Genomic DNA, 144,179 nt, shown 5'->3' with positions numbered 1-144,179 from the left:
GACCACTGCACTACCCTAAACCCTAAAACACTACCCCCTACACTACAAAAACACCACTGCACTACCCTAAACCCTAAAACACTACCCCTAGCATGACACCCTACACTACACAAACACCACTGCACTGCCCTAAACCCTAAAATACTACCCCAGCACAACCCCCTACACTACACAAAAACCACTGCTCTGCCCCAAACCCTAAATCTACCCCAAGCACGACCCCCTACAATACACAAACATCACTGCACTACCCTAAACCCTAAAACACTACCACCAGTTCGACCCCCTAAACAACACAAACACCACTGCATTACCCTAAACCCTGAAACACAAGCCCCAGCACGACCCCCTACACTGCTAGAACACCACTGCACTGCCCTAAACCCTGAAACACCAGCCCCAGGAAGACACCCTACACTGCCCGAACACCACTGACCTAAACCCTGAAAAACCAGACCCAACAAAACCCCCTACACTACCTGAACACCAATGCCCTAAACCCTGAAACACCACCCCCAGCAAGACCCCCTACACTGCTCGAACACCACTACACTGCCCTAAACCCTGAAACACCACCCCCTGCCCGACCACCTACACTGCCCGAGCACCACTGCACTGCCCTAAACCCTGAAACACCACCCCTGCACAACCCCCTACACTGTCGAACACCACTGCACTGCCCTAAACCCTAAAACATTACCCCCAGCCCGACCCCCTTCACTACACAAACACCAATGCACTATCCTAAACCCTAAAACACTACCCCCAGCCCGACACCCTACACTACCCAAACACCACTGCACTACCCTAAACCCTAAAACACTACCCCCAGCACGACCCCCAACACTGCTCAAACACCACTGCTCTGCCCTAAACCCTAAAACACCACCCCCAGCACCACCCCTACACTGCCCGATCACCACTGCACTACCATAAACCCTAAAACACTACCCCCCGCATGACCCCCTACACTACCCAAAGACCACTGCACTACCCTAAACATTAAACACACAACCCCCTAAACTACACAAACACCGCTGCACTACCCTAAACCCTAAAACACTACCCCCAGCACGACTCCCTACACTACACAAACACCACTGCACTACTCTAAACCCTAAAACACTATGCACTACACTACACAAACACCACTGCACTACCCTAAACCCTAAAAACACTACCCCCAGCATGACACGCTACACTACACAAACACCACTGCACTGCCCTAAACCCTAAAACACTACCCCAGCACAACCCCCTACACTACACAAAAAACACTGCACTGCCCTAAACCCTAAATCTACCCAAAGCACGACCCGCTACAATATACAAACATCACTACACTACCCTAAACCCTAAAACACAACCCCCAGCACGACCCCCTAAACTACATAAACACCACTGCACTACCCTAAACCCTGAAACACGAGCCCCAGCACGACCCCCTACACTGCCAGAACACCACTGCACTGCCCTAAACACTGAAACACCAGCCCCTGGAAGACCCCCTACACTGCCCGAACACTACTGCCCTAAACCCTGAAACACCAGACCCAACAAAACCCCCTACACTGCCTGAACACCAATGCCCTAAACCCTGAAACACCACCCCCAGCAAGACCCCCTACACTGCTCCAAAACCACTACACTGCCCTAAACCCTGAAACACCACCCCCTGCACGACCACCTACACTGCCTGAGCACCACTGCACTGCCCTAAACCCTAAAACACCACCCCTGCACGACCCCCTACACTGTCAAACACCACTGCACTGCCCTAAACCCTAAAACACCACCCCCAGCAAGACCCCCTAAAGTGCTCAAACACCACTGCTCTGCCCTAAACCCTAAAACATCACCCCCTGCACGACCCCCTACATTGCCCGAACACCACTGCACTGCCCTAAACCCTAAAGCACCACCCCAGCACGACCCCTACACTGCCTGAACACCTCTGCACTGCCCTAAACCCTAAAACACCACCCCAGCACAACCCCCTACACTGCACAAACATCACTGCACTACCTTAAACCCTGAAACACCAGCCCCAGCACGACCCCCTACATTACCTAAACACCACTGAACTTACCTAAACCCTAAAACACTACCCCCAGCATGACCCCCCTACACTACACAAACACCAATGCTCTACCCAACACCCTAAAACACTATCCGCCAGCCCGACCCCCTATACGACACAAACACCACTGCACTACCCGAAACCCTAAAACACTACCCCCAGCATGACCTCCTACACTACCCAAACACCACAGCACTTCCATAAACCCTAAAACACTACCCCCGCACTACCCCCTACACTACCCAAACACCACTACACTACCCTAAACCCTAAAACACTACACCCTACACTACACAAACACCACTGTACTGCCATAAACCCTAAAACACTTCCCCAGCACAATCCCCTACACTACACAAACATCACTGCAGTACCCTAAACCCTACATCTACCCCAAGCACGACCTCCTACACTACACAAACATCACTGCACTACCCTAAACCCTAAAACACTACCACCAGCATGACCCCCTACACCACACAAACACCACTGCACTACCCTAAACACTGAAACACCAGCCCCAGCACGATGCCCTACACTGCCCGAACACCACTGCATTGCCCTAAATCCTGAAATACCAGCCACAGGAAGACCCCCTGCACTGCCCGAACACCACTGCCCTAAACCCTAAAACGCCACCCCCAGCATGACCCCCTACCCTACCCGAACACCACTGCACTGCCCTAAACCCTAAACACCATGCCCAGCACGACCCCCTACTGTGCCCGAACACCACTGCTCTGCCCTAATCCCTACAACACCACCCCCAGCATGACCCCCTACACTGCCCGAACACCACTACTATGCCCTAAACTCTAAAACTCCACCCCCAGCACGACCCCCTACACTGTCGGAACACCACTGCACTGCCCTAAACCCTAAAACACTACCCCCAGCACGACCCCTACACTACCCAAACACCACTGCTCTGCCATAAACCCTAAAACAGTACCCCCAGCATGACCCCCTACACGACACAAACACCAGTGCACTGCCCTAAACCCTAAAACATTACCCCAGCCCAACCCCCTTTACTACACAAACACCAATGAACTACCCTAAACCCTAAAACACTACTCCCAGCCTGACCACCTAGACTACCCAATCACCACTGCATTACCATAAACCATAAAACACAACCTCCCACACGACCCACTACACTACCCAAAGACCACTGCACTACCCTAAACCCTAACAAACAACCCCCTACACAACACAAACACTGCTGCACTACCCTAAACCCTAAAACTCTACCCCCAGCACGACTCCCTACACTACACAGACACCACTGCACTACCCTAAACCCTAAAACACTACCCCCTACACTACACAAACATCAGTGCACAAGCCTAAACCCTAAAACACTAACCCCAGCACAACCCCCTACACTAAACAAACACCACTGCACTACCCTAAACCCTAAATCTACCCCGAGCATGACCACCTACACTACACAAACATCTCTGCCCTACCCTAAACCCTAAAACACTACGCCTAGCATGACCCCCTACACGACATAAACACCACTGCACTGCCCTAAACCCTAAAACACTACCCCCAGCACAACCCCCTACACTACACAAACACCACTGCACCCCCTACACTACACAAACACCACTGCACTACCCTAAACCCTGAAAGATCAGACCCAGCATGACCCCCAACACTCCCCGAACACCACTGAACTGCCCTAAACCCTGAAACACCAGCCCCAGGAAAACCCTTTACACTGCCCGAAAATCAATGCCCTAAACCCTGAAACACCACCCCCTGCATGACCCCCTAAACTACCCAAACACCACTGCACTACCCTAAACCCTAAATCTACCCCTGCACGACCCCCTACACTGCCTGAAAACCACTGCACTACCCTAATCCCTAAAACACTACCACCAGCACGACCCCCTATACTACCCAAATACCACTGCACTACCCTAAACCCTGAAACACCAGCCCCAGCAAGACCACCTACACTGCCCAAACACCACTGCACTGCCCTAAACCCTGAAACACCAGCCCCAGTATGACCCCTACATTGCCCGAACACCACTGCCCTAAACCCTGAAACAACAGCCCCATCAAGACCCCGTACACTGCCCGAATACCACTGCACTAAACCCTGAAAAACCACCCCCAACAAGACCCCCTACACTGCCCGAACACCACTGCACTGTCCTAAACCCTGAAACACCACCCCCTGCATGACCCCCTACACTGCCTGAGCACAACTGCACTGCCCTAAAGCCTAAAACACCATCCATGCACCATCCCCTACACTACCCGAACACCACTATACTGCCCTAAAACCTAAACACCATGCCCAGCATGACCCCATATTCTGTCCGAACACCACTGCTCTGCCCTAAACCCTAAAACACCACCCCCAGCCCGACCCCCTTCACTACACAAACACCAATGCTCTACCCTAAACCCTAAAACACTACCCCAACCCGACCCCATATTCTACCCAGACACCACTGTGCTACCCTAAACCCTAAAACACTACCACCAGCACGACCCCCTACACTACCCAAACACCAATGCACTACCATAAACCCTTAAACATGACCCCCTACACTACACAAACACTGCTGCACTACCCTAAACCCTAAAACACTACCCCAGCATGACCCCCTATACTACACAAACACCACTGCACTACCCTAAACCCTAAAACACTACCCCCAACACGACCCCCTACACTACACCAACATGACTGCACTACCCTAAACCCTATACCGCTTCCCCAGCACAACCCCCTACACTACCCAAACAACACGGCACTACCCTAAACCCTAAAACACTGCCCCCAGCATGACCCCTACACTACCCAAACACCACTGCACTACCCTAAACCCTAAAACACTTCCCAAGCACGACCCCCTACACTACACAAACACCACTGCACTGCCCTAAACCCTTAAACATTACCCCCAGCACGACCCCCTAGACTGCACAAACAATACTGAACTACCATAAACCCTGAAACACCAGCCCCAGCACGACCCCCTACACTGCACTGCCCTAAACCCTAAACACCACACCCAGCACGACCCCCTACTGTGCCCGAACACCACTGCTCTGCTCTAATCCCTAAAACACCACCCCCAGCATGACCCCCTACACTGCCCGAACACCACTACTCTGCCCTAAACTCTAAAACTCCACCCCCAGCATGACCCCCTACACTGCCCGAACACCACTGTACTGCCCTAAACCCTAAAAGACCACCCCAGTACGACCCCCTACACTGTCCGAACACCACTGCACTGCCCTAAACCCTAAAACACTACCCCCAGCACGACCCCTACACAACCCAAACACCACTGCTCTGCCATAAACCCTAAAACAGTACCCCCAGCATGACCCCCTACACGACACAAACTCCAGTGCACTGCCCTAAACCCTAAAACATTACCTCAGCCCAACCCCCTTCACTACACAAACACCAATGAACTACCCTAAACCCTAAAACACTACTCTCAGCCTGACCACCTACACTACCCAATCACCACTGCATTACCCTAAACCATAAAACACTACCCCCAGCACGACCCCCTACACCACCCAAACACCACTGCACTACCATAAACCATAAAACACTACTCCCAGACCGACCACCTACACTACCCAATCACCACTGCATTACCCTAAACCATAAAAAACTCCCCCCAGCACAACCCCCTACACTAAACAAACACCACTGCACTACCTTAAACCCTAAATCTACCCCAAGAATGATCTCCTACACTACACAAACATTTCTGCACTACCCTAAACCCTAAAATACTACTCCCAGCATGACCCCCTACACTACACAAACACCACTGCACTACCCTAAACCCGGAAACATTAGACCCAGCATGACACCCAACACTCCCCGAACACCACTGAACTGCCCTAAACCCTGAAACATCAGCCCAGGAAAACCCTTTACACTGCCCGAACACCACTGCTCAAAACCCTGAATCACCACCCCCTGCATGACCCCCTACACTACCCAAACACCACTGCACTACCCTAAACCCTACATCTACCCCTGCACGACCCCCTACACTGCCCTAAAACCACTGCACTACCCTAAACCCTAAAACACTACCACTAGTACGACCCCCTACACTACCCAAATAAAACTGCACTACCCTAAACCCTGAAACACCAGCCCCAGCATGACCACCTGCACTGCCCAAACAACACTTCACTGCCCTAAACCCTGAAACACCAGCCCCAGCATGACCCCCACATTGCCCAAACACCACTGCCCTAAACCCTGAAACACCAGCCCCAGCAAGACCCCCTACACTGCCCAAATACCACTGCCCTAAACCCTGAAACACCACCCCCAACAAGACCCCCTACACTGCCCGAACACCACTGCACTGTACTAAACCCTGAAACACCACCCCCTGCACGACCTCCTACACTGCCTGAGCACAACTGCACTGCCCTAAACCCTAAAACAACACCCCTGCACGATCCCCTACACTACCCGAACACCACTATACTGCCCTAAAACTTAAACACCATGCCTAGCATGACCCCATACTCTGTCCGAACCCAACTGCTCTGCCCTAAACCCTAAAACACCACCCCCAGCCCGACCCCCTTCACTACACAAACACCAATGCTCTACCCTAAACCCTAAAACACTACCCCAGCCCGACCCCCTATACTACCCAAACACCACTGTGCTACCCTAAACCCTGACACACCACCCCCAGCAAGACCCCCTACACTGCTCGAAAACCACTACACTGCCCTAAACCCTGAAACACCACCCCTGCACGACCCCCTACACTGTCAAACACCACTGCACTGCCCTAAACCCTAAAACACCACCCTCAGCAAGACCCCCTAAAGTGCTCAAACACCACTGCACTGCCCTAAACCCTAAAACACCACCCCAGCACAACGCCCACCACTGCACAAACATCACTGCACTACCTTAAACCCTGAAACACCAGCCCCAGCACAACCCCCTACATTACCTAAACACCACTGAACTTACCTAAACCCTAAAACACTACCCCCAGCATGACCCCCCTACACTACACAAACACCAATGCTCTACCCAACACCCTAAAACACTATCCGCCAGCCCGACCCCCTATACTACACAAACACCACTGCACTACCCGAAACCCTAAAACACTACCCCCAGCAAGACCCCCTACACTACCCAAACACCACAGCACTTCCATAAACCCTAAAACACTACCCCCGCACTACCCCCTACACTACCCAAACACCACTACACTACCCTAAACCGTAAAACACTACACCCTACACTACACAAACACCACTGTACTGCCATAAACCCTAAAACACTTCCCCAGCACAATCCCCTACACTACACAAACATCACTGCAGTACCCTAAACCCTACATCTACCCCAAGCACAACCTCCTACACTACACAAACATCACTGCACTACCCTAAACCCTAAAACACTACCACCAGCATGACCCCCTACACCACACAAACACCACTGCACTACCCTAAGCACTGAAACACCAGCCCCAGCACGATGCCCTACACTGCCCGAACACCACTGCATTGCCTTAAATCCTGAAATACCAGCCACAGGAAGACCCCCTGCACTGCCCGAACACCACTGCCCTAAACCCTGAAACACCAGTCCCAGCAAAACCCCCTACACTGCCCAAACACCACAGCCCTAAACACTGAAACACCAGCCCCAGCAAGACCCCCTACACTGCCCGAACACCACTGCCCTAACCACTGAAACACTACCCCCAGCAAGACCCCCTACACTGCCCGAACATCACTGCACTACCCTAAACACTGAAACACCACCCCTGCATGATCCCCTACACTGCCCGAACACCACTGCACTGTCCTAAACCCTAAAACGCCACCCCCAGCATGACGCCCTACCCTACCCGAACACCACTGCACTGCCCTAAAGCCTAAACACCATGCCCAGCACGACCCCCTACTGTGCCCGAACACCACTGCTCTGCCCTAATCCCTACAACACCACCCCCAGCATGATCCCCTACACTGCCCGAACACCACTACTCTGCCCTAAACTCTAAAACTCCACCCCCAGCATGACCCCCTACACTGCCCGAACACCACTGTACTGCCCTAAACCCTAAAAGACCACCCCAGCACGACCCCCTACACTGTCGGAACACCACTGCACTGCCCTAAACCCTAAAACACTACCCCCAGCACGACCCCTACACTACCCAAACACCACTGCTCTGCCATAAACCCTAAAACAGTACCCCCCAGCATGACCCCCTACACAACACAAACACCAGTGCACTGCCCTAAACCCTAAAACATTACCCCAGCCCAACCCCCTTTACTACACAAACACCAATGAACTACCCTAAACCCTAAAACACTACTCCCAGCCTGACCCCCTAGACTACTCAATCACCACTGCATTACCATAAACCATAAAATACTACCTCCCACACGACCCACTACACTACCCAAAGACCACTGCACTACCCTAAACCCTAACAAACAACCCCCTACACTACACAAACACCGCTGCACTACCCTAAACCCTAAAACTCTACCCCCAGCACGACTCCCTACACTACACAAACACCACTGCACTACCCTAAACCCTAAAACACTACCCCCTACACTACACAAACACCAGTGCACAAGCCTAAACCCTAAAACACTAACCCCAGCACAACCCCCTACACTAAACAAACACAACTGCACTACCCTAAACCCTAAATCTACCCCAAGCATGACCACCTACACTACACAAACATCTCTGCACTACCCTAAACCCTAAAACACTACGCCTAGCACGACCCCCTACACGACATAAACACCACTGCACTGCCCTAAACCCTAAAACACTACCCCCAGCACAACCCCCTACACTACACAAACACCACTGCACCCCCTACACTACACAAACACCACCTCACTACCCTAAACCCTGAAAGATCAGACCCAGCATGACCCCCAACACTCCCCGAACACCACTGAACTGCCCTAAATCCTGAAACACCAGCCCCAGGAAAACCCTTTACACTGCCCGAAAATCAATGCCCTAAACCCTGAAACACCACCCCCTGCATGACCCCCTAAACTACCCAAACACCACTGCACTACCCTAAACCCTAAATCTACCCCTGCACGACCCCCTACACTGCCCGAAAACCACTGCACTACCCTAAACCCTAAAACACTACCACCAGCACGACCCCCTACACTACCCAAATACCACTGCACTACCCTAAACCCTGAAACAAAAGCCCCAGCAAGACCACCTACACTGCCCAAACACCACTGCACTGCCCTAAACCCTGAAACACCAGCCCCAATATGACCCCTACATTGCCCGAACACCACTGCCATAAACCCTGAAACACCAGCCCCATCAAGACCCCGTACACTGCCCGAATACCACTGCCCTAAACCCTGAAAAACCACCCCCAACAAGACCCCCTACACTGCCCGAACACCACTGCACTGTCCTAAACCCTGAAACACCACCCCCTGCATGACCCCCTACACTGCCTGAGCACAACTGCACTGCCCTAAAGCCTAAAACACCATCCCTGCACCATCCCCTACACTACCCGAACACCACTATACTGCCCTAAAACCTAAACACCATGCCCAGCATGACCCCATATTCTGTCCGAACACCACTGCTCTGCCCTAAACCCTAAAACACCACCCCCAGCCCGACCCCCTTCACTACACAAACACCACTGCACTACCCTAAACCCTAAAACACTACGCACTACACTACACAAACACCACTGCACTACCCTAAACCCTAAAAACACTACCCCCAAGCACGACCCGCTACAATATACAAACATCACTGCACTGCCCTAAACCCTAAAGCACCACCCCAGCACGACCCCTACACTGCCTGAACACCTCTGCACTGCCCTAAACCCTAAAACACCACCCCAGCACAACCCCCTACACTGCACAAACATCACTGCACTACCTTAAACCCTGAAACACCAGCCCCAGCACGACCCCCTACATTACCTAAACACCACTGAACTTACCTAAACCCTAAAACACTACCCCCAGCATGACCCCCCTACACTACACAAACACCAATGCTCTACCCAACACCCTAAAACACTATCCGCCAGCCCGACCCCCATACTACACAAACACCACTGCACTACCCGAAACCCTAAAACACTACCCCCAGCAAGACCCCCTACACTAAACAAACACCAATGCTCTACCCTAAACCCTAAAACACTACCCCAACCCGACCCCATATACTACCCAAACACCACTGTGCTACCCTAAACCCTAAAACACTACCACCAGCACGACCCCCTACACTACCCAAACACCAATGCACTACCATAAACCCTTAAACATGACCCCCTACACTACACAAACACTGCTGCACTACCCTAAACCCTAAAACACTACCCCAGCACGACCCCCTATACTACACAAACACCACTGCACTACCCTAAACCCTAAAACACTACCCCCAACACGACCCCCTACACTACACCAACACGACTGCACTACCCTAAACCCTATACCACTTCCCCAGCACAACCCCCTACACTACCCAAACAACACGGCACTACCCTAAACCCTAAAACACTGCCCCCAGCATGACCCCCTACACTACCCAAACACCACTGCACTACCCTAAACCCTAAAACACTTCCCAAGCACGACCCCCTAAACTACACAAACACCACTGCACTGCCCTAAATCCTTAAACACTACCCCCAGCACGACCCCCTAGACTGCACAAACAATACTGAACTACCATAAACCCTGAAACACCAGCCCCAGCACGACCCCCTACACTGCACTGCCCTAAACCCTAAACACCACACCCAGCACGACCCCCTACTGTGTCCGAACACCACTGCTCTGCCCTAATCCCTAAAACACCACCCCCAGCATGACCCCCTACACTGCCCGAACACCACTACTCTGCCCTAAACTCTAAAACTCCACCCCCAGCATGACCCCCTACACTGCCCGAACACCACTGTACTGCCCTAAACCCTAAAAGACCACCCCAGCACGACCCCCTACACTGTCCGAACACCACTGCACTGCCCTAAACCCTAAAACACTACCCCCAGCACGACCCCTACACAACCCAAACACCACTGCTCTGCCATAAACCCTAAAACAGTACCCCCATCTTGACCCCCTACACGACACAAACTCCAGTGCACTGCCCTAAACCCTAAAACATTACCTCAGCCCAACCCCCTTCACTACACAAACACCAATGAACTACCCTAAACCCTAAAACACTACTCCCAGCCTGACCACCTACACTACCCAATAGCCACTGCATTACCCTAAACCATAAAACACTACCCCCAGCACGACCCCCTACACTACCCAAACACCACTGCACTACCATAAACCATAAAACACTACTCCCAGACCGACCACTTACACTACCCAATCACCACTGCATTACCCTAAACCATAAAAAACTCCCCCCAGCACAACCCCCTACACTAAACAAACACCACTGCACTACCTTAAACCCTAAATCCACCCCAAGCATGATCCCCTACACTACACAAACATCTCTGCACTACCCTAAACCCTAAAATACTACCCCCAGCATGACCCCCTACACTACACAAACACCGCTGCACTACCCTAAACCCTGAAACATTAGACCCAGCATGACACCCAACACTCCCCGAACACCACTGAACTGCCCTAAACCCTGAACTATCAGCCCAGGAAAACCCCCTACACTGCCCGAAAATCAATTCCCTAAACCCTTAAACACCACCCCCTGCATGACCCCCTACACTACCTAAACACCACTGCACTACCCTAAACCCTAAATCTACCCCTGCACGACCCCCTACACTGCCCGAAAACCACTGCACTACCCTAAACCCTAAAACACTACCACTAGCACGACCCCCTACTCTACCCAAATAAAACTACACTACCCTAAACCCTGAAACACCAGCCCCAGCATGACCACCTGCACTGCCCAAACAACACTGCACTGCCCTAAACCCTGAAACACCAGCCCCAGCATGACCCCCACATTGCCCAAACACCACTGCCCTAAACCCTGAAACACCAGCCCCAGCAAGACCCCCTACACTGCCCAAATACCACTGCCCTAAACCCTGAAACACCACCCCCAACAAGACACCCTACACTGCCCGAACACCACTGCACTGTACTAAACCCTGAAACACCACCCCCTGCATGACCTCCTACACTGCCTGAGCACAACTGCACTGCCCTAAACCCTAAAACAACACCCCTGCAGGATCCCCTACACTACCCGAACACCACTATACTGCCCTAAAACTTAAACACCATGCCTAGCATGACCCCATACTCTGTCCGAACCCAACTGCTCTGCCCTAAACCCTAAAACACCACCCCCAGCCTGACCCCCTTCACTACACAAACACCAATGCTCTACCCTAAACCCTAAAACACTACCCCAGCCCGACCCCCTATACTACCCAAACACCACTGTGCTACCCTAAACCCTAAAACATTACCACCAGCACGACCCCCTACACTACCCAAACACCAATGCACTACCATAGACCCTTAAACATGACCCCCTACACTACACAAACACTGCTGCACTACCCTAAACCCTAAAACACTAACCCAGCACGACCCCTATACTACACAAACACCACTGCACTACCCTAAACCCTAAAACACTACTCCCAACACGACCCCCTACACTACACCAACACGACTGCACTACCCTAAACCCTAAACCACTTCCCCAGCACAACCCCCTACACTACCCAAACAATACTGCCCTACCCTAATCCCTAAAACACTGCCCCCAGCATGACCCCCTACACTACCCAAACACCACTGCACTACCCTAAACCCTAAAACACTTCCCGAGCACGGCACCCTACACTACACAAACACCACTGCACTGCCCTAAACCCTTAAACACTACCCCCAGCACGACCCCCTACACTGCACTGCCCTAAACCCTAAACACCACGCGCAGTACTACCCCCTACTGTGCCCGAACACCACTGCTCTGCCCTAATCCCTAAAACACCACCCCCAGCATGGCCCCCTACACTGCCCGAACACCACTACTCTGCCCTAAACTCTAAAACTCCACCCCCAGCATGACCCCCTACACTGCCCGAACACCACTGTACTGCCCTAAACCCTAAAAGACCAACCCAGCACGACCCCCTACACTGTCCGAACACCACTGCACTGCCCTAAACCCTAAAACACTACCCCCAGCACGACCCCTACACTACTTAAACACCACTGCATTACCCTAAACCATAAAACACTACTCCCAGCCTGACCACCTACACTACCCAAACACCACTGCACTACCATAAACCATAAAACACTACCTCCCACACGACCCACTACACTACCCAAAGACCACTGCACTACCCTAAACCCTAACAAACAACCCCCTACACTACACAAACACCGCTGCACTACCCTAAACCCTAAAACACTACGCCCTACACTACACAAACATCAGTGCACGACCCTAAACCCTAAAACACTACCCCCAGCAGAACTCCCTACACTACACAAACACCACTGCACTACCCTAAACACAAAATCTACCCCAAGCATGACGCCCTACACTACACAAACATCTCTGCACTACCCTAAACCCTAAAACACTACCCCCAGCATGACCCCCTACACTACAGAAACACCACTGCACTGCCCTAAACCCTAAAACACTACCCCCAGCACAACCCTCTACACTACACAAACAACACTAGACCCCCTACACTACACAAACACCACTGCACTACCCTAAACCCTGAAACATCAGACCCAGCATGACCCCCAACACTCCCCGAACACCACTGAACTGCCCTAAACCCTGAAACACCAGTCCCAGGAAAACCCTTTACACTGCCCGAACACCACTGCCCAAAACCCTGAAACACCAGCCCCAGCAAAACCCCCTACACTGCCCGAAAATCAATTCCGTAAACCCTGAAACACCACCCCCTGCATGACCCCCTACACTACCTAAACACTACTGCACTACCCGAAACCCTAAATCTACCCCTGCACGACCCCCTACACTGCCCGAAAACCACTGCACTACCCTAAACCCTAAAACACTACCACTAGCACGACCCCCTACAATACCCAAACACCACTGCACTACCCTAAACCCTGAAACACCAGCCCCAGCATGACCACCTACACTGCCCAAACACCACTGCACTGCCCTAAACCCTGAAACACCAGCCCCAGCATGACCCCTACATTGCCCGAACACCACTGCCCTAAACCCTGAAACACCAGCCCAGCACGACCCCCTACACTGCCCGAATACCACTGCCCTAAACCCTAAAACACCACCCCCAACAAGACCCCCTACATTGCCCGAACACCACTGCACTGTCCTAAACCCTGAAACACCACCCCCTGTGACCCCCTACACTACCCGAGCACAACTGCACTGCCCAAACCCTAAAACACCACCCCTGCACGACCCCCTAGACTGCACAAACAATACTGAACTACCCTAAACCCTGAAACACCAGCCCCAGCATGACCCCCTACACTGCCCGAACAACGCAGCACTGCCCTAAACCCTAAAGAACTACCCCCAGCACGATCCCCTACACTACCCAATCACTACTGCACTGCCCTAAATCCTAAAACACTACCCCCAGCACCACTTCACTACACTACCCAAACACCATTGCTCTGCCGTAAACCCTAAAACAGTCCCCCCAGCACGACCACCTACACTACACAAACACCACTGTACTGCCCTAAACCCTAAAACACTACCCCAAGCCCAACCCCCTACACTACCTAAACACCCCTGCACTACCCTAAACCCTAAAACACTACCCCCATCACGACCATCTACACTACCCAAACACCACTGCACTACCATAAACCCTAAAACACTACCCCCTGCACGACCCTCATTCACTACCCATAGAGCACTGCACTACCCCAAACACTAAAACACGACCCCCTACACTACACAAACACCGCTGCACTACCCTAAAACCTAAAACACTACCCACAGCAAGACCCCCTACACTACACAAACACCACTGCACTACCCTAAACCCTAAAACAAGACCCCCTACACTTCACAAACACCACTGCACTACCCAAAAAAATCATGAAACACCTGCCCCAGCACGACCCCTACACTGCCTGATCACCACTGCCCTAAACCCTGAAACACCAGCCCCAGCAAGATCCCCTACACTGCCCGAACACCACTGCCCTGAAACCTAAAAAAACACCCCCAGCAAGACCCCCTACACAGCCCAAACACCACTGCACTGCCCTAAACCCTGAAACACCTCCCCCTGCACAACCTCCTTCACTGCCCGAGCACCACTGCACTGCCCTAAACCCTGAAACACTACCACCTGCAGGAACTCCTACACTGCCCGAGCACCACTGCACTGCCCTAAACCCTGAAACACCACCCCTTCACGACCCCCTACACTGCCTGAACACCACCGCACTGCCCTAAACCCTAAAACACCACCCCCAACATGAGCCCCTACACTGCCCGAACAACAATTGCACTGCCCTAAACCCTAAACACCACGCCCAGCACGACCCCCTGCTTTGCCCAAACACCACTGCTCTGCCCTAAACCCTAAAACACTACCCCTAGCCCGACCCCCTTCACTACAAAAACACCAATGCACTACCCTAAACCCTAAAACACTACCCTCAACCCAACCCCCTATACTACCCAAACACACTGCACTACCCTAAACCCTAAAACACTACCCCCCGCACGACCCCCTACACTACCCAAATGCAACCGTAAAACACTAACCCCCGCACGACCCTTATTCACTACCCAAAGACCACTGCACTACACCAAACACTAAAACACGACCCCCTACACCACACAAACACCGCTGCACTGCCCTAAACCCTAAAACCATATCCACAGCATGACCCCCTACACTACACAAACACCACTGCACTACCCTAAACCCTAAAACAAGACCCCATACACTACACAAACACCAGTGCACTCCCCTAAACCCTGAAACACCAGCCCCAGCACGACCCCCTACACTGCCCGAACACCACTGCACTGCCCTAATCCATGAAATACCAGGCCCAGCAAGACCCCCTACACTGCCCGAACAGGACTGCCCTAAACCCTGAAACACCAGCCCCAGTAAGACCCCCTACACTGCCCAAACACCACTGCACTGCCCTAAAGCCTAAAACACCACCCCCTGAACGACCTCCTTCACTGCCCGAGCACCACTGCACTGCCCTAAACCCTGAAACACCACCCCCTACATGACCTCCTACTCTGCCCGAGCGCCACTGCACTGCCCTATACCCTGAAACAGCATCCCTGCACGACCCCCTACACTGCTTGAACACGATTGCACTGCCCTAAACCCTAAACTCTAAAATACCACCCCCAGCATGACCCCCTACACTGCCCGAACAACCATTGCACTGCCCTAAACCCTAAACACCATGCCCAGCACGACCCCCTGCTTTGCCCAAACACCACTGCTCTGCCCTAATCCCTAAAACACTACCCCCAGCACAACCCCCTACACTGCCTAAACATCACTGCACTATCCTAACCCTAAAACACTACCATCAGCATGACCCCCTACACTACCCAAACACCACTGCTCTACCATAAACCCTGAAACATCAGCCCCAGCATGACCCCCTACACTGCCCAAACACCACTGCACTGCCCTAAACCATGAAACACCAGCCCCAGCATGACCCCCTACAATGCACAAACACCACTGCCCTAAACCCTGAAACAACACCCCCAGCAAGACCCCTACACTGCCCGAACACCACTGCCCTAAACCCTCAAACACCACACCCAGCAAGACCCCCTACACTGCCCGAACACCACAACACTGCCCTAAACCCTGGAACACCACCCCTGCACGAACCCCTACACTGCTTGAACACCACTGCACTGCCCCAAACCGTAAAACACCACCCCCAGCATTACCCCCTACACTACCCGAAGACCACTACACTGCCCTAAAACCTAAACACCATGCCCAGCACGACCCAATACTCTGTCTGAACATCACTGCTCTGCCCTAAACCCTAAAACAACACCCCCAGCACGACCCCCTTCACTACACAAACATCAATGCTCTACCCTAAACCCTAAAATACAACCCCAGCCCGACCCCCTATACTACCCAAACACCACTGCACTACCTTAAACCCTAAAACACTATCCCCAGCATGACCCCCTACACTTCCCAAACACCACTGCTCTACAATAAGCCTTAAAACACAACCCCCGCATGACCCCCTACACTACCCAAAGACCACTTGTGAGAAGTTGGCCTGGTATATGATGCTCACTAGTTAAAGTGATCACCTTGTACCATGCCAAGCAACCCTTATGGTGTGGTTGTAAGTCAACCTTTTCGGACTAGCTGCCCTAGTGGTAGCGTAGGCTAAGCAGTCTTTGAGGCTAAACTCGTGAAGCGTGTTAAGCCAGCTGTTTTACCAAATGCAACCCCCTTTTATACCAATGAAAGGACACCACACAGATATATATTCAAAATATATATGTATTTATTTCTCAAAGTAACCCCTAGTCTCTTTATGAGCACAGGAGCACAAATCGTCAAACAAGATTATCACAGAATACACAGAAGTTGCACGTTATATGGATAGGCCCTGGTGGCCACTCAAACCATATACTAAAATAGTGGTATAAGTACCACGAACAGAAAAGGGAAAAGGCCTAGGGCCTCTAGAATCGCTGGGCCTACAAGGAGCTAACTTCAGTTAGTGACCAGGAGGTCCACGGGTGGCGTGTGCAGAGCAAATAGTCACACGCGTGCTCCCATAGGTTTCAATGGGTGCGTAAAAAGTACAAAGTTACTGCAAAGAGGATCTTCCGGATGGACTAGGAACTCAAGATTTGGAACACAGGCACTAGAGATGTAATACTACACTTGGGCACAGGTGTGCCAGCTTTACCTCACCCACAGGAAGCGGGTGCATAGGCCTCGAAGTGCGTCGGGTTTCTTCTATCTGTTCCGTGGAGCTTGCAGACAAAGATGCTGCAGGCGGTCGGTCCGGGAGAGATGCAGTGGATCCAAGAGTGGATCGGAGATGTTGAAGACCTGTAAGCAGAGGGGACAGTGTTCACAGTCACTAGCCAGTGACCGGCGTGGCACCAGGTGGGTACCAGGCAATGTCGGGTGCAAACAGGGAGAAAGGTGTAGCTTGTCTCTGCAGCCACGTGGTCCCTGGAGGTCGACGACGTCCAGGAGTCAAGTCACGAGCTGTCCCACGCAGGCTCTCGCTGTCGGCGGTGTCGGCGACTTGATCGAAGCAAACAAGCCTTGGCAAAAGCAATTGTTGTAGGGAAAGGAAATAAGCTGATGGTTCTGACCAGCAAGGTCAGAAGGACTGCTCCTTTGGAGGGGAGCAAGGGCCAGTCTGGAGCAACCAGACCAGCGGTGTATTTCTTGAAGTTCGTCGCCAAGATGGCTACTAGCCAGCGGGCCAGCAACCGGTTAGGCGCGTCGAGTGGCAAAATGCAGAAGGGCCCCACGCAGATCGTGGAGATGCTGGAGGGCTCACCTTTGGTGCAGATGCTGCTCGGGTGTTGGGCTTCTCAGACCCGAAAGCACAACTTGGAGGGAGCCTCGGTTGTTGCACTTGTCAGCTTGTCGTAGTCGTTCCAAGATGGCTGGCTCCACGTGTCTCGGTGCCTCCACGGGTCTCCTCTTTTCAGGGACTGTGGATCGGGCGGTGAGAGGTCTGGCGGTCCAGGTCTTGTCAGTCTCTGGGCTCGGGCTCCGGCGGGAGGCGGCGGCAAAGCAGACGTTGATTCGCTGGATGGTGCTTGCGTTAGCAAGGTGGTCACTCCCTGACCACAGGGGAGATTAGCTTCAGTCCTCTGTGCAGCAGAGCGTCGAAGTTCCCGTCTTCTTCTTAGTTTTAAGTTGATTCCAGGATGTCTGAAGTCTTAGGACACAGCTCCTACCTTTAAGCGGATTCTAGGGGCCGGACTACCTGCTAGGTCCCTCCCTATGGGTGGGACCAGGAAGGGGGGTGGTTACACCCCCAATCCTTTGTCCAGCTCGCCCCAGGCCCAGGACTGGCGTGCCCCAGGACCGGTTTGAACTGGCATATGCACCGAGGCTCCTTGTGAGCCACAGGCATGTCTGGTTTCTTTCAAGCCCTACCTGACCAATACACAAAATCCTGTCTGGGGTGGTGCACGCACCTCCCCTGGCAGGAAACCCTTTGTCCACACCTCCCAAGCTGGAAGGACTCCCAGCAGCAGGAGGGCAGACTTGTGTCTGTGGTGGCAGCATCCATTTTGTGGAGCTGAGGCTATGTCTGATTTTACCCGGGTTTCAGGCACTGTACATGTCGTGTCCCTCTAGAAGGGTGGAATGCTAACCCCGTCGCCAGAATTGGCGAGGGGTTAGTATTCCAATTCGTATGACACCTTACTCGACATGTTTTGATAAAGCCAAACCAAAGTTAGCATTTAACCGCGAGGTTCATAATGCACTTAAGAGTATATGGTATGACGATATCTGGAAACAGTAGAAGGAAGTTGTTCCGACCACTGCAGACAGGCTCAGCTCATGCCAGAGCACCATCTCACATGGAACCAAGCACTCTGCCTTCAGGATTGTTAAGGCCTGCCATAGGAGTGACTTATAGGTTACCAGGTGTCCCATTTAAGGTTAGGTATAGGTATACTACACCTAAGTAAGAGGTGATTACACCAACTTACCCCAGCTGAGTGATCAGCCAGTTGTGTCAGATTGTTAGGCCAAGCCTGGGGTGGCATAATACATGCTGCAGCCCCTGGCAGGCCTTGGGTACACCAATGCCCTGGGTACCTAGTGTACACTGGTACAGGGGCTGACAGGGTGATCCACTTCCAATTGGTTATGCACCTAGGGTGCATAGTTGTAATTTAGTAGAGAGAACAGCAGGCTGGGGGTCTGATTGGCAGGCCCACAGCCTCAATATGTCAAAAAACCAGTGAAGCAAAAAGCAAAAATTTTGGGTGACCATAGGATAGCAGACCCTACTCTCCTACACCACTTCACTACCCTAAACCCTATAACACGACCCCCTACACTACACAAACACCACTGCACTACACTAAACCCAAAAACACTACCACTAGCACGACTCCCTATACTACACAAACACTACTGCACTACCATAGACCCTGAAACACAACCCCCAGCATGACCCCCTACACTGTTGAACACAACTGCACTGCCCTAAACCCTAAAACATCACCCCCAGCACGACCCCCTCCACTGCCCGAACACCACTGCTCTGCCCTAAACCCTAAAGCACCACCCCAGCACACCCCCTACACTGCCCGAACTCCAGTGACCTGCCCTAAACCCTAAAACACCAAACCCAGCATGACCCCCTACACTGCACAAACATCACTGCACTACCCTAAACCCTAAAACACTACCACCAGCATGACCCCCTACACTACACAAACACCACTGCACTACTCTAAACCCCGAAACACCAGCGCCAGCACAACCCCCTACATTGCCCGAACACCACTGACCTACCCTAAACCTTAAAACACTACCACCATCATGACCCCCTACACTACACAAACACCACTGCACTACCCTAAACCCTGAAACACCAGCCCCAGCACAACCACCTACATTGCCCGAACACCACTGCACTGCCCTAAACCCTAAAACACTACACCCAGCACGACCCACTATACTACACAAACACCACTGCACTACCCTAAACCCTAAATCTACCCCTGCACGACCCCCTGCACTGCCCGAAAATAACTGCACTACCCTAAACCCTAAAACACTACCACCAGCACGACCCCCTACACTACCCAAACACCACTGCACTACCCTAAATCCTGAAACACCAGCCCCAGCATGACCACCTACACTGCCCAAACACCACTGCACTGCCCTAAACCCCGAAACACCAGCCCCAGCATGACCCCTACATTGCCCGAAAACCAGTGCCATAAACCCTGAAACACCAGGCCCAGCAAGAACCCCTACACTGCCCGAACACCACTGCCCTAAACCCTGAAACACCACCCCCAGCAAGACCCCCTACACTGCCCGAACACCACTGCACTGCCCTAAACCCTAAAACACCACCTCCAACCCGACCCCCTTCACTACACAAACACCAATGCTCTACCCTACACCCTAAAACACTACCCCAGCCCGACCCCCTATACTACCCAAACACCACTGTTCTACCCTAAACCCTAAAACACTACCACCAGCACGACCCTCTACACTACCCAAACACCAATGCACTACCATAAACCTTAAACATGACCCCCTTCACTACACAAACACTGCTGCACTACCCTAAACCCTAAAAGACTACCCCAGCACGACCCCTACAGTACACAAACACCACTGCACTACCCTAAACCCTAAAACACTACCTCCAACACGACCCCCTACACTACACCAACATGACTGCACTACCCTAAACCCTAAACCACTACCCCAGCACAACCCCCTACACTACCCAAACAAAACTGCACTACCCTAAACCCTAAAACACTGCCCCCAGCATGACCCCCTACACTACCCAAACACCACTGCACTACCCTAAACCCTAAAACACTTCCCCAGCACGACGCCCTACACTACACAAACACCACTGCACTGCCCTAAACCCTAAAACACTACCACCAGCACGACCCCCTACACTACCCAAACACCACTGCACTACCCTAAATCCTGAAACACCAGCCCCAGCATGACCACCTACACTGCCCAAACACCACTGCACTGCCCTAAACCCTGAAACACCAGCCCCAGCATGACCCCTACATTGCCCGAATACCACTGCCATAAACCCTGAAACACCAGGCCCAGCAAGAACCCCTACACTGCCCGAACACCACTGCCCTAAACCCTGAAACACCACCCCCAGCAAGACCCCCTACACTGCCCGAACACCACTGCACTGCCCTAAACCCTAAAACACCACCTCCAACCCGACCCCCTTCACTACACAAACACCAATGCTCTACCCTACACCCTAAAACACTACCCCAGCCCGACCCCCTATACTACCCAAACACCACTGTGCTACCCTAAACCCTAAAACACTACCACCAGCACAACCCTCTACACTACCCAAACACCAATGCACTACCATAAACCTTAAACATGACCCCCTACACTACACAAACACTGCTGCACTACCCTAAACCCTAAAAGACTACCCCAGCACGACCCCTACAGTACACAAACACCACTGCACTACCCTAAACCCTAAAACACTACCTCCAACACGACCCCCTACACTACACCAACATGACTGCACTACCCTAAACCCTAAACCACTACCCCAGTACAACCCCCTACACTACCCAAACAAAACTGCACTACCCTAAACCCTAAAACACTGCCCCCAGCACGACGCCCTACACTACACAAACACCACTGCACTGCCCTAAACCCTAAAACACTACCACCAGCACGACCCCCTACACTACCCAAACACCACTGCACTACCCTAAATCCTGAAACACCAGCCCCAGCATGACCACCTACACTGCCCAAACACCACTGCACTGCCCTAAACCCTGAAACACCAGCCCCAGCATGACCCCTACATTGCCCGAATACCACTGCCATAAACCCTGAAACACCAGGCCCAGCAAGAACCCCTACACTACCCGAACACCACCGCCCTATACCCTGAAACACCACCCCAGAAAGACCCCCTACACTGCCCGAACACCACTGCACTGCCCTAAACCCTAAAACACCACCTCCAACCCGACCCCCTTCACTACACAAACACCAAAGCTCTACCCTACACCCTAAAACACTACCCCAGCCCGACCCCCTATACTACCCAAACACCACTGTGCTACCCTAAACCCTTAAACACTACCACCAGCATGACACCCTACACTACCCAAACACCAATGCACTACCATAAACCCTTAAACATGACCCCCAACACTACACAAACACTGCTGCACTACCGTAACCCTAAAACACTACCCCAGAATGACCCCCCTACAATACACAAATACCACTGCACTACCATAAACCTTAAACATGACCCCCTACACTACACAAACACTGCTGCACTACCCTAAACCCTAAAAGACTACCCCAGCACGACCCCTACAGTACACAAACACCACTGCACTACCCTAAACCCTAAAACACTACCCCCAACACGACCCCCTACACTACACCAACATGACTGCACTACCCTAAACCCTAAACCACTACCCCAGCACAACCCCCTACACTACCCAAACAAAACTGCACTACCCTAAACCCTAAAACACTGCCCCCAGCATGACCCCCTACACTACCCAAACACCACTGCACTACCCTAAACCCTAAAACACTTCCCCAGCACGACGCCCTACACTACACAAACACCACTGCACTGCCCTAAACCCTTAAACACTACCCCCAGCACGACCCCCTAGACTGCCCAAACAATACTGAACTACCCTAAACCCTGAAACACCAGCCCCAGCACGACCCCCTACACTGCCCGAACACCACTGCACTGCCCTAAAACCTAAAACACCACCCCCAGCATGACACATAAAATGGCCGAACAACACAGCACTGCCCTAAACCCTAAAGCTCTACCCCCAGCACGACCCCCCTACACTACCCGATCACTACTGCACTGCCCTAAACCCAAAAACTCTACCCCCAGCACTACTTCCCTACACTACCCAAACACCACTGCTCTGCCGTAAACCCTAAAACAGTACCCCCAGCATGACCGACTACACTACACAAACACCACTGTACTGCCCTAAACCCTAAAACACAACCCCTAGCCTGACCCCCTTCACTACACAAACACCAATGCACTACCCTAAACCCTAAAACAGTACCCACAACGCAACCCCCTACACTACCCAAACACCACTGCACTACCCTGAACCCTAAAACACTACCCCAAGCACGACCCCCTACACTACCCAAACACCACTGCACTACCATAAACCGTAAAACACTACCCCTGCATGACCCTCATTCACTACCCAAAGACCACTGCACTACACTAAACACTAAAACACGACCCCTACACCACAGAAACACCGCTGCACTACCCTAAACCCTAAAACCCTACCCACAGCACGACCCCCTACACTACACAAACACCACTGCACTGCCCTAAACCCTGAAAAACCAGCCCCAGCATGACCCCCTACACTGCCTGAACACCACTGCACTGCCCTAAACCATGAAACACCAGGCCCAGCAAGATCCCCTACACTGCCCGAACAGCACTGCCCTAAACCCTGAAACACCAGCCCCAGTAAGACCCCCTACTCTGCCCAAACACCACTGCACTGCCCTAAACCCTGAAACACCACCCCCTGAACGACCTCCTTCACTGCCCGAGCACCACTGCACTGCCCTAAACCCTGAAACACCACCCCTGCACGACCTCCTACACTGCCCGAGCACCACTGCACTGCCCTAAACCCTGAAACACCACCCCTGCACGACCCCCTACACTGCCTGAACACCATTGCACTGCCCTAAACCCTAAAAAAAAAACCTCAGCATGACCCCCTACACTGCCGGAACACCACGGCACTGCGCTAAACCCTGAAACACCACCCCCTGCACGAACCCCTACACAGCCTGAGCACCACTGCACTGCCCTAAACCTTAAAACACCACCCCTGCGTGATCCCCTACACAGCCCGAACACCACTGCACTGCCCCAAACCGTAAAACACCACACCCGCACGACCCCCAACACTACCCAAAGACCACTGCACTACACTAAACACTAAAACACGACCCCCTACACCACACAAACACCCCTGCACTACCCTAAACCCTAAAACCCTACCCACAGCACGACCCCCTACACTACACAAACACCACTGCACTGCCCTAAACCCTGAAACACCAGCCCCAGCACGACCCCCTACACTGCCCGAACACCACTGCACTGCCCTAAACCATGAAACACCAGGCCCAGCAAGATACCCTACACTGCCCGAACAGCACTGACCTAAACCCTGAAACACCAGCCCCAGCAAGATCCCCTACACTGCCCGAACACCACTGCACTGCCCAAAACCGTAAAACACCACCCCCAGCATTACCCCCTACACTACCCGAAGACCACTACACTGCATTAAAACCTAAACACCATGCCCAGCACGACCCCATACTCTGTCCGAACATCACTGCTCTGCCCTAAATCCTAAAACAACACCCCCAGCCCGACCCCCTTCACTACACAAACAAAAATGCTCTACCCTAAACCCTAAAACACAACCCCAGTCTGACCCCCTATACTACCCAAACACCACTGCACTGCCCTAAACCCTAAAACACTACCCGACCCCCTTTACTACACAAACACTAATGCATTACCCTTAACCCTAAAACACTACAACCAGCACGACCCAATACACTACCCAAACACCAATGCACTACCATAAACCCTAAAACACTACCCCCGCACGATCCCCTACACTACCGAAAGACCACTGCACTACTCTAAACCCTAAAACATGATCCCCTACACTACACAAACACTGCTGCACTACCCTAAACCCTAAACCACTACCCCAGCACAACCCCCCTACACTACCCAAACAACACTGCACTACCCTAAACCCTAAAACACTGCCCCCAGCATGACCCCCTACACTACCCAAACACTACTGCACTACCCTAACCCCTAAACACTAGCCCCAGCACGACCCCCTACACTACACAAACACCACTGCACTACCCTAAACCCTAAAACACTACTCCCAGCACGACCCCCTACACTACACCAACACGACTGCAACACCCTAAACCCTAAACCAGAACCCCAGCACAACCCCATACACTACCCAAACAACACTTCACTACCCTAAACCCTAAAACACTACCCGTAGCCTGACCCCCTTCACTACACAAACACCAATGCACTGCCCTAAACCCTAAAACTGTACCCACAACCCAACCCCCTACACTACTCAAACACCACTGCACTACCCTAATCCCTAAAACTCTACCCCAGCACGACCCCCTACACTACCCAAACACCACTGTACTACCATAAACCGTAAAAACACTGCCCCCCGCACAACCCTTATTCACTACCCAAAGACCACTGCACTACACTAAACACTAAAACACGACCCCCTACACCACACAAACACCGCTGCACTACCCTAAACCCTAAAACCCTACCCACAGCATGACCCCCTACACTACACAAACACCACTGCACTGCCCTAAACCCTGAAACACCAGCCACAGCACGACCCCCTACAGTGCCCGAACACCACTGCACTGCCCTAAACCATGAAACACCAGGCCCAGCAAGATCCCCTACAATGCCCGAACACCACTGCCCTAAACCCTGAAACACCAGCCCCAGTAAGACCCCCTACACTGACCAAACACCACTGCACTGCCCTAAGCCCTGAAACACCACCCCCTGAACGACCTCCTTCACTGCCCGAGCACCACTGCACTACCCTAAACCCTGAAACACCACCCCCTGCACGACCTCCTTCACTGCCCGTGCACCACTGCACTGCCCTAAACCCTGAAACACCACCCCTGCACGACCCCCTACACTGCCTGAACACAATTGCACTGCCCTAAACCCTAAAACAAAACCCCCAGCATGACCCCCTACACTGCCCGAACACCACTGCACTGCCCTAAACCCTGAAACACTACTCCCTGCACGAACCCCTACACTGCCTGAGCACCACTGCACTGCCCTAAACCCTAAAACACCACCCCTGCGTGACCCCCTACACTGCCCGAACACCACTGCACTGCCCCAAACCGTAAAACACCACCCCCAGCATTACCCCCTACACTACCCGAAGACCACTACACTGCCCTAAAACCTAAACACTATGCCCAGCACGACCCCATACTCTGTCCGAACATCACTCCTCTGCCCTAAACCCTAAAACAACACCCCCAGCCCGACCCCCTTCACTACACAAACATCAATGCTCTATCCTAAACACTAAAACACAACCCCAGCCCGACCCCCTATACTACCCAAACACCACTGCACTACCCTAAACCCTAAAACACTATCCCCAGCATGACCCCCTACACTTCCCAAACACCACTGCTCTACCATAAACCTTAAAACACAACCCCCGCACGACCCCCTACACTACCCAAAGACCACTTCACTACCCTGAACCCTATAACACGACCCCCTACACTACACAATCACTGCTGCACTACCCTAAACCCAAAAACGCTACCACTAGCACGACTCCCTATACTACACAAACACTACTGCACTACCATAAACCCTGAAACACAACCCCACAGCATGACCCCCTACACTGTCGAACACAACTGCACTGCCCTAAACCCTAAAACATCACCCCCAGCACGACCCCCTACACTGCCCGAACACCACTGCTCTGCCCTAAACCCTAAAACACCACCCCCAGCACGACCCCCTACACTGCCCGAACACCACTGCAATGTCCTAAACCCTAAAGCACCACCCTAGCACACCCCCTACACTGCCTGAATTCCAGTGACCTGCCCTAAACCCTAAAACACCAACCCCAGCACGACCCCCTACACTGTACAAACATCACTGTACTACCCTAAACTCTAAAACACTACCACCAGCATGACCGCCTACACTACACAAACACCACTGCACTACTCTAAACCCCGAAACACCAGCCCCAGCACAACCCCCTACATAGCCCGAACACCACTGAACTGCGCTAAACGCTAAAACACTACCACCATCATGACCCCCTACACTACACAAACACCACTGCACTACCCTAAACCCTAAAACACCATCCCCATCACAACCACCTACATTGCCCGAACACCACTGCACTGCCCTAAACCCTAAAACACTACACCCAGCACGACCCACTACACTACACAAACACCACTGCACTACCCTAAACCCTAAATCTACCCCTGCACGAACCCCTACACTGCCCGAAAACAACTGCACTACCCTAAACCCTAAAGCACTACCACCAGCACGACACCCTACACTACCCAAACACCACTGCACTACCCTAAATCCTGAAACACAAGCCCCAGCATGACCACCTACACTGCCCAAACACCACTGCACTGCCCTAAACCCTGAAACACCAGCCCCAGCATGACCCCTACATTGCCCGAATACCACTGCCCTAAACCCTGAAATACCAGGCCCAGCAAGAACCCCTACACTGCCCGAACACCACCGTCCTAAACCCTGAAACACCACACCCAGCAAGACCCCCTACACTGCCCGAACACCACTGCACTGCCCTAAACCCTGAAATACCACCGCCTGCACGATCCCCTACACTGCCCGAGCACAACTTCACTGCCCTAAACCCTAAAACACCACCCCTGCACGATTCCCTACTCTACCCAAACACCACTACACTGCCCTAAAACCTAAACACCATGCCCAGCATGACCCCATACTCTGTCCAAACACCAATGCTCTGCCCTAAACCCTAAAACACCACCCCCAGCCCGACCCCCTTCACTACACAAACACCAATGCTCTACCCTAAACCCTAAAACACTACCCCAGCCCGACCCCCTATACTACCCAAACACCACTGTGCTACCCTAAACCCTAAAACACTACCCCCAATACAACCCCCTACACTACACCAACATGACTGCACTACCCTAAACCCTAAACCACTACCCCAGCACAACCCCCTACACTACCCAAACACCAATGCACTACCATAAACCCTTAAACATGACCCCCTACACTACACAAACGTTGCTGCACTACCCTAAACCCTAAAACACTACCCCAGCACGACCCCCTACACTACACAAACACCACTGCACTACCCTAAACCCTAAAACACTACCCCCAACACAACCCCCTACACTACACCAACATGACTGCACTACCCTAAACCCTAAACCACTACCCCAGCACAACCCCCTACACTACCCAAACAACACTGCACTACCCTAAACCCTAAAACACTGCCGTCAGCATGACCCCCTACACTACCCTAACACCACTGCACTACCCTAAACCCTTAAACACTACCCCTTGCACGACCCCTTAGACTGCAAAAACAATACTGAACGACCCTAAACCCTGAAACACCAGCCCCAGCACGACCCCTACACTGCCCGAACACCACTGCACTGTCCTAAACCCTAAAACAACACCCCCAGCATGACCCCTAAAATGCCCGAACAACACAGCACTGCCCTAAACCCTAAAGCACTACCCCCAGCACGACCCCCTACACTACCCAATCACTACTGCACTGCCCTAAACCCAAAAACAGTACCCCCAGCACGACAACCTGCACTACACAAACACCACTGTACTGCCCTAAACCCTAAAACACTACACCTAGCCTGACCCCCTTCACTACACAAACACAAATGTACCACCCTAAACCCTAAAACAGTACCCACAACCCAACCCCCTACACTACCCAAACACCACTGCACTACCCTAAACCCTAAAACACTGCCCCCAGCACAACCCCCTACATTACCCAAACACCACTGCACTACCATAAACCGTAAAACTCTATCCCCGCACGACCCTCATTCACTACCCAAAGACCACTGCACTACACTAAACACTAAAACACGACCCCCTACACCACACAAACACCGCTGCACTACCCTAAACCCTAAAACCCTACCCACAGCACGACCCCCTACACTACACAAACACCACTGCACTGCCCTAAACCCTGAAACACCAACCCCAGCACAACCCCCTACACGGCCCAAACACAACTGCACTGCCCTAAACCATGAAACACCAGGCCCAGCAAGATCCCCTACACTGCCCGAACACCACTGCCCTAAACCCTGAAACACCAGCCCCAGTAAGACCCCCTACACTGCCCAAAAACCACTGCACTGCCCTAAACCCTGAAACACCACCCCCTGAACGACCTCCTTCACTGCCCGAGCACCACTGCACTGCCCTAAACCCTGAAACACCACTCCCTGCACGACCTCCTACACTCCCCGTGCACCACTGCACCTCCCTAAACCCTGAAACACCACCCCTGCCCGACCCCCTACACTGCCTGAACACCATTGCACTACCCTAAACCCTAAAACACTGCCCCCAGCACAACCCCCTACATTACCCAAACACCACTGCACTACCATAAACCGTAAAACTCTATCCCCCGCACGACCCTCATTCACTACCCAAAGACCACTGCACTACACTAAACACTAAAACACGACCCCCTACACCACACAAACACCGCTGCACTACCCTAAACCCTAAAACCCTACCCACAGCACGACCCCCTACACTACACAAACAGCACTGCACTGCCCTAAACCCTGAAACACCAGCCCCAGCACAACCCCCTACACGGCCCAAACACAACTGCACTGCCCTAAACCATGAAACACCAGGCCCAGCAAGATCACCTACACTGCCCGAACACCACTGCCCTAAACCCTGAAACACCAGCCCCAGTAAGACCCCCAACACTGCCCAAAAACCACTGCACTGCCCTAAACCCTGAAACACCACCCCCTGAACGACCTCCTTCACTGCCCGAGCACCACTGCACTGCCCTAAACCCTGAAACACCACCCCCTGCACGACCTCTTACACTCCCCGTGCACCACTGCACCTCCCTAAACCCTGAAACACCACCCCTGCCCGACCCCCTACACTGCCTGAACACCATTGCACTGCCCAAAGCCCTAAAACAAAACCCCCAGCATGACCCCCTACACTGCCCTAACACCTCGGCACTGCCCTAACCCTGAAACACCACCCTCTGCACGAACCCCTACACTGCCTGAGCACCACTGCACTGCCCGAAACCCTAAAACACCACCCCTGCGTGATCCCCTACACTGCCCGAACACCACTGCACTGCCCCAAACCGTAAAACACCACCCCCAGCATTACCCCCTACACTACCCGAAGACCACTACACTGCCCTAAAACCTAAACACTATGCCCAGCACGACCCCATACTCTGTCCGAACATCACTGCTCTGCCCTAAACCCTAAAACAACACCCCCAGCCCGACCCCCTTTATTACACAAACATCAATGCTCTATCCTAAACCTTAAAACACAATCCCAGCCGACCCCCTATACTACCCAAACACCACTGCACTACCCTAAACCCTAAAACATTATCCCCAGCATGACCCCCTACACTTCCCAAACACCACTGCTCTACCATAAACCTTAAAACACAACCCCCGCACGACCCCCTACACTACCCAAAGACCACTTCACTACCCTAAACCCTATAACACGACCCCGTACACTTCACAAACACCGCTGCACTACCCTAAACCCAAAAACACTACAACTAGCACAACTCCCTATCCTACACAAACACTACTGCACTACCATAAACCCTGAAACACAACCCCCAGCATGACCCCCTACACTGTCGAACACAACTGCACTGCCCTAAACCCTAAAACATCACCCCCAGCACGACCCCCTACACTGCCCGAACACCACTGCTCTGCCCTAAACCCTAAAACACCACCCCAGCACGACCCCCTACACTGCCCGAACACCACGGCAATGCCCTAAACCCTAAAGCACCACCCCAGCACACCCCCTACACTGCCCGAACTCCAGTGACCTGCCCTAAACCCTAAAACACCACCCCCAGCACGACCCCCTATACTGCACAAACATCACTGCACTACCCTAAACCCTAAAACACAACCACCAGCATGACCCCCTACACTACACAAACACCACTGCACTACTCTAAACCCTGAAACACCAGCCCCAGCACAACCCCCTACATTGCCCAAACAAAACTGAACTACCCTAAACCCTAAAACACTACCACCATCATGACCCCCTACAATACACAAACACCACTGCACTACCCTAAACCCTGAAACACCAGCCCCAGCACAACCACCTACATTGCCCAAACACCACTGCACTGCCCTAAACCTTAAAACACTACACCCAGCACGACCCACTACACTACACAAACACCACTGCACTACCGTAAACCCTAAATCTACCCCTGCACAACCCCCTAAACTGCCCGAAAACAACTGCACTACCCTAAACCCTAAAACACTACCACCAGCACGACACCCTACACTACCCAAACACCACTGCACTACCCTAAATCCTGAAACACCAGCCCCAGCATGACCACCTACACTGCCCAAACACCACTACACTGCCCTAAACCCTGAAACACCAGCCCCAGCATGACCCCTACATTGCCCGAATACCACTGCCCTAAACCCTGAAACACCAGGCCCAGCAAGAACCCCTACACTACCCGAACACCACCGCCCTATACCCTGAAACACCACCCCAGAAAGACCCCCTACACTGCCCGAACACCACTGCACTGCCTGTAAACCCTGAAACACCACCCCTGCACGACCCCCTACACTGCCCGAGCACAACTGCACTGCCCTAAACCCTAAAACACCACCCCTGCACGATCCCCTACTCTACCCGAACACCACTACACTGCCCTAAAACCTAAACACCATGCCCAGTACGACCCCATACTCTGTCCGAACACCAATGCTCTGCCCTAAACCCTAAAACACCACCCCCATCCCGACCTCCTTCACTACACAAACACCAATGCTCTACCTTAAACCCTTAAACACTACCCCAGCCCGACCCCCTATAGTACCCAAACACCACTGTGCTACCCTAAACCCTAAAACACTACCACCAGCATGACCTCCTACACTACCCAAACACCAATGCACTACCATAAACCCTTAAACATGACCCCCTACACTACACAAACACTGCTGCACTACCCTAAACCCTGAAACACCATCCCCATCACAACCACCTACATTGCCCGAACACCACTGCACTGCCCTAAACACTAAAACACTACACCCAGCACAACCCACTACACTACACAAACACCACTGCACTACCCTAAACCCTAAATCTACCCCTGCACAAACCCCTACACTGCCTGAAAACAACTGCACTACCCTAAACTCTAAAACACTACCACCAGCACGACACCCTACACTACCCAAACACCACTGCACTACCCTAAATCCTGAAACACAAGCCCCAGCATGACCACCCACACTGCCCAAACACCACTGCACTGCCCTAAACCCTGAAATACCACCGCCTACACGATCCCCTACACTGCCCGAGCACAACTTCACTGCCCTAAACCCTAAAACACCACCCCTGCACGATTCCCTACTCTACCCAAACACCACTACACTGCCCTAAAACCTAAACACCATGCCCAGCATGACCCCATACTCTGTCCAAACACCAATGCTCTGCCCTAAACCCTAAAACACCACCCCCAGCCCGACCCCCTTCACTACACAAACACCAATGCTCTACCCTAAACCCTAAAACACTACCCCAGCCCGACCCCCTATACTACCCAAACACCACTGTGCTACACTAAACCCTAAAACACTACCACCAGCACGACCCCCTACAATACCCAAACACCAATGCACTACCATAAACCCTTAAACATGACCCCCTACACTACACAAACGTTGCTGCACTACCCTAAACCCTAAAACACTACCCCAGCACGACCCCCTACACTACACAAACACCACTGCACTACCCTAAACCCTAAAACACTACCCCCAACACAACCCCCTACACTACACCAACATGACTGCACTACCCTAAACCCTAAACCACTACCCCAGCACAACCCCCTACACTACCCAAACAACACTGCACTACCCTAAACCCTAAAACACTGCCGTCAGCATGACCCCCTACACTACCCTAACACCACTGCACTACCCTAAACCCTTAAACACTACCCCTTGCACGACCCCTTAGACTGCAAAAACAATACTGAACGACCCTAAACCCTGAAACACCAGCCCCAGCACGACCCCTACACTGCCCGAACACCACTGCACTGTCCTAAACCCTAAAACAACACCCCCAGCATGACCCCTAAAATGCCCGAACAACACAGCACTGCCCTAAACTCTAAAGCACTACCCCCAGCACGACCCCCTACACTACCCAATCACTACTGCACTGCCCTAAACCCAAAAACAGTACCCCCAGCACGACAACCTGCACTACACAAACACCACTGTACTGCCCTAAACCCTAAAACACTACACCTAGCCTGACCCCCTTCACTACACAAACACAAATGTACCACCCTAAACCCTAAAACAGTACCCACAACCCAACCCCCTACACTACCCAAACACCACTGCACTACCCTAAACCCTAAAACACTGCCCCCAGCACAACCCCCTACATTACCCAAACACCACTGCACTACCATAAACCGTAAAACTCTATCCCCCGCACGACCCTCATTCACTACCCAAAGACCACTGCACTACACTAAACACTAAAACACGACCCCCTACACCACACAAACACCGCTGCACTACCCTAAACCCTAAAACCCTACCCACAGCACGACCCCCTACACTACACAAACACCACTGCACTGCCCTAAACCCTGAAACACCAGCCCCAGCACAACCCCCTACACGGCCCAAACACAACTGCACTGCCCTAAACCATGAAACACCAGGCCCAGCAAGATCCCCTACACTGCCCGAACACCACTGCCCTAAACCCTGAAACACCAGCCCCAGTAAGACCCCCTACACTGCCCAAAAACCACTGCACTGCCCTAAACCCTGAAACACCACCCCCTGAACGACCTCCTTCACTGCCCGAGCACCACTGCACTGCCCTAAACCCTGAAACACCACCCCCTGCACGACCTCCTACACTCCCCGTGCACCACTGCACCTCCCTAAACCCTGAAACACCACCCCTGCCCGACCCCCTACACTGCCTGAACACCATTGCACTACCCTAAACCCTAAAACACTTCCCCCAGCACAACCCCCTACATTACCCAAACACCACTGCACTACCATAAACCGTAAAACTCTATCCCCCGCACGACCCTCATTCACTACCCAAAGACCACTGCACTACACTAAACACTAAAACACGACCCCCTACACCACACAAACACCGCTGCACTACCCTAAACCCTAAAACCCTACCCACAGCACGACCCCCTACACTACACAAACACCACTGCACTGCCCTAAACCCTGAAACACCAGCCCCAGCACAACCCCCTACACGGCCCAAACACAACTGCACTGCCCTAAACCATGAAACACCAGGCCCAGCAAGATCCCCTACACTGCCCGAACACCACTGCCCTAAACCCTGAAACACCAGCCCCAATAAGACCCCCAACACTGCCCAAAAACCACTGCACTGCCCTAAACCCTGAAACACCACCCCCTGAACGACCTCCTTCACTGCCCGAGCACCACTGCACTGCCCTAAACCCTGAAACACCACCCCCTGCACGACCTCTTACACTCCCCGTGCACCACTGCACCTCCCTAAACCCTGAAACACCACCCCTGCCCGACCCCCTACACTGCCTGAACACCATTGCACTGCCCTAAGCCCTAAAACAAAACCCCCAGCATGACCCCCTACACTGCCCTAACACCTCGGCACTGCCCTAACCCTGAAACACCACCCTCTGCACGAACCCCTACACTGCCTGAGCACCACTGCACTGCCCGAAACCCTAAAACACCACCCCTGCGTGATCCCCTACACTGCCCGAACACCACTGCACTGCCCCAAACCGTAAAACACCACCCCCAGCATTACCCCCTACACTACCCGAAGACCACTACACTGCCCTAAAACCTAAACACTATGCCCAGCACGACCTCATACTCTGTCCGAACATCACTGCTCTGCCCTAAACCCTAAAACAACACCCCCAGCCCGACCCCCTTTATTACACAAACATCAATGCTCTATCCTAAACCTTAAAACACAATCCCAGCCGACCCCCTATACTACCCAAACACCACTGCACTACCCTAAACCCTAAAACATTATCCCCAGCATGACCCCCTACACTTCCCAAACACCACTGCTCTACCATAAACCTTAAAACACAACCCCCGCACGACCCCCTACACTACCCAAAGACCACTTCACTACCCTAAACCCTATAACACAACCCCGTACACTTCACAAACACCGCTGCACTACCCTAAACCCAAAAACACTACCACTAGCACGACTCCCTATCCTACACAAACACTACTGCACTACCATAAACCCTGAAACACAACCCCCAGCATGACCCCCTACACTGTCGAACACAACTGCACTGCCCTAAACCCTAAAACATCACCCCCAGCACGACCCCCTACACTGCCCGAACACCACTGCTCTGCCCTAAACCCTAAAACACCACCCCAGCACGACCCCCTACACTGCCCGAACACCACGGCAATGCCCTAAACCCTAAAGCACCACCCCAGCACACCCCCTACACTGCCCGAACTCCAGTGACCTGCCCTAAACCCTAAAACACCACCCCCAGCACGACCCCCTATACTGCACAAACATCACTGCACTACCCTAAACCCTAAAACACAACCACCAGCATGACCCCCTACACTACACAAACACCACTGCACTACTCTAAACCCTGAAACACCAGCCCCAGCACAACCCCCTACATTGCCCAAACAAAACTGAACTACCCTAAACCCTAAAACACTACCACCATCATGACCCCCTACAATACACAAACACCACTGCACTACCCTAAACCCTGAAACACCAGCCCCAGCACAACCACCTACATTGCCCAAACACCACTGCACTGCCCTAAACCTTAAAACACTACACCCAGCACGACCCACTACACTACACAAACACCACTGCACTACCGTAAACCCTAAATCTACCCCTGCACAACCCCCTAAACTGCCCGAAAACAACTGCACTACCCTAAACCCTAAAACACTACCACCAGCACGACACCCTACACTACCCAAACACCACTGCACTACCCTAAATCCTGAAACACCAGCCCCAGCATGACCACCTACACTGCCCAAACACCACTGCACTGCCCTAAACCCTGAAACACCAGCCCCAGCATGACCCCTACATTGCCCGAATACCACTGCCCTAAACCCTGAAACACCAGGCCCAGCAAGAACCCCTACACTACCCGAACACCACCGCCCTATACCCTGAAACACCACCCCAGAAAGACACCCTACACTGCCCGAACACCACTGCACTGCCTGTAAACCCTGAAACACCACCCCCTGCACGACCCCCTACACTGCCCGAGCACAACTGCACTGCCCTAAACCCTAAAACACCACCCCTGCACGATCCCCTACTCTACCCGAACACCACTACACTGCCCTAAAACCTAAACACCATGCCCAGCACGACCCCATACTCTGTCCGAACACCAATGCTCTGCCCTAAACCCTAAAACACCACCCCCATCCCGACCTCCTTCACTACACAAACACCAATGCTCTACCTTAAACCCTAAAACACTACCCCAGCCCGACCCCCTATACTACCCAAACACCACTGTGCTACCCTAAACCCTAAAACACTACCACCAGCATGACCTCCTACACTACCCAAACACCAATGCACTACCATAAACCCTTAAACATGACCCCCTACACTACACAAACACTGCTGCACTACCCTAAACCCTGAAACACCATCCCCATCACAACCACCTACATTGCCCGAACACCACTGCACTGCCCTAAACACTAAAACACTACACCCAGCACAACCCACTACACTACACAAACACCACTGCACTACCCTAAACCCTAAATCTACCCCTGCACAAACCCCTACACTGCCTGAAAACAACTGCACTACCCTAAACTCTAAAACACTACCACCAGCACGACACCCTACACTACCCAAACACCACTGCACTACCCTAAATCCTGAAACACAAGCCCCAGCATGACCACCCACACTGCCCAAACACCACTGCACTGCCCTAAACCCTGAAACACCAGCCCCAGCAAGACCCCCTACACTGCCCGAACACCACTGCCCTGAAACCTAAAAAACCACCCCCAGCAAGACCCACTACACTGCCCGAGCACCACTGCACTGCCCTAAACCATGAAACACTACCACCTGCACGAACTCCTACACTGCCCGAGCACCACTGCACTGCCCTAAACCCTGAAACACCACCCCTGCACGACCCCCTACACTGCCTGAACACCACCGCACTGCCCTAAACCCTAAAACACCACCCCCAGCAGGAGCCACTACACTGCCCGAACAACAATTGCACTGCCCTAAACCCTAAACACCACGCCCAGCACAACCCCCTGCTTTGCCCAAACACCACTGCTCTGCCCTAAACCCTAAAACACTACCCCTAGCCCGACCCCCTTCACTACAAAAACACCAATGCACTACCCTAAACCCTAAAACACTACCCTCAACCCAACCCCCTATACTACCCAAACGCACTGCACTACCCTAAACCCTAAAACACTACCCCCAGCACGACCCCCTACACTACCCAAACGCAACTGTAAAACACTACCCCCGCACGACCCTTATTCACTACCCAAAGACCACTGCACTACACTAAACACTAAAACACGACCCCCTACACCACACAAACACCGCTGCATTGCCCTAAACCCTAAAACCATATCACAGCATGACCCCCTACACTACACAAACACCACTGCACTACCCTAAACCCTAAAACAAGACCCCATACACTACACAAACACCACTGCACTACCCTAAACCCTGAAACACCAGCCCCAGCACGACCCCCTACACTGCCCGAACACCACTGCACTGCCCTAAACCATGAAATACCAGGCCCAGCAAGACCCCCTACACTGCCCGAACACCACTGCCCTAAACCCTGAAACACCAGCCCCAGTAAGACCCCCTACACTGCCCAAACACCACTGCACTGCCCTAAAGCCTAAAACACCACCCCCTGAACGACCTCCTTCACTGCCCGAGCACCACTACACTGCCCTAAACCCTGAAACACCACCCCCTGCATGACCTCCTACTCTGCCTGAGCACCACTGCACTGCCCTATACCCTGAAACAGCATCCCTGCACGACCCCCTACACTGCTTGAACACGATTGCACTGCCCTAAACCCTAAAATACCACCCCCAGCATGACCCCCTACACTGCCCGAACAACCATTGCACTGCCCTACACCATAAACACCATGCCCAGCACGACCCCCTGCTTTGCCCAAACACCACTGCTCTGCCCTAATCCCTAAAACACTACCCCCAGCACAACCCCCTACACTGCCTGAACACCACAGCTCTGCCCTAATCCCTAAAAAACCACCCCCAGCATGACCCCCCACACTGCCCGAACACCACTGCACAGGCCTAAACCCTAAAACACCACCCCCAGCATTAACCCCTACACTCCCCGAACACCACTGACCGGTCCTAAAACCTAAAACATCAACCCCAGCATGATCCCCTACACTGCACAAACATCACTGCACTACCCTAAACCCTAAAACACTGCCACAGCACGACCTCCTACACTACCTAAACACCACTGCACTATCCTAACCCTAAAACACTACCATCAGCATGACCCCCTACACTACCCAAACACCACTGCTCTACCATAAACCCTGAAACATCAGCCCCAGCATGACCCCCTACACTGCCCAAACACCACTGCACTGCCCTAAACCGTGAAACTCCAGCCCCAGCATGACCCCCTACACTGCCCAAACACCACTGCCCTAAACCCTGAAACAACACCCCCAGCAAGACCCCTACACTGCCCGAACACCACTGCCCTAAACCCTCAAACACCACACCCAGCATGACCCCCTACACTGCCCGAACACCACAACACTGCCCTAAACCCTGGAACACCACCCCTGCACGAATCCCTACACTGCCTGAACACCACTGCACTGCCCCAAACCGTAAAACACCACCCCCAGCATTACCCCCTACACTACCCGAAGACCACTACACTGCCCTAAAACCTAAACACCATGCCCAGCACGACCCCATACTCTGTCTGAACATCACTGCTCTGCCCTAAACCCTAAAACAACACCCCCAGCCCGACCCCCTTCACTACACAAACATCAATGCTCTACCCTAAACCCTAAAACACCACCCCCAGCAAGACCCCCTACACTACCCAAACACCACTGCACTAACTGAAATCCTAAATCTACCTCTGCAGGACCCCCTACACTGCCCGAAAACCACTGCACTACCCTAAACCCTAAAACACTACCACCAGCACAACCCCCTACACTACCCAAACACCACTGCACTACCCTAAACCCTGAAAAAACAGCCCCAGCATGACCACCTACACTGCTCAAACACCACTGCACTGCCCTAAACCCTGAAACACCAGCCCCAGCATGACCCCTACATTACCCGAACACCACTGCCCTAAACCCTGAAACACCAGCCCCAGCAAGACCCACTAAACTGCCCGAAGACCACTGCCCTAAACCCTGAAACACCACCCCCACCAAGACCCCCTACACTGCCTGAACACCACTGCACTGCCCTAAAACCCTGAAACACCACCACTGCACGACCCCCTACACTGCCCGAACACCACTGCACTGCCCTAAACCCTAAAACACCAGCCCTAGGAAGACCCCCTAGACTGCCCGAACACCACTGCCTCAAACCCTGAAACACTAGCCCCAGCAAGATCCCCTACACTGCCCGAACACCACTGCCCTAAACACTGAAACACCACTCCCAGCAAGACCCCTACACTGCCCAAACACCACTGCACTGCCCTAAACCGTGAAACACCACCCCCTGCACGACCCCCGTCACTGCCCGAGCACCACTGCACTGCCCTGAACCCTGAAACACCACCCCTGCCCGACCCCCTACACTGCCAGAACAACACTGCACTGCCCTAAACCTTGAAACACCACCCTCAGCATGACCACCTACCCTGCCTGAACACCACTGCACTGCCCTAAAACCCTGAAACACCACCACTGCACGACCCCCTACACTGCCCGAACACCACTGCACTGCCCTAAACCCTAAAACACCAGCCCTAGGAAGACCCCCTAGACTGCCCGAACACCACTGCCTTAAACCCTGAAACACCAGCCCCAGCAAGATCCCCTACACTGCCCGAACACCACTGCCCTAAACACTGAAACACCACTCCCAGCAAGACCCCTACACTGCCCAAACACCACTGCACTGCCCTAAACCGTGAAACACCACCCCCTGCACGACCCCCATCACTGCCCGAGCACCACTGCACTGCCCTAAACCCAGAAACACCACCCCTGCCCGACCCCCTACACTGCCAGAACAGCACTGCTCTGCTCTAAACCCTAAAACACCACCCCCAGCACGACCCCCACACTGCCCGAACACCACTGCACTGCTCTAAACCCTGAAACACCACCCCCTGCATGACCCCCTACACTGTCGAACACCACTGCACTGCCCTAAACCCTAAAACACCACCCCCAGCACGACCCCGACACTGCCAGAACACCACTGCTTTGACCTAAACCACCACCCCCAGCACGACCCCCTACACTGCCCGAACACCACTGCACTGCCCTAAACCCTAAAGCTCTACCCACAGCACGACCCCCTACACTGCCCGAACACCACTGTACTGCCCTAAACCCTAAAACACCACTCCCAGCATGATCTCCTACACTGGAGATACATCACAGCACTACACTAAACCCTAGAACACTACCACCAGCACGACTCGTTTACTACCCAAACACCACTGCTCTGCCGTAAACCCTAAAACAGTACCCCCAGCATGACCCCCTACACTACACAAACACCACTGCACTGCCATAAACCCTAAAACACTACCCCCAGCACGACTCGTACACTACCCAAACACCACTGCTCTGCCGTAAAGCCTAATACAGTACACCCATCACAGCCCTCCACACTACACAAACACCAGTGCACTATCCTAAACTCTGAAACACCATTCCCAGTACAACCTCTACATTGCCCGAACACCACTGCACTGCCCTAAACCTTAAAACACTACCCCAAGCATGACCCCCTACACTACCCAAACACCACTGCTCTGCCGTAAACCCTAAAACAGTACCCCCAGCACGACCCCCTACACTACACAAACACCACTGCACTGCCATAAACCCTAAAACACTACCCCCAGCACGACTCGTACACTACCCAAACACCACTGCTCTGCCGTAAACCCTAATACAGTACACCCATCACAGCCCCCACACTACACAAACACCAGTGCACTGCCCTAAACCCTAAAACATTACCCCAGCCCGACACCCCTCACTACACAAACACCAATGCACTACCCTAAACCCTAAAACTCTATCCCCAGCCCGGCCCCCTGCACTACCCAAACACTACTGCACTACCCTAAACCCTAAAACACTACCCACAGCACGACCCCTACACTATCCAAACACCACTGCACTACCATAAAACCTAAAACACTACCCCTGCACAACTCCCTACACTACCCAAAGACAACTGCACTATCCTAAACCCTAAAACATGACCCCTTACACTCCAAAAACACCGCTGCACTACCCTAAACCCTAAAAAACTACCCCCAGCATGACCCCCTACACTACAGAAACACCAAGGCACTGCCCTAAACCCTAAAACACTACCCCAGTACAACCCCCTACACTACACAAACACCACTGCAGTACCCTATACTCTAAATCTACCCTAAGCACGACCCTCTACACTACACAATCACTGCACTTCCCTAAACCCTAAAACACTACCCCCAGCCCGACCCCCTACACTACCCAAACACCACTGTGCTACCCTAAACCCTAAAACACTACCATCAGCACGACCCCCTACACTACCCAAACACCAATGCACTACCATAAACCCTAAAACACTACCCCCAGCATGACCCCCTACACTACCTAAAGACCACTGCACTACTCAAAACACTAAAACAAGACCCCCTACCCTACACAAACACTGCTGCACTACCCTAAACCCTGAAACACCAGCCCCAGCACGACCCCCTACACTGCCCGAACACTGCACTGCCCTAAACCATGAAACACCAGCCCCAGCAAGACCCCCTACACTGCCCAAACACGACTGCACTAAACCCTGAAACACCACTCCCAGTTAGACCCCCTACACTGTCCGAACATCCCTGACCTTCCCTAAACACTAAAACACCACCCCCAGCACAACCCCTTACACCTCCAGAAAACCACTGTACTGTGCTAAACCCTAAAACAGTACCCCCAGCACGACCCCTACACTACCCAAACACCACTGCTCTGCCGTAAACCCTAAAACACTACACCCAGCATGACTCCATACACTACCCAAACACCACTGCACTACCCTAAACCCTAAAACACTACACGCTAAACTACACAAACAAAACAGCACTACCATAAACCCTAAAACACTACCCTCAGCATGACCCCACTACACTACACAAACACCACTGCACTGCCCTAAACCCTAAAACACTACCCCAGCACAAACCCGTACACTACACAAACACCACTGCACTACCCTAAACCCTAAATCTACCCAAAGCACGATACCCTACACTACACACACATTACTGCACTACCCTAAACCCTAAAACACTACCACCAGTATGACCCCCTACACTACACAAACACCACTGCAATACCCTAAACACTGAAACACCAGCCCCAGGACGACCCCCTACACTGCCCGAACAACACTGCACTGCCCAAAACCCTAAAAGACCAACCCCAGGAAGACCCCCTAGACTTCTCTAACACCACTGCCCTAAACCCTGAAACACCAGCCCCAACAAGATCCCCTACACTGCCCGAACACCACTGCCCTAAACACTGAAAGACCACTCCCAGCAAGACCCCTACACTGCCCAAACACCACTGCACTGCCATAAACCCTGAAACACCACCCCCGCACGACCCCCTTCACTGCCCGAGCACCACTGCACTGCACTAAACCCTGAAACACCACCCCTGCCCGACCCCCTACACTGCCAGAACACCACTGCACTGCCCTAAACCCTCAAACACCACCACCAGCATGATCACCTACACTGCCTTGACACCACTGCACTACCCTAAACCCTAAACCACTACCCCAGCACAACCCCCTACACTACCCAAACAACACTGCACTACCCTAAACCCTAAAATACTGCCGCCAGCATGACCCCCTACACTGCCCGAACACCACTGCACTGCCCTAAACCCTAAAACACTACCCCCAGCACAACCCCCTACACTACCCGAACACCACTGCACTGCCCTAAACCCTAAAACACTAACACCAGCAATACTTCCCAACTCTACCCAAACACCACTGCTCTGCCGTAAATCCTAAAACAGTACCCCCAGCACGACCACCTACACTAAACAAACACCACTCCACTGTCCTAAACACTAAAACACTAACCCTAGGCTGACCCCCTTCACTACACAAACGCCAATGCACTACCCTAAACCCTAAAACACTACCCCCAGCCCAACCCCCTACACTACCCAAACACCACTGCACTATCCTAAACCCCAAAACACTACCCACAGCACGACCCCCTACACTACCCAAACACTACTGCACTACCATAAACCCGAAAAGACTACCCCCCGCACGACCCTCATTCACTACCCAAAGACCACTGCACTACCCTAAACACTAAAAATGACCCCTACACTACACAAACCCCGCTGCACTACCCTAAACCCTAAAACACTACCCACAGCATGACCCCCTACACTACACAAACACCACTGCACTACCCTAAACCCTAAAACAAGACCCCCTACTCTACACAAACACCACTGCACTACCCTAAACCCTGAAACACCAGCCCCAGCACGACCCCCTACACTGCCCGAACACTGCACTGCCCAAAACCATGAAACAACAGGCCCAGCAAGACCCCCTACACTGCCCGAACACCACTGCTCTGCCCTAAACCCTAAAACACCACCCCCAGCACTACCCCCTACACTGCCCGAACACCACTGCACTGCTCTAAACCCTAAAACACCACCCCCAGCACGACCCCCGACACTGTCAAACAATACTGCACTGCCCTAAAACCTAAAACATCACCCTCAGCACGACCGCCTACTCTGCCCAAAAACCACTGCACTGCCTAAACCATAAAGCACCACCTCAGCACGAACCCCTACACTGCCCAAACACCACTGACCTGCCCTAAAACCTAAAACACCACCCCCAGAATGACCCCCTACACTTCACTGACATCACTGCACTACCCTAAACCCTAAAACACTTCTTCCAGCACAACCCCCTACACTACACAAACACCACTGCACTACCCTAAACCCTGAAACACCAGCCCCAGCACAACCCCCTACATTGCCCAAACACCACTGCACTGCCCTAAACCCTAAAACACTACCCCCAGCACGCCCCCTACACTACCCAAACACCATTGCTCTGCCGTAAACCCTTAAACAGTACCCCCAGCACTAAACCCTATACTACACAAACACCACTGCACTGCCTTACACCCTGAAACACCAGCCCCTGCACAACCCCCAACACTGCCCGAGCACCATTGCACTGCCCAAAACCCTAAAACACCACCTCCAGCATGACCCTACACTACCCGAACACAACACCCAGTGCGACCCCATACTCTGTCCGAACACCACTGCTCTGTCCTAAACCCTAAAACACCACCCCCAGCACAAACCCCTACACTACACAAACACCACTGCACTACCCTAAACCCTAAATCTACCCAAAGCATGATACCCTACACTACACACACATTACTGCACTACCCTAAACCCTAAAACACTACCACCAGCATGACCCCCTACACTACACAAACACCACTGCAATACCCTAAACACTGAAACACCAGTCCCAGGACGACCCCCTACACTGCCCGAACACCACTGCTCTGCCCAAAACCCTAAAACACCAACCCCAGGAAGACCCCCTAGATTGCCCGAACACCACTGCCCTAAACCCTGAAACAAAAGCCCCAGCAAGATCCCCTACACTGCCCGAACACCACTGCAACAAACACTGAAAGACCACTCCCCGCACGACCCCCTTCACTGCCCGAACACCACTGCCCTAAACACTGAAACACCACTCCCAGCAAGACCCCTACACTGAACAAACACCACTGCACTGCCCTAAACCCTGAAACACCACCACTCGCACGACCCCCTTCACTGCCCGAGCACCACTGAACTACCCTAAACCCTGAAACACCACCCCTGCCTGACCCCCTACACTGCCAGAACACCACTGCACTGCCCTAAACCCTGAAACACCACCCCCATCATGACCACCTACACAGCCTGAACACCACTGCACTGCCCTAAACCCTAAACACCACACCCAGCACAACCCCCTACTCTTCCTGAACACCACTGCTCTGCTCTAAACCCTAAAACACCACCCCAGCATGACGCCCTACACTGCCCGAACACCACTGCACTGCCCTAAGCCCTGAAACATCACCCCCTGCACGACCCCCTACACTGTCAAACACCACTGCACTGCCCTAAACCCTAAAACACTACCCCCAGCACGACCCCGACACTGCCAGAACACCACTGCTTTGACCTAAACCATCACCCCCAGCACGACCCCCTACACTGCCCGAACACCACTGCACTGCCCTAAACCCTAAGGCTCCACCCACAGCATGACCCCCTACACTGCCCTAACACCACTGTACTGCCCTAAACCCTAAAACACCACTCCCAGCACGATCCCCTACACTGCAGAAACATCACTGCACTACACTAAACCCTAGAACAATAACACCAGCACGACACAAACACCACTGCACTACCCTAAACACTGAAACACCATTCCCAGTACAACCCCTACATTGCCTGAACACCACTGCACTGCTATAAACCCTAAAACACTACCCCCATCCCGACCCCCTTCACTACACAAACACCAATGCACTACCCTAAACCCTAAAAACTACCCTCAGCCCGACCCCCTACACTACCCAAACACCACTGCACTAACCTAAACCCTAAAACATCACCCCCAGCATGACCCCCTACACTGCCCGAACAACACTGCACTGCCCTAAACCCTAAAACACTACCCCCAGCACGACTTGTACACTACCCAAACACCACTGCTCTGCCGTAAACCCTAATACAGTACACCCAGCACAACCCCCCACTCTACACAAACACCAATGCACTACCCTAAACCCTAAAACTCTATCCCAAGCCCGGCCCCCTGCACTACCCAAACACCACTGCACTACCCTAATCCCTAAAACACTACCCACAGCACGACTCCCTACACTATCCAAACACCACTGCACTACCATAAAACCTAAAACACTACCCCCGCACGACTCCTTACACTACCCAAAGACCACTGCACCACCCTAAACCGTAAAACACGACCCCCTACACTCCAAAAATACCGCTGCACTACCCTAAACCCTAACAAACTACCCCCAGCATGATCCCCTACACTACAGAAACACCAAGGCACTGCCCTAAACACTAAAACACTACCCCAGCACAACCCCCTACACTACACAAACACCACTGCAATACCCTAAACACTGAAACACCAGCCCCAGCACGACGTCCTAAACCGCCCGAACACCACTGCACTGCCCTAAACCCTGAAACACCAACCCCAGGAAGACCCCCTACATTGCCCAAACACCACTGCCCTAAACCCTGAAACACCAACCCCAGCAAGACCGCTTACACTGTCTGAACACCACTGCCTTAACCCTTGAAACACCACCCCCAGCAAGACCCCTACACTACCCAAACACCACTGCACTAACTGAAAACCTAAATCTACCTCTGCAGGACCCCCTACACTGCCCGAAAACCACTGCACTACCCTAAACCCTAAAACACTACCACCAGCACAACCCCCTACACTACCCAAACACCACTGCACTATCCTAAACCCTGAAACACCAGCCCCAGCATGACCACCTACACTGCCCAAACACCACTGCACTGCCCTAAACCCTGAAACACCAGCCCCAGCATGACCCCTACATTACCCGAACACCACTGCCCTAAACCCTGAAACACCAGCCCCAGCAAGACCCACTAAACTGCCCGAAGACCACTGCCCTAAACCCTGAAACACCACCCCCACCAAGACCCCCTACACTGCCTGAACACCACTGCACTGCCCTAAAACCCTGAAACACCACCACTGCACGACCCCCTACACTGCCCGAGCACAACTGCACTTCCCTAAACCCTAAAACACCACCCCTACACGATCCTCTACACTGCCCGAACACAACTGCACTGCCCTAAATGCTAAAATACCACCCCCAGCATTACCCCCTACACTACCCGAACACCACTACACTGCCCTAAAACCTAAACACCATGCCCAGCACTACCCCAAACTCTGTCCGAAAACCACTGCTCTGCCCTAAACCCCAAAACACCACCCCCAGCCTGACCGTCTTCACTACACAAACACCAATGCTCTACCCTAAACCCTAAAACACTACACAGACCGACCCCCTATACTACCCAAACACCACTGTGCTACCCTAAACCCTTAAACACTACCACCAGCATGACCCCCTACACTACCCAAACACCAATGCACTACCATAAACCCTCAAACATGACCCCCAACACTACACAAACTCTGCTGCACTACCCTAACCCTAAAACACTACCCCAGAATGACCCCCCTACACTACACAAATACCACTGCACTACCATAAACCCTAAAACACTACCCCCAACACGACCCCGTACACTGCACCAACACGACTGCACTACCCTAAACCCTAAACCACTACCCTAACACAACCCACTACACTACCCAAACAACACTGCACTACCCTAAACCCTAAAACACTGACCCCAGCATGACCCCCTACACTAGCCAAACACCACTGCACTACCCTAAACCCTAAAACACTACCACCAGCACAACCCCCTACACTACCCAAACACCACTGCACTAACCTAAACCCTGAAACACCAGCCCCAGCATGACCACCTACACTGCCCAAACACCACTGCACTGCCCTAAACCCTGAAACACCAGCCCCAGCAAGACCCCTACATTACCCGAACACCACTGCCCTAAACCCTGAAACACCAGCCCCAGCAAGACCCACTAAACTGCCCGAAGACCACTGCCCTAAACCCTGAAACACCACCCCCACCAAGACCCCCTACACTGCCTGAACACCACTGCACTGCCCTAAAACCCTGAAACACCACCACTGCACGACCCCCTACACTGCCCGAGCACAACTGCACTTCCCTAAACCCTAAAACACCACCCCTACACGATCCTCTACACTGCCCGAACACAACTGCACTGCCCTAAATGCTAAAATACCACCCCCAGCATTACCCCCTACACTACCCGAACACCACTACACTGCCCTAAAACCTAAACACCATGCCCAGCACTACCCCAAACTCTGTCCGAAAACCACTGCTCTGCCCTAAACCCCAAAACACCACCCCCAGCCTGACCGTCTTCACTACACAAACACCAATGCTCTACCCTAAACCCTAAAACACTACACAGACCGACCCCCTATACTACCCAAACACCACTGTGCTACCCTAAACCCTTAAACACTACCACCAGCATGACCCCCTACACTACCCAAACACCAATGCACTACCATAAACCCTCAAACATGACCCCCAACACTACACAAACTCTGCTGCACTACCCTAACCCTAAAACACTACCCCAGAATGACCCCCCTACACTACACAAATACCACTGCACTACCATAAACCCTAAAACACTACCCCCAACACGACCCCGTACACTGCACCAACACGACTGCACTACCCTAAACCCTAAACCACTACCCTAACACAACCCACTACACTACCCAAACAACACTGCACTACCCTAAACCCTAAAACACTACCACAGCACGACCCCCTACACTCCACAAACACCACTGCACTGCCCTAAACCCTTAAACACTACCCCCAGCACGACCCCCTAGACTGCATAAACAACACTGAACTACCCTAAACCCTGAAACACCACCCCCAGCAAGACCCCCTACACTACCCAAACACCACTGCACTAACTGAAATCCTAAATCTACCTCTGCAGGACCCCCTACACTGCCCGAAAACCAGTGCACTACCCTAAACCCTAAAACACTACCACCAGCACAACCCCCTACACTACCCAAACACCACTGCACTAACCTAAACCCTGAAACACCAGCCCCAGCATGACCACCTACACTGCCCAAACACCACTGCACTGCCCTAAACCCTGAAACACCAGCCCCAGCAAGACCCCTACATTACCCGAACACCACTGCCCTAAACCCTGAAACACCAGCCCCAGCAAGACCCACTAAACTGCCCGAAGACCACTGCCCTAAACCCTGAAACACCACCCCCACCAAGACCCCCTACACTGCCTGAACACCACTGCACTGCCCTAAAACCCTGAAACACCACCACTGCACGACCCCCTACACTGCCCGAGCACAACTGCACTTCCCTAAACCCTAAAACACCACCCCTACACGATCCTCTACACTGCCCGAACACAACTGCACTGCCCTAAATGCTAAAATACCACCCCCAGCATTACCCCCTACACTACCCGAACACCACTGCACTGCCCTAAAACCTAAACACCATGCCCAGCACTACCCAAAACTCTGTCCGAAAACCACTGCTCTGCCCTAAACCCCAAAACACCACCCCCAGCCCGACCGCCTTCACTACACAAACACCAATGCTCTACCCTAAACCCTAAAACACTACACAGACCGACCCCCTATACTACCCAAACACCACTGTGCTACCCTAAACCCTTAAACACTACCACCAGCATGACCCCCTACACTACCCAAACACCAATGCACTACCATAAACCCTCAAACATGACCCCCAACACTACACAAACTCTGCTGCACTACCCTAACCCTAAACCACTATCCCAGAATGACCCCCCCTACACTACACAAATACCACTGCACTACCATAAACCCTAAAACACTACCCCCAACACGACCCCGTACACTGCACCAACACGACTGCACTACCCTAAACCCTAAACCACTACCCTAACACAACCCACTACACTACCCAAACAACACTGCAGTACCCTAAACCCTAAAACACTGACCCCAGCATGACCCCCTACACTAGCCAAACACCACTGCACTACCCTAAACCCTAAAACACTACCACAGCACGACCCCCTACACTCCACAAACACCACTGCACTGCCCTAAACCCTTAAACACTACCCCCAGCACGACCCCCTAGACTGCATAAACAACACTGAACTACGCTAAACCCTGAAACACCAGCCCCAGCATGACCCCCTACACTGCCCGAACTCCACTGCACTGCCCTAAACCCTAAAACACCACCCCCAGCACGACCCCTACACTGCCCGAACACCACAGCACTGCCCTAAACCCAAAAGCACTACCCCCAGCACGACTCCCTACACTACCCGATCACTACTGCACTGCCCTAAACCCTAAAACACTAGCCCCAGCACTTCTTCCCTACAAGACCCAAACACCACTGCTCTGCCGTAAACCCTAAGATAGTACCCCCAGCACGACCACCTACACTACACAAACATCACTGTACTGCCCTAAACCCTAAAACACTACCCCTAGCCCGACTCCCTTCACTACACAAACTCCAATGCACTACCCTAAACCCTAAAACACTACTCCCAGCCCAACCCCCTAAACTACCAAAACACCACTGCACTACCCTAAACACTACCCCATCACGAACCCCTACACTACCCAAACACCACTGCACTACCATAAACCGTAAAACACTACCCCCCGCACGACCCACATTCACTACCCAAAGACCACTGCACTACCCTAAACCCTCACACACAACCCCTACACTACACAAACACAACTGCTCTACCATAAACCCTAAAACACTACCCTGAACACGGCCCCCTACACTACACCAACACGACTGCACTACCCTAGACAATAAACCACTACCCCAGCACAACCCCCTACACTACCCAAGCAACACTGCACTACCCTAAACCCTAAAACACTGCCCCCAGCATGACCCCCTACACTAGCCAAACACCACTGCACTACCCTAAACCCTAAACCACTTCCCCAGCACGACCCCCTACACTACACAAACACCACTGCACTGCCCTAAACCCTTAAACACTACCCCAAGCACGACCCCTAGACAGCACAAACAACACTGAACTACCCTAAACCCTCAAACACCAGCCCCAGCATGACCCCCTACACTGCCCGAACACCACTGCACTGCCCTAAACCCTAAAACACCACCCACAGCACGACCCCTACACTGCCCGAATACCACATCACTGCCCTAAACCCTAAAGCACTACCCCCAGCACAACCCCCTACACTACCCGATCACTACTGCACTGCCCTAAACCCTAAAACACTACCCCCAGCACTACTTCCCTACAAGACCCAAACACCACTGCTCTGCCGTAAACCCTAAAATAGTACCCCCAGCACGACCACCTACACTACACAAACACCACTGTACTGCCCTAAACCCTAAGACACTACCCCTAGCCCGAACCCCTTCACTACACAAACACCAATGCACTACCCTAAACCCTAAAACACTACTCCCTGCCCAACCCCCTAAACTACCCAAACACCACTGCACTACCTTAAACCCTAACACGCTACCCCATCACAAACCCCTACACTACCCAAACACCACTGCACTACCATAAACCCTAAAACACTACCCCCCGCACGACCCACACTCACTACCCAAAGACCACTGCACTACCCCAAACACTAAACCACGACCCCCTACACTACACAAAAACACTGCACTGCCCTTAACCCTAAAACAAGACCCCCTACACTGCACAAACACCACTGCACTACCCTAAACCCTAAAACACTACCACCAGCATGACCCCCTTCACTACACAAACACCACTGCAATACCCTAAACACTGAAACACCAGCCCCAGCACAACCCCCTACACTGCCCGAACACCACTGCACTGCCCAAAACCCTAAAACACCAGCCCCAGGAAGAACCCCTAGAGTGCACGAACACCACTGCCCTAAACCCTAAAACACCACCCCCAGCACAACCCCCTACACTGTCGAACACCACTGCACTGCCCTAAACACTAAAACACCATCGCCAGCATGACCCCCGACACTGCCCGAACACCACTGCTTTGACCTAAACCCTAAAGCTTCAGCCACAGCATGACAACCTATAGTGCCCAAACACCACTGTATTGCTCTAAACCCTAAAACACCAATCCCAGCACAACCCCCTACACTGCAGAAACATCACTGCACTACCCTAAACCCTAAAACTCTACCCCCAGCACGACCCCCTACACTACCGAAACACCACTGCACTGCCCTAAACCCTGAAACACCAGCCCCAGCTACACCACTGCACTGCCCTAAACCCTAAAACACCACCCTCAGCATGACCCCCTACACTGCTGAACACGAATACACTGCCCTAAACCCTAAAACACCACCCCCAGCGCGACACCTACACTGCCCGAACACCACTGCACTACCCTTAACCCTAAAACACTACCCCCAGCATGACCCCTACACTACCCAAACACCACTGCTCTGCCGTAAACCCTAAAACAGTACCCCCGCATGACCCCGTACACAACACAAACACCAGTGCACTACCCTAAACCCTAAAACATAACCCCAGCCCAACCCCCTTCAATACACAAACACCAATGCACTACCCTAAACACTAAAACACAACCCCCAGCCAGACCCCCTACACTACCCAACACCACTGCACTACCCTAAACCATGAAACACTATCCCAAGCACGACCCCCTACACTACCCAAACACCACTGCACTACCACAAACCCTAAAACACTACCCCCGCACGACCCCCTACACTACCCAAGGACCACTGCACTACCCTAAACCCTCACACACAACCCCTACACTACACAAACACAACTGCACTACCATAAACCCTAAAACACTACCCCCAACACGACCCCCTACAATACACCAACATGACTGCACTACCCTAGACAATAAACCACTACCCCAGCACAACCCCCTACACTACCCAAACAACACTGCACTACCTTAAACCCTAAAACACTGCCCCCAGCATGACCCCCTACACTAGCCAAACACCACTGCACTACCCTAAACCCTAAACCACTTCCCCAGCACGACCCCCTACACTACACAAACACCACTGCACTGCCCTAAACCCTTAAACACTACCCCCAGCACGACCCCCTAGACTGCACAAACAACACTGAACTACCCTAAACCCTCAAACACCACCCCCAGCAGGACCCCCTACACTGCCCGAACACCACTGCACTGCCCTAAACCCTAAAACACCACCCCCAGCACTTCCCCTACACTGCCCGAACACCACAGCACTGCCCTAAACCCTTAAGCACTACCCCCAGCACGACCCCCTACACTACCCGATCACTACTGCACTGCCCTAAACCCTAAAACACTACCCCCAGCACTACTTCCCTACAAGACCCAAACACCACTGCTCTGCCGTGAACCCTAAAATAGTACCCCCAGCACGACCACCTACACTACACAAACATCACTGTACTGCCCTAAACCCTAAAACACTACTCCTAGGCCGACCCCCTTCACAACACAAACACCAATGCACTACCCTAAACCCTAAAACACTACTCCCAGCCCAACCCCCTAAAATACCCAAACACCACTGCACTACCCTAAACCCTAAAACACTACCCCATCACGAACCCCTACACTACACAAACACCACTGCACTACCATAAACCCTAAAACACTACCCCCCGCACGACCCACATTCACTACCCAAAGACCATTGCACTACCCTAAACCCTCACACACAACCCCTACACTACACAAATACAACTGCTCTACAATAAACCCTAAAACACTACCCCGAACACGACCCCCTACACTACACCAACACGACTGCACTACCCTAGACAATAAACCACTACCCCAGCACAACCCCCTACACTTCCCAAACAACACTGCACTACCCTAAACCCTAAAACACTGCCCCCAGCATGACCCCCTACACTAGCCAAACACCACTGCACTACCCTAAACCCTAAACCACTTCCCCAGCACAACCCCCTACACTACACAAACACCACTGCACTGCCCTAAACCCTTAAACACTACCCCCAGCACGACCCCCTAGAATGCACAAACAACACTGAACTACCCTAAACCCTCAAACACCACCCCCAGCATGACCCCCTACACTGCCCGAACACCACTGCACTGCCCTAAACCCTAAAACACCACCCCCAGCACTTCCCCTACACTGCCCGAACACCACAGCACTGCCCTAAACCCTTAAGCACTACCCCCAGCACGACCCCCTACACTACCCGATCACTACTGCACTGCCCTAAACCCTAAAACACTACCCCCAGCACTACGTCCCTACAAGACCCAAACACCACTGCTCTGCCGTGAACCCTAAAATAGTACCCCCAGCACGACCACCTACACTACACAAACATCACTGTACTGCCCTAAACCCTAAATCACTACCCCTAGCCCGACCCCCTTCACAACACAAACACCTCTGCACTACCCTAAACCCTAAAACACTACCCCATCACGAACCCCTACACTACCCAAACACCACTGCACTACCATAAACCCTAAAACACTACCCCCCGCACGACCCACATTCACTACCCAAAGACCACTGCACTACCCTAAACCCTCATACACAACCCCTACACTACACAAACACAACTGCTCTACCATAAACCCTAAAATACTACCCCGAACATGACCCCCTACACTACACCAACACGACTGCACTACCCTAGACAATAATCCACTACCCCAGCACAACCCCCTACACTACCCAAACAACACTGCACTACCCTAAACCCTAAAACACTGCCCCCAGCATGACCCCTACACTAGCCAAACACCACTGCACTACCCTAAACCCTAAACCACTTCCCCAGCATGACCCCCTACACTGCCCGAACACCACTGCACTGCCCTAAACCCTAAAACACCACCCCCAGCACGACCCCTACACTGCCCGAACACCACAGCACTGCCCTAAACCCTTAAGCACTACCCCCAGCAAGACCCCCTACACTACCCGATCACTACTGCACTGCCCTAAACCCTAAAACACTACCCCCAGCACTACTTCCCTACAAGACCCAAACACCACTGCTCTGCCGTAAACCCTAAAATAGTACCCCCAGCACGACCACCTACACTACACAAACATCAGTGTACTGCCCTAAACCCTAAAACACTACCCCTAGCCCGACCCCCTTCACTACACAAACACCAATGCACTACCCTAAACCCTAAAACACTACTCCCAGCCCAACCCCCTAAACTACCCAAACACCACTTCACTACCCTAAACCCTAAAACACTACCCCATCACAAACCCCTACTCTACCCAAACACCACTGCACTACCATAAACCCTAAAACACTACCCCCCGCACGACCCACATTCACTACCCAAAGACCACTGCACTACCCCAAACACTAAAACACGTCCCCCTACACTACACAAAACCACTGCACTGCCCTAAACCCTAAAACAAGACCCCCTACACCGCACAAACACCACTGCACTACCCTAAACCCTAAAACACTACCACCAGCATGACCCCCTTCACTACACAAACACCGCTGCAATACCCTAAACACTGAAACACCAGCCCCAGCACAACCCCCTACACTGCCCGAACACCACTGCACTGCCCAAAACCCTAAAACACCAGCCCCAGGAAGAACCCCTAGACTACACGAACACCACTGCCCTAAACCCTGAAACACTAGCCCCAGCAAGATCCCCTACACTGCCCGAACACCACTGCCCTAAACCCTGAAACACCAGCCCCAGCAAGACCCCCTACACTGTAGAACACCACTGCACTGCCCTAAACCCTAAAACACCACCCCCAGCACAACCCCCTACACTGTCGAACACCACTGCACTACCCTAAACACTAAAACACCATCGCCAGCATGACCCCGACACTGCCCGAACACCACTGCTTTGACCCAAACCCTAAAGCTTCAGCCACAGCATGACACCCTACAGTGCCCAAACACCACTGTACTGCCCTAAACCCTAAAACACCACTCCCAGCACGACCCCCTACACTGCAGAAACATCACTGCACTACCCTAAACCCTAAAACTCTACCCCCAGCACGACCCCCTACACTACCCAAACACCACTGCTCTGCCGTAAACCCTAAAACAGTAACCCCAGCACGACCCCCTACACTACACAAACACCACTGCACTGCCCTAAACCCTGAAACCCCAGCCCCAGCAACACCACTGCACTGCCCTAAACCCTAAAACACCACCCCCAGCATGACCCCCTACACTGCTGAACACGACTGCACTGCCCTAAGCCCTAAAACACCACCCCCAGCGCGACACCTACACTGCCCGAACACCACTGCACTGCCCTTAACCCTAAAACACTACCCCCAGCATGACCCCTACACTACCCAAACACCACTGCTCTGCCGTAAACCCTAAAACAGTACCCCCAGCATGACCCCGTACACTACACAAACACCAGTGCACTACCCTAAACCCTAAAACATTACCCCAGCCCAACCCCCTTCACTACACAAACACCAATGCACTACCCTAAACACTAAAACACTACCCCCAGCCAGAACCCCTACACTACCCAACACCACTGCACTACCCTAAACCATGAAACACTATCCCCAGCATGACCCCCTACACTACCCAAACACCACTGCACTACCACAAACCCTAAAACACTACCCCCACACGACCCCCTACACTACCCAAAGACCACTGCACTACCCTAAACCCTCACACACAACCCCTACACTACACAAACACAACTGCACTACCATAAACCCTAAAACACTACCCCCAACACGACCCCCTACACTACACCAACACAACTGCACTACCGTAGACAATAAACCACTACCCCAGCACAACCACTTACACTATCCAAACAACACTGCACTACCCTAAACCCTAAAACACTGCCCCCAGCATGACCCCCTACACTAGCCAAACACCACTGCACTACCCTAAACCCTAAACCACTTCCCCAGCACGACCCCCTACACTACACAAACACCACTGCACTGCCCTAAACCCTTAAACACTACCCCCAACACGACCCCCTAGACTGCACAAACAACACTGAACTACCCTAAACCCTCAAACACCTGCCCCAGCATGACCCCCTACACTGCCCGAACACCACTGCACTGCCCTAAACCCTAAAACACCACCCCCAGCATGACCCCTACACTGCACGAACACCACAGCACTGCCCTAAACCCTAAAGCACTACCCCCAGCATGACCCCCTACACTACCCGATCACTACTGCACTGCCCTAAACCCTAAAACACTACCCCCAGCACTACTTCCCTACAAGACCCAAACAAAACTGCTCTGCCGTAAACCCTAAAATAGTACCCCCAGCACGACCATCTACACTACACAAACACCACTGTACTGCCCTAAACCCTAAAACACTACCCCTAGCCTGACCCCCTTCACTATACAAACACCAATGCACTACCCTAAACCCTAAAACACTACTCCCAGCCCAACCCCCTAAACTACCCAAACACCACTGCACTACCCTAAACCCTAAACACTACCCCATCACGAACCCCTACACTACCCAAACACCACTGCACTACCATAAACCCTAAAACACTACCCCCCGCACGACCCACATTCACTACCCAAAGACCACTGCACTACCCCAAACACTAAAACACGACCCTCTACACTACACAAAACCACTGCACTTCCCTAAACCCTAACACAAGACCCCCTACACTGCACAAACACCACTGCAATACCCTAAACACTGAAACACCAGCCCCAGCACAACCCCCTACACTGCCCGAACACCACTACACTGCCCAAAACCCTAAAACACCAGCCCCAGGAAGAACCCCTAGACTGCACGAACACCACTGCCCTAAACCCTGAAACACCAGCCCCAGCAAGATCCCCTACACTGCCCGTACACAACTGCCCTAAACACTGAAACACCACCCCCAGCAAGACCCCCTACACTGTCGAACACCACTGCACTGCACTAAACCCTAAAACACCACCCCCAGCACAACCCCCTACACTGTCTAACACCACTGCACTACCCTAAACACTAAAACACCATTGCCAGCATGACCCCGACACTGCCCGAACACGACTGCTTTGACCTAAACCCTAAAGCTTCAGCCACAGCATGACACCCTACAGTGCCCAAACACCACTGTACTGCCCTAAACCCTAAAACACCACTCTCAGCACGACCCCCTACACTGCAGAAACATCACTGCACTACCCTATACCCTAAAACTCTACCCCCAGCACGATCCCCTACACTACCCAAACACCACTGCTCTGCCGTAAACCCTAAAACAGTAACCCCAGCACGACCCCCTACACTACACAAACACCACTGCACTGCCCTAAACCCTGAAACCCCAGCAACACCACTGCACTGCTCTAAACCCTAAAACCCCACCCCCAGCATGACCCCCTACACTGCTGAACATGACTGCACTGCCCTAAACCCTAAAACACCACCCCCAGCGCGACACCTACACTGCCCGAACACCACTGCACTGCCCTTAACCCTAAAACACTACCCCCAGCATGACCCCTACACTACCCAAACACCAATGCTCTGCCGTAAACCCTAAAACCGTACCCCCAGCATGAACCCGTACACTACACAAACAGCAGTGCACTACCCTAAACCCTAAAACATTACCCCAGCCCAACCCCTTCACTACACAAACACCAATGCACTACCCTAAACACTAAAACACTACCCCCAGCCAGACCCCCTACACTACCCAACACCACTGCACTACCCTAAACCATGAAACACTATCCTCAGCACGACTCCCTACACTACCCAAACACCACTGCACTACCACAAACCCTAAAACACTACCCCCGCACGACCCCCTACACAACCCAAACACCACTGCTCTGCCGTAAACCCTAAAACAGTAACCCCAGCACGACCCCCTACACTACACAAACACCACTGCACTGCCCTAAACCCTGAAACCCCAGCCCCAGCAACACCACTGCACTGCCCTAAACCCTAAAACACCACCCCCAGCATGACCCCCTACACTGCTGAACACGACTGCACTACCCTAAACCCTAAAACATTACCCCAGCCCAACCCCCTTCACTACACAAACACCAATGCACTACCCTAAACACTAAAACACTAGCCCCAGCCAGACCCCCTACACTACCCAAACAACACTGCACTACCCTAAACCCTAAAACACTGCCCCCAGCATGACCCCCTACACTAGCCAAACACCACTGCACTACCCTAAACCCTAAACCACTTCCCCAGCACGACCCCCTACAATACACAAACACCACTGCACTGCCCTAAACCCTTAAACACTACCCCCAGCACGACCCCTTAGACTGCACAAACAACACTGAACTACCCTAAACCCTCAAACACCAGCCCCAGCATGACCCCCTGCACTGCCCGAACACCACTGCACTGCCCTAAACCCTAAAACACCACCCCCAGCATGACCCCTACACTGCCCGAACACCACAGCACTGCCCTAAACACTTAAGCACTACCCCCAGGACGACCCCCTACACTACCCGATCACTACTGCACTGCCCTAAACCCTAAAACACTACCCACAGCACTACTTCCCTACAAGACCCAAACACCACTGCTCTGCCGTAAACCCTAAAATAGTACCCCCAGCACGACCACCTACACTACACAATCATCACTGTACTGCGCTAAACCCTAAAACACTACCCCTAGCCCGACCCCCTTCACTACACAAACACCAATGCACTACCCTAAACCCTAAAACACTACTCCCATCCCAACCCCCTAAACTACGCAAACACCCCTGCACTACCCTAAACCCTAAAACACTACCCCATCATGAACCCCTACACTACCCAAACACCACTGCACTACCATAAACCCTAAAACACTACCCCCCGCACAACCCACATTCACTATCCAAAGGCCACTGCACTACCCTAAACCCTCTCACACAACCCCTACACTACCCAAACACCACTGCTCTGCCGTAAACCCTAAAACAGTACCCCCAGCACTACACAAACACCAGTGCACTACCCTAAACCCTAAAACATTACCCCAGCCCAACCCCCTTCACTACACAAACACCAATGCACTACCCTAAACACTAAAACACTACCCCCAGCCAGACCCCCTACACTACCCAACACCACTGCACTACCCTAAACCATGAAACATTATCCCCAGCACGACCCCCTATACTACCCAAACACCACTGCACTACCACAAACCCTAAAACACTACCCCCGCACGACCCCCTACACTACCCAAAGACCACTGCACTACCCTAAACCCTCACACACAACCCCTACACTACACAAACACAACTGCACTACCATAAACCCTAAAACACTACCCCCAACACGACCCCCTACACTACACCAACACAACTGCACTACCGTAGACAATAAACCACTACCCCAGCACAACCCCCTACTCTACCCAAACACCACTGCACTACCCTAAACTCTAAACCACTTCCCCAGCACGACCCCCTACACTACACAAAAACCACTGCACTGCCCTAAACCCTTAAACACTACCCCCAGCACGACCCAGTAGACTGCACAAACAACACTGAACTACCCTAAACCCTCAAACACCAGCCCCTGCATGACCCCCTACACTGCCCGAACACCACTTCACTGCCCTAAAACCTAAAACACCACCCCCAGCACGACCCCTACACTACACAAACACCACTGCACTGCCCTAAACCCTTAAACACTACCCCCAGCACGACCCCCTAGACTGCACAAACAACACTGAACTACCCTAAACCCTCAAACACCAGCCCCAGCATGACCCCCTACACTGCCCGAACACCACTGCACTGCCCTAAACCTTAAAACACCACCCCCAGCATGACCCCTACACTGCCTGAACACCACAGCACTGCCCTAAACCCTAAAGCACTACCCCCAGCATGAACCCCTACACTACCTGATCACTACTGCACTGCCCTAAACCCTAAAACACTAACCCCAGCACTACTTCCCTACAAGACCCAAACACCACTGCTCTGCCGTAAACCCTAAAATAGTACCCCCAGCACGACCACCTACACTACACAAACACCACTGTACTGCCCTAAACCCTAAAACACTACCCCTAGCCCGACCCCCTTCACTACAGAAACACCACTGCACTACCCTAAACCCTAAAACACTACCCCATCACGAACCCCTACACTACCCAAACACCACTGCACTACCATAAACCCTAAAACACTACCCCCCGCACGACCCACATTCACTACCCAAAGACCACTGCACTACCCCAAACACTAAAACACGACCCCCTACACTACACAAAACCACTGCACTTCCCTAAACCCTAAAACAAGACCCCCTACACTGCAAAAACACCACTGCACTACCCTAAACCCTAAAACACTACCACCAGCATGACCCCCTTCACTACACAAACACCACTGCAATACCCTAAACACTGAAACACCAGCCCCAGCACAACCCCCTACACTGCCCGAACACCACTGCACTGCCCAAAACCCTAAAACATCAGCCCCAGGAAGAACCCCTAGACTGCACGAACACCACTGCCCTAAACCCTGAAACACCAGCAAGATCCCCTACACTGCCCGAACACCACTGCCCTAAACACTGAAACACCACCCCCAGCAAGACCCCCTACACTGTCGAACACCACTGCACTGCCCTAAACCCTAAAACACCACCCCCAGCACAACCCCCTACACTGTCGAACACCACTGCACTACCCTAAACACTAAAACACCATCGCCAGCATGACCCCGACACTGTCCGAACACCACTGCTTTGACCTAAACCCTAAAGCTTCAGCCACAGCATGACACCCTACAGTGCCCAAACACCACTGTACTGCCCTAAACTCTAAAACACCACTCCCAGCACGACCCCCTACACTGCAGAAACATCACTGCACTACCCTATACCCTAAAACTCTACCCCAGCACGACCCCCTACACTACCCAAACACCACTGCTCTGCTGTAAACCCTAAAACAGTAACCCCAGCACGACCCCCTACACTACACAAACACCAATGCACTGCCCTGAACCCTGAAACCCCAGCCCCAGCAACACCACTGCACTGCCCTAAACCCTAAAACACCACCCCCAGCATGACCCCCTACACTGCTGAACACGACTGCACTGCCCTAAACCCTAAAACACCACCCCCAGCGCGACACCTACACTGCCCGAACACCACTGCACTGCCCTTAACCCTAAAACACTACCCCCAGCATGACCCCTACACTACCCAAACACCACTGCTCTGCCGTAAACCCTAAAACAGTACCCCCAGCATGACACCGTACACTACACAAACACCAGTGCACTACCCTAAACCCTAAAACATTACCCCAGCCCAACCCCCTTCACTACACAAACACCAATGCACTACCTTAAACATTAAAACACTACCCCCAGCCAGACCCCCTACACTACCCACCACCACTGCACTACCCTAAACCATGAAACACTATCCCCAGCATGACCCCCTATACTACCCAAACACCACTGCACTACCACAAACCCTAAAACACTACCCCGCACGACCCCCTACACTACCCAAAGACCACTGCACTACCCTAAACCCTCACACACAACCCCCACACTACACAAACACAACTGCACTACCATAAACCCTAAATCACTGCCCCCAGCATGACCCCCTACACTACACCAACACAACTGCACTACCGTAGACAATAAACCACTACCCCAGCACAACCCCCTACACTACCCAAACACTACTGCACTACCCTAAACCCTAAACCACTTCCCCAGCACGACCCCCTACACTACACAAAAACCACTGCACTGCCCTAAACCCTTAAACACTACCCCCAGCACGACGCCCTAGACTGCACAAACAACACTGAACTACCCTAAACCCTCAAACACCAGCCCCTGCATGACCCCCTACACTGCCCGAACACCACTGCACTGCCCTAAACCCTAAAACACCACCCCCAGCACGACCCCTACACTACACAAACACCACTGCACTGCCCTAAACCCTTAAACACTACCCCCAGCACGACCCCCTAGACTGCACAAACAATACTGAACTACCCTAAACCCTCAAACACCAGCCCCAGCATGACCCCCTACACTGCCCGAACACCACTGCACTGCCCTAAACCCTAAAACACCACCCCCAGCACGACCCCTACACTGCCCGAACACCACAGCACTGCCCTAAACCCTAAAGCACTACCCCCAGCATGACCCCCTACACTACCCGATCACTACTGCACTGCCCTAAACCCTAAAACACTACCCCCAGCACTACTTCCCTACAAGACCCAAACACCACTGCTCTGCCGTAAACCCTAAAATAGTACCCCCAGCACGACCACCTACACTACACAAACACCACTGTACTGCCCTAAACCGTAAAACACTACCCCTAGCCCGAACCCCTTCACTACACAAACACCAATGCACTACCCTAAACCCTAAAACACTACTCCCAGCCCAACCCCCTAAACTACCCAAACACCACTGCACTACCCTAAACCCTAAAACGCTACCCCATCACGAACCCCTACACTACCCAAACACCACTGCACTACCATAAACCCTAAAACACTACCCCCCGCACGACCCACACTCACTACCCAAAGACCACTGCACTACCCCAAACACTAAATCACGACCCCCTACACTACACAAAAACACTGCACTGCCCTAAAACCTAAAACAAGACTCCCTACACTGCACAAACACCACTGCACTACCCTAAACACTGAAACACCAGCCCCAGCACAACCCCCTACACTGCCCAAACACCACTGCACTGCCCAAAACCCTAAAACACCAGCCCCAGGAAGAACCCCTAGACTACACGAACACCACTGCCCTAAACCCTGAAACACCAGCCCCAGCAAGATCCCCTACACTGCCCGAACACCACTGCCCTAAACCCTGAAACACCAGCCCCAGCAAGATCCCCTACACTGCCCGAAAACCATTGCCCTAAACACTGAAACACCACCCCCAGCAAGACCCCCTACACTGTCGAACACCACTGCACTGCCCTAAACCCTGAAACACCAGCCCCAGCAAGATCCCCTACACTGCCCGAACACCACTGCCCTAAACACTGAAACCCCACCCCCAGCAAGACCCCCTACACTGTCGAACACCACTGCACTACCCTAAACACTAAAACACCATTGCCAGCATGACCCCGACACTGTCTGAACACCACTGCTTTGACCTAAACCCTAAAGCTTCAGCCACAGCATGACACCCTGCAGTGCCCAAACACCACTGCTCTGCCGTAAACCCTAAAACAGTACCCCCAGCATGACACCGTACACTACACAAACACCAGTGCACTACCCTAAACCCTAAAACATTACCCCAGCCCAACCCCCTTCACTACACAAACACCAATGCACTACCCTAAACACTAAAACACTACCCCCAGCCAGACCCCCTACACTACCCAACACCACTGCACTACCCTAAACCATGAAACACTATCCCCAGCACGACCCCCTATACTACCCAAACACCACTGCACTACCACAAACCCTAAAACACTACCCCCGCACGACCCCCTACACTACCCAAAGACCACTGCACTACCCTAAACCCTCACACACAACCCCTACACTACACAAACACAACTGCACTACCATAAACCCTAAAACACTACCCCCAACACGACCCCCTACACTACACCAACACAACTGCACTACCGTAGACAATAAACCAATACCCCAGCACAACCCCCTACACTACCCAAACACCACTGCACTACCCTAAACCCTAAACCACTTCCCCAGCACGACCCCCTACACTACACAAAAACCACTGCACTGCCCTAAACCCTTAAACACTACCCCCAGCACGACCCTCTAGACTGCACAAACAACACTGAACTACCCTAAACCCTCAAACACCAGCCCCTGCATGACCCCCTACACTGCCCGAACACCACTGCACTGCCCTAAACCCTAAAAACCCACCCCCAGCACGACCCCTACACTACACAAACACCACTGCACTGCCCTAAACCCTTAAACACTACCCTCAGCACGACCCCCTAGACTGCACAAACAATACTGAACTACCCTAAACCCTCAAACACCAGCCCCAGCATGACCCCTTACACTGCCCGAACACCACTGCACTGCCCTAAACCCTAAAACACCACCCCCAGCACGACCCCTACACTGCCCGAACACCAAAGCACTGCCCTAAACCCTAAAGCACTACCCCCAGCATGACCCCCTACACTACCCGATCACTACTGCACTGCCCTAAACCCTAAAACACTACCCCCAGCACTACTTCCCTACAATACCCAAACACCACTGCTCTGCCGTAAACCCTAAAATAGTACCCCCAGCACGACCACCTACACTACACAAACACCACTGTACTGCCCTAAACCCTAAAACACTACCCCTAGCCCGAACCCCTTCACTACACAAACACCAATGCACTACCCTAAACCCTAAAACACTACTCCCAGCCCAACCCCTAAACTACCCAAACACCACTGCACTACCCTAAACCCTAAAACGCTACCCCATCACGAACCCCTACACTACCCAAACACCACTGCACTACCATAAACCCTAAAACACTACCCCCCACACGACCCACACTCACTACCCAAAGACCACTGCACTACCCCAAACACTAAATCACGACCCCCTACACTACACAAAAACACTGCACTGCCCTAAACCCTAAAACAAGACTCCCTACACTGCACAAACACCACTGCACTACCCTAAACCCTAAAACACTACCACCAGCATGACCCCCTTCACTACACAAACACCACTGCAATACCCTAAACACTGAAACACCAGCCCCAGCACAACCCCCTACACTGCCCGAACACCACTGCCCTGCCCAAAACCCTAAAACACCAGCCCCAGGAAGAACCCCTAGACTACACGAACACCACTGCCCTAAACCCTGAAACACCAGCCCCAGCAAGATCCCCTACACTGCCCGAACACCACTGCCCTAAACACTGAAACACCACCCCCAGCAAGACCCCCTACACTGTCGAACACCACTGCACTGCCCTAAACCCTAAAACACCACCCCCAGCACAACCCCCTACACTGTCGAACACCACTGCTTTGACCTAAACCCTAAAGCTTCAGCCACAGCATGACACCCTACAGTGCCCAAACACCACTGTACTGCCCTAAACCCTAAAACACCACACCCAGCACGACCCCCTACACTGCACAAACATCACAGCACTACCCTAAACCCTAAAACTCTACCACCAGCACGACCCCGTACACCACACAAACACCACTGCACTGCCCTAAACACTGAAACACCAGTCCCAGCACAACGCCTACATTGCCCGAACACCACTGCACTACCCTAAACCCTAAAACTCTACCCCCAGCACGACCCCTACACTTCACAAACTCCACTGTTCTGCCGTAAACCCTAAAACAGTAACCCCAGCACGACCCCCTACACTACACAAACACCACTGCACTGCCCTAAACCCTGAAACACCAGCCCCAGCAACACCACTGCACTGCCCTATACCCTAAAACACCACCCCCAGCATGACCCCCTACACTGCTGAACACGACTGCACTGCCCTAAACCCTAAAACACCACCCCCAGCGCGACACCTACACTGCCCGAACACCACTGCACTGCCATTAACCCTAAATCACTACCCCCAGCATGACCCCTACACTACCCAAACACCACTGCTCTGCCGTAAACCCTAAAACAGTACCCCCAGCATGACCCCGTACACTACACAAACACCAGTGCACTACCCTAAACCCTAAAACATTACCCCAGCCCAACCCCCTTCACTACACAAACACCAATGCACTACCCTAAACACTAAAACTCTACCCCCAGCCAGACCCCCTAAACTACCCAACACCACTGCACTACCCTAAACCATGAAACACTATCTCAAGCACGACCCCCTACACTACCCAAACACAACTGCACTACCACAAACCCTAAAACACTACCCCCGCACGACCCCCTACACTACCCAAAGACCACTGCACTACCCTAAACCCTCACACACAACCCCTACACTACACAAACACAACTGCACTACCATAAACCCTAAAACACTACCCCCAACACGACCCCCTACACTACACCAACACGACTGCACTACCCTAGACAATAAACCACTACCCCAGCAGAACCCCCTACACTACCCAAACAACACTGCACTACCCTAAACCCTAAAACACTGCCCCCAGCATGACCCCCTACACTAGCCAAACACCACTGCACTAACCTAAACCCTAAAACACTTCCCCAGCACGACCCCCTACACAACACAAACACCACTGCACTGCCCTAAACCCTTAAACACTACCCCCAGCACGACCCCCTAGACTGCACAAACAACACTGAACTACCCTAAACCCTCAAACACCAGCCCCAGCATGACCCCCTACACTGCCTGAACACCACTGCACTGCCCTAAACCCTAAAACACCACCCCCAGCACTTCCCCTACACTGCCCGAACACCACAGCACTGCCCTAAACCCTTAAGCACTACCCCCAGCACGACCCCCTACACTACCCGATCACTACTGCACTGCCCTAAACCCTAAAACACTACCCCCAGCACTACGTCCCTACAAGACCCAAACACCACTGCTCTGCCGTGAACCCTAAAATAGTACCCCCAGCACGACCCCCTAGACTGCACAAACAACACTGAACTACCCTAAACCCTCAAACACCAGCCCCTGCATGACCCTCTACACTGCCCGAACACCACTGCACTGCCCTAAACCCTAAAACACCACCCCAGAACGACCCCTACACTGCCCGAACACCACAGCACTGCCCTAAACCCTAAAGCACTAACCCCAGCACGACCCCCTACACTACCCGATCACTACTGCACTGCCCTAAATCCTAAAACACTACGCCTAGCCCGACCCCCTTCACTACACAAACACCACTGCACAACCCTAAACCCTAAAACACTACCCCATCACAAACCCCTACACTACCCAAACACCACTGCACTACCATAAACCCTAAAATACTACCCCCCGCACGACCCACATTCACTACCCAAAGACCACTGCACTACCCCAAACACTAAAACACGACCCCCTACACTACACAAAACCACTGCACAGCCCTAAACCCTAAAACAAGACCCCTACACTACACAAACACCACTGCACTACCCTAAACCCTAAAACACTACCACCAGCATGACCCCCTTCACTACACAAACACCACTGCAATACCCTAAACACTGAAACACCAGCCCCAGCACAACCCCCTACACTGCCCAAACACCACTGCACTGCTCAAAACCCTAAAACACCAGCCCCTGGAGGAACCCCTTGACTGCACGAACACCACTGCCCTAAACCCTGAAACACCAGCCCCAGCAAGATCCCCTACACTGCCCGAACACCACTGCCCTAAACACTGAAACACCACCCCCAGCAAGACCCCCTACACTGTCGAACACCACTGCACTGCCCTAAACCCTAAAACACCACCCCCAGCACAACCCCCTACACTGTCGAACACCACTGTACTGCCCTAAATACTAAAACACCATCACCAGCATGACCCCCGACACTGCCCGAACACCACTGCTTTGACCTAAACCCTAAAGCTTCAGCCACAGCATGACACCCTACAGTGCCCAAACACCACTGTACTGCCCTAAACCCTAAAACACCACTCCCAGCACGACCCCCTACACTGCAGAAACATCACTGCACTACCCTAAACCCTAAAACTCTACCACCAGCACGACCCCATACACTACACAAACACCACTGCACTGCCCTAAACACTGAAATACCAGCCCCAGCACAACCCCTACATTGCCCGAACACCACTGCACTGCCCTAAACACTAAAACTCTACCCCCAGCACGACCCCCTACACTACCCAAACACCACTGCTCTGCCGTAAACCCTAAAACAGTAACCCCTGCACAACCCCCTACACTACACAAACACCACTGTACTGCCCTAAACCCTGAAACACCAGCCCCAGCAACACCACTGCACTGCCCTAAACCCTAAAACACCACCCCCAGCATGACCCCCTACACTGTCTAACACCACTGCTCTTCCCTAACCCTAAAACAGCACCCCAGCATGACCCCCTACACTGACCGAACACCAGTGCACTGCCCTAAACCCTAAAGCACCACCCCCAGCATTAACCCATACACTGCCCGAACCCCACTGACCTGTCCTAAAACCTAAAACATCACCCCCAGCACGACCCCCTACCCTGCACAAACATCACTGCATTGCCCTAAACCCTAAAACACTGCCACCAGCACGACCCCCTACACTACCCAAACACCACTGCACTACCGTAAACCCTAAAACACTACCACCAGCATGACCCCCTACACTTCCCAAACACCACTGCTCTACCCTAAACCATGAAACATCAGCCCCAGCATGACCCCCTACACTGCCTGAACACCACTGCCCTAAACCCTCAAACACCACACCCAGCAAGACCCCCTACAATGCCCGAACACCACTGCACTGCCCTAAACCCTAAAACACCATCCCCTGCACCAATGGCTACACTGCCTGAGCATCACTGCACTGGCCTAAACCTTAAAACACCACCCCTACCTGATCCCCTACACTACCCGAACACCACTGCACTGCCCAAAACCCTAAAACACCACCCCCAGCATTACCCCCTACACTACCCGAACCCCACTACACTGCCCTAAAACCTAAACACCATGCCCAGCATGACCCCATACTCTGTCCGAACATCACTGCTCTGCCCTAAACCCTAAAACAACACCCCCAGCCCGACCCCCTACACTACACAAACATCAATGCTCTACCCTAAACCCTAAAACACAACCCCCCGCACGACCCCCTACACTACCCAAAGACCACTTCACTACCCTAAACCCTAAAACACGACCCCCTACACTACACAAACACCGCTGCACTACCCTAAACCCAATAACACTACCACTGGCACGACTCCCTATACTACACAAACACCACTGCACTACCATAAACCCTAAAACACCACCCCCAGCATTAATCCCTACACTGCCTGAACACCACTGCACTGCCCTAAACCCTAAACACCACCCCCTGCACGAACCCCTACACTGCCCGAACACCACTGCACTGCCCAAAACCCTAAAACACCACCCCCAGCATTACCCCCTACACTACCCGAACCCCACTACACTGCCCTAAAACCTAAACACCATGCCCAGCATGACCCCATACTCTGTCCGAACATCACTGCTCTGCCCTAAACCCTAAAACAACACCCCCAGCCCGACCCCCTACACTACACAAACATCAATGCTCTACCCTAAACCCTAAAACACAACCCCCCGCACGACCCCCTACACTACCCAAAGACCACTTCACTACCCTAAACCCTAAAACACGACCCCCTACACTACATAAACACCGCTGCACTACCCTAAACCCAATAACACTACCACTGGCACGACTCCCTATACTACACAAACACCACTGCACTACCATAAACCCTGAAACACAACCCCCAGCATGACCCCCTACACTGCCCGAACAACCATTGCACTGCCCTAAACCCTAAACAAACACCACGACCAGCACGACCCTCTGCTTTGCCCAAACACTACTGCTCTGCCCTAATCCCTGAAACACCACCCCCAGCACAACCCCCTACACTTCCTGAACACCACTTCTCTGCCCTAAACCCTAAAACACCACCCCCAGCATGACCCCCACACTGCTTGAACACCACTGCACTGCCCTAAACCCTAAAACACCACCCCAAGCACGACCCCCTACACTGTCTAACAATATTGCACTGACCTAAACCCTAAAACATCACCCCCAGCACGACCCCCTTCACTGCCCGAAAACCACTGCTCTTCCCTAACCCTAAAACACCACCCCCAGCATAACCCCCTACACTGACCGAACACCACTGCACTGCCCAAACCCTAAAACACCACCCCCAGCATTAACCCCTACACTGCCCGAACACCACTGCACTGCCCTAAACCCTAAAACACCACCCCCTGCACGAACCCCTACACTGCCCGAACACCACTGCACTGCCAAAAACCCTAAAACACCACCCCCAGCATTACCCCCTACACTACCCGAACACCACTACACTGCCCTAAAACCTAAACACCATGCCCAGCATGATCCCATACTCTGTCCAAACATCCCTGCTCTGCCCTAAACCCTAAAACAACACCCCCAGCCCGACCCCCTACACTACACAAACATCAATGCTCTACCCTAAACCCTAAAACACAACCCCCCGCACAACCCCCTACACTACCCAAAGACCACTTCACTACCCTAAACCCTAAAACACGACCCCCTACACTACACAAACACCGCTGCACTACCATAAACCCAAAAACACTACCACTAGAACGACTCCCTATACTACACAAACACTACTGCACTACCATATACCCTGAAACACAACCCCCAGCATGACCCCCTACACTGTCGGACACCACTGCACTGCCCTAAACCCTAAAACATCACCCCAGCACGACCCCCTACACTGCCCGAACACCACTGCTCTGCCCTAAACCCTAAAACACCACCCCCAGCACGACCCCCTACACTGCCCGAACACCACTGCACTGCCCTAAACCCTAAAGCACCACCCCAGCACACCCCCTACACTGCCCGAACTCCACTGACCTGCCCTAAACCCTAAAACACCACCCCCAGCACGGCCCCCTCCACAGCACAAACATTACTGCACTACCCTAAATCCTAAAACACTACCACCAGCATGACCCCCTACACCACACAATCACCACTGCACTACTCTAAACCCTGAAACACCAGCCCCAGCACAACCCCCTATATTGCCCGAACAACACTGCACTGCCCTCAACCCTAAAACACTACCACCAGCATGACCCCCTACACCACACAAACACCAGTGCACTACCCTAAACCCTGAACCACCAGCCCCAGCACAACCACCTACATTGCCCGAACACCACTGCACTGCCTTAAACCTTAAAACACTACACCCAGCATGACCCCCTACACTACACAAACACCTCTGCTCTGCCGTAAACCCTAAAACAGTACCCCCAGCACAACCCCCTACACTACACAAGCACCACTGCACTGCCCTAAACCCTAAAACACTACCCCGACCCCCTTTGCTACACAAACACTAATGCACTACCCTAAACCCTAAAACACTACCCCCAGCCCGACCCCCTACACTACCCAAACACCACTGTGCTACCCTAAACCCTAAAACACTACCACCAGCACGACCCCCTACACTACCCAAACACCAATGCACTACCATAAACCCTAAAACACTACCCCCCGCACGACCCCCTACTTTACCTAAAGACCACTGCACTACTCTAAACCCTAAAACATGATCCCCTACACTACACAAACACTGCTGCACTACCCTAAACCCTAAAAAACTACCCCAGCACGACCCGCTACACTACACAAACACCACTGCACTAAACTAAACCCTAAAACACTACCCCCAGCATGACCCCCTACACTACACCAACATGAGTGCACTACCATAAACCCAAAACCACTACCCCAGCACAACCCCCCTACACTACCCAAACAACACTGCACTACCCTAAAACCTAACACACTGCCCCAGCATGACCCCCTACACTACCCAAACACCACTGCACTACCCTAAACCCTAAAACACTACCCCAGCACGACCCCCTACACTACATAAACACCACTGCACTACCCTAAACCCTAAAACACTACCCCCAGCACGACCCCCTACACTACACGAACACGACTGCACTACCCTAAACCCTAAACCACTACCCCAGCACAACCCCCTACACTACCCAAACAACACTGCACTACCTTAAACCCTAAAACACTACCCCTAGCCTGACCCCCTTCACTACACAAACACCAATGCACTACCTTAAACCCTAAAACAGTACCCACAACCCTACCCCCTACACTACCCAAAAACCACTGCACTACCCTAAACCCTAAAACACTACCCCCAGCATGACCCTCATTCACTACCCAAAGACCACTGCACTACACTAAACACTAAAACACGACCCCCTACACCACACAAACACCGCTGCACTACCCTAAACCCTAAAACCCTACCCACAGCACAACCCCCTACACTACACATACACCACTGCACTGCCCTAAACCCTGAAACACCAGCCCCAGCACGACCCCCTACACTGCCCGAACAACACTGCACTGCCCTAAACCATGAAACACCAGGCCCAGCAAGATCCCCTACACTGCCCGAACACCACTGCCCTAAACCCTGAAACACCAGCCCTAGTAAGGCCCCCTACACTGCCCAAACACCACTGCACTGCCATAAACCCTAAACAACACGACCAGCATGACCCCCACACTGCTTGAACACCACTGCACTGCCCTAAACCCTAAAACACCACCCCAAGCACGACCCCCTACACTGTCTAGCAATATTGCACTGACCTAAACCCTAAAACATCACCCCCAGCACGACCCCCTTCACTACCCGAAAACCACTGCTCTTCCCTAACCCTAAAACACCACCCCCAGCATAACCCCCTACACTGACCGAACACCACTGCACTGCCCAAACCCTAAAACACCACCCCCAGCATTAACCCCTACACTGCCCGAATACCACTGCACTGCCCTAAACCCTAAAACACCACCCCCTGCACGAACCCCTACACTGCCCGAACACCACTGCACTGCCCAAACCCTAAAACACCACCCCCAGCATTACCCCCTACACTACCCGAACACCACTACACTGCCCTAAAACCTAAACACCATGCCCAGCATGATCCCATACTCTGTCCAAACATCCCTGCTCTGCCCTAAACCCTAAAACAACACCCCCAGCCCGACCCCCTACACTACACAAACATCAATGCTCTACCCTAAACCCTAAAACACAACCCCCCGCACAACCCCCTACACTACCCAAAGACCACTTCACTACCCTAAACCCTAAAACACGACCCCCTACACTACACAAACACCGCTGCACTACCATAAACCCAAAAACACTACCGCTAGAACGACTCCCTATACTACACAAACACTACTGCACTACCATAAACCCTGAAACACAACCCCCAGCATGACCCCCTACACTGTCGGACACCACTGTACTGCCCTAAACCCTAAAACATCACCCCAGCACGACCCCCTACACTGCCCGAACACCACTGCTCTGCCCTAAACCCTAAAACACCACCCCCAGCATGACCCCCTACACTGCCCGAACACCACTGCACTGCCCTAAACCCTAAAGCACCACCCCAGCACACCCCCTACACTGCCCGAACTCCACTGACCTGCCCTAAACCCTAAAACACCACCCCCAGCACGGCCCCCTACACAGCACAAAAATCACTGCACTACCCTAAATCCTAAAACACTACCACCAGCATGCCCCCCTACACCACACAATCACCACTGCACTACTCTAAACCCTGAAACACCAGCCCCAGCACAACCCCCTATATTGCCCGAACACCACTGCACTGCCCTCAACCCTAAAACACTACCACCAGCATGACCCCCTACACTACACAAACACCACTGCACTACCCTAAACCCTGAAACACCAGCCCCAGCACAACCACCTACATTGCCAGAACACCACTGCACTGCCTTAAACCTTAAAACACTACACCCAGCATGACCCCCTACACTACACAAACACCTCTGCTCTGCCGTAAACCCTAAAACAGTACCCCCAGCACAACCCCCTACACTACACAAGCACCACTGCACTGCCCTAAACCCTAAAACACTACCCCGACCCCCTTTGCTACACAAACACTAATGCACTACCCTAAACCCTAAAACACTACCCCCCACCCCGACCCCCTACACTACCCAAACACCACTGTGCTACCCTAAACCCTAAAACACTACCACCAGCACGACCCCCTACACTACCCAAACACCAATGCACTACCATAAACCCTAAAACACTACCCCCCGCACGACCCCCTACATTACCTAAAGACCACTGCACTACTCTAAACCCTAAAACATGATCCCCTACACTACACAAACACTGCTGCACTACCCTAAACCCTAAAAAACTACCCCAGCATGACCCGCTACACTACACAAACACCACTGCACTAAACTAAACCCTAAAACACTACCCCCAGCATGACCCCCTACACTACACCAACACGAGTGCACTACCATAAACCCAAAAACACTACCCCAGCACAACCCCCCTACACTACCCAAACAACACTGCACTACCCTAAAGCCTAACACACTGCCCCAGCATGACCCCCTACACTACCCAAACACCACTGCACTACCCTAAACCCTAAAACACTACCCAGCACGACCCCCTACACTACATAAACACCACTGCACTACCCTAAACCCTAAAACACTACCCCCAGCACGACCCCCTACACTACACGAACACGACTGCACTACCCTAAACCCTAAACCACTACCCCAGCACAACCCCCTACACTACCCAAACAACACTGCACTACCTTAAACCCTAAAACACTACCCCTAGCCTGACCCCCTTCACTACACAAACACCAATGCACTACCCTAAACCCTAAAACAGTACCCACAACCCTACCCCCTACACTACCCAAACACCACTGCACTACCCTAAACCCTAAAACACTACCCACAGCATGACCCTCATTCACTACCCAAAGACCACTGCACTACACTAAACACTAAAACACGACCCCCTACACCACACAAACACCGCTGCACTACCCTAAACCCTAAAACCCTACCCACAGCACAACCCCCTACACTACACAAACACCACTGCACTGCCCTAAACCCTGAAACACCAGCCCCAGCACGACCCCCTACACTGCCCGAACAACACTGCACTGCCCTAAACCATGAAACACCAGGCCCAGCAAGATCCCCTACACTGCCCGAACACCACTGCCCTAAACCCTGAAACACCAGCCCTAGTAAGGCCCCCTACACTGCCCAAACACCACTGCACTGCCCTAAACCCTAAACAACACGACCAGCATGACCCCCACACTGCTTGAACACCACTGCACTGCCCTAAACCCTAAAACACCACCCCAAGCACGACCCCCTACACTGTCTAACAATATTGCACTGACCTAAACCCTAAAACATCACCCCCAGCACGACCCCCTTCACTGCCCGAAAACCACTGCTCTTCCCTAACCCTAAAACACCACCCCCAGCATAACCCCCTACACTGACCGAACACCACTGCACTGCCCAAACCCTAAAACACCACCCCCAGCATTAACCCCTACACTGCCTGAACACCACTGCACTGCCCTAAACCCTAAAACACCACCCCCTGCACGAACCCCTACACTGCCCGAACACCACTGCACTGCCCAAAACCCTAAAACACCACCCCCAGCATTACCCCCTACACTACCCGAACACCACTACACTGCCCTAAAACCTAAACACCATGCCCAGCATGATCCCATACTCTGTCCAAACATCCCTGCTCTGCCCTAAACCCTAAAACAACACCCCCAGCCCGACCCCCTACACTACACAAACATCAATGCTCTACCCTAAACCCTAAAACACAACCCCCCGCACAACCCCCTACACTTCCCAAAGACCACTTCACTACCCTAAACCCTAAAACACGACCCCCTACACTACACAAACACCGCTGCACTACCATAAACCCAAAAACACAACCACTAGAACGACTCCCTATACTACACAAACACTACTGCACTACCATAAACCCTGAAACACAACCTCCAGCATGACCCCCTACACTGTCGGACACCACTGCACTGCCCTAAACCCTAAAACATCACCCCAGCACGACCCCCTACACTGCCCGAACACCACTGCTCTGCCCTAAACCCTAAAACACCACCCCCAGCACGACCCCCTACGCTGCCCGAACACCACTGCACTGCCCTAAACCCTAAAGCACCACCCCAGCACACCCCCTACACTGCCCGAACTCCACTGACCTGCCCTAAACCCTAAAACACCACCCCCAGCACGGCCCCCTACACAGCACAAACATCACTGCACTACCCTAAATCCTAAAACACTACCACCAGCATGACCCCCTACACCACACAATCACCACTGCACTACTCTTAACCCTGAAACACCAGCCCCAGCACAACCCCCTATATTGCCTAAACACCACTGCACTGCCCTCAACCCTAAAACACTACCACCAGCATGACCCCCTACACTACACAAACACCACTGCACTACCCTAAACCCTGAAACACCAGTCCCAGCACAACCACCTACATTGCCCGAACACCACTGCACTGCCTTAAACCTTAAAACACTACACCCAGCATGACCCCCTACACTACACAAACACCTCTGCTCTGCCGTAAACCCTAAAACAGTACCCCCAGCACAACCCCCTACACTACACAAGCACCACTGCACTGCCCTAAACCCTAAAACACTACCCCGACCTCCTTTGCTACACAAACACTAATGCACTACCCTAAACCCTAAAACACTACCCCCAGCCCGACCCCCTACACTACCCAAACACCACTGTGCTACCCTAAACCCTAAAACACTACCACCAGCACGACCCCCTACACTACCCAAACACCAATGCACTACCATAAACCCTAAAACACTACCCCCCGCACGACCCCCTACATTACCTAAAGACCACTGCACTACTCTAAACCCTAAAACATGATCCCCTACACTACACAAACACTGCTGCACTACCCTAAACCCTACAAAACTACCCCAGCACGACCAGCTACACTACACAAACACCACTGCACTAACCTAAACCCTAAAACACTACCCCCAGCATGACCCCCTACACTACACCAACACGAGTGCACTACCATAAACCCAAAACCACTACCCCAGCACAACCCCCCTACACTACCCAAACAACACTGCACTACCCTAAAGCCTAACACACTGCACCAGCATGACCCCCTACACTACCCAAACACCACTGCACTACCCTAAACCCTAAAACACTACCCCAGCACGACCCCCTACACTACATAAACACCACTGCACTACCCTAAACCCTAAAACACTACCCCCAGCACGACCCCCTACACTACACGAACACGACTGCACTACCCTAAACCCTAAACCACTACCCCAGCACAACCCCCTACACTACCCAAACAACACTGCACTACCTTAACCCCTTCGATGCTGCGCAGATTCCGCCGCTGTGCTGACGGAATCTTGCGCGGGCGTGGTCATGACGGAATGGTTCCGTCATGAGCACAGCTCAACCGTGGGTCATGACGGAACCATTCCGTCATGAGCACCGAAGGGGTTAAACCCTAAAACACTACCCCTAGCCTGACCCCCTTCACTACACAAACACCAATGCACTACCCTAAACCCTAAAACAGTACCCACAACCCTACCCCCTACACTACCCAAACACCACTGAACTACCCTAAACCCTAAAACACTACCCCCAGCATGACCCTCATTCACTACCCAAAGACCACTGCACTACACTAAACACTAACACACGACCCCCTACACCACACAAACACCGCTGCACTACCCTAAACCCTAAAACGCTACCCACAGCACAACCCCCTACACTACACAAACACCACTGCACTGCCCTAAACCCTGAAACACCAGCCCCAGCACGACCCCCTACACTGCCCGAACAACACTGCACTGCCCTAAACCATGAAACACCAGGCCCAGCAAGATCCCCTACACTGCCCGAACACCACTGCCCTAAACCCTGAAACACCAGCCCTAGTAAGGCCCCCTACACTGCCCAAACACCACTGCACTGCCCTAAACCCTAAACAACACGACCAGCATGACCCCCTGCTTTGCCCAAATACCACTGCTCTGCCCTAATCCCTAAAACACCACCCCCAGCACAACCCCCTACTCTGCCTGAACACCACTGCTCTGCCCTAAACCCTAAAACACCACCCCCACACTGCCTGAACACCACTGCACTGCCCTAAACCCTAAAACACCACCCCCAGCACGACCCCCTACACTGTCTAACAATATTGCACTGCCCTAAACCCTAAAACATCACCCCCAGCACGACCCCCTTCACTGCCCGAACACCACTGACCTGTCCTAAAACCTAAAACATCACCCCCAGCACGACCCCCTACACTGCACAAACATCACTGCACTGCCCTAAACCCTAAAACACTGCCACCAGCACAACCCCCTACACTACCCAAACACCACTGCACTACCCTAAACCCTAAAACACTACCACCAGCATTACCCCCTACACTACCCAAACACCACTGCTCTACCCTAAACCCTGAAACATCAGCCCCAGCATGACCCCCTACACTGCCCGAACCCCACTGCACTGCCCTAAACCCTAAAACACCACCCCCTGCACCAACCCCTACTCTGCATGAGCACCACTGCACTGCCCTAAATCCTAAAACACCACCCCTACCTGATCCCCTACACTGCCCTAACACCACTGCACTGCCCAAAACCCTAAAACACCACCCCCAGCATTACACCTACACTACCCGAACACCACTACACTGCCCTAAAACCTAAACACCATGCCCGGCACGACCCCATACTCTGTTCGAACATCACTGCCCTGCCCTAAACCATAAAATAACACCCCCAGCCCGACCCCCTACACTACACAAACATCAATGCTCTACCCTAAACTCTAAAACACAACCCCCCGCACGACCCCCTACACTACCCAAAGACCACTTCACTACCCTAAACCCTAGAACACGACCCCCTACACTACACTAACACCGCTGCACTACCCTAAACCCAAAAACACTACCAGTAGCACGACTCCCTATACTACACAAACACCACTGCACTACCATAAACCCTGAAACACAACCCCCGGCATGACCCCCTACACTGTCGGACACCACTGTCCTACCCTAAACCCTAAAACATCACCCCCAGCACGACCCCCTACACTGCCCGAACACCACTGCTCTGCCCTAAACCCTAAAACACCACCCCCAGCATGACCCCCTACACTGCCCGGACACCACTGAACTGCCCTAACCCCTAAAGCACCACCCCAGCACACCAACTTCACTGCCCGAACTCCATTGACCTGCCCTAAACCCTAAAACACCACCCCCAGCACGACCCTCTACACTGCACAAACATCACTGCACTACCCTAAATCCTAAAACATCACCACAAGCATGACCCCCTACACTATACAAACACCACTGCACTACTCTAAAACCCGAAACACCAGCCCCAGCACAACCCCCTACATTGCCCGAACACCACTGACCTGCCCTAAACCCTAAAACACTACCACCAGCATGACCCCCTACACTACACAAACACCACTGCACTACCATAAACCCTGAAACACCAGCCCCAGCACAACCACCTACATTGCCCGAACACCACTGCACTGCCCTAAACCCTAAAACACTACACTCAGCGCGACCCCCTACACTACACAAACACCTCTGCTCTGCCGTAAACCCTACAACACTACCCCCAGCACGACCCCCTACACTACACAAAAACCACTGCACTGCCATAAACACTAAAACACTACCCCTGACCCCCTTTACTACACAAACACTAATGCACTACCCTCAACCCTAAAACACTACCCCCAGCCCGACCCCCTACACTACCCAAACACCACTGTGCTACCCTAAACCCTAAAACACTACCCCCGCACGACCCTCTACACTACCTAAAGACCACTGCACTACTCTAAACCCTAAAACATGATCCCCTACACTACACAAACACTGCTGCACTACACTAAACCATAAAACACTACCCCAGCACGACCCCCTACACTATACAAACACCACTGCACTACCCTAAACCCTGAAACACCAGCCACAGCATGACCCCCTACACTGCCCGAACACCACTTCACTGCCCTAAACCCTAAAACACCACACCCAGTAAGATCCCTACACTGCCCGAACACCACAGCACTGCCCTAAACCCTAAAACACTAACCCCAGTCCAACCCCCTACACTACCCAAACACCACTGCACTACCCTAAACCCTAAAACGCTACCCACAGTCTGACCCCCTTCACTACACAAACACCAATGCACTACCCTAAACCCTAAAACACTAACCCCAGCCCAACCCCCTACACTACCCAAACACCACTGCACTACCCTAAACCCTAAAACACTACCCACAGCACGACGCCTACACTACACAAACACCACTGCACTACCCTAAACCCTAAAGCAAGACCCCCTACACTACACAAACACCACTGCACTACCCTAAACCCTGAAACACCAGCCCCAGTACGACCCCCTACACTGCCCGAACACTGCACTGCCCTAAACCATGAAACAACAGGCCCAGCAAGACCCCCTACACTGTCCGAACACCACTGCTCTGCCCTAATCTCTAAAATACCACCCCAGCACGACCCCCTACACTGCCCGAACACCACTGCTCTGCCCTAAACCCTAAAACACCAACCCAGCAAGACCCCCTACACTGCCCGAACACCACTGCACTGCCCTAAACCCTAAAACACCACCCCCTGCACGACCCCCTACACTGTCAAACAATACTGCACTGCCCTAAAACCTAAAACATCACCCTCAGCACGACCCCCTACTCTGCCCAAAAACAACTGCACTGCCTCAACCCTAAAGCACTACCCCCAGAACGAACCCCTACACTGCCTGAACACCACTGACCTGCCCTAAAACCTAAAACACCACCCCCAGCACGACCCCCTACACTGCCCGAACACCATGGCAATGCCCTAATCCTTAAAGCACCACCCCAGCACACCCCCTACACTGCCCGAACTCCAGTGACCTGCCCTAAACCCTAAAACACCACCCCCAGTACGACCCCCTATACTGCACAAACATCACTGCACTACCCTAAACCCTAAAACACAACCATCAGCATGACCCCCTACATACACAAACACCACTGCACTACTCTAAACCCCGAAACACCAGCCCCAGCACAACCCCCTACATTGCCCGAACACCACTGCACTGCCCTAAACCCTAAAACACTGCCACCAGCACAACCCCTTACACACAAACACCACTGCACTACCCTAAACCCTGAAACACCAGCCCCAGCACAACCCCCTACATTGCCCGAACACCACTGCACTGCCCTAAACCCTAAACCACTACCCCCAGCACGACCCCCTACACTACCCAAACACCACAGCTCTGCTATAAACCCTAAAACAGTACCCCCAGCACTAACCCCTACACTACACAAACACCTCTGCACTGCCTTACACCCTGAAACACCAGCCCCTGCATGACCCCCTACACTGCCCGAGCACCATTGCACTGCCCAAAACCCTAAAACACCACCTCCAGCCTGACCCCTACACTACCCAAACACCACACCCAGCGCGACCCCGTACTCTGTCCGAACACCACTGCTCTGTCCTAAACCCTAAAACACCACCCCCAGCATGACCCCCTACACTGCCCGAAAACCACTGCACTGCCCTAAACCCTAAAACAGTACCCCCAGCACAACTCCATACACTACCCAAACACCACTGCACTACCCTAAACCCTAAAACACTACACCCCACACTACACAAACACCACTGCACTACCATAAACCCTAAAACACTACCCCCAGCATAACCCCCTACACTACACAAACACCACTACTCTGCCCTAAACCCTAGAACACTACCCCAGCACAAACCCCTACACTAGACAAACACCACTGCACTACCCTAAACCCTAAATCTACCCCAAGCACGACACCCTACACTACACACATATTACTGCACTACCCTAAACCCTAAAACACTACCACCAGCATGACCCCCTACAAGACTACACAAACATCACTGCAATACCCTAAACACTGAAACACGAGCCCCAGCACGACCCCCTACACTGCCCGAACACCACTGCACTGCCCAAAACCCTAAAAACCAGCCCCAGGAAGACCCCCTAGACTGCCCGAACACCACTGCCCTAAACACTGAAACACCAGCCCCAGCAAGATCCCCTACACTGCCCGAACACCACTGCCCTAAACACTGAAACACCACTCCCAGCAAGACCCCTACACTGCCCAAACACCTCTGCACTGCCCTGAACCATAAAACACCACATCTAGCACGATCTCCTACACTGCAGAAACATCACAGCACTACACTAAACCCTGGAACACTACCACCAGCACGACCCCGTACACTACACAAACACCAGTGCACTATCCTAAACACTGAAACACCATTCCCTGTACAACCCCTACATTGCCGAACACCACTGCACTACCCTAAGCCCTAAAACACTACACCCTACACTACACAAACACCACTGCACTACTATCAACCCTAAAACACTACCCCAGCATAACCCCCTACACTACACAAACCCCACTGCACTGCCCTAAACCCTAAAACACTACCCCAGCACAAACCCCTACACTAGAAAAACACCACTGCACTACCCTAAACCCTAAATCTACCCCAAGCACGACACCCTACACTACACACATATTACTGCACTACCCTAAACCCTAAAACACTACCAACAACATGACCCCCTACACTACACAAACACCACTGCAATACCCTAAACACTGAAACACCAGCCCCAGCACGACCCCATACACTGCCCGAACACCACTGCACTGCCCAAAACCCTAAAACACCAGCCCCAGGAAGACCCCCTAGACTGCCCGAACACCACTGCCCTAAACCCTGAAACACCAGCCCCAGCAAGATCCCCTACACTGCCCGAACACCACTGCCCTAAACACTGAAACACCACTCCCAGCAAGACCCCTACACTGCCCAAACTCCACTGCACTGCCCTAAACCGTGAAACACCACCCCCTGCACGACCCCGTCACTGCCCGAGCACCACTGCACTGCCCTAAACCCTGAAACACCATCCCTGCCCGACCCCCTACACTGCCAGAACACCACTGCACTGCCCTAAACCCTGAAACACCACCCTCAGCATGACCACCTACACTGCCTGAACACCACTGCACTGCCCTAAACACCACACCCAGCACAACCCCCTTCTCTGCCTGAACAGCACTGCTCTGTTCTAAACCCTAAAACACCACCCCCAGCACGACCCCCACACTGCCCGAACACCACTGCACTGCTCTAAACCCTGAAACACCACCCCCTGCATGACCCCCTACACTGCCCGAACACCACTGCACTGCCCTAAAACCTAAACACCATGCCCAGCACGACCCCATACTCTGTCCGAACATCACTGCCCTGCCCTAAACCATAAAATAACACCCCCAGCCCGACGCCCTACACTACACAAACATCAATGCTCTACCCTAAACCCTAAAACACAACCCCCCGCACGACCCCCTACACTACCCAAAGACCACTTCACTACCCTAAACCCTAGAACACGACCCCCTACACTACACTAACACCGCTGCACTACCCTAAACCCAAAAACACTACCAGTAGCACGACTCCCTATACTACACAAACACCACTGCACTACCATAAACCCTGAAACACAACCCCCGGCATGACCCCCTACACTGTCGGACACCACTGTCCTACCCTAAACCCTAAAACATCACCCCCAGCACGACCCCCTACACTGCCCGAACACCACTGCTCTGCCCTAAACCCTAAAACACCACCCCCAGCATGACCCCCTACACTGCCCGGACACCACTGAACTGCCCTGAACCCTAAAGCACCACCCCAGCACACCAACTTCACTGCCCGAACTCCATTGACCTGCCCTAAACCCTAAAACACCACCCCCAGCACGACCCTCTACACTGCACAAACATCACTGCACTACCCTAAATCCTAAAACATCACCACAAGCATGACCCCCTACACTATACAAACACCACTGCACTACTCTAAACCCCGAAACACCAGCCCCAGCACAACCCCCTACATTGCCCGAACACCACTGACCTGCCCTAAACCCTAAAACACTACCACCAGCATGACCCCCTACACTACACAAACACCACTGCACTACCCTAAACACTGAAACACCAGCCCCAGCACAACCACCTACATTGCCCGAACACCACTGCACTGCCCTAAACCCTAAAACACTACACCCAGCGCGACCCCCTACACTACACAAACACCTCTGCTCTGCCGTAAACCCTACAACACTACCCCCAGCACGACCCCCTACACTACACAAAAACCACTGCACTGCCATAAACACTAAAACACTACCCCTGACCCCCTTTACTACACAAACACTAATGCACTACCCTCAACCCTAAAACACTACCCCCAGCCCGACCCCCTACACTGCCCAAACACCACTGTGCTACCCTAAACCCTAAAACACTACCCCCCGCACGACCCTCTACACTACCTAAAGACCACTGCACTACTCTAAACCCTAAAACATGATCCCCTACACTACACAAACACTGCTGCACTACCCTAAACCCTAAAACACTACCCCAGCACGACCCCCTACACTATACAAACACCACTGCACTACCCTAAACCCTGAAACACCAGCCACAGCATGACCCCCCACACTGCCCGAACACCACTTCACTGCCCTAAACCCTAAAACACCACACCCAGTAAGATCCCTACACTGCCCGAACACCACAGCACTGCCCTAAACCCTAAAACACTATCCCCAGTCCAACCCCCTACACTACCCAAACACCACTGCACTACCCTAAACCCTAAAACGCTACCCACAGTCTGACCCCATTCACTACACAAACACCAATGCACTACCCTAAACCCTAAAACACTAACCCCAGCCCAACCCCCTACACTACCCAAACACCACTGCACTACCCTAAACCCTAAAACACTACCCACAGCACGACGCCTACACTACACAAACACCACTGCACTACCCTAAACCCTAAAGCAAGACCCCCTACACTACACAAACACCACTGCACTACCCTAAACCCTGAAACACCAGCCCCAGTACGACCCCCTACACTGCCCGAACACCACTGCTCTGCCCTAATCCCTAAAATACCACCCCAGCACGAACCCCTACACTGCCCGAACACCACTGCTCTGCCCTAAACCCTAAAACACCAACCCAGCAAGACCCCCTACACTGTCCGAACACCACTGCACTGCCCTAAACCCTAAAACACCACCCCCTGCACGACCCCCTACACTGTCAAACAATACTGCATTGCCCTAAAACCTAAAACATCACCCTCAGCACGACCCCCTACTCTGCCCAAAAACAACTGCACTGCCTCAACCCTAAAGCACTACCCCCAGAACGAACCCCTACACTGCCTGAACACCACTGACCTGCCCTAAAACCTAAAACACCACCCCCAGCATAACCCCCTACACTGCCTGAACACCATGGCAATGCCCTAATCCTTAAAGCACCACCCCAGCACACCCCCTACACTGCCCGAACTCCAGTGACCTGCCCTAAACCCTAAAACACCACCCCCAGTACGACCCCCTATACTGCACAAACATCACTGCACTACCCTAAACCCTAAAACACAACCATCAGCATGACCCCCTACATACACAAACACCACTGCACTACTCTAAACCCCGAAACACCAGCCCCAGCACAACCCCCTACATTGCCCGAACACCACTGCACTGCCCTAAACCCTAAAACACTGCCACCAGCACAACCCCTTACACACAAACACCACTGCACTACCCTAAACCCTGAAACACCAGCCCCAGCACAACCCCCTACATTGCCCGAACACCACTGCACTGCCCTAAACCCTAAACCACTACCCCCAGCACGACCCCCTACACTACCCAAACACCACTGCTCTGCTATAAACCCTAAAACAGTACCCCCAGCACTAACCCCTACACTACACAAACACCACTGCACTGCCTTACACCCTGAAACACCAGCCCCTGCATGACCCCCTACACTGCCCGAGCACCATTGCACTGCCCAAAACCCTAAAACACCACCTCCAGCATGACCCCTACACTACCCAAACACCACACCCAGCGCGACCCTGTACTCTGTCCGAACACCACTGCTCTGTCCTAAACCCTAAAACACCACCCCCAGCATGACCCCCTACACTGCCCGAAAACCACTGCACTGCCCTAAACCCTAAAACAGTACCCCCAGCACAACTCCATACACTACCCAAACACCACTGCACTACCCTAAACCCTAAAACACTACACCCTACACTACACAAACACCACATTGCACTACCATAAACCCTAAAACACTACCCCCAGCATAACCCCCTACACTACACAAACACCACTGCTCTGCCCTAAACCCTAGAACACTACCCCAGCACAAACCCCTACACTAGACAAACACCACTGCACTACCCTAAACCCTAAATCTACCCCAAGCACGACACCCTACACTATACACATATTACTGCACTACCCTAAACCCTAAAACACTACCACCAGCATGACCCCCTACAGGACTACACAAACATCACTGCAATACCCTAAACACTGAAAGACGAGCCCCAGCACGACCCCCTACACTGCCCGAACACCACTGCACTGCCCAAAACCCTAAAACACCAGCCCCAGGAAGACCCCCTAGACTGCCTGAACACCACTGCCCTAAACACTGAAACACCAGCCCCAGCAAGATCCCCTACACTGCCCGAACACCACTGCCCTAAACACTGAAACACCACTCCCAGCAAGACCCCTACACTGCCCAAACACCTCTGCACTGCCCTGAACCATAAAACACCACATCTAGCACGATCTCCTACACTGCAGAAACATCACAGCACTACACTAAACCCTGGAACACTACCACCAGCACGACCCCGTACACTACACAAACACCAGTGCACTATCCTAAACACTGAAACACCATTCCCTGTACAACCCCTACATTGCCGAACACCACTGCACTACCCTAAGCCCTAAAACACTACACCCTACACTACACAAACACCACTGCACTACTATAAACCCTAAAACACTACCCCAGCATAACCCCCTACACTACACAAACACCACTGCACTGCCCTAAACCCTAAAACACTACCCCAGCACAAACCCCTACACTAGACAAACACCACTGCACTACCCTAAACCCTAAATCTACCCCAAGCACGACACCCTACACTACACACATATTACTGCACTACCCTAAACCCTAAAACACTACCACCAACATGACCCCCTACACTACACAAACACCACTGCAATACCCTACACACTGAAACACCAGCCCCAGCACGACCCCATACACTGCCCGAACACCACTGCACTGCCCAAAACCCTAAAACACCAGCCCCAGGAAGACCCCCTAGACTGCCCGAACACCACTGCCCTAAACCCTGAAACACCAGCCCCAGCAAGATCCCCTACACTGCCCGAACACCACTGCCCTAAACACTGAAACACCACTCCCAGCAAGACCCCTACACTGCCCAAACACCACTGCACTGCCCTAAACCGTGAAACACCACCCCCTGCACGACCCCGTCACTGCCCGAGCACCACTGCACTGCCCTAAACCCTGAAACACCATCCCTGCCCGACCCCCTACACTGCCAGAACACCACTGCACTGCCCTAAACCCTGAAACACCACCCTCAGCATGACCACCTACACTGCCTGAACACCACTGCACTGCCCTAAACACCACACCCAGCACAACCCCCTTCTCTGCCTGAACAGCACTGCTCTGTTCTAAACCCTAAAACACCACCCCCAGCACGACCCCCACACTGCCCGAACACCACTGCACTGCTCTAAACCCTGAAACACCACCCCCTGCATGACCCCCTACACTGCCCGAACACCACTGCACTGCCCTAAACCCTAAAGCTCCACCCACAGCATGACCGCCTACACTGCCCGAACACCAGTGTACTGCCCTAAACCCTAAAACACCACTCCCAGCACGATCTCCTACACTGCAGAAACATCACAGCACTACACTAAACCCTAGAACACTACCACCAGCACGGCTCGTACACTACCCAAACACCACTGCTCTGCCGTAAACCCTAAAACAGTATCCCCAGCACGACCCCCTACACTACACAAACACCACTGCACTGCCATAAACCCTAAAACACTACCCCCAGCACGACTCGTACACTACCCAAACACCACTGCTCTGCCGTAAAGCCTAATACAGTACACCCATCACAGCCCCCCACACTACACAAACACCAGTGCACTATCCTAAACACTGAAACACCATTCCCAGTACAACCTCTACATTGTCCGAACACCACTGCACTGCCCTTAACCTTAAAACACTACCCGCAGCATGACCCCCTACACTACCCAAACACCACTGCTCTGCGGTAAACCCTAAAACAGTACCCCCAGCACGACCCCCTACACTACTCAAACACCACTGCACTGCCATAAACCCTAAAACACTACCCCCAGCACAACTCGTACACTACCCAAACACCACTGCTCTGCCGTAAACCCTAATACAGTACACCCATCACAGCCCCCCACACTACACAAACACCAGTGCACTGCCCTAAACCCTAAAACATTACCCCAGTCCGACACCCCTCACTACACAAACACCAATGCACCACCCTAAACCCTAAAACTCTATCCCCAGCCCGGCCCCCTGCACTACCCAAACACTACTGCACTACCCTAAACCCTAAAATACTACCCACAGCACGACCCCTACAATATCCAAACACCACTGCACTACCATAAAACCTAAAACACTACTCCTGCACAACTCCCTACACTACCCAAAGTCAACTGCACTATCCTAAACCCTAAAACATGACCCCTTACACTCCAAAAACACCGCTGCACTACCCTAAACCCTAAAAAACTACCCCCAGCATGACCCCCTGCACTACAGAAACACCAAGGCACTGCCCTAAACCCTAAAACACTACCCCAGCACAACCCCCTACACTACACAAACACCACTGCAGTACCCTATACTCTAAATCTACCCTAAGCACGACCCCCTACACTACACAATCACTGCACTTCCCTAAACCCTAAAACACTACCCCCAGCCCGACCCCCTACACTACCCAAACACCACTGTGCTACCCTAAACCCTAAAACACTACCACCAGCACGACCCCCTACACTACCCAAACACCAATGCACTACCATAAACCCTAAAACACTACCCCCCGCACGACCCCCTACACTACCTAAATACCACTGCACTACTCAAAACCCTAAAACATGATCCCCTACACTACACAAACACTGCTGCACTACCCTAAACCCTAAAACACTACCCCAGCATGACCCCCTACACTACACAAACACGACTGCACTACCCTAAACTCTAAAACAAGACCCCCTACCCTACACAAACACCACTGCACTACCCTAAACCCTGAAACACCAGCCCCAGCACGACCCCCTACACTGCCCGAACACTGCACTGCCCTAAACCATGAAACACCAGCCCCAGCAAGACCCCCTACACTGCCCAAACACGACTGCACTAAACCCTGAAACACCACTCCCAGCAAGACCCCCTACACTGCCCGAACATCCCTGACCTTCCCTAAACCCTAAAACACCACCCCCAGCACAACCCCCTACACCTCCAGAAAACCACTGTACTGCGCTAAACCCTAAAACAGTACCCCCAGCACGACCCCTACACTACCCAAACACCACTGCTCTGCCGTAAACCCTAAAACAGTACACCCAGCATGACTTCATACACTACCCAAACACCACTGCACTACCCTAAACCCTAAAACACTACACGCTACACTACACAAACAAAACAGCACTACCATAAACCCTAAAACAATACCCCCAGCATGACCCCCCTACACTACACAAACACCACTGCACTGCCCTAAACCCTAAAACACTACCCCAGCACAAACCCCTACACTACACAAACACCACTGCACTACCCTAAACCCTAAATCTACCCAAAGCACGATACCCTACACTACACACACATTACTGCACTACCCTAAACCCTAAAACACTACCACCAGTATGACCCCCTACACTACACAAACACCACTGCAATACCCTAAACACTGAAACACCAGCCCCAGGACGACCCCCTACACTGCCCGAACACCACTGCACTGCCCAAAACCCTAAAAGACCAACCCCAGGAAGACCCCCTAGACTTCTCTAACACCACTGCCCTAAACCCTGAAACACCAGCCCCAGCAAGATCCCCTACATTGCCCGAACACCACTGCCCTAAACACTGAAAGACCACTCCCAGCAAGACCCCTACACTGCCCAAACACCACTGCACTGCCATAAACCCTGAAACACCACCCCCTCACGACCCCCTTCACTGCCCGAGCACCACTGCACTGCCCTAAACCCTGAAACACCACCCCTGCCCGACCCCCTACACTCCCAGAACACCACTGCACTGCCCTAAACCCTGAAACACCACCACCAGCATGACCACCTACACTGCTTGGACACCACTGAACTACCCTAAACCCTAAACCACTACCCCAGCACAACCCCCTACACTACCCAAACAACACTGCACTACCCTAAACCCTAAAATACTGCCCCCAGCATGACCCCCTACACTGCCCGAACACCACTGCACTGCCCTAAACCCTAAAACACTACCCCCAGCACAACCCCCTACACTACCCGAACACCACTGCACTGCCCTAAACCCTAAAACACTAACACCAGCAATACTTCCCAACTCTACCCAAACACCACTGCTCTGCCGTAAACCCTAAAACAGTACCCCCAGCACGACCACCTACACTAAACAAACACCACTGCACTGTCCTAAACACTAAAACACTAACCCTAGGCTGACCCCCTTCACTACACAAACACCAATGCACTACCCTAAACCCTAAAACACTACCCCCAGCCCAACCCCCTACACTACCCAAACACCACTGCACTACCCTAAACCCCAAAACACTACCCACAGCACGACCCCCTACACTACCCAAACACTACTGCACTACCATAAACCCGAAAAGACTACCCCCCGCACGACCCTCATTCACTACCCAAAGACCACTGCACTACCCTAAACACTAAAAATGACCCCTACACTACACAAACCCCGCTGCACTACCCTAAACCCAAAAACACTACCCACAGCACGACCCCCTACACTACACCAACACCACTGCACTACCCTAAACCCTAAAACAAGACCCCCTACCCTACACAAACACCACTGCACTACCCTAAACCCTGAAACACCAGCCCCAGCACGACCCCCTACACTGCCCAAACACTGCACTGCCCAAAACCATGAAACAACAGGCCCAGCAAGACCTCCTACACTGTCAAACAATACTGCACTGCCCTAAAACCTAAAACATCACCCTCAGCACGACCCCCTACTATGCCCAAAAACCACTGCACTGCCTAAACCCTAAAGCACCACCCCAGCACGAACCCCTACACTGCCCAAACACCACTGACCTGCCCTAAAACCTAAAACACCACCCCCAGAATGACTCCCTACACTTCACTAACATCACTGCACTACCCTAAACCCTAAAACACTTCCTCCAGCACAACCCCCTACACTACACACACACCACTGCACTACCCTAAACCCTGAAACACCAGCCCCAGCACAACCCCCTACATTGCCCAAACACCACTGCACTGCCCTAAACCCTAAAACACTACCCCCAGCACGCCCCCTACACTACCCAAACACCACACCCAGTGCGACCCCGTACTCTGTCCGAACACCACTGCTCTGCCCTAAACCCTAAAACACCACCCCCAGCACAAACCCCTACACTACACAAACACCACTGCACTACCCTAAACCCTAAATCTACCCAAAGCACGATACCCTACACTACACACACATTACTGCACTACCCTAAACCCTAAAACACTACCACCAGCATGACCCCCTACACTACACAAACACCACTGCAATACCCTAAACACTAAAACACCAGCCCCAGGACGACCCCCTACACTGCCCGAACACCACTGCACTGCCCAAAATCCTAAAACACCAACCCCAGGAAGACCCCCTAGATTGCCCGAACACCACTGCCCTAAACCCTGAAACAAAAGCCCCAGCAAGAGCCCCTACACTGCCCGAACACCACTGCAACAAACACTAAAAGACCACTCCCAGTAAGACCCCTACACTGCCCAAACACCACTGCACTGCCATAAACCCTGAAACACCACCCCCCGCACGACCCCCTTCACTGCCCGAACACCACTGCCCTAAACACTGAAACACCACTCCCAGCAAGACCCCTACACTGAACAAACACCACTGCACTGCCCTAAACCCTGAAACACCACCACTCGCACGACCCCCTTCACTGCCCGAGCACCACTGCACTACCCTAAACCCTGAAACACCACCTCTGCCTGACCCCCTACACTGCCAGAACACCACTGCACTGCCCTAAACCCTGAAACACCACCCCCAGCATGACCACCTACACTGCCTGAACACCACTGCACTGCCCTAAACCCTAAACACCACACCCAGCACAACCCCCTACTCTGCCTGAACACCACTGCTCTGCTCTAAACCCTAAAACACCACCCCAGCATGACACCCTACACTGCCCAACACCACTGCACTGCAATAAACCCTGAAACACCACCCCCTGCACGACTCCCTACACTGTCGAACACCACTGCACTGCCCTAAACCCTAAAACACTACCCCCAGCACGACCTCGACACTGCCAGAACACCACTGCTTTGACCTAAACCACCACCCCCAGCACGAACCCCTACACTGCCCGAACACCACTGCAGTGCCCTAAACCCTAAAGCTCCACCCACAGCACGACCCCCTACACTGCCCTAACACCACTGTACTGCCCTAAACCCTAAAACACCACTCCCAGCACGATCCCCTACACTGCAGAAACATCACTGCACTACACTAAACCCTAGAACAATAACACCAGCACGAGCCCGTACACTACACAAACACCACTGCACTACCCTAAACACTGAAACACCATTCCCAGTGCAACCCCTACATTGCCTGAACACCACTGCACTGCTATAAACCCTAAAACACTACCCCCATCCCGACCCCCTTCACTCCACAAACACCAATGCACTACCCTAAACCCTAAAAACTACCCTCAGCCCGACCCCCTACACTACCCAAACACCACTGCACTAACCTAAACCCTAAAACATCACCCCCAGCATGACCCCCTACACTGCCCGAACAACACTGCACTGCCCTAAACCCTAAAACACTACCCCCAGCATTACTTGTACACTACCCAAACACCACTGCTCTGCCGTAAACCCTAATACAGTACACCCAGCACAACCCCCCACTCTACACAAACACCAATGCACTACCCTAAACCATAAAACTCTATCCCCAGCCCGGCCCCCTGCACTACCCAAACACCACTGCACTACCCTAATCCCTAAAACACTACCCACAGCACGACTCCCTACACTATCCAAACACCACTGCACTACCATAAAACCTAAAACACTACCCCCGCACGACTCCCTACACTACCCAAAGACCACTGCACTACCCTAAACCATAAAACACGACCCCCTACACTCCAAAAACACCGCTGCACTACCCTAAACCCTAACAAACTACCCCCAGCATGATCCCCTACACTACAGAAACACCAAGGCACTGCCCTAAACCCTAAAACACTACCCCAGCACAACCCCCTACACTACACAAACACCACTGCAGTACCCTAAACCCTAAATATACCCTAAGCAAGACCCCCTACACTGCACAATCACTGCACTACCCTAAACCCTAAACACTACCACCAGCACGACCCCCTACACTACACAAACACCACTGCAATACCCTAAACACTGAAACACCAGCCCCAGCACGACGTCCTAAACCGCCCGAACACCACTGCACTGCCCTAAACCCTGAAACACCAACCCCAGGAAGACCCCTACATTGCCCAAACACCACTGCCCTAAACCCTGAAACACCAACCCCAGCAAGACCGCTTACACTGTCTGAACACCACTGCCTTAACCCTTGAAACACCACCCCCAGCAAGACCCCCTACACTACCCAAACACCACTGCACTAACTGAAATCCTAAATCTACCCTTGCAGGACCCCCTACACTGCCCAAAAACCACTGCACTACCCTAAACCCTAAAACACTACCACCAGCACAACCCCCTACACTACCCAAACACCACTGCACTACCCTAAACCCTGAAACACCAGCCCCAGCATGACCACCTACACTGCCCAAACACCACTGCACTGCCCTAAACCCTGAAACACCAGCCCCAGCATGACCCCTACATTACCCGAACACCACTGCCCTAAACCCTGAAACACCAGCCCCAGCAAGACCCACTAAACTGCCCGAAGACCACTGCCCTAAACCCTGAAACAACACCCCCACCAAGACCCCCTACACTGCCTGAACACCACTGCACTGCCCTAAAACCCTGAAACACCACCCCTGCACGACCCCCTACACTGCCCGAGCACAACTGCACTTCCCTAAACCCTAAAACACCACCCCTGCACGATCCTCTACACTGCCCGAACACCACTGCACTGCCCTAAATGCTAAAATACCACCCCCAGCATTACCCCCTACATTACCCGAACATCACTACACTGCCCTAAAACCTAAACACCATGCCCAGCACTACCCCAAACTCTGTCCGAAAACCACTGCTCTGCCCTAAACCCCAAAACACCACTCCCAGCCCGACCGCCTTAACTACACAAACACCAATGCTCTACCCTAAACCCTAAAACACTACACAGCCCGACCCCCTATACTACCCAAACACCACTGTGCTACCCTAAACCCTTAAACACTACCACCAGCATGACCCCCTACACTACCCAAACACCAATGCACTACCATAAACCCTTAAACATGACCCCCAACACTACACAAACACTGCTGCACTACCCTAACCCTAAAACACTACCCCAGAATGACCCCCCTACACTACAGAAATACCCCTGCACTACCATAAACCCTAAAACACTACCCCCAACACGACCCCGTACACTGCACCAACACGACTGCACTACCCTAAACCCTAAACCACTACCCTAACACAACCCACTACACTACCCAAACAACACTGCACTACCCTAAACCCTAAAACACTGACCCCAGCATGACCCCCTACACTAGCCAAACACCACTGCACTACCCTAAACCCTAAAACACTACCACAGCACGACCCCCTACACTCCCCAAACACCACTGCACTGCCCTAAACCCTTAAACACTACCCCCAGCACGACCCCCTAGACTGCATAAACAACACTGAACTACCCTAAACCCTGAAACACCAGCCCCAGCATGACCCCCTACACTGCCCGAACACCACTGCACTGCCCTAAACCCTAAAACACCACCCCCAGCATGACCCCTACACTGCCCGAACACCACAGCACTGCCCTAAACCCAAAAGCACTACCCCCAGCACGACCCCCTACACTAACCGATCACTACTGCACTGCCCTAAACCCTAAAACACTACCCCCAGCACTTCTTCCCTACAAGACCCAAACACCACTGCTCTGCCGTAAACCCTAAAATAGTACCCCCAGCACGACCACCTACACTACACAAACATCACTGTACTGCCCTAAACCCTAAAAAACTACCCCTAGCCCGACCCCCTTCACTACACAAACACCAATGCACTACCCTAAACCCTAAAACACTACTCCCAGCCCAACCCCCTAAACTACCCAAACACCACTGCACTACCCTAAACCCTAAAACACTACCCCATCACGAACCCCTACACTACCCAAACACCACTGCACTACCATAAACCCTAAAACACTACCCCCCGCACGACCCACATTCACTACCCAAAGACCACTGCACTACCCTAAACCCTCACACACAACCCCTACACTACACAAACACAACTGCTCTACCATAAACCCTAAAACACTACCCCGAACACGGCCCCCTACACTACACCAACACGACTGCACTACCCTAGACAATAAACCACTACCCCAGCACAACCCCCTACACTACCCAAACAACACTGCACTACCCTAAACCCTAAAACGCTACCCCATTATGAACCCCTACACTACACAAACACCACTGCACTACCATAAACCCTAAAACACTACCCCTGCACGACCCACACTCACTACCCAAAGACCACTGCACTACCCCAAACACTAAATCACGACCCCCTACACTACACAAAAACACTGCACTGCCCTTAACCCTAAAACAAGACCCCCTACACTGCACAAACACGACTGCACTACCCTAAACCCTAAAACACTACCACCAGTATGACCCCCTTCACTACACAAACACCACTGCAATACCCTAAACACTGAAACACCAGCCCCAGCACAACCCCCTACACTGCCCGAACACCACTGCACTGCCCAAAACCCTAAAACACCAGCCCCAGGAAGAACCCCTAGACTGCACGAACACCACTGCCCTAAACCCTAAAACACCAACCCCAGGACAACCCCCTACACTGTCTAACACCACTGCACTGCCCTAAACACTAAAACACCATCGCCAGCATGACCCCCGACACTGCCCGAACACCACTGCTTTGACCTAAACCCTAAAGCTTCAGCCACAGCATGACAACCTATAGTGCCCAAACACCACTGTACTGCTCTAAACCCTAAAACACCAATCCCAGCACAACCCCCTACACTGCAGAAACATCACTGCACTACCCTAAACCCTAAAACTCTACCCCCAGCACGACCCCCTACACTACCGAAACACCACTGCTCTGCCGTAAACCCTAAAACAGTAACCCCAGCACGACATGATACACTACACAAACACCACTGCACTGCCCTAAACCCTGAAACACCAGCCCCAGCAACACAACTGCACTGCCCTAAACCCTAAAACACCACCCTCAGCATGACCCCCTACACTGCTGAACACGAATACACTGCCCTAAACCCTAAAACACCACCCCCAGCGCGACACCTACACTTCCCGAACACCACTGCACTACCCTTAACCCTAAAACACTACCCCCAGCATGACCCCTACACTACCCAAACACCACTGCTCTGCCGTAAACCCTAAAACAGTACCCCCCGCATGACCCCGTACACAACACAAACACCAGTGCACTACCCTAAACCCTAAAACATAACCCCAGCCCAACCCCCTTCACTACACAAACACCAATGCACTACCCTAAACACTAAAACACAACCCCCAGCCAGACCCCCTACACTACCCAACACCACTGCACTACCCTAAACCATGAAACACTATCCCCAGCACGACCCCCTACACTACCCAAACACCACTGCACTACCACAAACCCTAAAACACTACCCCCGCACGACCCCCTACACTACCCAAAGACCACTGCACTACCCTAAACCCTCACACACAACCCCTACACTACACAAACACAACTGCACTACCATAAACCCTAAAACACTACCCCCAACACGACACCCTACACTACACCAACATGACTGCACTACCGTAGACAATGAACCACTACCCCAGCACAACCCCCTACACTACCCAAACAACACTGCACTACCCTAAACCCTAAAACACTGCCCTCAGCATGACCCCCTACACTAGCCAAACACCACTGCACTGCCCTAAACCCTTAAACACTACCCCAGCACGACCTCGACACTGCCAGAACACCACTGCTTTGACCTAAACCACCACCCCCAGCACGACCCCCTACACTGCCCGAACACCACTGTACTGCCCTAAACCCTAAAGCTCCACCCACAGCACGACCCCCTACACTGCCCTAACACCACTGTACTGCCCTAAACCCTAAAACACCACTCCCAGCACGATCCCCTACACTGCAGAAACATCACTGCACTACACTAAACCCTAGAACAATAACACCAGCACGACCCCGTACACTACACAAACACCACTGCACTACCCTAAACACTGAAACACCATTCCCAGTACAACCCCTACATTGCCTGAACACCACTGCACTGCTATAAACCCTAAAACACTACCCCCATCCTGACCCCCTTCACTCCACAAACACCAATGCACTACCCTAAACCCTAAAAACTACCCTCAGCCCGACCCCCTACACTACCCAAACACCACTGCACTAACCTAAACCCTAAAACATCACCCCCAGCATGACCCCCTACACTGCCCGATCAACACGGCACTGCCCTAAACCCTAAAACACTACCACCAGCACGACTTGTACACTACCCAAACACCACTGCTCTGCCGTAAACCCTAATACAGTACACCCAGCACAACCCCCCACTCTACACAAACACCAATGCACTACCCTAAACCCTAAAACTCTATCCCCAGCCTGGCCCCCTGCACTACCCAAACACCACTGCACTACCCTAATCCCTAAAACACTACCCACAGCACGACTCCCTACACTATCCAAACACCACTGCACTACCATAAAACCTAAAACACTACCCCCGCACGACTCCCTACACTACCCAAAGACCACTGCACTACCCTAAACCGTAAAACACGACCCCCTACACTCCAAAAACACCGCTGCACTACCCTAAACCCTAACAAACTACCCCCAGCATGATCCCCTACACTACAGAAACACCAAGGCACTGCCCTAAACCCTAAAACACTACCCCAGCACAACCCCCTACACTACACAAACACCACTGCACTACCCTAAACCCTAAATATACCCTAAGCAAGACCCCCTACACTGCACAATCACTGCACTACCCTAAACCCTAAACACTACCACCAGCACGACCCCCTACACTACACAAACACCACTGCAATACCCTAAACACTGAAACACCAGCCCCAGCACGACGTCCTAAACTGCCCGAACACCACTGCACTGCCCTAAACCCTGAAACACCAACCCCAGGAAGACCCCCTACATTGCCCAAACACCACTGCCCTAAACCCTGAAACACCAACCCCAGCAAGACCGCTTACACTGTCTGAACACCACTGCCTTAACCCTTGAAACACCACCCCCAGCAAGACCCCCTACACTACCCAAACACCACTGCACTAACTGAAATCCTAAATCTACCCCTGCAGGACCCCCTACACTGCCCGAAAACCACTGCACTACCCTAAACCCTAAAACACTACCACCAGCACAACCCCCTACACGACCCAAACACCACTGCACTACCCTAAACCCTGAAACACCAGCCCCAGCATGACCACCTACACTGCCCAAACACCACTGCACTGCCCTAAACCCTGAAACACCAGCCCCAGCATGACCCCTACATTACCCGAACACCATTCCCCTAAACCCTGAAACACCAGCCCCAGCAAGACCCACTAAACTGCCCGAAGACCACTGCCCTAAACCCTGAAACCCCACCCCCACCAAGACCCCCTACACTGCCTGAACACCACTGCACTGCCCTACAACCCTGAAACACCACCCCTGCACGACCCCCTACACTGCCTGAGCACAACTGCACTTCCCTAAACCCTAAAACACCACCCCTGCACGATCCTCTACACTGCCCGAACACCACTGCACTGCCCTAAATGCTAAAATACCACCCCCAGCATTACCCCCTACACTACCCGAACACCACTACACTGCCCTAAAACCTAAACACCATGCCCAGCACTACCCCAAACTCTGTTTGAAAACCACTGCTCTGCCCTAAACCCCAAAACACCACCCCCAGCCCGACCGACTTCACTACACAAACACCAATGCTCTACCCTAAACCCTAAAACACTACACAGCCCGACCCCCTATACTACCCAAACACCACTGTGCTACCCTAAACCCTTAAACACTACCACCAGCATGAGCCCCTACACTACCCAAACACCAATGCACTACCATAAACCCTTAAACATGACCCCCAACACTACACAAACACTGCTGCACTACCCTAACCCTAAAACACTACCCCAGAATGACCCCCCTACACTACACAAATACCACTGCACTACCATAAACCCTAAAACACTACCCCCAACACGACCCCGTACACTGCACCAACACGACTGCACTACCCTAAACCCTAAACCACTACCCTAACACAACCCACTACACTACCCAAATAACACTGCACTACCCTAAACCCTAAAACACTGACCCCAGCATGACCCCCTACACTAGCCAAACACCACTGCACTACCCTAAACCCTAAAACACTACCACAGCATGACCCCCTACACTCCACAAACACCACTGCACTGCCCTAAACCCTTAAACACTACCCCCAGCACGACGCCCTAGACTGCATAAACAACACTGAACTACCCTAAACCCTGAAACACCAGCCCCAGCATGACCCCCTACACTGCCCGAACACCACTGCACTGCCCTAAACCCTAAAACACCACCCCCAGCATGACCCCTACACTGCCTGAACACCACAGCACTGCCCTAAACCCAAAAGCACTACCCCCAGCACGACCCCCTACACTACCCAATCACTACTGCACTGCCCTAAACCCTAAAACATTACCCCCAGCACTTCTTCCCTACAAGACCCAAACACCACTGCTCTGCCGTAAACCCTAAAATAGTACCCCCAGCACGACCACCTACACTACACAAACATCACTGTACTGCCCTAAACCCTAAAACACTACCCCAAGCCCGACCCCCTTCACTACACAAACACCAATGCACTACCCTAAACCCTAAAACACTACTCCCAGCCCAACCCCCTAAACTACCCAAACACCACTGCACTACCCTAAACCCTAAACCCTAAAACACTACCCCATCACGAACCCCTACACTACCCAAACACCACTGCACTACCATAAACCCTAAAACACTACCCCCCACACGACCCATATTCACTACCCAAAGACCACTGCACTACCCTAAACCCTCACACACAACCCCTACACTACACAAACACAACTGCTCTACCATAAACCCTAAAACACTACCCCGAACACGGCCCCCTACACTACACCAACACGACTGCACTACCCTAGACAATAAACCACTACCCCAGCACAACCCCCTACACTACCCAAACAACACCGCACTACCCTAAACCCTAAAACACTGCCCCCAGCATGACCCCCTACACTAGCCAAACACCACTGCACTACCCTAAACCCTAAACCACTTCCCCAGCACGACCCCCTACACTACACAAACACCACTGCACTGCCCTAAACCCTTAAACACTACCCCCAGCACGACCCCCTAGACTGCACAAACCACACTGAACTACCCTAAACCCTCTAACACCAGCCCCAGCATGACCCCCTACACTGCCCGAACACCACTGCACTGCCCTAAACCCTAAAACACCACCACCAGCACGACCCCTACACTGCCCGAACACCACAGCACTGCCCTAAACCCTAAAGCACTACCCCCAGCACAACCCCCTACACTACCCGATCACTACTGCACTGCCCTAAACCCTAAAACACTACTCCCAGCACTACTTCCCTACAAGACCCAAACACCACTGCTCTGCCGTAAACCCTAAAATAGTACCCCCAGCACGACCACCTACACTACACAAACACCACTGTACTGCCCTAAACCCTAAAACACTACCCCTAGCCCGAACCCCTTCACTACACAAACACCAATGCACTACCCTAAACCCTAAAACACTACTCTCAGCCCAACCCCCTAAACTACCCAAACACCACTGCACTACCCTAAACCCTAAAACGCTACCCCATCACGAACCCCCTACACTACACAAACACAACTGCTCTACCATAAACCCTAAAACACTACCCCGAACACGGCCCCCTACACTACACCAACACGACTGCACTACCCTACACTATAAACCACTACCCCAGCACAACCCCCTACACTACCCAAACAACACTGCACTACCCTAAACCCTAAAACACTGCCCCCAGCATGACCCCCTACACTAGCCAAACACCACTGCACTACCCTAAACCCTAAACCACTTCCCCAGCACGACCCCCTACACTACACAAACACCACTGCACTGCCCTAAACCCTTAAACACTACCCCCAGCACGACCCCCTAGACTGCACAAACCACACTGAACTACCCTAAACCCTCTAACACCAGCCCCAGCATGACCCCCTACACTGCCCGAACACCACTGCACTGCCCTAAACCCTAAAACACCACCACCAGCACGACCCCTACACTGCCCGAACACCACAGCACTGCCCTAAACCCTAAAGCACTACCCCCAGCACAACCCCCTACACTACCCGATCACTACTGCACTGCCCTAAACCCTAAAACACTACTCCCAGCACTACTTCCCTACAAGACCCAAACACCACTGCTCTGCCGTAAACCCTAAAATAGTACCCCCAGCACGACCACCTACACTACACAAACACCACTGTACTGCCCTAAACCCTAAAACACTACCCCTAGCCCGAACCCCTTCACTACACAAACACCAATGCACTACCCTAAACCCTAAAACACTACTCTCAGCCCAACCCCCTAAACTACCCAAACACCACTGCACTACCCTAAACCCTAAAACGCTACCCCATCACGAACCCCTACACTACCCAAACACCACTGCACTACCATAAACCCTAAAACACTACCCCCCGCACGACCCACACTCACTACCCAAAGACCACTGCACTACCCCAAACACTAAACCACGACCCCCTACACTACACAAAAACACTGCACTGCCCTTAACCCTAAAACAAGACCCCCTACACTGCACAAACACCACTGCACTACCCTAAACCCTAAAACACTACCACCAGCATGACCTCCTTCACTACACAAACACCACTGCAATACCCTAAACACTGAAACACCAGCCCCAGCACAACCCCCTACACTGCCCAAACACCACTGCACTGCCCAAAACCCTAAAACACCAGCCCCAGGAAGAACCCCTAGACTGCACGAACACCACTGCCCTAAACCCTAAAACACCACCCCCAGCACAACCCCCTACACTGTCGAACACCAATGCATTGCCCTAAACACTAAAACACCATCGCCAGCATGACCCCCGACACTGCCCGAACACCACTGCTTTGACCTAAACCCTAAAGCTTCAGCCACAGCATGACAACCTATAGTGCCCAAACACCAATGTACTGCTCTAAACCCTAACACACCAATCCCAGCACAACCCCCTACACTGCAGAAACATCACTGCACTACCCTAAACCCTATAACTCTACCCCCAGCACGACCCCCTACACTACCGAAACACCACTGCTCTGCCGTAAACCCTAAAACAGTAACCCCAGCACGACACGATACACTACACAAACACCACTGCACTGCCCTAAACCCTGAAACACCAGCCCCAGCAACACCACTGCACTGCCCTAAACCCTAAAACACCACCCTCAGCATGACCCCCTACACTGCTGAACACGAATACACTGCCCTAAACCCTAAAACACCCTTAACCCTAAAACACTACCCCCAGCATGACCCCTACACTACCCAAACACCACTGCTCTGCCGTAAACCCTAAAACAGTACCCCCCGCATGACCCCGTACACAACACAAACACCAGTGCACTACCCTAAACCCTAAAACATAACCCCAGCCCAACCCCCTTCACTACACAAACACCAATGCACTACCCTAAACACTAAAACACAACCCCCAGCCAGACCCTCTACACTACCCAACACCACTGCACTACCCTAAACCATGAAACACTATCCCCAGCACGACCCGCTACACTACCCAAACACCACTGCACAACCACAAACCCTAAAACACTACCCCCGCACGACCCCCTACACTACCCAAAGACCACTGCACTACCCTAAACCCTCACACACAACCCCTACACTACACAAACACAACTGCACTACCATAAACCCTAAAACACTACCCCCAACACGACCCCCTACACTACACCAACATGACTGCACTACCCTAGACAATAAACCACTACCCCAGCACAACCCCCTACACTACCCAAACAACACTGCACTACTCTAAACCCTAAAACACTGCCCTCAGCATGACCCCCTACACTAGCCAAACACCACTGCACAACCCTAAACCCTAAACCACTTCCCCAGCACGACCCCCTACACTACACAAACACCACTGCACTGCCCTAAACCCTTAAACACTACCCCCAGCACGACCCCCTAGACTGCACAAACAACACTGAACTACCCTAAACCCTCAAACAGCACCCCCAGCATGACCCCCTACACTGCCCGAACACCACTGCACTGCCCTAAACCCTAAAACACCACCCCCAGCACTTCCCCTACACTGCCCGAACACCACAGCACTGCCCTAAACCCTTAAGCACTACCCCCAGCACGACCCCCTACACTACCCGATCACTACTGCACTGCCCTAAACCCTAAAACACTACCCCCAGCACTACTTCCCTACAAGACCCAAATACAACTGCTCTGACGTGAACCCTAAAATAGTACCCCCAGCACGACCATATACACTACACAAACATCACTGTACTGCCCTAAACCCTAAAACACTACCCCTAGCCCGACCCCCTTCACAACACAAACACCAATGCACTACCCTAAACCCTAAAACACTACTCCCAGCCCAACCCCCTAAAATACCCAAACACCACTGCACTACCCTAAACCCTAAAACACTACCCCATCACGAACCCCTACATTACCCAAACACCACTGCACTACCATAAACCCTAAAACACTACCCCCCGCACGACCCACATTCACTACTTAAAGACCACTGCACTACCCTAAACCCTCACACACAACCCCTACACTACACAAACACAACTGCTCAACCATAAACCCTAAAACACTACCCCGAACACGACCCCCTACACTACACCAACACGACTGCACTACCCTAGACAATAAACCACTACCCCAGCACAACCCCCTACACTACCCAAACAACACTGCACTACCCTAAACCCTAAAACACTGCCCCCAGCATGACCCCCTACACTAGCCAAACACCACTGCACTACCCTAAACCCTAAACCACTTCCCCAGCACGACCCCCTACACTACACAAACACCACTGCACTGCCCTAAACCCTTAAACACTACCCCCAGCACGACCCCCTAGACTGCACAAACAACACTGAACTACCCTAAACCCTCAAACACCACCCCCAGCATGACCCCCTACACTACCCGAACACCACTGCACTGCCCTAAACCCTAAAACACCACCCCCAGCACTTCCCCTACACTGCCCGAACACCACAGCACTGCCCTAAACCCTTAAGCACTACCCCCAGCACGACCCCCTACACTACCCGATCACTACTGCACTGCCCTAAACCCTAAAACACTACCCCCAGCACTACTTCCCTACAAGACCCAAACACCACTGCTCTGCCGTGAACCCTAAAATAGTACCCCCAGCACGACCACCTACACTACACAAACATCACTGTACTGCCCTGAACCTTAAAACACTACCCCTAGCCCGACCCCCTTCACAACACAAACACCAATGCACTACCCTAAACCCTAAAACACTACTCCCAGCCCAACCCCCTAAAATACCCAAACACCACTGCACTACCCTAAACCCTAAAACACTACCCCATCACGAACCCCTACACTACCCAAACACCACTGCACTACCATAAACCCTAAAACACTACCCCCCGCACGACCCACATTCACTACCCAAAGACCACTGCACTACCCTAAACCCTCACACACAACCCCTACACTACACAAACACAACTGCTCTACCAAAAACCCTAAAACACTACCCCGAACACGACCCCCTACACTACACCAACACGACTGCACTACCCTAGACAATAAACCACTACCCCAGCACAACCCCCTACACTACCCAAACAACACTGCACTACCCTAAACCCTAAAACACTGCCCCCAGCATGACCCCCTACACTAGCCAAACACCACTGCACTACCCTAAACCCTAAACCACTTCCCCAGCATGACCCCCTACACTGCCCGAACACCACTGCACTGCCCTAAACCCTAAAACACCACCCCCAGCACGACCCCTACACTGCCCGAACACCACAGCACTGCCCTAAACCCTTAAGCACTACCCCCAGCACGACCCCCTACACTACCCGATCACTACTGCACTGCCCTAAACCCTAAATCACTACCCCCAGCACTACTTCCCTACAAGACCCAAACACCACTGCTCTGCTGTAAACCCTAAAATAGTACCCCCAGCACGACCACCTACACTACACAAACATCACTGTACTGCCCTAAACCCTAAAACAGTACCCCTAGCCCGACCCCCTTCACTACACAAACACCAATGCACTACCCTAAACCCTAAAACACTACTCCCAGCCCAACCCCCTAAACTACCCAAACACCACTGCACTACCCTAAACCCTAAAACACTACCCCATCACGAACCCCTACTCTACCCAAACACCACTGCACTACCATAAACCCTAAAACACTACCCCCCGCACGACCCACATTCACTACCCAAAGACCACTGCACTACCCCAAACACTAAAACACGTCCCCCTACACTACACAAAACCACTGCACTGCCCTAAACCCTAAAACAAGACCCCCTACACTGCACAAACAACACTGCACTACCGTAAACCCTAAAACACTACCACCAGCATGACCCCCTTCACTACACAAACACCACTGCAATACCCTAAACACTGAAACACCAGCCCCAGCACAACCCCCTACACTGCCCGAACACTACTGCACTGCCCAAAACCCTAAAACACCAGCCCTAGGAAGAACCCCTAGACTGCACGAACACCACTTCCCTAAACCCTGAAACACCAGCCCCAGCAAGATCCCTACACTGCCCGAACACCACTGCCCTAAACACTGAAACACCACCCCCAGCAAGACCCCCTACACTGTCGAACACCACTGCACTGCCCTAAACCCTAAAACACCACCCCCAGCACAACCCCCTACACTGTCGAACACCACTGCACTACCCTAAACACTAAAACACCATCGCCAGCATGACCCCGACACTCCCCGAACACCACTGCTTTGACCTAAACCCTAAAGCTTCAGCCACAGCATGACACCCTACAGTGCCCAAACACCACTGTACTGCCCTAAACCCTAAAACACCACTCCCAGCACGACCCCCTACACTGCAGAAATGTCACTGCACTACCCTATACCCTAAAACTCTACCCCCAGCACGACCCCCTACACTACCCAAACACCACTGCTCTGCCGTAAACCCTAAAACAGTAACCCCAGCACGACCCCCTACACTACACAAACACCACGGCACTGCCCTAAACCCTGAAACCCCAGCCCCAGCAACACCACTGCACTGCCCTAAACCCTAAAACACCACCCCCAGCATGACCCCCTACACTGCTGAACACGACTGCACTGCCCTAAACCCTAAAACACCACCCCAAGCGCGACACCTACACTGCCTGAACAACACTGCACTGCCCTTAACCCTAAAACACTACCCCCAGCATGACCCCTACACTACCCAAACACCAATGCTCTGCCGTAAACCCTAAAACAGTACCCCCGGCATGACACCGTACACTACACAAGCACCAGTGCACTACCCTAAACCCTAAAACATTACCCCAGCCCAACCCCCTTCACTACACAAACACCAATGCACTACCCTAAACACTAAAACACTACCCCCAGCCAGACCCCCTACACTACCCAACACCACTGCACTACCCTAAACCATGAAACACTATCCCCAGCACGACCCCCTACACTACCCAAACACCACTGCACTACCACAAACCCTAAAACACTACCCCCGCATGACCCCCTACACTACCCAAAGACCACTGCACTACCCTAAACCCTCACACACAACCCCTACACTACACAAACACAACTGCACTACCATAAACCCTAAAACACTACCCCCAACACGACCCCCTACACTACACCAACACAACTGCACTACCGTAGACAATAAACCACTACCCCAGCACAACCCCCTACACTACCCAAACACCACTGCACTACCCTAAACCCTAAACCACTTCCCCAGCATGACCCCCTACACTACACAAAAACCACTGCACTGCCCTAAACCCTTAAACACTACCCCCAGCACGACCCCCTAGACTGCACAAACAACACTGAACTACCCTAAACCCTCAAACACCAGCCCCTGCATGACCCTCTACACTGCCCGAACACCACTGCACTGCCCTAAACCCTAAAACACCACCCCCAGCACGACCCCTACACTGCCCGAACACCACAGCACTGCCCTAAACCCTAAAGCACTACCCCCAGCACGACCCCCTACACTACCCGATCACTACTGCACTGTCCTAAACCCTAAAACACTACCCCAGCACTACTTCCCTACAAGACCCAAACACCACTGCTCTGCCGTAAACCCTAAAATAGTACCCCCAGCACGACCACCTACACTACACAAACACCACTGTACTGCCCTAAACCCTAAAACACTACCCCTAGCCCGACCCCCTTCACTACACAAACACCAATGCACTACCCTAAACCCTAAAACACTACTCCCAGCCCAACCCCCTAAACTACCCAAACACCACTGCACTACCCTAAACCCTAAAACACTACCCCATCATGAACCCCTACACTACCCAAACACCACTGCACTACCATAAACCCTAAAACACTACCCCCCGCATGACCCACATTCACTACCCAAAGACCACTGCACTACCCCAAACACTAAAACACGACCCCGTACACTACACAAAAACACTGCACTGCCCTAAACCCTAAAACAAGACTCCCTACACTGCACAAACACCACTGCACTACCCTAAACCCTAAAACACTACCACCAGCATGACCCCCTTCACTACACAAACACCACTGCAATACCCTAAACACTGAAACACCAGCCCCAGAACAACCCCCTACACTGCCCGAACACCACTGCACTGCCCAAAACCCGAAAACACCAGCCCCAGGAAGAACCCCTAGACTACACAAACACCACTGCCCTAAACCCTGAAACACCAGCCCCAGCAAGATCCCCTACACTGCCCGAACACCACTGCCCTAAACACTGAAACACCACCCCCAGCAAGACCCCCTATACTGTTGAACACCACTGCATTGCCCTAAACCCTAAAACACCACCCCCAGCACAACCCCCTACACTGTCGAACACCACTGCACTGCCCTAAACACTAAAACACCATCGCCAGCATGACCCCCGACACTGCCCGAACACCACTGCTTTGACCTAAACCCTAAAGCTTCAGCCACAGCATGACACCCTACAGTGCCCAAACACCACTGTACTGCCCTAAACCCTAAAACACCACACCCAGCATGACCCCCTACACTGCACAAACATCACAGCACTACCCTAAACCCTAAAACTCTACCACCAGCACGACCCCGTACACTACACAAACACCACTGCACTGCCCTAAACACTGAAACACCAGTCCCAGCACAACGCCTACATTGCACGAACACCACTGCACTACCCTAAACCCTAAAACTATACCCCCAGCAAAACCCCCTACACTTCCCAAACACCACTGTTCTGCCGTAAACCCTAAAACAGTAACCCCAGCACGACCCCCTACACTACACAAACACCACTGCACTGCCCTAAACCCTGAAACACCAGCCCCAGCAACACCACTGCACTGCCATATACCCTAAAACACCACACCCAGCATGACCCCCTACACTGCTGAACACGACTGCACTGCCCTAAACCCTAAATCACCACCCCCAGCGCGACACCTACACTGCCCGAACACAACTGCACTGCCATTAACCCAAAATCACTACCCCCAGCATGACCCCTACACTACCCAAACACCACTGCTCTGCCGTAAACCCTAAAACAGTACCCCCAGCATGACCCCGTACACTACACAAACACCAGTGCACTACCCTAAACCCTAAAACATTACCCCAGCCCAACCCCCTACACTACCCAAAGACCACTGCACTACCCTAAACCCTCACACACAACCCCTACACTACACAAACACAACTGCACTACCATAAACCCTAAAACACTACCCTCAACACGACCCCCTACACTACACTAACACGACTGCACTACCCTAGACAATAAACCACTACCCCAGCACAACCCCCTACACTACCCAAACAACACTGCACTACCCTAAACCCTAAAACACTGCCCCCAGCATGACCCCCTACACTAGCCAAACACCACTGCACTACCCTAAACCCTAAAACACTTCCCCAGCACGACCCCCTACACTACACAAACACCACTGCACTGCCCTAAACCCTTAAACACTACCCCCAGCACGACCCCCTAGACTGCACAAACAACACTGAACTACCCTAAACCCTCAAACACCAGCCCCAGCATGACCCCCTACACTGCCCGAACACCACTGCACTGCCCTAAACCCTAAAACACCACCCCCAGAATGACCCCTACACTGCCCGAACACCACAGCACTGCCCTAAACCCTAAAGCACTACCCCCAGCACGACCCCCTACACTACCCGATCACTACTGCACTGCCCTAAATCCCAAAACACTACCCCCAGCACTACTTCACTACAAGACACAAACACCACTGCTCTGCCGTAAACCCTAAAATAGTACCCCCAGCATGACAACCTACACTACCCAAACACCACTGCTCTGCGGTAAACCCTAAAACAGTAACCCCTGCACGACCCCCTACACTACACAAACACCACTGCACTGCCCTAAACCCTAAAACACTACCCCATCACGAACCCCTACACTACCCAAACACCACTGCACTACCATAAACCCTAAAACACTACCCCCCGCACGACCCACATTCACTACCCAAAGACAACTGCACTACCCCAAAAACTAAAACACGACCCCCTACACAACACAAAACCACTGCACAGCCCTAAACCCTAAAACAAGACCCCCTACACTGCACAAACACCACTGCACTACCCTAAACCCTAAAACACTACCACCAGCATGACCCCCTTCACTACACAAACACCACTGCAATACCCTAAACACTGAAACACCAGCCCAAGCACAACCCCCTACACTGCCCGAACACCACTGAACTGCCCAAAACCCCAAAACACCAACCCCAGGAGGAACCCCTAGACTGCACGAACACCACTGCTCTAAACCCTGAAACACCAGCCCCAGCAAGATCCCCCACACTGCCCAAACACCACTGCACTAAACACTGAAACACCACCCCCAGCAAGACCCCCTACACTGTCGAACACCACTGCACTGCCCTAAACCCTAAAACACCACCCCCAGCACAACCCCCTACACTGTTGAACACCACTGTACTGCCCTAAATACTAAAACACCATCACCAGCATGACCCCCGACACTGCCCGAACACCACTGCTTTGACCTAAACCCTAAAGCATCAGCCACAGCATGACACCCTACAGTGCCCAAACACCACTGTACTGCCCTAAACCCTAAAACACCACTCCCAGCACGACCCCCTACACTGCAGAAACATCACTGCAATACCCTAAACCCTAAAACTCTACCACCAGCACGACCCCGTACACTACACAAACACCACTGCACTGCCCTAAACACTGAAATACCAGCCCCAGCACAACCCCTACATTGCCCGAACACCACTGCACTGCCCTAAACCCTAAAACTCTACCCCCAGCACGACCCCCTACACTACCCAAACACCACTGCTCTGCCGTAAACCCTAAAACAGTAACCCCTGCACGACCCCCTAAACTACACAAACACCACTGCACTGCCCTAAACCCTGAAACACCAGCCCCAGCAACACCACTGCACTGCCCTAAACCCTAAAACACCACCCCCAGCATTAACCCCTACACTGCCCGAACACCACTGACCTGTCCTAAAACCTAAAACATCACCCCCAGCACGACCCCCTACACTGCACAAACATCACTGCATTTCCCTAAACCCTAAAACACTGCCACCAGCACGACCCCCTACACTACCCAAACACCACTGCACTACCGTAAACCCTACAACACTACCACCAGCATGACCCCCTACACTACCCAAACACCACTGCTCTACCCTAAACCATGAAACATCAGCCGCAGCATGACCCCCTACATTGCCTGAACACCACTGCCCTAAACCCTCAAACACCACACCCAGCAAGACCCCCTACACTGCCCGAACACCACTGCACTGCCCTAAACCCTAAAACACCATCCCCTGCACCAACGGCTACACTGCCTGAGCATCACTGCACTGCCCTAAACCTTAAAACACCACCCCTACCTGATCCCCTACACTACCCGAACCCCACTACACTGCCCTAAAACCTAAACACCATGCCCAGCATGACCCCATACTCTGTCCGGACATCACTGCTCTGCCCTAAACCCTAAAACAACACCCCCAGCCCGACCCCCTACACTACACAAACATCAATGCTCTACCCTAAACCCTAAAACACAACCCCCCGCACGACCCCCTACACTACCCAAAGACCACTTCACTACCCTAAACCCTAAAACATGACCCCCTACACTACACAAACACCGCTGCACTACCCTAAACCCAATAACACTACCACTGGCACGACTCCCTATACTACACAAACACCACTGCACTATCATAAACCCTGAAACACAACCCCCAGCATGACCCCCTACACTGTCGGACACCACTGCACTGCCCTAAACCCTAAAACATCACCCCCAGCACGACCCCCTACACTGCCCGAACACCACAGCACTGCCCTAAACCCTAAAGCACTACCCCCAGCATGACCCCCTACACTACCCGATCACTACTGCACTGCCCTAAACCCTAAAACACTAACCCCAGCACTACTTCTCTACGAGACCCAAACACCACTGCTCTGCCGTAAACCCTAAAATAGTACCCCCAGCACGACCACCTGCACTACACAAACACCACTGTACTGCTCTAAACCCTAAAACACTACCCCTAGCCCGACCCCCTTCACTACACAAACACCAATGCACTACCCTAAACCCTAAAACACTACTCCCAGCCCAACCCCCTAAACTACCCAAACACCACTGCACTACCCTAAACCCTAAAACACTACCCCATCACGAACCCCTACTCTACCCAAACACCACTGCACTACCATAAACCCTAAAACACTACCCCCCGCACGACCCACATTCACTACCCAAAGACCACTGCACTACCCCAAACACTAAAACACGTCCCCCTACACTACACAAAACCACTGCACTGCCCTAAACCCTAAAACAAGACCCCCTACACTGCACAAACAACACTGCACTACCGTAAACCCTAAAACACTACCACCAGCATGACCCCCTTCACTACACAAACACCACTGCAATACCCTAAACACTGAAACACCAGCCCCAGCACAACCCCCTACACTGCCCGAACACTACTGCACTGCCCAAAACCCTAAAACACCAGCCCTAGGAAGAACCCCTAGACTGCACGAACACCACTTCCCTAAACCCTGAAACACCAGCCCCAGCAAGATCCCTACACTGCCCGAACACCACTGCCCTAAACACTGAAACACCACCCCCAGCAAGACCCCCTACACTGTCGAACACCACTGCACTGCCCTAAACCCTAAAACACCACCCCCAGCACAACCCCCTACACTGTCGAACACCACTGCACTACCCTAAACACTAAAACACCATCGCCAGCATGACCCCGACACTCCCCGAACACCACTGCTTTGACCTAAACCCTAAAGCTTCAGCCACAGCATGACACCCTACAGTGCCCAAACACCACTGTACTGCCCTAAACCCTAAAACACCACTCCCAGCACGACCCCCTACACTGCAGAAATGTCACTGCACTACCCTATACCCTAAAACTCTACCCCCAGCACGACCCCCTACACTACCCAAACACCACTGCTCTGCCGTAAACCCTAAAACAGTAACCCCAGCACGACCCCCTACACTACACAAACACCACGGCACTGCCCTAAACCCTGAAACCCCAGCCCCAGCAACACCACTGCACTGCCCTAAACCCTAAAACACCACCCCCAGCATGACCCCCTACACTGCTGAACACGACTGCACTGCCCTAAACCCTAAAACACCACCCCAAGCGCGACACCTACACTGCCTGAACAACACTGCACTGCCCTTAACCCTAAAACACTACCCCCAGCATGACCCCTACACTACCCAAACACCAATGCTCTGCCGTAAACCCTAAAACAGTACCCCCGGCATGACACCGTACACTACACAAGCACCAGTGCACTACCCTAAACCCTAAAACATTACCCCAGCCCAACCCCCTTCACTACACAAACACCAATGCACTACCCTAAACACTAAAACACTACCCCCAGCCAGACCCCCTACACTACCCAACACCACTGCACTACCCTAAACCATGAAACACTATCCCCAGCACGACCCCCTACACTACCCAAACACCACTGCACTACCACAAACCCTAAAACACTACCCCCGCATGACCCCCTACACTACCCAAAGACCACTGCACTACCCTAAACCCTCACACACAACCCCTACACTACACAAACACAACTGCACTACCATAAACCCTAAAACACTACCCCCAACACGACCCCCTACACTACACCAACACAACTGCACTACCGTAGACAATAAACCACTACCCCAGCACAACCCCCTACACTACCCAAACACCACTGCACTACCCTAAACCCTAAACCACTTCCCCAGCATGACCCCCTACACTACACAAAAACCACTGCACTGCCCTAAACCCTTAAACACTACCCCCAGCACGACCCCCTAGACTGCACAAACAACACTGAACTACCCTAAACCCTCAAACACCAGCCCCTGCATGACCCTCTACACTGCCCGAACACCACTGCACTGCCCTAAACCCTAAAACACCACCCCCAGCACGACCCCTACACTGCCCGAACACCACAGCACTGCCCTAAACCCTAAAGCACTACCCCCAGCACGACCCCCTACACTACCCGATCACTACTGCACTGTCCTAAACCCTAAAACACTACCCCAGCACTACTTCCCTACAAGACCCAAACACCACTGCTCTGCCGTAAACCCTAAAATAGTACCCCCAGCACGACCACCTACACTACACAAACACCACTGTACTGCCCTAAACCCTAAAACACTACCCCTAGCCCGACCCCCTTCACTACACAAACACCAATGCACTACCCTAAACCCTAAAACACTACTCCCAGCCCAACCCCCTAAACTACCCAAACACCACTGCACTACCCTAAACCCTAAAACACTACCCCATCATGAACCCCTACACTACCCAAACACCACTGCACTACCATAAACCCTAAAACACTACCCCCCGCATGACCCACATTCACTACCCAAAGACCACTGCACTACCCCAAACACTAAAACACGACCCCGTACACTACACAAAAACACTGCACTGCCCTAAACCCTAAAACAAGACTCCCTACACTGCACAAACACCACTGCACTACCCTAAACCCTAAAACACTACCACCAGCATGACCCCCTTCACTACACAAACACCACTGCAATACCCTAAACACTGAAACACCAGCCCCAGAACAACCCCCTACACTGCCCGAACACCACTGCACTGCCCAAAACCCGAAAACACCAGCCCCAGGAAGAACCCCTAGACTACACAAACACCACTGCCCTAAACCCTGAAACACCAGCCCCAGCAAGATCCCCTACACTGCCCGAACACCACTGCCCTAAACACTGAAACACCACCCCCAGCAAGACCCCCTACACTGTTGAACACCACTGCATTGCCCTAAACCCTAAAACACCACCCCCAGCACAACCCCCTACACTGTCGAACACCACTGCACTGCCCTAAACACTAAAACACCATCGCCAGCATGACCCCCGACACTGCCCGAACACCACTGCTTTGACCTAAACCCTAAAGCTTCAGCCACAGCATGACACCCTACAGTGCCCAAACACCACTGTACTGCCCTAAACCCTAAAACACCACACCCAGCATGACCCCCTACACTGCACAAACATCACAGCACTACCCTAAACCCTAAAACTCTACCACCAGCACGACCCCGTACACTACACAAACACCACTGCACTGCCCTAAACACTGAAACACCAGTCCCAGCACAATGCCTACATTGCACGAACACCACTGCACTACCCTAAACCCTAAAACTCTACCCCCAGCACGACCCCCTACACTTCCCAAACACCACTGTTCTGCCGTAAACCCTAAAACAGTAACCCCAGCACGACCCCCTACACTACACAAACACCACTGCACTGCCCTAAACCCTGAAACACCAGCCCCAGCAACACCACTGCACTGCCATATACCCTAAAACACCACACCCAGCATGACCCCCTACACTGCTGAACACGACTGCACTGCCCTAAACCCTAAATCACCACCCCCAGCGCGACACCTACACTGCCCGAACACAACTGCACTGCCATTAACCCTAAATCACTACCCCCAGCATGACCCCTATACTACCCAAACACCACTGCTCTGCCGTAAACCCTAAAACAGTACCCCCAGCATGACCCCGTACACTACACAAACACCAGTGCACTACCCTAAACCCTAAAACATTACCCCAGCCCAACCCCCTACACTACCCAAAGACCACTGCACTACCCTAAACCCTCACACACAACCCCTACACTACACAAACACAACTGCACTACCATAAACCCTAAAACACTACCCTCAACACGACCCCCTACACTACACTAACACGACTGCACTACCCTAGACAATAAACCACTACCCCAGCACAACCCCCTACACTACCCAAACAACACTGCACTACCCTAAACCCTAAAACACTGCCCCCAGCATGACCCCCTACACTAGCCAAACACCACTGCACTACCCTAAACCCTAAAACACTTCCCCAGCACGACCCCCTACACTACACAAACACCACTGCACTGCCCTAAACCCTTAAACACTACCCCCAGCACGACCCCCTAGACTGCACAAACAACACTGAACTACCCTAAACCCTCAAACACCAGCCCCAGCATGACCCCCTACACTGCCCGAACACCACTGCACTGCCCTAAACCCTAAAACACCACCCCCAGAATGACCCCTACACTGCCCGAACACCACAGCACTGCCCTAAACCCTAAAGCACTACCCCCAGCACGACCCCCTACACTACCCGATCACTACTGCACTGCCCTAAATCCCAAAACACTACCCCCAGCACTACTTCACTACAAGACACAAACACCACTGCTCTGCCGTAAACCCTAAAATAGTACCCCCAGCATGACAACCTACACTACCCAAACACCACTGCTCTGCGGTAAACCCTAAAACAGTAACCCCTGCACGACCCCCTACACTACACAAACACCACTGCACTGCCCTAAACCCTAAAACACTACCCCATCACGAACCCCTACACTACCCAAACACCACTGCCCTACCATAAACCCTAAAACACTACCCCCCGCACGACCCACATTCACTACCCAAAGACAACTGCACTACCCCAAAAACTAAAACACGACCCCCTACACAACACAAAACCACTGCACAGCCCTAAACCCTAAAACAAGACCCCCTACACTGCACAAACACCACTGCACTACCCTAAACCCTAAAACACTACCACCAGCATGACCCCCTTCACTACACAAACACCACTGCAATACCCTAAACACTGAAACACCAGCCCAAGCACAACCCCCTACACTGCCCGAACACCACTGAACTGCCCAAAACCCCAAAACACCAACCCCAGGAGGAACCCCTAGACTGCACGAACACCACTGCTCTAAACCCTGAAACACCAGCCCCAGCAAGATCCCCCACACTGCCCAAACACCACTGCACTAAACACTGAAACACCACCCCCAGCAAGACCCCCTACACTGTCGAAAACCACTGCACTGCCCTAAACCCTAAAACACCACCCCCAGCACAACCCCCTACACTGTTGAACACCACTGTACTGCCCTAAATACTAAAACACCATCACCAGCATGACCCCCGACACTGCCCGAACACCACTGCTTTGACCTAAACCCTAAAGCATCAGCCACAGCATGACACCCTACAGTGCCCAAACACCACTGTACTGCCCTAAACCCTAAAACACCACTCCCAGCACGACCCCCTACACTGCAGAAACATCACTGCAATACCCTAAACCCTAAAACTCTACCACCAGCACGACCCCGTACACTACACAAACACCACTGCACTGCCCTAAACACTGAAATACCAGCCCCAGCACAACCCCTACATTGCCCGAACACCACTGCACTGCCCTAAACCCTAAAACTCTACCCCCAGCACGACCCCCTACACTACCCAAACACCACTGCTCTGCCGTAAACCCTAAAACAGTAACCCCTGCACGACCCCCTACACTACACAAACACCACTGCACTGCCCTAAACCCTGAAACACCAGCCCCAGCAACACCACTGCACTGCCCTAAACCCTAAAACACCACCCCCAGCATTAACCCCTACACTGCCCGAACACCACTGACCTGTCCTAAAACCTAAAACATCACCCCCAGCACGACCCCCTACACTGCACAAACATCACTGCATTTCCCTAAACCCTAAAACACTGCCACCAGCACGACCCCCTACACTACCCAAACACCACTGCACTACCGTAAACCCTACAACACTACCACCAGCATGACCCCTACACTACCCAAACACCACTGCTCTACCCTAAACCATGAAACATCAGCCGCAGCATGACCCCCTACATTGCCTGAACACCACTGCCCTAAACCCTCAAACACCACACCCAGCAAGACCCCCTACACTGCCCGAACACCACTGCACTGCCCTAAACCCTAAAACACCATCCCCTGCACCAACGGCTACACTGCCTGAGCATCACTGCACTGCCCTAAACCTTAAAACACCACCCCTACCTGATCCCCTACACTACCCGAACCCCACTACACTGCCCTAAAACCTAAACACCATACCCAGCATGACCCCATACTCTGTCCGGACATCACTGCTCTGCCCTAAACCCTAAAACAACACCCCCAGCCCGACCCCCTACACTACACAAACATCAATGCTCTACCCTAAACCCTAAAACACAACCCCCCGCACGACCCCCTACACTACCCAAAGACCACTTCACTACCCTAAACCCTAAAACATGACCCCCTACACTACACAAACACCGCTGCACTACCCTAAACCCAATAACACTACCACTGGCACGACTCCCTATACTACACAAACACCACTGCACTATCATAAACCCTGAAACACAACCCCCAGCATGACCCCCTACACTGTCGGACACCACTGCACTGCCCTAAACCCTAAAACATCACCCCCAGCACGACCCCCTACACTGCCCGAACACCACAGCACTGCCCTAAACCCTAAAGCACTACCCCCAGCATGACCCCCTACACTACCCGATCACTACTGCACTGCCCTAAACCCTAAAACACTAACCCCAGCACTACTTCCCTACGAGACCCAAACACCACTGCTCTGCCGTAAACCCTAAAATAGTACCCCCAGCACGACCACCTGCACTACACAAACACCACTGTACTGCTCTAAACCCTAAAACACTACCCCTAGCCCGACCCCCTTCACTACACAAACACCAATGCACTACCCTAAACCCTAAAACACTACTCCCAGCCCAACCCCCTAAACTACCCAAACACCACTGCACTGCCCAAAACCCTAAAACACCAGCCCCAGGAAGAACCCCTAGACTGCACGAACACCACTGCCCTAAACCCTGAAACACCAGCCCCAGCAAGATCCCCTACACTGCCCGAACACCACTGCCCTAAACACTGAAACACCACCCCCAGCAAGACCCCCTACACTGTCGAACACCACTGCACTGCCCTAAACCCTAAACCACCACCCCCAGCACAACCCCCTACACTGTCGAACACCACTGCACTACCCTAAACACTAAAACACCATCGCCAGCATGACCCCGACACTGTCCGAACACCACTGCTTTGACCTAAACCCTAAAGCTTCAGCCACAGCATGACACCCTACAGTGCCCAAACACCACTGTACTGCCCTAAACCCTAAAACACCACTCCCAGCACGACCCCCTACACTGCAGAAACATCACTGCACTACCCTATACCCTAAAACTCTACCCCCAGCACGACCCCCTACACTACCCAAACACCACTGCTCTGCCGTAAACCCTAAAACAGTAACCCCAGTACGACCCCCTACACCACACAAACACCACTGCACTGCCCTAAACCCTGAAACGCCAGCCCCAGCAACACTACTGCACTGCCCTAAACCCTAAAACACCACCCCCAGCATGACCCCCTACACTGCTGAACACGACTGCACTGCCCTAAACCCTAAAACACTACCCCCAGCATGACCCCTACACTACCCAAACACCACTGCTCTGCCGTAAACCCTAAAACAGTACCCCCAGCATGACACCGTACACTACACAAACACCAGTGCACTACCCTAAACCCTAAAACATTACCCCAGCCCAACCCCCTTCACTACACAAACACCAATGCACTACCCTAAACACTAAAACACTACCCCCAGCCAGACCCCCTACACTACCCAACACCACTGCACTACCCTAAACCATGAAACACTATCCCCAGCACGACCCCCTACACTACCCAAACACCACTGCACTACCACAAACCCTAAAATACTACCCCCGCACGACCCCCTACACTACCCAAAGACCACTGCACTACCCTAAACCCTCACACACAACCCCTACACTACACAAACACAACTGCACTACCATAAACCCTAAAACACTACCCCCAACACGCCCCCCTACAATACACCAACACAACTGCACTACCGTAGGCAATAAACCACTACCCCAGCACAACCCCCTACACTACCCAAACACCACTGCACTACCCTAAACCCTAAACCACTTCCCCAGCACGACCCCCTACACTACACAAAAACCACTGCACTGCCCTAAACCCTTAAACACTACCCCCAGCACGACCCCATAGACTGCACAAACAACACTGAACTACCCTAAACCCTCAAACACCAGCCCCTGCATGACCCCCTACACTGCCCGAACACCACTGCACTGCCCTAAACCCTAAAACACCACCCCCAGCACGACCCCTACACTGCCCGAACACCACAGCACTGCCCTAAACCCTAAAGCACTACCCCCAGCACGACCCCCTATACTACCCGATCACTACTGCACTGCCCTAAACCCTAAAACAATACCCCCAGCACTACTTCCCTACAAGACCCAAACACCACTGCTCTGCCGTAAACCCTAAAATAGTACCCCCAGCACGACCACCTACACTACACAAACACCACTGTACTGCCCTAAACCCTAAAACACTACCCCTAGCCCGACCCCCTTCACTACACAAACACCAATGCACTACCCTAAACCCTAAAACACTACCCCATCATGAACCCCTACACTACCCAAACACCACTGCACTACCATAAACCCTAAAACACTACCCCCCGCATGACCCACATTCACTACCCAAAGACCACTGCACTACCCCAAACACTAAAACACGACCCCGTACACTACACAAAACCACTGCACTGCCTTAAACCCTAAAACAAGACTCCCTACACTGCACAAACACCACTGCACTACCCTAAACCATAAAACACTACCACCAGCATGACCCCCTTCACTACACAAACACCACTGCAATACCCTAAACACTGAAACACCAGCCCCAGCACACCCCCTACACTGCCCGAACACCACTGCACTGCCCAAAACCCTAAAACACCAGCCCCAGGAAGAACCCCTAGACTACACGAACACCACTGCCCTAAACCCTGAAACACCAGCCCCAGCAAGATCCCCTACACTGCCCGAACACCACTGCCCTAAACACTGAAACACCACCCCCAGCAAGACCCCCTACACTGTCGAACACCACTGCACTGCCCTAAACCCTAAAACACCACCCCCAGCACAACCCCCTACACTGTCGAACACCACTGCACTGCCTAAACACTAAAACACCATCGCCAGCATGACCCCCGACACTGCCCGAACACCACTGCTTTGACCTAAACCCTAAAGCTTCAGCCACAGCATGACACCCTACAGTGCCCAAAGACCACTGTACTGCCCTAAACCCTAAAACACCACACCCAGCACGAACCCCTACACTGCACAAACATCACAGCACTACCCTAAACCCTAAAACTCTACCACCAGCACGACCCCATACACTACACAAACACCACTGCACTGCCCTAAACACTGAAACACAAGTCCCAGCACAACGCCTACATTGCCCGAACACCACTGCACTACCCTAAACCCAAAACTCTACCACCAGCACGACCCCCTACACTTCCCAAACACCACTGTTCTGCCATAAACCCTAAAACAGTAACCCCAGCATGACTCCCTACACTACACAAACACCACTGCACTGCCCTAAACCCTGAAACACCAGCCCCAGCAACACCACTGCACTGCCCTATACCCTAAAACACCACCCCCAGCATGACCCCCTACACTAGTGAACACGACTGCACTACACTAAACCCTTAAACACCACCCCCAGCGCGACACCTACACTGCCCGAACACCACTGCACTGCTATTAACCCTAAATCACTACCCCCAGCATGACCCCTACACTACCCAAACACCACTGCTCTGCCGTAAACCCTAAAACAGTACCCCCAGCATGACCCCGTACACTACACAAACACCAGTGCACTACCCTAAACCCTAAAACATTACCCCAGCCCAACCCCCTTCAATACACAAACACCAATGCACTACCCTAAACACTAAAACACTACCCCCAGCCAGACCCCCTAAACTACCCAACACCACTGCACTACCCTAAACCATGAAACACTATCTCCAGCACGACCCCCTACACTACCCAAACACAACTGCACTACCACAAACCCTAAAACACTACCCCCGCACGACCCCCTACACTACCCAAAGACCACTGCACTACCCTAAACCCACACACACAACCCCTACACTACACAAACACAACTGCACTACCATAAAAACCTAAAACACTACCCCCAACACGACCCCCTACACTACACCAACACGACTGCACTACCCTAGACAATAAACCACTACCCCAGCACAACCCCCTACACTACCCAAACAACACTGCACTACCCTAAACCCTAAAACACTGCCCCCAGCATGACCCCCTACACTAGCCAAACACAACTGCACTACCCTAAACCCTAAAACACTTCCCCAGCACGACCCCCTACACTACACAAACACCACTGCACTGCCCTAAACCCTTAAACACTACCCCCAGCACGACCCCCTAGACTGCACAAACAACACTGAACTACCCTAAACACTCAAACACCAGCCCCAGCATGACCCCCTACACTGCCCGAACACCACTGCACTGCCCTAAACCCTAAAACACCACCCCCAGAACGACCCCTACACTGCCCGAACACCACAGCACTGCCCTAAACCCTAAAGCACTACCCCAGCACGACCCCCTACACTACCCGATCACTACTGCACTGCCCTAAATCCTAAAACACTACCCCCAGCACTACTTCACTACAAGACACAAACACCACTGCTCTGCCGTAAACCCTAAAATAGTACCCCCAGCATGACAACCTACACTACCCAAACACCACTGCTCTGCCGTAAACCCTAAAACAGTAACCCCTGCACGACCCCCTACACTACACAAACACCACTGCACTGCCCTAAACCCTGAAACACCAGCCCCAGCAACACCGCTGCACTGCCCTAAACCCTAAAACACCACCCCCAGCATGACCCCCTACACTGTCTAACAACATTGCACTGCCCTAAACCCTAAAACATCACCCCCAGCACGACTCCCTTCACTGCCCAAACACCACTGCTCTTCCCTAACCCTAAATCACCACCCCAGCATGACCCCCTACACTGACCGAACACCACTGCACTGCCCTAAACCCTAAAGCACTACCCCCAGCATTAACCCCTACACTGCCCGAACACCACTGACCTGTCCGAAAACCTAAAACATCACCCCCAGCACGACCCCCTAGACTGCACAAACACCACTGCTCTACCCTAAACCATGAAACATCAGCCCCAGCATGACCCCCTACACTGCCTGAACACCACTGTCCTAAACCCTCAAACACCACACCCAGCAAGACCCCCTACACTGCCCGAACACCACTGCACTGCCCTAAACCCTAAAACACCATCCCCTGCACCAACTGCTACACTGCCTGAGCATCACTGCACTGCCCTAAACCTTAAAACACCACCCCTACCTGATCCTCTACACTACCCGAACACCACTGCACTGCCCAAAACCCAAAAACACCACCCCCAGCATTACCCCCTACACTACCCGAACCCCACTACACTGCCCTAAAACCTAAACACCATGCCCAGCATGACCCCATACTCTGTCCGAACATCACTGCTCTGCCCTAAACCCTAAAACAACACCCCCAGCCCGACCCCCTACACTACACAAACATCAATGCTCTACCCCAAACCCTAAAACACAACCCCCCGCACGACCCCCTAGACTACCCAAAGACCACTTCACTACCCTAAACCCAAAAACACGACCCCCTACACTACACAAACACCGCTGCACTACCCTAAACCCAATAACACTACCACTGGCACGACTCCCTATACTACACAAACACCACTGCACTACCATAAACCCTGAAACACAACCCCCAGCATGACCCCCTACACTGTCGGACACCATTGCACTGCCCTAAACCCTAAAACATCACCCCCAGCACGACCCCCTACACTGCCCGAACACCACTGCTCTGCCCTAAACCCTAAAACACCACCCCCAGCACGACCCCCTACAATTCCCGAACACCACTGCACTGCCCTAAACCCTAAAGCACCACCCCAGCACACCCCCTACACTGCCCGAACTCCACTGACCTGCCCTAAACCCTAAAACACCACCCCCAGCATGAACCCCTACACTACCCGATCACTACTGCACTACCCTAAACCCTGAAACACCAGCCCCAGCACAACCACCTACATTGCCCGAACACCACTGCTCTGCCCTAAACCCTAAAACACTACACCCAGCACGACCCCCTACACTACACAAACACCTCTGCTCTGCCGTAAACCCTAAAACAGTACCCCCAGCATGACCCCCTACACTACACAAACACCACTGCACTGCCCTAAACCCTAAAACACTACCCCCGACCCCCTCTACTACACAAACACTAATGCACTTCCCTAAACCCTAAAACACTAACCCATCCCGACCCCCTACACTACCCAAACACCACTGTGCTACCCTAAACCCTAAAACACTACCACCAGCACGACACCTTACACTACCCAAACACCAATGCACTACCATAAACCCTAAAACACTACTCCCCGCACGACCCCCTACACTACATAAAGACCACTGCACTACTCTAAACCCTAAAACATGATCCCCTACACTACACAAACACTGCTGCACTACCCTAAACCCTAAAACACTACCCGAGCACAACCCCCTACACTACACAAACACCACTGCACTACCCTAAACCCTAAAACACTACCCCCAGCATGACCCCCTACACTACACCAACACGACTGCACTACCATAAACCCTAAACCACTACCCCAGCACAACCCCCCTCCACTACCCAAACAACACTGCACTACCCTAAACCCTAAAACACTGCCCCCAGCATGACCCCCTACACTAGCCAAACACCACTGCACTACCCTAAACCCTAAAACAGTACCCACAACCCAACCCCTACACTACCCTAACACCACTGCACTACCATAAACCGTAAACCACTGCCCCCGCACGACCCTCATTCACTACCCAAAGACCACTGCACTACACTAAACACTAAAACATGATCCCCTACACCACACAAACACAACTGCAATGCCCTAAACCATGAAACACCAGGCCCAGCAAGATCCCCTACACTGCCCTAACACCACTGCCCTAAACCCTGAAACACCAGCCCCAGTAAGACCCCCTACACTGCCCAAACACAACTGCACTGCCCTAAACCCTGAAACACCACCCCCTGAACGACCTCCTTCACTGCCCGAGCTCCATTGCACTGCCCTAAACCCTGAAACACCACCCCCTGCACGACCTCCTACACTGCCCGAGCACCCCTGCACTGCCCTAAACCCTGAAACACCACCCCTGCACGACCCCCTACACTGCCTGAACACCATTGCACTGCCCTAAACCCTAAAACAAAACCCCCAGCATGACCCCCTACACTGCCCAAACAACCATTGCACTTCCCTAAACCCTAAACACCACGACCAGCACGACCCCCTGCTTTGCCCAAATACCACTGCTCTGCACTAATCCCTAAAACACCACCCCCAGCACAACCCCCTACACTGCCTGAACACCACTGCTCTGCCCTAAACCCTAAAACACCACCCCAAGCACGACCCCCACATTGCCCGAACACCACTGCACTGCCCTAAACCCTAAAACACCACCCCCAGCACGACCCCCTACACTGTCTAACAATATTGCACTGCCCTAAACCCTAAAACATCACCCCTGCACGACCCCCTACACTGCCTGAACACCATTGCACTGCCCTAAACCCTAAAACAAAACCCCCAGCATGACCCCCTACACTGCCCAAACAACCATTGCACTTCCCTAAACCCTAAACACCACGACCAGCACGACCCCCCGCTTTGCCCAAACACCACTGCTCTGCACTAATCCCTAAAACACCAACCCCAGCACAACCCCCTACACTGCCTGAACACCACTGCTCTTCCCTAACCCTAAAACATCACCCCAAGCATGACCCCCTCCACTGACCGAACACCACTGCACGGCCCCAAACCCTAAAGCTCCACCCCCAGCATTAACCCCTACACTGCCCGAACACCACTGACCTGTCCTAAAACCTAAAACATCACCCCCAGCATGACCCACTACACTGCACAAACATCACTGCACTGCCCTAAACCATAAAACACTTCCACCAGCACGACCCCCTACACTACCCAAACACCACTGCACTACCCTAAACCCTAAAACACTACCACCAGCATGACCCCCTATACTACCCAAACACCACTGCTGGACCCTAAACCCTGAAACATCAGCCCCAGCATGACCCCCTATACTGCCCAAACACCACTGCACTGCCCTAAACCCTGAAACAACACCCCCAGCAAGACCCCCTACACTGCCCGAACACCACTGTCCTAAACCCTCAAACACCACACCCAGCAAGACCCCCTACACTGCCCGAACACCACTGCACTGCCATTAACCCTAAAATACCACCCCTGCACCAACCCCTACACTGACAGAGCACCACTGCACTGCCCTAAACCCTAAAACACCACCCCTACCTGATCCCCTACACTGCCCGATCACCACTGCACTGCCCAAAACCCTAAAACACCACCCTAAGCATTACCACCTACACTACCCGAACACCACTACACTGCACTAAAACCTAAACACCATGCCCGGCACGACCCCATACTCTGTCCGAACATAACTGCTCTGCCCTAAACCCTAAAACAACACCCCCAGCCCGACCCCCTACACTACACAAACATCAATGCTCTACCCTAAACCCTAAAACACAACCCCCCGCACGACCCCCTATACTACCCAAAGACCACTTCACTACCCTAAACCCTAAAACACAACCCCCTACACTACACAAACACAGCTGCACTACCCTAAACCCAAAAACACTACCACTAGCACGACTCCCTATACTATACAAACACCACTGCACTACCATAAACCCTGAAACACAAACCCCAGCATGACCCCCTACACTGTCGAACACCACTGCACTGCCCTAAACCCTAAAACACCACCCCAGCACAACCCCCTACACTTTTGAACACCACTGAACTGCCCTAAACCCTAAAACACCACCCCAGCACCACCCCCGACACTGCCCGAACACCACTGCTTTGACCTAAACCACCACCCCCAGCACGTCCAGCTACACTGCCCGAATACCACTGTACTGCCCTAAACCCTAAAACACCACTCCCAGCACGACCCCCTACACTGCAGAAACATCACTGTAATATCTAAACCCTAAAACACTACCACCAGCACGACCCCGTACACTACACAAACACCACTGCACTGCCATAAACCCTAAAACACTACCCCCAGCCCGACGCCCTTCACTACACAAACACCAATGCACTACCCTAAACCCTAAAGCACTACCCCCAGCACGACCCCCTACACTACCCGATCACTACTGCACTGCCCTAATCCCTAAAACACTACCCCCAGCACTACTTCCCTACACTACCCAAACACCACTGCTCCGCCGTAAACCCTAAAATAGTACCCACAGCACGACCACCTACACTACACAAACCACTGTGCTGCCCTAAACCCTAAAACACTACCCCTAGCCCGACCCCCTTCACTACACAGACACCAATGCACTACCCTAAACCCTAAAACACTACCCCCAGCCCAACCCCCTAAACTACACAAACACCACTGCACTACCCTAAACCCTAAAACACTACCCCATCACGAACCCCTACACTACCCAAACACCATTGCACTACCATAAACCCTAAAGCACTACCCCCCGCACGACCCACATTCACTACCCAAAGACCACTGCACTACCCCAAACACTAAAACACGACCCCCTACACTACACAAAACCACTGCACTGCCCTAAACCCTAAAACAAGACCCCCTACACTGCACGAACACCACTGCACTACCCTAAACCCTAAAACACTACCACCAGCATGACTCCCTTCACTACACAAACACCACTGCAATACCCTAAACACTGAAACACCAGCCCCAGCACAACCCCCTACACTGCCCAAACACCACTGCACTGCCCAAAACCCTAAAACACCAGCCCCTGGAAGACCCCCTAGACTGCCCGAACACCACTGCCCTAAACCCTGAAACACCAGCTCCAGCAAGATCTCCTACACTGCCCGAACACCACTGCCCTAACCACTGAAAAAACCACCCCCAGAAAGACCCCCTACACAGTCGAACACCACTGCACTGCCCTAAACCCTAAAACACCACCCCCAGCACAACCCCCTACACTGTCGAACACGACTGCACTGCCCTAAACACTAAAACACCACCGCCAGCACGACCCCCGACACTGCCCATACACCACTGCTTTGACCTAAACCACCACCCTCAGCACGACCCCCTCCACTGCCCGAACACCACTGCACTGCCCTAAACCCTAAAGCTTCACTCACAGCATGACCCCCTACTGTGCCCAAACACCACTGTTCTGCCCTAAACCCTAAAACACCACTCCCAGCACGACCCCCTACACTGCAGAAACATCACAGCACTACCCTAAACCCTAAAACTCTACCAACAGCAAGACCCCGTACACTACACAAACACCACTGCACTGCCCTAAACACTGAAACACCAGCCCCAGCACAACCCCTACATTGCCCGAACACCACTGCACTGCCCTAAACCCTAAAACACTACCCCAGCAGGACCCCCTACGCTACCCAAACACCACTGCTCTGCCGTAAACCCTAAAACAGTACCCCCAGCACGACCCCCTACACTACACAAACACCACTGCACTGCCCTAAACCCTGAAACACCAGCCCCAGCAACACCACTGCACTGCCCTAAACCCTAAAACACCACCCCCAGCATGACCCCCTACACTGCTGAACACGACTGCTCTGCCCTAAACCCTAAAACACCACCCCCAGCGCGAAACCTACCCTTCCCGAACACCACTGCACTGCCCTTTACCCTAAAACACTACCCCCAGCATGACCCCTACACTACCCAAACACCACTGCTCTGCCGTAAACCCTAAAACACTACACCCAGCATGACCCCGTACACTACACAAACACCAGTGCATTGCCCTAAACCCTAAAACATTACCCCAGCCCAATCCCCTTCACTACCCAAACACCAATGCACTACCCTAAACACTACCCCCAGCCAGACCCCCTACACTACCCAACACCACTGCACTACCCTAAACCATGAAACACTATCCCCAGCACGACCCCCTACACTACCAAAACACCACTGCACTACCATCAACCCTAAAACACTACCCCCAACACGACCCCCTACACTACACCAACACGACTGCACTACCCTAAACAATAAACCACTACCCCAGCACAACCCCTACACTACCCAAACAACACTGCACTACCCTAAACCCTAAAACACTGCCCCCAGCATGACCCCCTACACTACACAAACACCACTGCACTGCCCAAAACCCTTAAACACTACCCCTAGCACGACCCCCTAGACTGCACAAACAACACTGAACTACCCTAAACCCTGAAACACCAGCCCCAGCATGACCCCCTACACTGCCCGAACACCACTGCACTGCCCTAAACCCTAAAAACCACCCCCAGCACGACCCCTACACTGCCCGAACACCACAGCACTGCCCTAAACCCTAAAGCACTACCCCCAGCACGACCCCCTACACTACCCGATCACTACTGCACTGCCGTAAACCCTAAAATAATACCCCCAGCACGACCACCTACACTACACAAACCACTGTGTTGCCCTAAACCCTAAAACACTACCCCTAGCCCGACCCCCTACACTACCCAAACACCAATGCACTACCATAAACCCTAAAACACTACCCCCCCACGACCCCCTACACTACCTAAAGACCACTGCACTACTCTAAACCCTAAAACATGATCCCCTACACTACACAAACACTGCTGCACTACCCTAAAACACTACTCGAGCACAACCCCCTACACTACACAAACACCACTGCACTACCCTAAACCCTAAAACACTACCCCCAGCATGACCCCCTACACTACACCAACACAACTGCACTACCATAAACCCTAAAACACTGCCCCAGCACAACCCCCCTACACTACCCAAACAACACTGCACTACCCTAAACTCTAAAACACTGCCCCCAGCATGACCCCCTACACTACCCAAACACCACTGCAGTACCCTAACCCATAATCACTACCCCAGCACGACCCCCTACACTACACAAACACCACTGCACTACCCTAAACCCTAAAACACTACCCCCAGCACGACCCCCTACACTACACCAACACAACTGCAATACCCTAAACCCTAAACCACTACCCCAGCACAACCCCCTACACTACCCAAACAACACTGCACTACCCTAAACCCTAAAACACTACCCCTAGCCTGACCTCCTTTACTACACAAACACCAATGCACTACCCTAAACCCTAAAACAGTACCCACAACCCAACCCCCTACACTACCCAAACACCACTGCACTACACTAATCCCTATAACACTACCCCCAGCACGACCCCCTACACTACCCAATCACCACTGCACTACCATAAACCGTAAAACACTACCCCCCGCATGACCCTCATTCACTACCCAAAGACAACTGCACTACACTAAACACTAAAACATGACCCCCTACACCACACAAACACCGCTGCACTACCCTAAACCCTAAAACCCTACCCACAGCATGACCCCCTACACTACACAAACACCACTGCACTGCCCTAAACCCTGAAACACCAGCCCCAGCACGAGCCCCAACACTGCCCGAAAACCACTGCAATGCCCTAAACCATGAAACACCAGGCCCAGCAAGATCCCCTACACTGCCCGAACACCACTGCCCTAAACCCTGAAACACCAGCCCCAGTAAGACCCCCTACACTGCCCAAACACCACTGCACTGCCATAAACCCTGAAACACCACCCCTGAACGACCTCCTTCACTGCCCGAGCTCCATTGCACTGCCCTAAACCCTGAAACACCACCCCCTGCGCGACCTCCTACAGTGCCCGAGCACCACTGCACTGCCCTAAACCCTGAAACTCCATCCCTGCACGACACCCTACACTGCCTGAACACCATTGCACTGCCCTAAACCCTAAAACAAAACCCCCAGCATGACCCCCTACACTGCCCAAACAACCATTGCACTGCCCTAAACCCTAAACACCACGACCAGCACGACCCCCTGCTTTGCCCAAACACCACTGCTCTGCCCTAATCCCTAAAACACCACCCCCAGCACAACCCCCTACACTGCCTGAACACCACTGCTCTGCCCTAAACCCTAAAACACCACCCCCAGCACGACCCCCACACTGCCCGAACACCACTGCACTTCCCTAAACCCTAAAACACCACCCCCAGCACGACCCCCTACACTGTCTATCAATATTGCACTGCCTTAAACCCTAAAACATCACCCCCAGCACGACCCCTTCACTGCCCGAACACCACTGCTCTTCCCTAACCCTAAAACATCACCACCAGCATGACCCACTACACTGCACAAACATCACTGCACTGCCCTATACCGTAAAACACTTCCACCAGCACGAACCCCTACACTACCCAAACACCACTGCACTACTCTAAACCCTAAAACACTACAACCAGCATGACCCCCTATACTACCCAAACACCACTGCTGGACCCTAAACCCTGAAACATCAGCCCCAGCATGACCCCCTATACCGCCCAAACACCACTGCACTGCCCTAATCCCTGAAACAACACACCCAGCAAGACCCCCTACACTGCCCGAAAACCATTGTCCTAAACCCTCAAACACCACACCCAGCAAGACCCCCTACACTGCCCGAACACCACTGCACTGCCCTAAACCCTAAAATACCACCCCCTGCACCAACCCCTACACTGCCTGAGCACCACTGTACTGCCCCAAACCCTAAAGCACCACCCCCAGCATTAACCCCTACACTGCCCGAACACCGCTGACCTGTCCTAAAACCTAAAACATCACCCCCAGCATGACCCACTACACTGTACAAACATCACTGCACTGCCCTAAACCCTAAAACACTTCCACCAGCACGACCCCCTACACTACCCAAACACCACTGCACTACCCTAAACCCTAAAACACTACAACCAGCATGACCCCCTATACTACCCAAACACCACTGCTGGACCCTAAACCCTGAAACATCAGCCCCAGCATGACCCCCTATACTGCCCAAACACCATTGCACTGCCCTAAGCCCTGAAACAACACACCCAGCAAGACCCCCTACACTGCCCGAAAACCACTGTCCTAAACCCTCAAACACCACACCCAGCAAGACCCCCTACACTGCCCGAACACGACTGCACTGCCTAAACCCTAAAATACCACCCCCTGCACCAACCCCTACACTGCCTGAGCACCACTGCACTGCCCTAAACCCTAAAACACCACCCCTACCTGATCCCCTACACTGCCCGAACACCACTGCACTGCCCAAAACCCTAAAACACCACCCCAAGCATTACCACCTACACTACCCGAACACCACTACACTGCACTAAAACCTAAACACCATGCCCGGCACGACCCCATACTCTGTCCGAACATCACTGCTCTGCCCTAAACCCTAAAACAATATCCCCAGCCCGACCCCCTACACTACACAAACATCAATGCTCTACCCTAAACCCTAAAACACAACCCCCCGCACGACCCCCTATACAACCCAAAGACCACTTCACTACCCTAAACCCTAAAACACGACCCCCTACACTACACAAACAACGCTGCACTACCCTAAACCCCAAAACACTACCACTAGCACGACTCCCTATACTACACAAACACCACTGCACTACCATAAACCCTGAAACACAACCCCCAGCATGACCCCCTACACTGTCGAACACCACTGCACTGCCCTAAACCCTTAAACACCGCCCCCAGCACGACCCCCTACACTGTCGAACACCACTGAACTGCCCTAAACCCTAAAACACCACCCCAGCACCACCCCCGACACTGCCCGAACACCACTGCTTTGACCTTAACCACCACCCCCCGCACGACCCGCTACACAGCCCGAATACCACTGCACTGCCCTAAACCCTAAAGCTTCACCCACAGCACTACCCCCTACACTGCCCGATCACCACTGTACTGCCCTAAACCCTAAAACACCACTCCCAGCACGACCCCCTACACTGCAGAAACATCACTGTACTACCCTAAACCCTAAAACACTACCACCAGCACGACCCCGTACACTACACAAACACCACTGCACTGCCATAAACACTAAAACACTACCCCCAGCCCGACCCCCTTCACTACACAAACACCAATGCACTACCCTAAACCCTAAAACACTACCCCCAGCCCGGCCCCCTACACTACCCAAACACTACTGCACTAACCTAAACCCTAAAACATCACCCCCAACATGACCCCCTACACTGCCCGAACACCACAGCACTGCACATACACCACTGCACTACCCTAAACCCTAAAACACTACCCCATCACGAACCCCTACAATACCCAAACACCACTGCACTACCATAAACCCTAAAACACTACCCCCCGCATGACCCACATTCACTACCCAAAGACCACCGCACTACCCAAACACTAAAACACGACCCCCTACACTACACAAAACCACTGCACTGCCCTAAACCCTAAAACAAGACCCCCTACACTGCACGAACACCACTGCACTACCCTAAACCCTAAAACACTACCACCAGCATGACCCCCTTCACTACACAAACACCACTGCAATACCCTAAACACTGAAACACCAGCCCCAGCACAACACCCTACACTGCCCACACACCACTGCACTGCCCAAAACACTAAAACACCAGCCCCAGGAAGACCCCCTAGACTACCGGAACACCACTGCCCTAAACCCTGAAACACCAGCCCCAGCAAGATCTCCTACACTGCCCGAACACCACTGCCCTAAACACTTAAAAAACCACCCCCAGAAACACCCCCTACACAGTCGAACACCACTGCACTGCCCTAAACCCTAAAACACCACCCCAGCACAACCCCCTACAATGTCTAACACGACTGCACTGCCCTAAACACTAAAATACCACCGCCAGCATGACCCAGACTGCCCATACACCACTGCTTTGACCTAAACAACCACCCCAGCACGACCCCCTCTACTGCTCGAACACCACTGCACTGCCCTAAACCCTAAAGTTTCACCCACAGAATGACGCTCTACTGTGCCCAAACACCACTGTACTGCCCTAAACCCTAAAACACAACCCCCAGCACGACCCACTACACTGCAGAAACATCACTGCACTACCCTAAACCCTAAAATTCTACCAACAGCAAGACCCTGTACACTACATAAACACCACTGCACTGCCCTAAACACTGAAACACCAGCCCCAGCACAACCCCTACATTGCCCGAACACCACTGCACTGCCCTAAACCCTAAAACACTACCCCCAGCAGGACCACCTACACTACCCAAACACCACTGCTCTGCCGTAAACCCTAAAACAGTACCCCCAGCATGACCCCCTACACTACACAAACACCACTGCACTGCCATAAACCCGGAAACACCAGCCCCAGCAACACCACTGCACTGCCCTAAACCCTAAAACACCACCCCCAGCATGAACCCCTACACTGCTGAACACGACTGCTCTGCCCTAAACCCTAAAACACCACCCCCAGCGCGAAACCTACCCTTCCCGAACACCACTGCACTGCCCTTTACCCTAAAACACTACCCCCAGCATGACCCCTACACTACCCAAACACCACTGCTCTGCCGTAAACCCTAAAACACTACCCCATCACGAACCCCTACAATACCCAAACACCACTGCACTACCATAAACCCTAAAACACTACCCCCCGCATGACCCACATTCACTACCCAAAGACCACCGCACTACCCAAACACTAAAACACGACCCCCTACACTACACAAAACCACTGCACTGCCCTAAACCCTAAAACAAGACCCCCTACATTGCCCGAACACCACTGCACTGCCCTAAACCCTAAAACACTACCCCAGCAGGACCCCCTACGCTACCCAAACACCACTGCTCTGCCGTAAACCCTAAAACAGTACCCCCAGCACGACCCCCTACACTACACAAACACCACTGCACTGCCCTAAACCCTGAAACACCAGCCCCAGCAACACCACTGCACTGCCCTAAACCCTAAAACACCACCCCCAGCATGAACCCCTACACTGCTGAACACGACTGCTCTGCCCTAAACCCTAAAACACCACCCCCAGCGCGACACCTACACTGCCCGAACACCACTGCACTGCCCTTAACCCTAAAACAGTACCCCCAGCATGACCCCGTACACTACACAAACACCAGTGCATTGCCCTAAACCCTAAAACATTACCCCAGCCCAACCCCCTTCACTACACAAACACCAATGCACTACCCTAAACACTACCCCCAGCCAGACCCACTACACTACCCCACACCACTGCACTACCCTAAACCATGAAACACTATCCCCAGCACGACCCCCTACACTACCAAAACACCACTGCACTACCACAAACCCTAAAACACTACCCCCCGCACTACCCCCTAAATTACCCAAAGACTACTGCACTACCCTAAACCCTAACACACAACCCCCTACACTACACAAACACCGCTGCACTACCCTAACCCCTAAAACACTACCCCCAGCATGACTCCCTACACTACCCGAACACCACTGCACTGCCCTAAACCCTAAACACCACACCAAGCACGACCCCCTACTCTTCCCGAACACTACAGCTCTGCCCTAAACCCTAAAACACCACCCCCAGCACGACCCCCTACACTGCCCGAACACCACTGCTCTGCCCTAAACCCTAAAACACCACCCCCAGCATGACCCCCTATACCGCTGAACACCACTGCACAGCCCTAAACCCTAAAACACCACCCCCAGCGCGACACCTACACTGCCCGAACACCACTATACTTCCTTAAACCCTAAAACACTACCCCCAGCATGACCCCTACACTATCCAAACACCACTGCTCTGCCATAAACACTAAAACAGTACCCCCAGCATGACCCCGTACACTACACAAACACCAGTGCACTGCCCTAAACCCTAAAACATTACCCCAGCCCAACTCCCTTCACTACACAAACACCAATGCACTACCCTAAACACTAAAACACTACCCCCAGCCTGACCCCCTACACTACCCAACACCACTGCACTACCCTAAACCATGAAACACTACCTCCAGCACGACCCCCTACACTACCCAAACACCACAGCACTACCATAAACCCTAAAACACTACCCCCCGCACAACCCCCTACACTACCCAAAGACTACTGCATTACCCTAAACCCTAACACACAACCCCCTACACTACACAAACACCGCTGCACTACCCTAACCCCTAAAACACTACCCCCAGCATGACTCCCTATACTACACAAACACCACTGCACTACCCTAAACCCTTAAACACTTCACCCAGCATGACCCCTACACTACACAAACACCACTGCGCTGCCCTAAACCCTAACACACTACCCCCAGCACAACCCCCTACAATATACAAACACCACTGCACTACCCTAAACCCTAAATCTACCCCAAGCACGACGCCCTACACTATACAAACATCTCTGCACTACCCTAAACCCTAAAACACTACCACCAGCACAACCCCCTACACTACACAAACACCACTGCACTACCCTAAACCCTGAAACACAAGCCCCAGCATGACCCCCTATACTGCCCGAACACCACTGCACTGCACTAAACCCTGAAACACCACCTCCAGCACGACCCCCTACACTACCCAAACACCACTGCACTACCATACACCCTAAAACACTACCCCCCGCACAACCCCCTACACTACCCAAAGACTACTGCACTACCCTAAACCCTAACACATAACCCCCTACACTACCCAAACACCACTGCACTACCATACACCCTGAAACACTACCCCCCGCACAACCCCCTACACTACCCAAAGACTACTGCACTACCCTAAACCCTAACACATAACCCCCTACACTACACAAACACCGCTGCACTACCCTAACCCCTAAAACACTACCCCCAGCATGACTCCCTACACTACACAAACACCACTGCACTACGCTAAACCCTTAAACACTACACCCAGCATGACCCCTACACTACACAAACACCACTGCACTGCCCTAAACCCTAAAACACTACCCCCAGCACAACCCCTACACTACACAAACACCACTGCACTACCCTAAACCCTAAATCTACCCCAAGCACAACGCCCTACACTACACAAACATCTCTGCACTACCCTAAACCCTAAAACACTACCACCAGCACGACCCCTACACTACACAAACACCACTGCACTACCCTAAACCCTAAAACACTACCCCCGTACGACCCCCTATGCTACATAAACACCACTGCACTGCCCTAAACCCTAAATCACAAACCCCAGCATGACCCCCTACACTACACAAACACCACTGCACTACCCTAAACCCTAAATCTACCCCTGCATGACCCCCTACACTGCCCAAACTCCACTGCACTACCCTAAACCCTAAAACACTACCACCAGCATGACCCCCTATACTACCCAAACACCACTGCACTACCCTAAACCCTGAAACACCAGCCCCAGCATGACCCCCTAAACTGCCCAAACACCACTGCACTGCCCTAAACCCTGAAACAGCAGCCCCAGAAAAAACCCCAACACTGCCCGAACATCATTACCCTAAACCCTGAAACACCACCCCAGCAAGACCCCCTACACTTCCCAAACACCACTGCACTGCACTAAACCCTGAAACACCACCCCCTGCACGACTCCCCACACTGCCCAAGCGCCACTGCACTGCCCTAAACCCTAAAGCACCACCCCCAGCATGAAACCCTACACTGCCCGAACACCACTGCACTGCCCTAAACCCTAAAACACCACCCCCGGCACGACCCCTACAATGCACAAACATCACTGCACTACCCTAAACCCTAAAACACTACCACCAGCATGACGCCCTACACTACACAAACACCACTGCACTACCCTAAACCCTAAAACACTACCCCCGCATGACCCCCTACACTACACAAACACCACTGCACTGCCCTTAACCCTAAATTACAAACCCAGCATGACTCCCTACACTACACAAACACCACTGCACTACCCTAAACCCTAAATATACCCCTGCATGACCCCCCTCAACTGCCCAAACTCCACTGCACTACCCTAAACCCTAAAACACTACCACCAGCATGACCCCTTACACTACCCAAACACCACTGCACTACCCTAAGCCCTGAAACACCAGCCCCAGCATGACCCCCTACACTGCCCAAACACCACTGCACGGCCCTAAACCCTGAAACACCAGCCCCAGCAAGACCCCCTTCACTGCCCGAACACCACTGCCCTGAACCCTGAAACACAAGCCTCAGCAGGACCCCCTACACTGTCCGAAAGCCACTGCCCTAAAACCTGAAACACCATCCCCAGCAAGCAACCCTACACTGCCCGAACACCACTGCACTGCCCTAAACCCTGAAACACCACCCCCTGCACGACCCCCTACACTGCACAAACATCACTGCACTACCTTAAACCCTAAAACACTACCACCAGCATGACCCCCTACACTACACAAACACCACTGCACTACCCTAAATGCACAATCTACCCCTGCACAACCCCCTACACTGCCTGAACACCACTGAACTACCCTAAATCCTAAAACACTAACACCAGCACGACCCCCTACACTATCCAAACACCACTGCACTACCCTAAACCCTGAAACACCAGCCCTAGCACGATCCCCTACACTGCCCAAACACCACTGCACTGCCCTAAACCCTGAAACACCAGCCCCAGCAAGACCCCCTACACTCCCCGAACACCACTGCCCTAAACCCTGAAACACCAGCCTCAGCAGGACCCCTACACTGTCCGAAAGCCACTGCCCTAAAACCTGAAACACCAGCCCCAGCAAGCAACCCTACACTGCCCGAACACCACTGCACTGCCCTAAACCCTGAAACACCACCCCCTGCACGACCCCCTACACTGCACAAACATCACTGCACTACCTTAAACCCTAAAACACTACCACCAGCATGACCCCCTACACTACACAAACACCACTGCACTACCCTAAATGCACAATCTACCCCTGCACAACCCCCTACACTGCCTGAACACCACTGAACTACCCTAAATCCTAAAACACTAACACCAGCACGACCCCCTACACTATCCAAACACCACTGCACTACCCCAAACCCTGAAACACCAGCCCTAGCACGATCCCCTACACTGCCCAAACACCACTGCACTGCCCTAAACCCTGAAACACCAGCCCCAGCAAGACCCCCTACACTCCCCGAACACCACTGCCCTAAACCCTGAAACACCAGCCTCAGCAGGACCCCTACACTGTCCGAAAGCCACTGCCCTAAAACCTGAAACACCAGCCCCAGCAAGCAACCCTACACTGCCCGAACACCACTGCACTGCCCTAAACCCTGAAACACCACCCCCTGCACGACCCCCTACACTGCACAAACATCACTGCACTACCTTAAACCCTAAAACACTACCACCAGCATGACCCCCTACACTACACAAACACCACTGCACTACCCTAAATGCACAATCTACCCCTGCACAACCCCCTATACTGCCTGAACACCACTGAACTACCCTAAATCCTAAAACAGTAACACCAGCACGACCCCCTACACTACCCAAACACCACTGCACTACCCTAAACCCTGAAACACCAGCCCTAGCATGATCCCCTACACTGTCCAAACACCACTGCACTGCCATAAACCCTGAAACACCAGCCCCAGCAAAACCCCCTACACTCCCCGAACACCACTGTCCTAAACCCTGAAACACCAGCCCCAGCAAGACCCACTACACTGCCCGAACACCACTGCACTGCCCTAAACCCTGAAACACCACCCCCTGCACGACGCCCTACACTGCCGAGCACCACTGCACTGCCCTAAACCCTAAAACACCACCCCTGCACGATCCCCTACACTGCCCGAATACCACTGCACTGCTCAAAACCCTAAAACACCACCCCCAGCATTACCCCCTACACTAGCCGAACACCACTACACTGCCCTAAAACCTAAACACCATGCCCAGCACAACCCCATACTCTGTCCGAACACCACTGCTCTGCCCTACAACCTACAACACCACCCCCAGCACGACCCCCTACACTGCCTGAACACCACTGCTCTGCCCTAAACCCTAAAACGCCACCCCCAGCACAACCCCCTACACTGCCAAACACCACTGCACTGCCCTAAACCCTAAAACACCATCCCCAGCACAACACCCTACACTGCCCGAACACCACTGCACTGCCCTAAACCCTAAGACACCACCCCTTGCACGACCCATTACACTGCCCAAACACCACTGCACTGCCCTAAACCCTAAAACACCACCCCTAGCACGTCCCCCTACATTACCCGAACACCACAGCACTGCCCTAATCCCTAAAACACTACCCCAGCATGACCCCCTACACTTCCCAAATACCACTGCACTGGCCTAAACCCTAAAACACTACCCCCAGACCGACCCCTTCACTACACAAACAACAATGCACTACCCTAAACCCTAAAACATGACCCCTACACTACACAAACACTGCTGCACTACCCTAAACTCTAAAACACTGTCCCCAGCATAACCCACTACACTACACAAACACCACTGCACTAACCTAAACCCTAAAACATGACTCCCTACACTACACAAACACCACTGCACTACCCTAAACCCTGAAACACCAGCCCCAGCATGACCCCCTACACTGCCCGAACACAACTGCACTGCCCTAAACCCTGAAACACCAGCCCCAGCAAGACCCCCTACACTGCCCGAACACGACTGCACTAAACCCTGAAACACCACTCCCAGCAAGACCCCCTTCACTGTCCAAACACCACTGCCCTAAACCCTGAAACACCACCCCCTGTACGACCCCCTTCACTGCCCGAGCACCACTCCACTGCCCTAAACCCTGAAACACCACCCCTGAATGACCCCCTACACTGCCCGAACACCACTGCACTGCCCTAAACCCTGAAACACCACCCCCAGCATGACTCCCTACATTGCCTGAACACCACTGCACTGCCCTAAACCCTGAACACCATGCCCAGCATGACCCCCTACTCTGCCCGAACACCACTTCTCTGCCCTAAACCCTAAAACACCACCCCAAATACGACCCCCTACACTGCCTGAACACCACAGCTCTGACCTAATCCCTAAAACACCACCCCCAGCATGACCCCCTACACTGCCCGAACACCACTGCACTGCCCTAAACCCTAAAACACCACCCCCAGCATGACCCCCTACATTACCCGAACACCACAGCACTGCCCTAATCCATAAAACACCATCCCAGCATGACCCCCAACACTGCCCAAACACCACTGAACTGCCCTACACCCTAAAACACCACCCCCAGGATAACCCTCTACACTGCCCGAAATCCACAACACTGCCCTAAACCCT

The sequence above is a fragment of the Triturus cristatus genome, chromosome 1_1, assembly GCF_964204655.1.
Source record: "Triturus cristatus chromosome 1_1, aTriCri1.1, whole genome shotgun sequence".
NCBI classification, from domain to species: domain Eukaryota; kingdom Metazoa; phylum Chordata; class Amphibia; order Caudata; family Salamandridae; genus Triturus; species Triturus cristatus.
This window is presented reverse-complemented; position numbering follows the sequence as displayed.